The following is a 121,896-nucleotide window of genomic DNA, read 5'->3' on the forward strand; positions in this document are numbered from 1 at the left end:
GAGCCTCACCAGAGCTCATGGAGTGGACAGCCTGGGCTGTTTTTGCTAAGAGATTGTTGCTGTGGTTTGGGGGACTTGACTCCCTTTTCTTGGTTCCTGACTATTTTCAAGCCTGATACTTCTGTTCCCATTTACTCTGTAAGTTCCCTTATATTCTTTCAATAAGTCCCTTTTAAGTTAGCCAGAGTCAGCCTTTGAAGCTTCTAACCAAGAGCACTCACTAGTACAACTAAGCCTCTGTCATCCCTGTGGTTTGGAGGATGGAGAAAAGGAATCACTGGAAGAAGCAACCCTGCTCACTGTACTGGACTTGTTCTGGGCTTGCTCACTGTCCAGGCTGGTCTTAGGGCACTGGCGTGGGTACCAGGACCATTATGCCCCAAACTGGACTTAAGTGTGACTTGCTCTCTATCTAAATGTGGGGTAAGTTGACACTGGCCAGCACCAACTTCTCAGAGAATCAGGCATGGCATAGAGATGGCTAGGTCCTAGATTCTCCTGTGACAAGACAGTGCCAGTTTCTTGACCTCATGGGTTGTCTTGGGAGAGAAGCAGAGGGAAATGAACCCTTAGACTACTGGGAAGTTTCAGCTGTATCCCACCTCTCCAAACCCCTTCCCCAACCAAACAAATATCTTCCCTTTCGTTGTAAATTTCCATTCCTCGTGGAGATGAAAAAGTGGAGATACAAGCTTTGTTAATACAATATCAAGTCCAGAATTATCATGTTCAGTCATTTTGGAGATCTTGCTTTTTAAGAATTCTGACCACTGCAGAGGTGGTGACTGGGAATTATGCCTGCAGGCACTTAGATTTCTCAGGCCAGCCTGGAGTGGTGCTGTTTGTATGTGATCACTTTGGACTAATAACTCGAGATGCTACCGTACCAGGGACAGAGCATTCAATAACTGAACCTCTCGTTGCATCTTTATACTTAAAGAGGTTAATTAGTGAAAAATGGGTGAAATTCAAATAATCTTTGGAGTGGTGCCGACAGCTTTCCAAGAGTGACATAAAACTCAGAAGCTATAAAAAGACAAGACTGAGAAACTTGACAGCATAGACGTGTCAAATTTCTAAATAAAAAACAAAACAGCAAAAATCGAACAGCATAATGAGAAAAACAGGAGAGGCTTCTGTGACAAACAAAGGAATCCTTTTCTTAATAAGCTAAGAGCTTTTTCCAGGCAGGGATCAGAGTCTCTTATCTCTCCTGCATTGAAAGGCGGGGTCTTTACCACTAGATCCACTTGGGAAGCCCAAAGAGCTTTTACAAGTAAATTCAACTTTAAAAATGGGAAGAAGATATGAAAAATCAGTTCATAGAAAATGAGATTAAAATCACCAATAATCATGAAACATTTCTCAAACACTCATGAAATGAAAATTAAATTTTCATGAAAATGAAATTTAAATAAAAATTAAATGTGGTCATTTGATTGTGCTGCTGCTGCTAAGTCACTTCAGTCGTGTCCGACTTGATTGTGCATGCTCCCAATAATTGTGTTGTACAAAAATATACCATTGTTCTATCACAGACCATTAATTATTGACCAGACGTATTAATACCACTTTTGTTACGCAAACGTTATTGATCAGAGACGGTTCAATATTCACTAACATAACAAATCAGTGTTAGTTTCTGCAAATATCACCTGGTCAATAATGTTAGGAGTGTCTTTCTCTCTGGCCTTGTATTTCCCCCTTGAATTTCCAGGCAGTTATCCACCTGCTGTCATACATTGATATGACAGGCATTTCTTTAAGAGCACTGTGAAATGAAATATTTCTTGCCATATCGGTGGACAAGAAATGTCATAGCTATCTGCGATTTTCTCTCTCCAGATGTGAATTTCTGAGCTATGCCAAAAAGCAGCACCACTCCCTACGTGAGGAACTTAAGGAAGTCACGGTCATCAGTGACTGTGCTGTGCTGGACTTGCTCTGTCGTGTCCAACTCTTGACCCCATGGACTGCAGCCAGTCCTCCAATGTCAGCTGGTGAGCCCTAAGGGAAAATGCAGGATGCTGGCCCCAGATAGCTGAGATGCATATGAAAGAAATGACTTCAATGATCCCAAACTCTTGCACCTTCCCATACACAGAAGAGCACTAAATTCCTTAACTTGATATCTGGTTTTTCTTACTGAACAATAATCTTTGTTGTGCAGATTACCTGCTCCCTTCCTTACAAACTTGTATATAGCCTGACTCCCTCTCCCGCCTTCTGGGAGCTGTGTCTTAGGGCTGAGATATTGTCTCCCGGGCTTGGAGTCCTGAACATTCCCAACTGAACAAAAGATTCTCTACTTTCAAGTTGCGACTAATTTTTTAGTGGACAGTGCCAGCCACTGAAACCCCACAAGAGAGGCCAGTCTGTCACTCTCAGCCCCCCAGTGCCGAGACTGGTAATAAGTAAGGCTGGGATAACTATTAATAACGAGGCGACGTGGAGCAGGTGTGCTGGGGGCGGTGACTCCGCCTAGGGCGGTATGATGAGGCAGGTTCCATACAAGAGGAAACACAGGAAAGAATGGGAGGTCCGCGGCAGAAGAGGCGGGACAAATCTCTCCTCCTGACCCAGGAACACCACGTGCGTAAACAAAGGGGTGTCCAGAAGCCAGGTGCGAGCCGGGGGCCGGCTGTGGGAGGGGCGCCGGGCTGGGCGGGAAGGGACTTCTCTGTGCAGATTCTTTTCCTATTCAGGGGCCGCTTTCGGCTGTCGAAGGGCCTAACAAAATTATCTGCCACACAGTTACAGCTGAAAGGGAGCTTCCATCCAACTTTCCCTTTTTATAGACCACTATTTGGAGGACATAAAGAAGTGGAGTGATCTGTCCCAGGTCACAGGTCTGGGGCCCTGACTGCCAGTAGGTGGATTTTCCCGCCTGGGTTCCTCCCGCACTGCGCAGGTTATCAAATCCCCAAACTCTGCTCCCTGGCCCGAGGTCGCAGTCGGCTCGTGGGGACTACATCTCCCACAATGCCTTCGGCCCAGCCTCCCTCCCGCCGCCAGGCTGGGTCCGTATTCGCCAATGGGAAAGCAGAATTTCCAGGGACCGTTCTCGGTGGCCAATGAGCGCGGCGGGGGGGCGGGCCTCTCCCGTCCATTGTTCTCGGTGCCCCTCGGGCTTGAGCCGCTGCGACTCCGGAGGGGCCGGACCGTGCCCGCGGGCGCTTTAGCGCGTGGAGCGACCGAGGAAGTGGCATCCGGTCTCTGGAGAGGTGAGCCCGGAGACAGACAGCCGGAGCCGCGCTGGCCGGGGGAGCAGCCCAAGGCCAGGGGATAACGGGCCTGGAGCCAGGGCGGGCAGCCCTGCTGGGGGAGGGGCGTCGGGGGCCGTGTTCGTGTCCTGCGGGCCCCCGGCTGTCCGAGCTTAGGCGCTAGGTCGGGCTCAAGGAGCCGACCTGAACTCTTCTCCCTAGCGGCGAGCTCCTTGTACATCCAGCCAGGGGCACAGGCTTTAGACTGAAAGGCACAGTGGACGACATCCCGCGCAGCTCATTTTAAAAAATGGGGAAACTGAGCTTCTGAGGGGGCGTGTCTGGCCCCAAGTGGGACAACGCTTAAATTGTCTGGGAACGGTTTTCCTGCCCCAACCCCCCCACCCCCCCACCCCCCACCCCCCCACCCCCCCACCAAGTTAAGAATTGTGTTATAACTGTTTGTTCTAGCCATTTGGTGAATACAGTTTGAGAGCTCTAGTGTTTCCACTGGCTTTTCTTTTTTCTTCTTTTTAAAAAGTTTTCCCGGGAGTGTTTCTGAGTCTTTATGCTGTAGTGATAATTTTTAAAAATACTTCATTGCCTTTTAGTCTTTGTTTTAAATAACTGCTCTCAACATTTTGTAGAATTTCTATCCAGGTTTTTTTTTTTTCCTTGTGTATGTGTTCATTTTTAAAAGGAATTGGGGTCATACTGTGTCTGTGGTTTTTCTATCTTGCTGGTTTTGTTTTTATTCATTAGTTTTCTTATTAGGATTATCTGAAATCATTAATGATTAATAATTATTGTCAGCATAATTTTTTAAATATTTAAAAATACATACATCAGAGCACACAAATCTTAAATTTCATATGTATGCTCTTATGCAGCCATTGCCAAATCAAGACATAAAACATTTCCAGCTCCTTTGAGCCCCTTCTCAGTAACATTCCCCTACCCCCTACCCCCCCCACAACGCACCCCCCCCCTCACAAATGTAGCCATTATTACATCATCAGCGTAGTTTTTAGTACATTTCACTGTATGGATGTGCCATAATTAACCATTCTCCTGCTGCTGGATTTTAAGGTGTCCGTTTTTTTTTTGCAATTAGAAACGGTTGTGTGTCCTTGCAAATATTTAGTAAATTTAGCAAAGATGATTATTTTAAAACATAAATTCCTGAGGGGCCATGTATAATAATACAGTTGAGATATTTCCTTCCTTTCACTGAGGCTTACAGTGCCTTGACATCTGATCCTTTGTAAATTCTTAAGACGTTCCTTTCAGATTAGTAGGATGGGTGTTCTTATCTGTTTATTAGGTAGTCCGTGAGATTGTGTGACTGAGTTGTATGTTAGGTCAAGGTCACTGACTCTGCAGCAAATCTGAACTTAGAGCAGGATAGCTCTGTCCTGGGTTCTTGCAAGGGCTTTGAATTTCTCATACTCATGCTTTGGTCTTTTGGGAAGAAAAACACTGTATTTTGTGCTTGTGATTCTTCTCTTGCCACAGAGATGGTTTCAGGAATAAGCCATTTTTCCTTTAAGAGGGACAGGAAACTTCTCCTGATTTGCGGATGTAAGAATCATTTGGTGGCCTGACCTGGGCTGTTGTGAGTTAGATTGTTTTAGGACCTTTTACTTATTGATCCTAGTTCTCTCTCTCATTCTTAGCCAGACCACTTGTTGAAACTGGAGAAGGGTGCCGTCTTCTCAGGGAGCCTGCCTGGAGAAGACTGAAGGTCAAGATCAGAAGCCTGAGTGATTCCAACCCAAGGACGTGGATGATGGCCTCAGAAGGGCCAAGAGTAACTGCTCCTCGAAGCCCTGTAGTCTGCCTCCCTCAGAAGGAGGACAACCAGGAGGAGGAGGTGGCCACCGTGATCCTGGAGGACGACTCCTGGGTACAGGAAGCTGTGCTGCAGGAAGATGGCCCTGAGACCGAGCCCTTTCCCCAGGGTGCTGGCAAGGGCAGCCCCCATGAGGACGTGGCCGGAGGGCCGCAGGGGGCACTCGGCCGCCTTCGAGAGCTCTGCCGGCGCTGGCTGAGGCCAGAGATGCACACCAAGGAGCAAATGCTGACCGTGCTGCCCCGGGAAATTCAGGCCTGGCTGCAGGAGCATCGGCCTGAGAGTGGCGAGGAGGCGGTGGCCCTGGTGGAGGACTTGACCCAGACCCTTCGGGACAGTGGTGAGATGGAGAGCCTCACAGGGAGAGGGTGGGAGCTCCCTCCCAGCCCAAGATGGAGGGGTGTGGTGTTTGCAGAGGAGGAAATTCAGGTGCATCCCGGAACCGAGTCCCCATCAGCCCATCCCGTCGGTCTGTGTGCACGTGATCGGCACGCTGTCACCCCAGATGCCCTGGTTGTGTTCAGTGACAGTTCCAGAATTTCAGCATAAGGAATTACTCTTTTAAGTAATAAGAGTAACTTTTAGGGCTTAGAGGACTATTTTTTTTTCCTACTTGGCTGTGCTGGGTCTTCGTTGCTGCTCAGGCTTTTCTGTCGTTGCAGCGAGCGGGGGCTACTCTCCAGTTGTGGTGCATGGGCTTCTCATTGCGGTGGCTTCTCTTGCTGCAGAGTGGGGGCTCTAGGGCACAAGAGCTTTGGTAGTTGTGGCACATGGGCTTAGTCGCTCCGTAGCGTGTGGAATGTTCCCGATCAGGAATCAAACCCATATCCCCTGCATTGGCAGGTGGATTCTTTGCCACTGAGCCCCCAGGGAAGCACAGGCCTACCGTTGGAGCCACAGGTACATGTTAGCACAGTTGTTTGTGCTGTAGTTGATGGTTGGGAAGCTGATGGAGGTAATGAGGAAAGGGACCGAAGACCCCGGAGACCAGCTCTTGGCACCTGCAGCTGGTTGTGCAGTACACATCCAGATATTTTAAGTTCTAGCAGTTAGATAAACCAAATCCTGTTTTTTTTTAAGTGATTATTTTTTGTGAAATCATAATAAATGACGAGTAAGCCAGCTAATAACTAGGGACTTAGTCTCTGGTATAAAGTCATCTTGGGCTCTTGAAAGAGTAATTCCAAACTGGAGCTTTTTGCAACTTAATATATTTGTCTCTGGTTTTATTATTACCTTGTGGACCCACACATGCCATTTAGCCACCCTGCCTCCTTTCTGGTCTTCAGCTGTAAACTGGGCTGCCTTGATTGCCAAATGTTTACTGCAGATCTGCCTGTGCCCCTGGGCTTCCGGGGTGCTCAGTGGTAAAAAAAATCTGCCTGCCATTGCAGGAGACGTGATCCCTGGGTCGGGAAGATCTCCTGAAGAAGGAAGTGGCAATCCATTCCAGTGTTCTTGCCTAGGAAATCCCATGGACAGAGGAGCCTGGTGGGCTACAGTCCATGGGGTCCCAAGAGTCAGACATGACTTAGAGACTGAACAACAACCACCACCTGTACCCCTAGGACTATTTCAGGACCCATGGGAAACGGCAGCTACCTTTGTGCTGATGAGAACTGCAGAGGTTCAGGGAAAAGGGTTGGAGGGGAGAGGAGAGGCAAGGTCAGTGAAGGTTTTGTGAATGACGTGACCCTTGAGCAGGGGTTGAGCTGGTGGGGGGTTTGGAAAGGTGTGGGGGGAGGGGGAGGTTGTGGCATTCCAGGAGCTGTGCTAAGCAGAGGCCTGGAAGAGTGGACCCCTGTGGGATCATTCGGGTGACCGACTGTAAGGAAGACTGGTGGATTGGAGTGGAAAGTGTGTTTTTAGGAAGTGGTGCGAAGTAGGGTTTGGGGGAAGGGTGGGTGAGGCTTTGGCCTCAGCAGGTTGTAACCTGGGCCCCAGGGGCCGGGGAGGATGCTGAACTCAACGACAGGGTTCAGGTTTTATGCTGGAGGTGGGAGAGCAACTGGGAAGCCGCCTGGACGCTAGGTGTGCAGTGATGGGGTGGGGACAGCAAGGGAAGGGGAGGAGATGGGACACGTGAGAAAGAACTCATGGTAACACCAGCCAGCACTGATGGATCCTCTTTTTGGGCCAAGCAGTATGCCTAGCGTCTTATATGCAAAACTCACATAGATGTCACCACCTTGAGAGATCGGCAGGATTATCATCACCAGGGAAGATAAATGACTCCATTAAGATCATGCCCCCAGTATGAGGCTGAACAAGAATGCCAGCTCAGGGGTCTGAGGACGTGGCTCATGTTCTTAATCTTTTCATCACAAATGAGATGCGAAGTCCTAGTTCTTGGTAGGGTATTGGAAAGAGGGCTACAGATGAGGACTGTAGGTGACTCATCTGTAGGGTCACTAGGTGACTAGAGACTTCCCTGGTGGTCCATTGTTTGAGTCTCTTCGCTTTAAATGCAGGGGCCACAGGTTCAATCCTTGGTCAGGGAACTAGGTATTACATGCCGTGAGTGAGAGTTGCTCAGTCGTGTCTGACTCTGCAACCCACCAGGCTCCTCTGTCCACGGAATTCTCTAGGCAAGAATACTGGAGTGAGTTGCCATTTCCTTCTCCTACATGCTGTGAGACATGACCAAAAAAACCTTTTTTTAAGACAAAGGTGACTAATTCAGAGGCATCTAGTCTAGAGGATTCAGAAGACTGGGAAGGGAAGATGGTTTAGGTGCGGAGTTGTAACAATGCCCAGAGACTTGGGAGGTGTGAATAAAGCTGTACTTTGGAGAAGAGGGTGGTCATGGAGGTTCCACTGTGAGCCCAGGCCTGCACTGAGCACCTTACACCTACATCTCACTAATAATCCCGTGAAGTGTGTGGGACCATCATGTAACAGAGGAGGGGATATGGACATTCAGCAAAGTCAAGCTCTTCTTTGAGAGCTGGTTCGTGGTGGAACCAGGATTCAAACTCCAGTCTGTTTGCTTCCACATGTGTTTGGGGGGATCTCAGAGGTTTTTTTTTTTTAATATTTATTTTTATTTATTCATTTATTTGGCTGCACTGGCTCTTAGATGTGGCTTGCAGACTCTTACTTGGGGCGTGCAAGATCTAGTTCCCTGACCAGGGACAGAACCTGGGCCCCCTTCATTGGGAAGCCATGGAGTCTTAGCTAGTGGACCACCAGGGAAGTCCCTACCCCAGGTTTTATTTGAAGCAAGGTCCCAGATGGTCTTTGACCCTGAAAAATAACTTTTAATTTTACTCTTCCTGCTTAAAAAAAGCAAAAGCCTCTCATCCTTTTTAAAAAACCTTGTTTACTTTTCTAGCGGATGTAACAAGTCTGTGATGAATATCAGGCTCTTGAGTCAGAGGCTAAAGAGAGGCCAGAGGGCTGAAGGGCTGAAGAGAAGCCCCTGGGCTATTGTGCAGTCGGAGTCACAGAGCAGGGGGTCACGTCTCACGAGGCATCTCTGACGCAATGACTGGCCCCCACTGTGACCGCCTTCCCCACCTGGCTTGTTGGAGGGGCTTTGTTTCATCTTTCACAGGACATCCCAGATGGAGAATGTCCAGACTGAGCAGCTTGTCAGATTTCTGCCTCTGAGGTCATCTTCGTTGGTTTTCATTTCTTCAGCATGTGTTCCTGACCTGCCTGGTGATTGCTCAGAGGAACCTCTGCAGTGATCTCCATCTCTTGTCAAGCATGTCCTCAAGATAAGACCACTTGACCTCTAGTCTGTTTGTCCAGCCTGGGACCTTTGGTCACATGTTTTACCCAGTACGTTTTTAAGACCTGGTTAGACCATGTTGTTTAATATTTGACTAGCAGGCACCTCTGGGTGTTCCCAGATCAAATATCTTGTCATTTCAGTTGAGACTGGACTTGTATTAATAGTTTTGAAATTTATTTTCCACAGTTCTGGAGACTCTTTTAAGTCCAAGATCCAAGTGCCATCAGATCTGGTGAGAACCTACTACCTGGCTCACAAACGGATTTTTGTTTGTTTGTTTGTTTTTGTTTTCTTTTTTTTAACTAATTAATTAACTTGGCTGCATTGGGTCTTAGTTGCAGCACGGAGGATCTTCCTTGCGGTGCAGATGTTCTAGTTGTGGCACGTGGGCTCCAGAGCACTCGGGCTCAGTAGTTACGGCTCTCTGGTTTAGTTGCCCCCCTGCATGTGGGATCCTAGGTCCCCAACCAGGGCTTGAATCTGAGTCCTCTGTGTTGCAAGGCAGATTCTTAATTACTGGGCCACCAGGGAAGTCCCTTATATTAATAGTTTATGAGGTAAAGTTCATCTCTCTTTGCGTTTCCCAAGGACATTTTTGATCCCTGTGCATGCATGTTCAGTTGCTCAGTTGTGTCTGACTCTGCGACCCCCAGACACCTCTGTCCATGGAATTCTCCAGGCAAGAATACTGGAGTGGTTTGCTGTGAACTCCATTCCCAGCCCTCATTAAGGCTTTTGCTATTTCACCAGACTGGCAGGAGCCTCCAGAGGGAACATGCTTTCAGCCTCTTCCGCCTGCATGGCAGCTGCTGCAGTCCTACCTGAGCGATGGGGCACTTCTGCTTACACATCCTCTCTAGTCCCCCAGTGTCCCCGGATCAAGCACGACCTCTTTGTTCTGCTCGCACTTGTGGCCCTGTGTGGCCTGGCCCAGGTGGCCCCTGGCTGGTCCTCCCCTGATCCCCTCACCACAGCCCTCGCTGCATTCAGATCATGCTGTTCCTTGAACATAGCCTGTGCTTGTAGCTTTCACCTGTGCTGCTGAATCGTGACTTGGAATGGTCTTGTTCCATCCCTGTGTGATGGTCATCCTCTGAGTACACACCTTTGGACACCTACCTGCTCCATAAAGCAGGTGCTTACTTCCGGCCTCTCTTCCCCATCCCTAGATCTACCACCTAAGAGCATCTCTGTCACCTCTGCTTGAAGTCATTGCCCCTGGAACATTCAGATTCTCCTTCTCTTTTGGCTTTGTATCATATATTGTTTTCAGATTTTTTTTTTTTTGATGTGGACCATTTTTAAAGTCTTTATGGAACTTGTTACAGTATTATTTCTGTTTTGTTTTGAATTTTTGGTCGCAAGGCACGTGGGGTCTTCGTTCCTTGACCAGGGATGGAACCCACACCCCCTGCATTGGAGGGTGAAGTCTTAACCACTGAACCATCAGGGAAGTCTCTTGTTTTCTGTTTGTATCGGTCCTCATCTTATTTTTTCTAGGAGCCTATAAAATCCCCAAAGTCAAGGAACCTGTCTTCTTTTCCATTTTTTTTAAAAACAGCACGCAGTACAGTGCCCTACACATAGTGGAGACTCATTGTTGTTGGAGTGAGAAAAATGAATCTTTCCTGTGTGGAGAAACAACTGCTGGGTCAATGAAGGAGGCAGATGGATAGCTTCATCATTCCAGGCTTATCTGCCTTTCCCTTGAGAAAGCCAAGCTAAACTTGTGTTTTAAAACATAATGGGGTCAAGCCCAAAGTTAGCACAATATTCCAAAATCTCAAAAGGGAGACTGGGTAAGACCTGGGAGAATTCTCAGGCTGGGAGGCAAGTCAGGCCAGGCAGCTTAGTACAGCAAGAGAGGACCTATGCCTTTTTTTTTTTTTTTAATATTTAGGTATTTATTTGACTGTACCCAGTTTTGGTTGCAGCACACGGGATCTGTAGTTGCATGAAAACTCTGAGTTGTGGCATGTGGGATCTAGTACCCTGACCAGGGATTGAACCCGGGACCCCTGCATTGGGAGCGCGGAGTCTTAAGCCGCTGGCCACCAGGGAAGCCCCGAGAGCACCTGCTCTTAGGTTTTCACTCTTGGAAGCTCTGTATTAATTCTTTGTTTATATTTAGCAAACTCAATGGGTATTATCATCTTTTATGCTGTGTTTTTTTTTTTTTTTACGCTGTTGTTAAATACATTTTTATAATTTTATTTATTTATTTGTTTAGGGCTGTGCTGGGTCCCTGTTGCTGTGCGGGCTTCCTCTAGTTGCGGTTCGAGAGCTTCCCATCACAGTGGCTTCTCTTGTTGCAGAGCGCGGGCTCTAGGCATGTGGGCTCAGTAGTTGTGTCTCCCAGGCTCTAGAGCATGGGCTCAGTAGTTGTGGTACACAAGCTTAGTTGCCCCACAGCACATGGAATTATCCCTGGCAAGGGATCGAACCCATGTCCCCTGCATTGGTTGGTGGACTTTTAACGTAAAAACACTGAGCCAGCAGGGAGCCCATATACTCTTGTCAATAAGAAGAGTAGAGAGCAGTGAAGGGTTATAAAGGTATATGTCTTCTTAAAGCCATGATTCTCAGGTTCAGAACAACATCACTTTTAATTCACTTAAATATTTGAAATATATACCACACAGAACTCTTGAGATGTAACGTTATTACTAAACTATTTAGCAGTCATTCATTTAAACTGATAACAGCTCCTTGCTGTTTTTACCAGCACTTCGTCTTTCAAGCAGTCAGAGTTTAGGGGGAACAATGGTCCAAGCCACCTAGGTGCTATCAGGTTCCCACCAGGCTCGCCAAGGCAGCACCCTGATGGGGAGAATCCCACTGGGGCATCAGCTGTATGAGAATTAGAAACCCACTTCTGCATTTCAAACCAGTGGCTCTGACCGTGGTATTGAGACCCAGCGGTATGTCACAGTCAGGTGGGAGGGACCCTTCAAGAATTGTGAGCCTAACACACACTAAAGCACTGATGTCTGTGACCAGTGATCTCGTTGTTCACTTACAGCACATGTACGCTTATCCCCATATTGACAGCAAATTTCTCCACACTTACTCTATTCTGATATGCTTTCTAGTATGGGATAGAAAGCAGAGGCCTCTGGCTGGGCAGGGGGACACACATGGCCCTCTGAATTCCATGTGAGCCTAGAGCCTGGGTCAGGGTAGGAAAATGCAAGAACCATTGGTTTAGGATGCGTTGTAATTGTCTACTAACTAATAAGGGTCCTTTGGCAATTCAACAGTATTTGAATGGACAGTGGTCTGACCCTTTTGAAAAAACTAAAAGTGGATCTCTGCTTCCTAACTTACACAGAAATAGAGCCCTGCTTCACAAGTTACACAGAAATAAATTCAGATGAGTTACAGATCTATACTGTAAACCATCTGAAATCACCTATAGGAGAGTATTTTTGGAATCTTGCAGTGGGGTAGGACTTCTTAATCTTAAAACAAGTCATCAAAGCTAGATTGGACTCATGAAAACAAACAAACAAAAGTCCTTTATATTAAAAAGATACTTTGAAGAAAGTTCAAAGCCAGTTCAGAGACTGGGAGGAAATATTTGCAACAAAGCCTGCAGTGTAGCAGATAAGAGTCAAAATCTTGCTCTACAATTCATAAAAAAAATTCATAAAAAAGAGCATCTACAATTCATAAAAAAAGTCAACCCAGTGGAATAAAAGGTAAAAGATATGACCTGGCAATTTAGAAATGAATAAAAACGAATTATATCCATAAGAAAAGACGTTCAGCTTTACAGATTACCAGGGAAATACCCATTAAATCGAGATGCTATTCTGTAGCCTGTGAGACCGTCAGAAATGGAATAGTGGGACTTCCCTGGTGACTCAGTGGTTAGGACTTCGCCTTCCAGTGAGTGGAGTGTGGGTTTGATCCCTGGTCTGGGACCTGAGATATTCCACATACCTTAAGGGCAAAAGGCGAAAATAAACAATAGAAGCAATATTGTAACACATTCAATAAAGACTTAAAAAATGGTCCCATGTCAAAACAAAAACAAAAACAAAACATTGAATCATGTTTAGAAGAATTCTCTGCCTTTTTGAGCATTGACTTCCTTTCAGACTGATTCCAGAATTCTTCTAGTAAGTAATGTTTTATTTATGTGTTTATTTTTGGCTCTGCTGGGTCTTCATTGCTGTGCAGGCTTTTTCTCTAGTTGCGCGAGTGGGGGCTACTCTCTGGTTGTGGTGCGTGGGCTTGTCACTGCAGTGGCTGCTCTTGTTGCAGAGCACAGGCTCTAGAGCTTGAGAGCTTCCGCAGTTGCAACCCTCGGGGCTCTGGAGCACAGGCTAAATAGATGTAGGGTCTTCCTGGATCCGGCATTGAACCCATGTCTCCCACATGGGCAGGGGATTTCTTCACTGCTGAGCCACCAGGGAAGCCCCTCCCCTTTGGTTTTCTTTTCTCATCATTATAGGAAATTGAGTACAAATTGCACATTTTTCCTCATTGTTTCAGATTTTGAGATCCAGAGTGAAAATTGGGAGAGCTCCAACCAGGACATATTCGAGGACGTCGAGTCCCACGAGATGTTCTCAGACGTGCCTGAAGGGGAAGGCATCCCGCAGTCCGACTGGGAAAGTGACGTGGAGAGAGACTGCAACCCCCAAGGGCCCCGGAGAAACACCCCCAGGAAGGACCGCGGGGTGGTGCCCGCCCCGGGAAGGGAAGCTGGCCAGCTCATCGGCCTCCAGGGCACCTACCTGGGCGAGAAGCCCTACGAGTGTCCCCAGTGCGGGAAAACCTTCAGTCGAAAGTCCCACCTCATCACCCACGAGCGGACCCACACGGGCGAGAAATACTACAAATGCGACGAGTGCGGCAAGAGCTTCAGCGATGGCTCCAACTTCAGCAGGCATCAGACCACGCACACCGGGGAGAAGCCCTACAAGTGCCGGGACTGCGGCAAAAGCTTCAGCCGGAGCGCCAACCTCATCACCCACCAGCGGATCCATACGGGCGAGAAGCCCTTCCGGTGCGCTGAGTGCGGCAAGAGCTTCAGCCGGAGCCCCAACCTCATCGCACACCAGCGGACGCACACGGGCGAGAAGCCCTACTCGTGCCCGGAGTGCGGCAAGAGCTTCGGCAACCGGTCCAGCCTGAACACGCACCAGGGAATCCACACAGGCGAGAAGCCCTACGAGTGCAAGGAGTGTGGCGAGAGCTTCAGCTACAACTCCAACCTCATCAGGCACCAGAGGATCCACACGGGCGAGAAGCCCTACAAGTGTCCCGACTGCGGCCAGAGGTTCAGCCAGAGCTCGGCCCTCATCACCCACCGGAGGACGCACACTGGCGAGAAGCCCTACCAGTGCGGCGAGTGCGGCAAGAGCTTCAGCCGCAGCTCCAACCTGGCCACGCACCGCCGGACCCACCTGGTGGAGAAGCCCTACAAGTGTGGGGAGTGCGGCAAAAGCTTCAGCCAGAGCTCCAGCCTCATCGCCCACCAGGGCACTCACACGGGCGAGAAGCCCTACGAGTGCCGGACGTGCGGGGAGAGCTTCAGCTGGAGCTCCAACCTCCTGAAGCACCAGCGGATCCACACAGGCGAGAAGCCCTACAAGTGCGGGGAGTGCGGGAAGGGCTTCAGCCAGCGCTCCCAGCTGGTGGTGCACCAGCGGACGCACACGGGCGAGAAGCCCTACAAGTGCCTCATGTGCGGCAAGAGCTTCAGCCGGGGCTCCATCCTGGTCATGCACCAGAGAGCCCACCTGGGGGACAAGCCCTACCGCTGTCCCGAGTGCGGCAAGGGCTTCAGCTGGAATTCGGTGCTTATCATCCACCAGCGGATCCACACGGGTGAGAAGCCCTACAAGTGCCCCGAGTGCGGCAAGGGCTTCAGCAACAGTTCCAATTTCATCACCCATCAGCGAACTCACCTGAAGGAGAAGCTGTACTGAAAGGGCAGAGAGGGAGGGAGCATGAGGCACAGGGGGCCCGGGAGAGGGACCAGCCACCCTGCCCCCATGCAGGGATGCGTTTTTAGAGGAGCCGTTCCTCCTGAAGGCTTGTTGCCGGGATCTTAACCCCTGCTCACCCTCACTGCTAGGATCCCGTCACGTCAGAGTCAGAGTCAGACAGCGATAACCAAGCATGGGAACGGAAGCTCAGAAAGTTCAGTCCATTTCCTGTGACATTTCTCGACTCTCTTGGCTCTGTCCCTCCTGAACCTCTGTGCCTCAGTTTCCCCTTTGATAGAACAGGGGGGATAGTTCTCCGTGTGCAACAGAAGCCAGCGGGGCCCTCGTTTCAGAGAGAGGCCCCAGACCTGGTCCTTCTGCTGCCACTGTTGGGGGCTGAGGTCCCTTCACCCGAGCTGCGAGCATCCCAGGCCCCCTGCCTTGGCAGAACTGGCTCTTCCTGCCTCTGGGTCCTGGGTTTGGATCTCCGGTCAAGGCGGAGGGCTTCTCCTGTTCTGAGTCATCCACAAGAAGGTAAAGTCCTTTCCTAGAAAGTATCAGGAACATGGAAACACGAGGGAGTCTAGCCAGGAACCTTTCCATTGATAGGAGGTTGCCCAGGACTGCCAGGGAAGGCATGACGGAGAAGCGACGTGTTTACTTTTGTCTCTGCTCACTGTCCTGGGATAAGTCGGCTGCGGGTGGGGGATGCACATACTTTTGCAGAGTTTCAGTTTTCGAGTGTGAGGTGTCATCGGAGCCCCCCGCTGCCCCCCTGGTGGGTGGTGTTTCTGTCTCATTCCGGGTGATCCTCCTGCACTCTGCAGGGTGGCCTTGCATCTTTGCCCACCAGATCCGTGGCCCTGTAATCGCCACGCTGTGTACTTGTCGTTTCTGTCTTACATACGCAGACCTAGAGTTCCATCTGGTAGCTTTTGTGTACAGAGAGCATTCTTTTTAAGGTCAATTTTGAGGCCGCATCGTCTGTCGCCTGAAGAGATCTGGGCTTGAATCAAGAGAAGGTGTCTCCCTTAATCTTGGGACGCTCCTAGGGCTTTGTTCTCGGCCATGAAACAGTCGAGACAGGATGATAGCAGGTGAAGGGGTTTGTTAGGAGGGAAGAGGATGGTAAAAACAGGTTTTTCTCTCCTATGCGTGGGGTCTGCACTCAGAACGCACCTTGGTTTTTACAGGATGGCTGCTCCAAATCACCTAATAAAGTCGAGTCCCATTCTTTTCCCGAGTCTGTCTTTTCACATGTGTTAAAAACCCAAACTTGAGTGTTAGAAAACCTGTGTCTCACTTCCCCATTCCATCCACCCGCTCACCTCCTGCCTCAGACCAGAAGTAGTCCAAGACCTTTAGATTAAAAGGGTCACGTGCTTCAAAGAGCACAGCTTTAAGGCAAACCTGGTCCCAGGTGTTCGACCAGTGCGCACACCTCTCCACTTGCCCTTTGCCATCGCTGCATCTAGCCGTCAACTGGCACCTGGAGCCCCAGCTTTGGTTCCTGTGCCAGATTGCCTCCCCAGGAGGTATCATCTCCATCCAGAATCGACTAAGACACAGGAAGCTTTAGGCAGCAGCAGCTGTTACACCAAACCACTAGGCTGTGAGATCCCCACCGCTGGCTCCATTCCTTCACTTACTGAGAAAACGTACCGAGGGCGTGTGTATCCTCACTGTGCTGGGTGCTGGGGAGAGGCCGTGAACAAGCAGTTCTACTGCGCATCGTCATGCCGCTTTACTGGGGGAGAGATTCCCGTCTGTCTGGGAAGAGACAAGGTCTGCCCTGCCTGTAAGGGAGGGGGACCAGGAGGGTTTTCTCAGTGATCCCCTGGAATTTGGGTAGAAGATGGTGGCTCTCTTCAAGTCTCACCTCAAGAAAACAATTGATACTAAGCTTTTTAAACTTATTCTAAGTAAATTTCCTTCTTTATTCCTCCCTACCTGGTAGAGACACAAAATATCCTGGGAATAAAAAGCAAACAAGATTAGCTAGAATTGCAGAATCAATCAGGCAGGAACCAGGTTGGGAAAATGACCAAGGGTGGTTTTCTAGAAAGGTTGAGAGCCCCTGGCTTCCTGTCCTGCTTGCAGCTAGAGGGGGTCTGCAGAGGCAGAGAGGGGTCTGTGTGGCAGGTGTGTTGGGTGGAAGGACACAGCTTGTTCCCCTAAAAAACATTGAGAAGCCCCCACCCCCTGGGCAGATCCACCTCTGCCAGACGTGTGTCTGTAACAGACCGTCTCCCCTTCAAGGTACATATGTTTAGGGACCAAGTTTTTTTATTACCAGTTTGTTTCTAAGTTCATGAGGACAGCCGTGGGACAGTTAAAAGCCCACAAAAGGTTTATTTGCTTTGCTCTCAGTGTGGCCCCACAACGACCACCCTGTACCCTCTGGCCTCTGCTCACCTCTGAGAACCTTGAGCCTGCCTGGTGTGGCCTCCGTCAGCGTCCCGCCCTGAAACCAGCAAACTTCTCTGAACCTTGCCACTTCCTCGCCTCAGGGCTCAGCCTGGAGATGCACTTTCGGTTGTCCACCTGCCGCTCGCCTCCACCTCCCTGCAGAGCTCAGGACCTTGCTCTTCTGCGGTTTTCTCCCTCAATTTCTAGTCTGTCCCTCTCTACTGGCTCCTTCCTGCGACTTCCCTCTAGTGTTCCTAGAGCCTCAGACTCCCAAGTTCAGAACTCACGCCCCCACCTGCCTGCCTCGATCTCCTGTGACCAGCGTGCTGGTGACAGGTGAATTTCCTTTTCGTGAGTAGCACTGCCATCCACTAGGTCTCACCCAACCCGGAAACCTGGGAGTCACCCAAGACTTCTTCCTTCCAATCCCTTAGAGCCATTCGGGAACCAGGCCCTACAGAATTCTTAGCCATTTGGGAATACAAGCGCCCATGGAGTGTCGAGAGCTGGACTGACCTGGCTCTGGGCACACTTGTGCCACTAACCACACACCCTCACTCTTATTATTAGAGATTTTACAATTTGAGGCAGGTAATCATGAGACTTCCTCTTGTTTTCCATGGACTTCTACTTCCCTGTGAGTTGCATTTCTGGTTTGCAGTAACCCGTAATAGCTGAGAGTTGCACAGTCTATGGCAAGGTTACTCTGCACAGGCAGCATGCTTATCAGCTCTACATGCAGGACTGAATCCTGACAACCACCCTGTGAGGTAGTAAGTTATCCCCACTTTACAGATGAGGACCTGGAGACCCAGAGGAGAGAGGTTCAGTTTGTAACTTGCCCAGCTGCTGCTGCTAAGTCACTTCAGTCATGTCCGACTCTATGCAACCCCACCAGGCTCCCCCGTCCCTGGGATTCTCCAGGCAAGAACACTGGAGTGGGTTGCCATTTCCTTCTCCAATGCATGAAAGTGAAAAGTGAAAGTGAAGTCGCTCAGTCGTGTCTGACTCTTAGCGACCCCATGGACTGCAGCCCACCAGGCTCCTCCATCCATGGGATTTTCCAGGCAAGAATACTGGAGTGGGGTGCCATCACCTTCTCCGAACTTGCCCAGCACCTGTCGCTTAACCACTCTACTCCTGAAGTCAATTCACCCCACTGCATTTTTTTTTTAAAAAAAAGGTGTTTTTTTTTTGCCATGCCACATGGCAGGTGGGATCTTAGTTCCCCAACCTAGGATTGAACCAGAGCCCCTGCCTTGTAAGCACAGAGTCTTAACCACTGGACCACCAGAGAAGTCCCCCCCCCCCCTGCATTATTAAAGCCAAAAGAAATCCCAAAGGAGCAAATGGAAAGAACAAGGAAACATTAAAATCGGCATATTGGCTACTTGTTCCAGTCTTCTCCCCCAGTGTCAAGGTGATCCACTGCTATAACTGACCCTTTCTTGCCCATCACTGGGGGTCACCCTCCTCAACCCTTTATCCCTGATGGGAGGTCTGTCTCATAACCAGAGAGTTGGGCAGGGGCCCCGTGTGCTGGGCTTGGCCCCTCCCACAGTCACTCAAAGACAGACCTGGAGTTTTTTTCAAATGTAAGGCCATTATAACCTCCCTGTTGCCTGACCTTGTGAAGCTATTTCAAATCTCTGGATAGATATTAAAGTCTTTGCTTTCTCTCACCCTCTTGATAACATAGCACATGGCCATAGAGGAATTGGAAGTAGAATTGCATGGATGATGCTCAGATTTTGAGAGAAGATTTCAGAGCCTAGTGGGGAGCAGGGAGCCACAGCCTTTGGGCAACTAAGCCCACAAGCCACAACTAGAGGCCTGCATGTGCAGCTGCCGAAACAAGAAGCCCTTGTGCAGCAACTAGAGAGTGCTGCACAATACTGAGTGCCACCACGAAGACCCAGCACAGCCAAAATTAAATTAACTTTTAAGGTTATTTTTTAAAAAGAACAGGTAAAAGCAGAGATGCTCTGATGACTGAATGATGGGAACCAGAGCTCTCTCCTGGGCTGGGTCTTTGCCCCTCTTTGCTGGTCCCTGAGGCAGCTCTGTGGAACTTCTAGGCTGGGCTGGTTGGAAAGCTAGGTGTGTGTGCACCCTGAAAGTGCTGGGCTGAGTTTTCCACATTAGCCCTCTTGGAACTCTTGTTCCTAAGAACCAAGGGGCTAGAAGAAATCTCCATGATCCAGACTTGCAGCTGGATTTAGGACTCTACAGATAGAGCCCCTCTTGTCCTATACCCCACCACAGGCTGCCCCTCCTGGGGGGAAATAATATCTTCACCCACCTTCCACTGAATTTTAAGACCCAATTGGAGAAGGCAATGGCACCCCACTCCAGTACTCTTGCCTGGAAAATCCCATGGACGGAGGAGCCTGGTAGGCTGCGGTCCATGGGGTGGCTAAGAGTCAGACACGACTGAGCGACTTCACTTTCACTTTTCACTTTCATGCATTGGAGAAGGAAATGGCAACCCACTCCAGTGTTCTTGCCTGGAGAATCCCAGAGACGGGGGAGCCTGGTGCGCTGTCATCTCTGGGGTCACACAGAGTCAGACATGACTGGAGCGACTTAGCAGTAGCAACAGCATGTGTTAAATAGGGAGTGAGACCTACTACACAAAATTTGTTGTCAGAACCAAATTAGATAAAATATTCTGAGAGGGACTTCCCTCGTGGCTCAGTGGTTAAGACTTTATGCTTCCAGTGCGGAGGGCACCAGTTCAATCCCTGGTCAGGGAACTAAGATCCCACATGCCATGCGGAGCAGCCAGAAACAGCAAAGGTATAGTTTCCCCACCCTCTTCCTTGAGGGTGCACCTTTTTTCCTCCTGGGTTCTCCCAGCTGCTCTCTAGTACTTCCTTTCCAGTCATTTACTTTGAAAGCTACTCCATTTAGCACTTAATCTTACTGCTTTGGAGCTCCTTGGGTTGTTCACCATTCCACTTTATAAAGTGCACCCTCTGCCAGTTTGCACTCAAGAGGAGGAACTGTTTTTCTTGGCCCAAAGTATATGCTCCACAATGGACTGTTAAACGAATAAGCTCAATGATAGTCATCTTGAATCACCCAGGACTGTGCACTGGGGAAATGAGGACCATGGGGAGAGGGGGGCAAAGGGGAGGATAGTGGTGAAGCATTACTACAGTGGGCAGCCAGAAAAGCACTTTGTTTAAATGGCAAAACATCTGAATTGGGGTCTCAGCGCCACCCTGAGAACTGGGTCCAAGCTGCCAGGGTTTATTCACCTGTATAATAGGATTAAATAGGGATAAACACCCGCTTTCAGCTGTAAGGGAAATGCTTTGCCAAGGTCCCTCTGTTTCAGTAACGCCTCCAGGCGGAGTAAGGCAAGAAGCCGCCACCTCCCCAGATTCCCACGGGGGTGGGAGAAGCGACGCAGGGATGCAACCTCCCAACTTCCGTGGACTACAGCTGTGGCTCAGCAACCCCGAATCTCCTTGTAGGAAAGTCCCACCCGTCATCGATGATTCGCATCGGTAAACGGCGCCCAAGCCACTCCGAAAGATTATTGGTTAATGCTGCTGTCAGTCGGCAGACGCTGGCGGAGGCCTATGGGAAATGTAGTTCAGCCAGCCCGAGTCCGTCAGAAGCTTGCATTTCCGCTTCCGGCGTTTAGTCGCTGTCCGAATGTGGTATGTTGCGGTCCTTTCTCGGGGTGGGAGTGTCGTGTAGGGACTGTGTGTGGCCACAGAGAAGTTGCCGCGGAGTCAGGCCCCCGGTGGTGGTCACAGGGCCTCGGGGGACGGGAGCGGTTCTCACCTCAGGTCTGGGCTCTCCACACGGGCTGGGCGTGACCAGGCGAAGACCCGGGGTCCGACCGTTCGGTCCGGACCGCGGGGGAGGATGCGACCCTCATGTTGGCGGCGCCCTCCTTCTCGCTGTCCACCAGGCCCGGCGGGGACGACTGTAGTTCCGTAGCCGACGAGGCAGCTCCGTCCGCAGGGCCTGCGTTTACCCCATAGAGCTTCCAGAGAAAGTCGCCCGCGGAGCAGAGTAGCCTTCCGGTGAAAGTCCCGCTCTTGCGGGTCAGACACCCCGTCCGCCGTCCCCGGACTGCCCATCTCTGGCCAACTTTGTGTCCTCCGGCAAGGTCCTGGGGTCTCTGAGCCCGACTGGGAGCTTTGAGGGAGTGGAAACCTGAGTATCTCAGCTTTCCTTCCAACGGTAACATCCTTTGAGTCTGTGATCACATTATCCTTGCTCTCACACCTTGTAACCTTAATAACCAGGGTAGTTCTCCTTGTTTGGGAGAGTTATGATGCCGGAACTAAGGAATCCCCAGAGCGCCCCACCCCCCTCCAATCTGAGAACCCAGCCGGTGGGAAGGACAGCTGAGGGCTGGAACCATCGAACCTCCGAACCTCCGAAGCTTAGAGCGGGCTCCAGTCAGGCGCTGCTCTCCAAGGTGCTGCCACCTTGGGTGCCCGTCTGGCTCTCAGACCGCACGTACTTGGCAACACTTTGAAGACCAGTGGCTTGGGAGGGTGGGCAGTTTTTCGTTCCTATTTTCTCCATCCGCCCATCCTCATTCTTCAGTGTGGATAACTGGCATTTTCTTGGTGTAAAGTAAATTGGTATGCAAAACAGCTTCACATTCCCCTACTTTCCAGCCAGATCACCAGCCTTTGACCCCTCCTGTCAAACTTCTGGACCTGCCTCCCCAGAGGGGAAGCCAGTGACCGAGGGCCAGACTCCACAGGGCATCAGGACATGGCACAGGCAGGGTGTGGGTGTGGGGAGGAACAGGAAGACTGTTTTCATCACCTCAGTCTTACTGGGCTAACCTTGTGTGTTGAGGTCCTTTAATGGACCGGAACCTGGTGGTCCGGAGTCGACGATAAGAAAGTAAAGGAGAGAAAGAGGCTGATATTCCTTGGTTTACGCAGAAAGCCAGTAAAGCCTCTGGCACGGGGCTTGCTCTGTTCACGGAGGCCTCAGGCACCCTCTCAGTGGGGTGAAGGCGCAGAGCGCCTTCTCGAGAGGGTCTTAGAAGCCCCGGCAGGAAAGTGAACTCCGAGGGCCTCTGCACTCCAAAGAAATAGCCTGAGAGAGAAAGAAAGAGAAAGACCCGGGGACCAGAGCTCTGATGGAGCAAAGGTGTTTTATTCAACATTGTGTAGGTATTTATACTGTCTTACAAGATAGCTATTTTCAGCAGAGATAAAGTCACAACTTACAAGTTATCAAGAAAACGTGAGGTCATCCATATGAAAGAGAGAGTTGTAAATAACCACTTTTACCATATGGTTCATAAAAAGGAAGAGGGTACTTATCACTGTATAGAAAAACTAACGAAGGAAATGCCTGGATTCCTCAGTCCCGGGAGAGGCTTGTCTCTCCTCTTAATTCCTGAATATTCAGGAATTAATAAGGAACAGAGAATTCCTGACAGATCCAAAACAGCACACAGGAAGCCTCCTGTTAAATGCTTCCTGATACTTGTGGTTTTCACTTGAGTTCACTCTGTAATGTATGTCTCTGGCTCTAGAATTTCAAGTTCTACTTCAATTCCTATCTGAATGTGGCTTCTCAGGGAAGTGAAGGAAGAGGTTTGAAGTTCAGAGCACAGCTGCAGGGTTTCTCTCTGATCTGAACAATGGCTGTAGCTGTGGACAAACAAATCCACACTCAAGTACAAGAAGGACTTCAAATAATGAAGCTGGAAGAAGATTCCCACAGGGAGCAGGAAATTTTCCTTCTAGGGAATGTCCCTGGACCAGAGACCTCCTGCCAGTGCTTTTGGCATTTCTGCTATTGAGAAGCAGCAGGACTCTGAGAGTCCCTCATCCAACTCTGGAAGCTTGGCCATCGGTGATTGAGACCAGAGATAAACGAAAGAGCAGTTCCTAGAGTCACTAGTCCTAGAATCGTTCCTGGCTGTCCTTCCCCAGGAGATCCAGATCTGGGTTAGACAGAAGCATCCACAGAGTGGACAGGAGGCAGTGGCCCTGGTGGAAGATTTGCAAAGAGAACCTGGAAGACAGCAGCTGCAGGTGAGACATGGGAACTTAGTTCTGAGTAGTTAAAGTAGAGGAATGTGAGAGAGCCACCTTGGGTTGCCAGCAGTATATGGATGATGTGTAAACTTTTATCTTGGTATCAATGTGGAATTTGCTCAATACCTGGGACTGGTAGCTACAGCTTCCCTTCCATTTTCAGACTGACTCTTCTTTTTCCTTAAACATTTTTAAATTAATTAATTAACTTGGCTGTGCTGGGTCTTAGTTGCGGCATGCAGACTCTTAGTTGGGGCATGTAGGATCTAGTTCCCCAACCAAGGATCAAACCCCAGGCTTCCTGCATTGGGAGCATGGCGTCTTAGCACTGGACCACCGGGGAAGTCCCTTCCATTTTTCAGACTGACTCTTCAGAGAATGCACAATATTGGGTACTCTTGAGTGTTGGTCCCTGCCGTTAAATAAGAAAATTGCTTAAAATAGAGTGAGCACCTCTCTGATCCAGGAGGAGCATGCACAAGCTATTTTCCCTTTGGAGAATAGCTCTCATTCAGCAGGAGCCAGCCTGAAGCAAAGGGCTTCACTGGGCTTTAGTAACTTCATTGAACTTTTGGGTCCTGTTGCAAAATGGCTTTTTTGCTGCAGGCTGTTGTCTCTATGTTGTCAGTTTTGCCTAGAAGTGAGCAGAAGCAGCCCCAGGAGAGCTGGGTGGACAGACTGCAGTGGGCCTGGGTTCCAGATATTATCTCTCCTGTGTCTTCCACACCCACCCTCCTTACTGCCTCTGCAGTGATCTACATAAGACTGAGCTCCCCCTCTGCCTTTTTTTTTCTTTAGGATTAAAAAAAAAATTCGTTGATTTTTGTTTGCACTGGGTCTTCGTTGCTGTGTGCAGGCTTCCTTTTTTTTGCAGAGCATGGGCTCTGAGCACAGGGGCTCAGTAGTTGCGGCTCTTGGGCTCGGTAGTTTTGGCACATGTGCTTAGTTTCTATGTGGCGTATGGAATCCTCCCAGACCAGGGATCAAACCCGTGTCCCCTTCATTGACATGAATTCTTAACCACTAGACCATCAGGGAAGCCCTCCTGTCTCTTTGCTTCTTTATGTCTTAGGATGATTTTTAGTGCCTACAGAATTTTTACCTTCTCCAGTGCTTGAACAGGGATTCAGAGAAGGAATCCTCAAGATCAGTACTGGGTTCCCTAAACATCCATCTGAAGCAAGCATAGAATCCATGTATCTGTTCCAGGTCATGGTGATGATGTCACAGCCAGACCAGAAGACCAAATGAATCGTAGCCCCGAAGTAGAACTGGGAGCCTCCCACAAGAGTGAGCGGTAAGCAGCAGCAGTGGAGGGAGGGAGGGAGAAGGGACCCTTCTGGGTGGGTGTGAACCCCCACCCTGATTACAGTACGGGAAGTGGGATAAAAGGGTACAGCTGCTTTCCCTGGGAGGGTGTGGCATATAAACTGAAGCTGAGCACAGGAATCTGTGGGATCCTCAACAGGCACCTCCAAAGAGAAGAAGCACCTTGGTTGGCAGGTTTTATAAAACTCCACAGTAAAGCCTGTGACACTGTTCCTTACATGAGTGAGACATCATTGGTCCCAGTAGGTAAGGTGTGGTTACCAATTTTAGGCCTGGTTGGTAGGGAAGGCACAAGGTAGGGTTAAACTATTGTGGACTAATTCGCAAAACAGGTACATGTCCCCAGACCAATTCAGATGATTCCCATGTGCTGTCAAAACTGAAGAATAGGGACTTCCCTGGTGGTCCAGTGGCTAAGTCTCTGTGTTCCCAATGCAAGGAGCCCGTGTTCAATCCGTGGTCAGAGAACTAGATCCCACCAGCCGCAACTAAGAGTTAGCATGCTGCAACTATGATCTGGCATAGCCAAATAAATAAATAAAAATAAGTATTTAAAAATGTCATCAGCCTGCAAAATATTACCCAAATCTCCTTCCTTGTTTAAGGCAAGCCACAGCTGAGGTATGAAAGGCACTGTTTTCCTTGACACTAAGATTGATAGTTTGTCTTAAAAGTAATAGTCACTTCCTTCTTTCTGTATCTAGATCTTGCCCTCATGGTATTTCTTTAACATCTGGCGCTAGTGGTAAAGAAACTGCCCGCCAGTGCAGGAGACTTAAGAGACACAGGTTCGATCTCTGGGTCTGGAAGATCCCCTAGAGAAGGGCATGGCAACCCACTCCAGTATTCTTGCCTGGAGAATCCCATGGACAGAGAAGCCTGGTGGGCTACAGTCCATAAGGTTGAAAGAGAGTCAGACACAACTGAAGCAACTTAGCATGCACGGACACATATACATAACATAGTATCTACCACTTTAACCATTTGTAAGTGTACAATTCAGGAGCATTAAGTGCAACCATCACCACTATCCAACTCCAAAACTTTATCATCCCAGTCTGAAATTCTGCCCATTAAACAGTAACTCCCCATTCCCGCCTCCCCCCGCCCCACCCCCGGCGGTCACCATTCTATTTTCTGTGTCTACGAATTGGTCTGTTTTAGGCTCCCCATGTAAGTGGAATCTTGTATCTCTCCTTTTGTGTCTGGCTTAACTCATGGCATCCATTTTGCCCAAGTCTAAGAAGTGACACTGGGCAGAGAAAATCTGACCCACTTATTGACTGGTTACACCAAAATGAACCCAGGACAACAAATGAACCGTAAAGATGTGCTGCCCCAGGTGTGAGCATCGGATCACATGCCCCGGCTCTTCCTGCCTGGAGGAGGCCCTCACCCACTCATCCCACGGCACCTGAACCCTTGGGGGACTCCCTGCTCAACTCGGCACAGCACGTGGGACCACTGCGGATCAGCTGCAGCCCACGTTCCCAGTTGTATTTCCAACTTCCTTTGCTCCCCAGGCTGGGGCTGCAGCTTCTCCCACTTCTGTCTTTTCTGTGCTGTTCCCTCTGCCTGGGATACCCCACACTGCTGAGGCTCCTCTCCTGACGCCCGTGGTTGAACTGGATTGGGTCCTGTACAGAAGTACCGCTGGGCATGCGTGGAGGGCGGTGCTCCTCAGCCGGGTCCACAGATGTGCACCCTGAGCATCACCTGGGAGCTTAAATGAACTGCAAATTCTCAAGCCCACCCTCAAACTGGAGGTTCCTTTTTCTTTTTGGCTATGCTGGGTCTTCACTGCTGGATGAAGGCTACTCTCCAGTAGCGGTGTGCAGGCATCTCATTGCAGTGGCTTCTCTTGTTGCAGAGCGCAAACTCACTGCCCTGTGGCATGTGGAATCTTCCTGGACCAGGGATCGAACCAGTGTCATTAAAAGAAGGATTCTTAACCACTGGACCACCAGGGAAGCCCAAGTTGACTTTTTAATGTGGTGACTTGTCTGGGCAGAACTACATGCCCGAGTTCACCCCCTGTGTTTCCAGGTAGAGTAGGCCACTGAAGATTTTTCTGAGTGAGAAGTGGTGGGTAGAAGGGAAGCCGCAGCCATCCTGGCTCCACGCTCAGGAGATGGGGCAGGTGCAGCAGTGTGACTCACGCATGTGGCTGGTTAGCTACCTTCAGCGATGCCATCTTCCCAAGATCCTCCTTAAGCTTCTCCCAACCCTGGGCCAGGGGCGTGTTAGCTCAGTGCTAGACTGTACCCGCTTCTCCAGAAGGTGACCTGCATCAAGAACTGACAGGTTCCAGCTGGTCCTTACCCTCCCCATCTTGTCTGCCTACCGGGGTCCAGCCCCAGCAGGATCCAGGGATACCCTCAGGATGGACAGCGTCGGTGAGAGAGAAAGTAAAGGAGAGAAAAAGAGGCTGATATTCCTTGGTTTACAGAGAAAGCCAATAAAGCCCCTGACACAGGACTTGCTCTGTTCACGGAGGCCACAGGCGACCTCTCGATGGAGTGAAGACGCAGAGCGCCTTCTCTCTGGAGTGGAGACGCAGAGCGCCTCCTCGATTGGGTCTTAGAAGCCTGGGCAAAAAAAAGTGAACTCAGAGAGCCTCTGTGCTCCGAGGAATCAGCCCGAAAAAAGAGAAAGAGAGAGAGAAAGAATGACACGGGGAGTCCAAGCTCTGATGAAGCCGGGTCTGCAGCTTTATTTTCAAAGGGAGCTTTTATACCCCGAGTTACACATTTCCATAAGTGAAAGACACAAAGTCATGCAGAGTCAGCTCAACATTACATCTGTTTTACCTTTATTGAAACCAGGACATTTTCTGCATAGCTTTTCATAAACAAGGGTCTTATGTACAGCATCTTCTGGCCCTGTGGCCTGTTAACATTTTGTAACTCTTTCTTGATAAAGGTTGGTCAACCAGAAAACCTGCTTTCCCTTTATCTTCCCAATCTGCAGTCCTCCTCAGGAAACACAGCTACATTCTTATGGAGCAGAGGTGCAGTGGGTTACAACAAAGAAAGAACTTACTAACTCAAGGGTCTTATATTGCTAATGCCAAGGCTACTGCTTGTTTTCTTGCATACCAACTATACTAGCTAATGCACTCCCAGGCGCACCATTGGGTAAAGGACAAGGAAACTCAGTAGCAAACATTGGCTCAACAATATAGTATTATTCTAATAAAGCTTTTTTTTATCGCTCGAAGTTTATGCTTGGGGTGTTGTGAACAATCATGTGTGTCAGTTGCAAGAGGATGGATAAACCTGTCAAGCAAGCTAAAATAGTAACAGAGGGGTTAAAGTAAAAATGCTCCTTTCAAGCCCAGGAGACTTATTAACTAGAGCCCTAAGTTGATTTTCTTCAGAGAAAGGTGGTTGGGGATAGCCCCCTGTTAATGTCAGAAGAGTTGGTGAAAGGCATAATATAATAAACAGTAGACAGATTTTGTTTTCAGGGTAGATGCTCGAGCAGGTCCAGGGAATCCCTCGAGTCCTGATCCGCCTTTGCCTGTCAGGTCTTCTCCGCATGACCTTTGTCATGAGTGGGATCTCCCGTGGTGGCCCCCGGCATCTGCCCTGTGGGCCCCAGGCTCCAGCAGCGGATAAATGGAAAGACAGCAACCTTACAGAGACTGTGGGCCCAGCTCCCACAAGTACTGGTCTGCTTCTCTGACTACACCCCGGCTAACACTCCTGAGTGCCAGAGGGCTAAGTCGCTCAGTCGTGTCTAATTCTTTGTGACCCCATGGAGTGTAGCCCAACAGGCTCCTCTGTCCATGGGATTCTCCAGGCAAGAATACTGGAGCGGGTTGCCATGCCCTCCTCTGGGGGAGTTTCCCGACCCAGGGATCGAACCCATGTCTCCTGCATTGCCAGGCAGGTTCTTTACCACTAGCACCACCTGGGAAGCCTGGCTAACACTCCTACTGATCAGAAACTCTGGGAACAGAGCCCAGCAGTCTGTGTCTTAACCAGGTGATTCTGATGCATGTTAAGATTTGAAAATCACTGATGGAGGGGAAAGCCTTTTTACAATTACTGAGAACCTAACTTTCTATACACACACACAAGTAAAGTTTTGCATCAAGGAAAGGTTAGGATCAATATACCTGAATGTCCCAGAAATTCAACTACTGAGTAAAACTTTGAGAAAACAGTACATTCTTTTGTGGAGAACTTTCCTCAAGGGTTTTTTCATCAATTCAGAAAAACCAGGTCCTCAACTTTCGAGTGTAAGTCACAAATGCAGCAGCCCTCTCTGGGTGCGTAATCCTGGCTGCCCAGTTCTTGATTTTACCACATACATCCACAATTCGATGGACATGAGTATGAGTAGTTCCGGGAATTGGTGATGGACAGGGAAGCCTGGTGTGCTGCAGTCCATAGGGTCACAAAGAGTCGGACATAGCTGAGTGACTGAACTGAACATACATGCAGGGGTCTGATGACCGCATTAGGTGAAAGAATGGCATTTATATTGAAATACAAAGTCTTATGTTATTTTGTTCCCTTGTAATATTTTTTTTTAATCTTCTTTTAAATTGCTATTTCCTTCATTGCTACTGGGGTTGACATTTTTTATGTTTATTTGCCACTATTCCCCGATGGCTCAGACAGTAAAGAATCTGCCTGCAATGCAGGCAACCCAGGTTAAATCCCTGCGTCAGGGAAGATGCTCTGGAGGAGGGAATGGCACTCCACTCCAGTATTCTTGTCTCAAGAATCCTATGGGCAGAGGAGCCTGGAGGCTACAGTCCATGGGGTCACAGAGAGACAGACACAACTGAGCAGCTAATACAACACCACAATACATTTTAGTTCTGTAGAAGAATTCACAAAACCTGTTCTTCAGATTCTCTATATTGTGAACACGGACAGGGTAAAACACTGCCATTCTGCACTCGGGAGAAATGGGGCTTCCAGAGCTAAGAGCGGTTACCAAATATTTATTGTGCCATGCATCCTAGCAGTTATTTTATTTTTTCTAGCAGTTATTTTAAAATATGTTACTTCTAACTTTCCCAACAGCCCTGCCAGGTAGTTATTACCAGCCTCATTTTACAAATAAAGAACCTGGGGTGGGCTGACAGGCTGGTTAACTTGCTCTCAGCCACTGAGCTGGTAGCAGGGCTGTCTGTGGTCGCCTGAATCCGTCTCCTTGCTCCGCAGCAGCTTCCCAGGGCCTGGGCTGAAAGACACTGGTGTCAGCGAGAGGCACAGGGGTCCACCCAGTCCCACACATGCAGAGAGGCATCACTGGCTGCCGATAACACAGTCCTTGGTTTGTAGGGGTGCCAGGTGTGGGTGGTGACCAGCGGGGCAGGGTCCATCCCACTGTCGTCTAGGAAGATGTGACCTCTGTGAGTGAAGAGAGGTTCTACTTGGCGCCCCACTCCAGCCCAAGACGTGACGTCATAGACCTGGACTGTCCCATCGAACCCTGAGGAAAAACAAGAGAAGAGTGTTGACGCTATCTCTGAAACTGTTTTTATAATTTGCTCTGTGGAACCAAACAGGCTGGAGGGTGAGGAATCTGACACTAATGAGGTACTTAAAGACCAACCGAAGGGCTCGTGACACGCGACTTCAGCCATGTCAACAGGCTGATGGCGTCACAGAGCACATGCTCATGAGCATGTGTGGTCTGTCCATCGTGTGCCAGGCCCGAGGCTAACTCTGAATTCTCTCTCTTTTACCCCTCACGACTATATGAAGTAGGTAGTATTTTGTTTTTTTAAGTTTATATATTTATTTGTAGCATGTGGGATCCAGTTCCCTGACCAGGGATCGAACACAGGCCCCCTACATTGGGAGCAAGGAATTTTAGCCACTGGACCACCAGGGAAGTTCCCATGAAATAGGTGCTATTATTTTCCCCAAGAAACTGAGGGTAAAGAGACTTTTCAAACCTTTTCTGCTAACCCCCAATTCTAAACCCTCCACATGTGGGTCCCTCCCAGCAGATGGCCTTGTCTCCTACCTGATGGGGGAAACAGAGACACCTAGAGAGAGAGAAATACCCCAGAGACGCCTACAGAGAATTACCCCAGCCTGGCTCATGTCTCCTGCTCTTTCTGGAGCCGATTGTTATCAATGAGCCTCTCCCGCTCTCTCAACTACTGTCAGCCTCTCCCTGCTCAGAGGATTCTTCCGTGGGCTTTAAGATACCTCATTGCACACCCTCATTCAGCTAGATGCTGCCAGAACAGACCCAAGAGTCTGCTGACCTTGCTGGCTTGCTGTAATTCTAAAAGTGAGTAGCCTGAGAGGCACCCGAGATCCTGTCACCTCTCCCTGGTTCAGCCCATGGCTGTTCTGGTGCTGTACCACCTGCGGGCTTCTGGACCAACCTCAGAACCGAATTCCTGCTGGAAAAGGAAAGGCCCACTACCCACGTATGAAGTTTGGTAGCCAGGATGAGGAAGGGCCATCCCTCACGAACCTGGAGAACTAGGAGCTTTTCTGTGACAACTGTACCTTCTGGGGCCACATTTATTATGGGGCTGTGGGCTCCCTCCCAAGCACCTGAGAATCCCCTGGGAGAGAGACGAAGAGACAAAGTCCTCTCAGCAGTACCTGAAATGGCCAAGCAGTTGTCCAGGCCAGGGGCCCAAGTCACTCGCAGCAGCTCTGGCTCAGGGCTGGGCATGGACACAGGGCACTGGACTGAGCTCACGGGCTGGCAGAGATCCCGGGGGTCGAGAAGACAGAGCTGCCCGTCTGAGCCAAGGCGGGCAATGCTGGGCCCAGGGCCCCGGCCGCCAGCTTCTGCACACCACTGCCTTCCAGTGGACCCAGGGCCGGGGCTGAGGTTCTCTGACGGGGCCCACCTCTGGCGGGTGTCAACCAGCCCCAGGCGGCCTGAGGAGCAGCAGAAGGCGAAGGTGTCCGTGTCCAGGACCTGCAGGCTACTTAGCACATCGTCGTCACTGACACCTGGAGAACGGGGCTTGTGAGAAAAGCTGCTGCAATCAGATGGGGCTGGTGGGTGCGGCTGACGGGTAAGTTCCCCACCAGCCGCAGGCAGAGCGAGCCATGTCTCTGGTGCCCCTCATCTCGCAGATGCACCCAGCTGGCTGGGTGCTGCTCTGAGGACCACCTCCCCACACCCAGAACAGGAGCCCCTGTGGCCAGGCCTTGTCTCTCCTTCACCTCGCTTCCCCAGTAGTGGGCACACAGGGCTGAATCTGGATTCCAGTGTGGCTGAGCAGGGCTGGGGGGCAGAGGAGCTGGAAAGGCCTGTGGTACCTGAGGTGTACATGGTCTTCTGTGAGTGCAGATCCACCACCTTCAGGCTGCTGAGCCTCGTGCCGTGGAGGACGCCGGGTGCCACCGATGGGAAAATGGCCACCCTGGGCCAAAGAGGCTCCTCGCGCTCGTGTACGTCAATGGTGCTAACAGCTCTGATGACATCTGGCGGGAAGTGGGAGAGGCTCAAGTCCAGAATGTTAAGGCAGGTCTGCAACATTACATGGTAAGGGCCAGGCAGAAGGTCGGGGGAGAAAAGGAGCTCACTGTTGGCGAGGGAAGATGTGGAGACGCAATAACTGCGTGCTGTGTTTCCATTTCTGGAACTGTCAGGAGCACTGCCATTTCTCTGTGATTTGTCTTACAAACTATTTGTAAACTGGAGATAATGAATGACAACAGCCACATCCAAATCCGCCAAGCAGTTCTGGCTTTTTATAGTTTTGTGGAGAACAAATAAAGGAAGAGAAAAGAACACACCGGCACTGTCGTTTATAACAGGAAGAGTTCATGAAGTAACATGATTTCTTCAAAGACATGTCCCGTGACCTCACGCTGTTTACTGAAGCCTAACAGGTGAACGTTACAACACAGATGTCTTCAAATGTAAACAGGGCAAGAAAGTCCACGTCTTTTTTACACTGAACATCGACACACTTGACCTCGGGCTAAATCAGACTTTAGCTTTGTTCGCCTCAGCCTGCTTGGACAGCAGGCAGGTTCCCATCCTCTGCCATCTCCATGTATAACAGTTCAGAACAAGCAGTGTGCTGTACACGCTATTGTTACTTAAAGGGAGACACCCATTTTCCATTTTCTATTTTCTTGCTCCTAGAGAGGGCTCACTGTTTGGTTTCCAGGTTCTCTGAAGAAAATGGAGATCTGTATTTTTACACTCTAGATGAAGAAGGGATGGATGAGAGAAAAAACACCACCACGGATGATCAAGCGAGCACGTGACAGCTGTTGCCTTGTGACAGTTGTCACACACACACACACACAGACGGGTCACAGAGGGCATGGCCGGGCCCACACACACACACACACACACACACACACACACACGGGTCACAGAGGGCGTGGCTGGGCCTGGCTGCCTGCAGAGGCCCCAAGCCCTGTTCCCTAAGCCACAGGCTCTCGGTGCCTTGGTACAGACCTGCGGAACATAACTGCGCTGCCCCAGGGACTGCGGGGGGGTGGGTGGAGGTGGGGGGGGCTCGAAGCAGACACCACAGCTGAGCCTCAGGCCCAGCATGTCTCTAGGGGCGCCAGTGAGGCCGAGATTCAAACAGCCCAGCCCGCCTGACGATCCAGGGCCTCACTTAGATGGCTCCCTCTTCCCCTTCCACAGACTCCAGGGACCCTGGCAGGGATCCCCCAGGACCTCCTCAGGGCCAGGCGTTCTCAGGTGGGATCTGTCCTGACGGCAGGGAAGGAGGCAGCTGAAGGAAAGCCATCAAAGGCCGATTTCAAAGATGCAATGGAAGACAAAAGCTTTGGAGCTGCTGACTGGACAGTCACTCCACAGTTAGCAACAGGAAAGAAATGCAGGTTCCTCCTCCTTCTCCCCTCTCTCAGGGGAAAAATACCCCCTCTATGAAAGCACACCACCCTCACCAAATCAACTGAAAGGAAAAATTACTATGAAGTCAAAGCAAAAGATGCTGTGAGGCACCTCTAAGAACTGGGCAATAAAAGAAAGTGGGGACTTCCCTGGGAGTCCAGTGGTTAAGACTTTGCCTTCTAATGCAGGGGATGTGGGTTCAATCCCTGGGCAGGGAACTAAGAGCTCACTTGCTGCAGGACAACTAAACCCATGCACCGAAATACTGAGCCCAGGCACTGCAACACAGATCCCGCATGCCACAACTAAGACCCAATGCAGCCAAAATAAATAAATAAATATTATTTGAAAAGAAGAAAGCAAGAAGGTTGTGTCTGAAGATTAAACCAGTAGGCCAGGTCACAGCAGCTGTAAGCAACCTCCTTCAGGAGTCAGAATGGCTCCAGACCTGAGATACTGAGCAAATATATTACCGGGGTGAAAGGAAAGTGGTGGCCATGAGAGGGCGCTGTTGAGCCACCAAGGCACAGAAATCAGGGCAGCCTCTGGGGGGAGGGGTGGGAAGAGCCACTCAGACTGAAGGTTCTAACTTCAGTGGAGGCCTCGGGAGACAGGTGGCTGACACTGTTAGACATGTCTTCATCTAAAGACATCCTCAGCAGATTCCTCAGCCCCAGAGCTGAGAGAAGCCACAGACCCTACCTCCAGAGGCCTGGACAGCACCTAGGCCTGGGGAGCCACGCCTTCACAAGGAAGGTCTATACTCTCTGCCTGGGAGAACTTGGGCTTCCCTGGTGGCTCAGACAGTAACACGTCTGCCTACAATGTGGGAGACCTGGGTTTGATCCCTGGGTCAGGAAGATCCCTTGGAGAAGGAAATGGCAACCCTCTCCAGTATTCTTGCCTGGAAAATCCCATGAATGGGGGGAGTGCAAAGTCAGACATGATTGAGCGAGTTCACTTTCACAGACAGCTTATAGCCATGCCATTTGGAAGCCTCTGAGCTGGTTCTTCTTGCTATGCTTATGTTTACCACACAGCCTGAGATTAGGTTAGGTCTTCTATAGGAAAAGAATAAGGATCTGGAATACTTCACCTTTGGGGATACTTGTTTTTTCATTATAAACTAGTAAAAGGGCATTCTGGTTTATACAGCGGTTCTCCAAGTCTGGTCACTACATCCAGCCCTACCAACAGATTAGATTTGCTCTGGGTGTGCCACAAAATCAGGTTTCTGAGACACCAAAGCTGTGGGTCAAAACCTGGACCTTGGAAAACACACTTTTAGGTATCTACAAAAACAGCTGGCCAGACTTGCCCAGATATGGAATATTCTGCACTAATATCCAGGGGAAGATAATTATCTGATTTCCTACTGGCATATGAGAGTGTCAGGGCATGTCTCCTTGGGCCAAGCTCCCCGGGGCCTGGGGCTGCAGGTTCTCTGTGGCACCCGGTACCCTAGGCAGTGTCAGGACAGGAGGCAGCTCCAAAGGTGCCCCCCACCCCAGTTTTAAACCACCGCTGCCCCACACTGCCTAGTTTTACAGAAACATAAAAAACAACTATCAGTTACTGGTGTAAGGACAGACACAGTGATCACGGGAACAGAATGGAGGGTCCAGAAATAAATCCTTACATTCACGGTCGACTGATTTTCAACAAACGCACCAAAGCAGATCAGTGGAGAAAGGTCAGGCTTCTTGACCCATAGTGCTGGGAAAACCTGACATTCACAGGCAGAGAGATGAGCTTAAACTCTTCAGTCATACCACACACCAAAGTTAACTCTAAGAGATTTAAATGTTGGAGCTAAAGCAATAAAACTTTTTGGGAAAAAAACATGGGGGAAATCTATGGGTAAGATAGTTATGATACTAGAAGCACCACCCTTAAGAGAAATAATAAAATGGACCTCATTAAAATTTAAAATTTTATGCTTCAGAGGACCCTATTAAGAAAATGAAAGACAAGGAGAAAATATTAGCAAAACATACATCTGATAAACAACTTGTAGCCAGAATGTACAAAGAACTCTCATAACTCAAAAAAGACAAAATATCCAACCAAAAAAAATGGGCAGGTTTCCCTGGTGGCTCAGTGGTAAAGAATCCACCTGCCAATGCGGGAAATATGGCTTTGATCCCTGGGTCAGAGAGATCCCCTGGAGAAGGAAATGGCAGCCCCCTCCAGTATTCTTGCCTGGAGAATCCCATGGACAGAGGAGCCTGGTGGGCTACCGTCCGTTGGGTCACAAAGGGTCAGTCACGACTGAGCCACTAAACAACAATTAATAGTTGCCACCAGGCATGATTATAAGCAGACTCTGAAATCAGACTAGAATTAAGTCTTGGTTCTGTTACCATCTTTGTGACGGTAGCTCACTTGGAACAAGTGAGCCTCTCTGGACAGTTTGTTCTCAGACTCATGAGAATTTAATGAGTTCACACATGGAAAGTGATCAGTACAGTGACTGGAATATAATATATACTCACTAATATTACTGTTACATCTTACAGATTGTTGATTAATCTGAACAAGTATCTATTAAAATGCACAATGGAATGAGAATATCAAAGGGCCTGTGACAGCATATTACCTCAGCCTGCTGGCAGGGAGTGGATAACAAAACACCCTCATTGAGATCTGAATAGGTATTTTACCATAGAAGATACATGAATGGCTAGTAAGCACATTAAAAAGACACTCAACACTACTAGTTATCAAGAAACTGCAGACAAAGCCACGTGATATATAATTTCACATCCATTACGATGGCTTTAATAAAAAAAGACAAATAATAGCAAATGTTGGTGCAGGACATGGAGAAACAGGAACCCTCATACACTGCTGGTGGGAATGTACATGATGAAGCCATTCTGGAAGAGTTTGGGAGTTCCCTGAAAAACCCAACATAAATTCACCACATGATCCAGCAATTTCATTCCTAATATCTATCCAAGACATAGGAAAACGTGGTCCACACACTTGTACATGAATGATCTTAAAAGCATTATTCCTAATAGCCAGAAATCAGATCCAGCAACTGGTGAACAGATAGACAAATGTGGTACATCCATACGAAGGAACAGTGTTCAGCCTTAAAAAGGAACAGACTGCTGATACATGTTACGACACTGTATGACATGGCAGACCACAAAAGGACTATGATTATGCTCAGTGAGAGAAGCCACAAGAGACCACATGCTGTATGAGTCCACCGATACGAAACATGCAGAAAAGGCAAATCTGTCACAGAGACAGATAGCAGGGTGTGGGCAAGGGGATTACTAGTAACTGGCATGACAGATCTTACTGAGGACATAAAAATGTTCTAAAACCGACTTATAGTGGTAGTTGCACAACTTGTTAAATTTACTATTAAAAAAAATTTCACTGAATTGTATACTTAAAATGGGTGAATTTCAATAACATTATGAAAAAATAATTGTAATTATAAATAAGTATATTCAGACACCTGGAAGCTACAGCATCAGATAACTGACAAGGAAGAAACAACAAAGGAAAGCCCACAGGGTCAGTGACCTCAAAACCCAAATGAGGACCAGAACTGCCTTCCTGCAGCAGTGGAGCTGGGGGAGGAGCAAACAGCCGGTTTCTGGGAAGCACCCAAGAGAGGCAGTGTGGGAACCGCAGGCAGAGACCACAGGAGCCAAGGGGCAGTTCCCAGGGAGGCTGCCTGTGCCTCTGGGCCCGAGTCCACGCTGGCCCACAATGCTCCCACCCAAGGAGGGATGGAAGGGGCTGGTGCCTGCCTGACGGGAACCGCAAACCCGCCGCAGGAGCGGATGCGCCAAGGGAGCCCCTCCACTCCCAGAGGAACAGTGCAAATGCTTCCCGCGCCTTTCTGTCTGCCGTAGGTCGGCGCGGCCTCTTGCTCACTGTTTCCTTTCCCTGAGAGCAGCATGGCTGGAGAGAGAGGCGACCTCCCTGCCCTCATGGAGCCCCTTCCCGTGGGAGAGGCCCGCCGCTCACCAGGCGCCCTGCCTCTGACTGGGTTGGCGAGCTCCATTCCTGAAGCAAGCTACAGGAAGCTCCATGAGCGGCTTGTGTGCACTGCTCTGGCTGCTAATTCATCTCTGCTGTGTTAAAGCAGATACTGCATTTTAAAAATAAATTTTGGGGGCCACAAGGCATGCAGGATCTTAGCTCCTTGACCAGGGATCGAACCTGTGTCCCCTGTGGTGGAAGCACGGAATCTTAGATCACCAGGGAAGTGCCTATAGATTCTCCATTTAATTCCCAGTCGGCTCTGAGTCTACTTCTTAACCGGCTCAGATTAGGGATAGGGGGTGTGGGAGAAACAGGCTTTCCTACAACCTCATCCCCCACCAATTCAGTCACTCACCACTGTCCTCTGCGAGCTGCCACACCTGCAGGTAACTCCCGGGAGGGCCACTGGTCACCAACAACCTATTTAGGATGGACAGGGAACCTCAGTGCAGACAGTGGGGAGCTCACCCACATACCCCCCAGCCTCTCCCTCTCCAGCGCACTCAGCGTGGGATCCCACACTCCCCAGATTGGGAGAGCTTACAGCAAGGAGGGTCATCAAGACCAGTCACCCTCATTTAGCAGATGAGGGGTAGGCTTGATCCCCTCCAGCGACAGCCGTGGGACTGAGCCCTGGCTGCCGCTTGGCATGATGTGTCCAAGAGGACCCAGCAGGAAGCCCGAACACCGAACCCTCACCCACGGGCTTTCGGCCTCTGCCAACCGAGCTGTGAGCCCCAACCACCCACCATCGGCTCTCTGAGAAACTAACAGCATCCCTTCTGCTTTATGCCCTGGAGCAACACTACTGATCTGTGGGTTACAGTAGTCAGATGGTTTGTGAGGGACCAAGACCCCACTGAGCGCTAGTGTCTCTGTATTCCAGATCTGTGTGTGCGCACAGCCTGTCCATGTGCCCCTGTGCTGAGGGCGGAGGGGGAGGGGTGGTGATAAAGAGGCAGGATCACCCTGCCATTTGCAGCCACTCTATCTGGAACGGAAGACCTAGGTTACAGACAGAGCTGACCTTACCTGGTGTCTGGCACGTGCTTCAGATCACAGACAGACCTATCTGAAAATCCTCCATGCTGTACCTTGAAATCTCTTTCAGGGAATAAGCCCTAAAATACAAAGAGGTGGCCGATCAGAGAGGGCTGCTCTCCAAAGGAGTGTTTCAGAGGAGCTCCAGGTGAGGAGCCATATCCCAGCCTGGCAGGAAACCCTGGAAGCCGCTCAGGTGGTAACGATGCTTCTTGAGGAGGGCCTCTGGCCACTGTTACTTGTATAATAAATGTTGGTCTCAACTGCCTACAGAGATGGCTTTCTTTCCTGCACACCCAAGGCCTTTCTTCTAACCTTTCTCCATAGTGAAAGCATTATATTCCAAGCCTGCTTAGGGGAGTCACAGAGGTTTAACAGCGTATCAGAGAAATAACTGGAATGTATCAGCAGACAAACACAGCCCCGTTCCTCCTGACACCTCCCACCAGAAGTTAGATGGGTTCCTCCAGCAGTAAAAATACAACTGTCAATCATCCAGTATTCACTGTGCCAGCCACCTTATTTAGAGCTTTATCACGTTGAATTCTTAGAACCACCCTGTGACGTGGACACTATAATTATCCCTATTCTAAAATGACAGAGCTAGGGTACAGGGAGCTTAAGCAATGTTTCTAAGGTCACACAAGGGTTATGTTACACATTTGAACCCAAGTCTGTCTAACCAAAGTCCATGCTCTTAGCTGCTGGACTACTATCTCCATGTGAGGAACCAGAAGCAGGGGAAAAGGAGGTGGCCACAAGAGAAAAGAGGAGGGACTTGCCTGGTGGTCCAGTGGTTAAGAATCTGACTTGAAATGCAGGGGACATGGGTTCAATCCCCGGTCAGGGAACTAAGATCCCACATGCTACAAGATTTCCACGTAAGGCAACAAAGATCCCAAGTGCCACAACTAAGACCCAACGTGGCCAAATAAACAAATATTTTTTTAAAAAAGAGAGAAAAGAGGAAAATTCAGGGGTGAGGTGAGAGGTAAATCAGGTCTCTTATCAAGGCTTGATTTTGGTGTGGTCCTGGCTCCTGAGGGGTGGAGATGAGGGAGAACAAGAGCACTAGGAAGAAATTTACTCGAGGGCAGCAAAAGCTGAACTGATCTAGCTGATGAGTCTGAATGATTTCATAGTGACATTAGGCAACCATCAACTTTTTTCATCACACATTCTTTTCTCCTGGCTTCTGGATCGCTGGCCGTTTCTGAGATGCCTTCTACTTTGAACACTATTCATTCTCAGTATTCCTTGTGGGTCCATCTTCCTCCATCCATTCTTCAAATGCCCTCCCTGAGGTTCTGTCTTTAACCATCATCTCTTCTAACTCTATACACTACACATTCATCTGAGATGATCTTAATTATTCTAAGGTTTTAACCACCCTCCATACTCTAATAGCTCCCTAAATCTGTTTCTTTTTTTTCACATCTACAGGATCTTAGTTACCCCCACGAGGGTTTGAACCCAGGCCCCCTGCAATGGAAGCACAGAGTTGTAACTGGACCACCAGGGAATTCCCCCTAAATCTATTTTTGATAAAGTATAATTGACTTCTTGCTCTAGGAGCCCTCTGTAAATCACAGGACTTTCTGTAGCACTTACCTCTCTGCATATCTGTCTGTCTTTATTAGACTATAGGGCAGGCCCAGTGCTTACAGTTTCTCTCTCTCTTGCTAAGTCACTTCAGTCATGTCCGACTCTGTGCAACCCCATAGACGGCAGCCCACCAGGCTCCCCCGTCCCTGGGATTCTCCAGGCAAGAACACTGGAGTGGGTTGCCATTTCCTTCTCCAATGCATGAAAGTGAAAAGTGAAAGGGAAGTCGCTCAGTCGTGTCTGACTCTTCTCGACCCCATGGACTGCAGCCTACCAGGCTCCTCCGTCCGTGGGATTTTCCAGGCAAGAGTACTGGAGTGGGATGCCATCGCCTTATCTCTCTCTAGTACCCGGGAAAATATTTAGTAGACAATAGGAGCTCCATAAAGGTTTAATAAATGAGTAGAAGCAGACACATACATTCAGCACATATATTTCAAGTTACCTGGTTTTCTTTTACAGAAAGTCTGAGAGGCAGTATGAGATGAAGAATCTCATTTTTTTTCAGGCTGTCATAGCCAGCAACCAGGATTCCTGGAAAAAGAAGCAGAATATGCTGGGACAAACTGCTAGAAAGATTGCGAACCATGGCTGGGTCTAGACACTCTGCCATATCTCCCAAAGCAAAACTAAACCCCTTTGCCACTGGTATGCAGCCTCGTATTGGGGTATTGGAAGAGAGCTAGATAGAAATATAATGCTGATAGAACAAGAAATTGCTGCAAGTGACCAAGAGGCCCTCAAGCTCTCAGAAATGGTTGGGTCCCTCTATGCTGAGCTCCTTGAGTCCCAGCTTCAGGAGTGGGATTCCATCTCCTTCAGGGTCATGAAGGGCATCTCACCTTTGTCACCAATCCATTCAAGCACTCGAGTGGCTCCCGAGAGGTCGAATGCATGGAAATCTTGGTACCTGAATGACAGAGACACGATGTCACATATTGATGCATGGCACTTTTACGACTGTTCAAGATGAGATGTTAGCATGGTTCGGTGGTTGGGGGCCCAAGTTTTGGAATCAAGGAGAACTGGGATCAAACCTTGTTACATATTTTACCCTCTGTGTGACTGGAACCAGGCCAGTCACAATTTCCCTGAGCATCGTCCTCATGCGTAAAATGGAACTCCCAGAGTACCCTGAATTCACAAGGTTGGTGTGCGGAATCGAGACAATCTTTAAGGTTTAACTCAGAGGCTGGTGCAAAATAAATGGTCGCGTGCTTCCCTGGTGGCTCAGGTGGTAAAGAATCTGACTACAATGCAGGAGACCTGGGTTGGATCCCTGGGTTGGGAAGATCCCCTAGAGAAGGAAATGGCAACCCACTCCAGTATTCTTGCCTGGATAAGCCCATGGACAGAGGAGCTGGCCGGCTACAGTCCATGGGGTCGTACAGAGTTGGACACAACTGAGCAACTAACACTATATAACAAAAACTATGCTATTATTATCCCCACAAGCACGGCTCCAACCACTACTTCACACAATTTGCACACACAGAAAGGTGCCATTTCCCAGAAGCGGGAGCCGAGGCCCAGACGAAGTCCTCCGTATAGGTCCCGCCCCACACCAGGATTCCCCGCATGCTCCACCCCGAGCCCGTCGGCCCCCAGGCCAGTTCCCTGGCCCAGATTCCACGTCCCAAGCCCACACGATTTACAAGCGCAAGGACTCCACCAGCCAGTCCTCCGCGGGCTCCATGGCAACAGTAGCTTCCGGTATCCTATTTCCGCCTCTGAGTTTTCCTGGGCAGGCGCGGCCTTCTCGCGAGGAGTGGGCGCGGCCCGCTTTGACCGGGGGGCGGGCCCAGAGATGCCCTAACGCAGGCGCAGACCTGCCGTTCCTTTGCCAGGCTCGGTCTGGGGTTCTCCGGATAAACTCTCTTGGAAAAATGACGTAAAGTCAGGGATTCCCAGGATGTCAGTTCCAGACGGGGCCTGAGGGAGCAAATACACGCTGGTTTTATGAACGCGTATTTGCAGATCAGAGGAAAAGGCCCGATAAAATACGCCCTGTTAAATTCGAATATTATGTAAAACAGCGAGTAGTTTTTTAAGTATGTCCATGCAAGGACTTCTTGGCCGTGCAGTGGTTGACTTCGTGCTCCCAATGCAGGGGCAAGGGTTTGATCCCTGGTCTGGGATCTAAGATCCCGCGTGCCATAGTGTAGCCAAAAAAAAAAAAAGTTATGTCCACGCAATATTTAGGATATCTTTTTATACAAAAATATTATTCATTGTTTATCTGAGATTCAACTATAACAGAGTGTCCTGTATGTTTATTTGCTAACAGTCAGTCCCACGAGGCCAGAGAAGAGAGTAAGGGGACACTGGGGTCTGGATCCCAGCTCAGCTCTCTCCTTTGTAAGCGCTGGGCACTCCCCTCAAACCTTGGCGAGTAGATAAAATCAGGTAAGCAAAGCCTTCCCGTGTCGTGTAGGCAGTTCCCTTTTACAGGTGGGAAACAGGAGAGACTTGCCTCTGCCAGTAGGTGGCAGCGGCGAGAGGAGAAAAGCGGCTGGCAGAGTACCTGGCATCCCAGCAGGCACTGAGTGAGTACCTGTTGCGAATGAGTGGATGAGCAGACGCCCAGAATCAGTTCCAGGCTGGTGCCACGGAGTGTTCTGGGCTCTTTGCGGCCAGCCCCATCTCAGTGAACACTGGATCTTCCAGTCTCCTTTCCCTCCCATCCCCTCCAGCACAGGTAGAAGGAGAGGACCAGACAGTCTACTTAAAGAGCAGGGTTTTATTCACAACTTCAACAGGGAAGCGAGAAATACGGCAGGGACATCATCTGCATCTGCACTGGCAATATTCCTGACAGCCCAACCAGAAATCACAGTAATGGAGTGACAGAGATGTAAGCCCATGATTTACATCCAGATGGGTCCCATACAGCACCTTCCCTGGGTGGGCACAATTTCAGCCATGTCGTCATGTCTTCCTGATTAATAGCATCACTTCTGCAGCGTTTGCACCAGCAGCCTCCTGTGCTGAAGGGGAACACACAGAGGAATTGGCCCGGGCGGGGGTGGGACAAATGATAGGGGCATCCTGCCATTCCTAAGTGCAGGGGCACCCACAGAGGTCGGCAGGGGCAGCCTTCCCACCCCACCCAGTACCTTTCTCCCTGAAGGGCCTGGGAGGGGTCAGGGCAGTGGTTTTCTCAACCTCACAGAGTGGTCATGACAGTCAATGGAGATCCTAGAAATAAAGTCCAAGCACCAGGCCTGACCCTGGGCCAGACAGTGTTCTGACTCCCCAACCTCCAGCTCTGCCCTAGACCTCACTTCTGAAGTCCCACCCCCCAGGGCTAGGTACTGCTTCCTCTGAGATTCTCGAGTTGGTCTTCATGTTTCAGGCCTTCAAGATCAGTGGACCCAGAGGGGCCATCGTCTTCCTTCAGACCCAGCCAGCCTGAGTACCTAGCCCTTACACCTGAGGTCTTTAGGGGCTGTGCAGCATGTGAGGTCTTAGCTTCCCAGTCAGGGATCAAACTCATGTCCCATGCAGGGGAAGCAAGGAGTCTCAACCACTGGACTGCCAAAGGAGTATCAGGGTGGTGGTTCTGTGCATCAGGAGAGTCACGGTTGACTGGGGCTGGGGATGAACTTTCTCTAGGGAATGTCCCTCCCTTCTTTCAAAATGTACACACTATATGCTAGGTACAGTGGGAGACACACGGTTAAGTCAGCCACCGGCGGTGCCAGGGAGCTCACAGACTGGTAACAGCTTCTGTTTACTAAATGTTTTCTATGCATTAGGCATCACGCTCAGCATGTGACATAAATGGTCTCATTTAAGGGAAGAGGGACACTATTATTCCCACTTTAGGGTTGAGGAAGATGAGGCTTAGAGAGGCTAAATGAATATCTAAGGTCCCACAGCTACCAAGTAGCTGGATTATGAGCCCAGCATGCTGTCACCAGAGTCCACATTCTACTATACCTTACTGCCTTTTTCACAGAGCAACAAAGTACCAGGGAAGGGGTGTGGGATGGGGAGGTGCCAGGAGCAGAGAATGGGTGAGCTGCCCCTCTGCCAGCTGGAGACGAAGGCTGGCTTGGCTCCAGCTCTGGGGCCTTGAACCCTATGTGTGTGCGTGCTCAATCAAGTCAGTTGTATCCGACTCTCTGGGACCCCATGGACCCCGCCAGGCTCCTCTGTCCATGGGATTCTCCAGGCAAGAACACTGGAGTGGGTTGCCATGCCCTCCTCCAGGGGACCTTCGAACCTGCATCTCTTACATCTCCAGCATTGGCAGGCAGGTTCTTTACCACTAGTGCCAGCTGGAAGCTCCCTCCCCACCAAACCCCATAGGTCAGTGGTTTACAACCAAGGGTAATTTTGGCTCCCTCCCATGACCCCTCAGCAGGGGACCTCTGGCAGTGTCGGGGAGCATTGTTGGTTGTCATAACTGTGGGTGGAGAGGGAGGCTACTCCAGTGGATAAAGACAAGGGAGGCTGCTAAACTTCCTACAATGCACAGAACAGCCCCCACAATGTAGGACTGTCCCGCCCAGAAGAGCAGGAGTGCTGGGGTTGGGAAACCCTGCCAGTGGTCACTGAGGCACACAAGAAACTGGGAAGAGCACTGGTCAAAGTGAACAAGGTCCAGACTTGGTCCTGGCTGCGGACTCACTCTTTTCATCCTTTCTGTGGGCCCCAGGGTCCCAAAAAGCACATACAGGGCACAGCAAAGGTGGACAGCAGGGGTGGGGCAAGTCTGCATAGACCAGAGGGTGAGGGGGTGTGGGAAGGCCCTGCTGGAAGAAGCTGGCTAAGCCCAGGCTGAGCCTTTAGACTGGGCAGTGGGTGAGGAGGAACGTCTTCCCCTACTTTTTTTGTCCCTTGGGGTTTGCTGAGGTCAGCTCCCTTTCTTTGGAATCCTCCCACTTTGAGCTCTGGATCACAGGGAGAGCCTAGAATCCCTAGCTTTCCTGGGCCTCTCCTACCCTGGCTGGGCACTCACACCCTAAGCCCAATGCGGGATCCAGGGGGAGCCCTGGCTGAGTTCTCCTGGCTCACCTGGGTGTGAGGTGCTGGGACACTGAGGCTCATGCCCAGAGCTTGCTTTTGCAGGAGGACCCTGAGCAGATGATGACTCAGCTGTGGTGTCTGGTCCCTCAGGGAGGTGTGGGGAGCTGTCCCCAGTAGGGATGGGCTGGGGGGCTCCAGGCTCTTCTTGCCCATGAAGTGACCTAGAAAGGAAGTGCCAAGGCACAGGGAAGCCAGGGAGCAAGGATGCTATCCCAGTGGGCAAGTCCCCATCTCTCCCGCTTCTCAGTTCTCCTGGCAGGAAGACACACACACAGCCTTTCTCCTCCTCGTCACCAGAAACCACAAAGAACCCCCAGTGGTGGCAAGGCCTGCACCTCAGCTTTTCCGGAGCAGGTAGAGGTGGGTGGACGGGATGGTATAGCTGGAAGGGGCGGTGGGAGGCCCCAAGGGCCAGGAAGAAACTCTGTCAGTTGTGAGGTCTGCTCAGAAGAGGGACGGGAAACAGCAGAGAAAGAAGTGAGGACAATAGGAGTCTGGAAGGTGGAGGTGCAGAGAGAAGACACACTAGAGGTCGGAAGATTCAGTGCAGTCTTGTCTAAGGGAAGAGGAACAGACTGGCAGGTAGCTCTAGGATCCAGCCTCAGCTCTGCTTTAAACCGGCTGAGTGAATGATTTAAACCAAGTCACTGGGTCTGGGTCTCAAGTTCCCCCATCTTACTAGATGAGTTCCAGGGTCCCCACTAGCCTGGACACTAGTGTCCATGTTGAGGAGAGGCCAGAGAAGGAAGGTGGGAGGGGCGGGGAGCGCTTGCCGGAACCCCGAAGACTCACCGGTGGCCCAGAGGTTGCCCCGCGGGTGCACTCGGATCTTGCTGGCCCGGCTGCGGGACTCCGGAAGATCCCAGCCGAGCGGGGCGGCGCCAGCCGCGAGCAGAGCGAAGAGCAGGAGGCCACCGAGCAGCCGAACACCCACCGCTCGCAGGGTCATGGCTGGGCACGGGCGACGCCTCAGTTCAGGTGCACTCGGCGGTGGCTCCAGTCCCCGGCGGGTGCCTTCCCTCCTTTTAAACCCGCGCCGCTGGGGGCGGAGCCCGCCCCGAGGAGCCCGCCCCCGGCGCGCTCGCTGCCGCCCCGGCCCCGCCCTCTCGGACTCTCAAGTCTGCTGGGGCCAGGGTCGGGGACCCCCTCCACTGCCCCCACGCCCGCCCTCCTGCCCCGACGTGGGCATGGCTTCCTCAGGGTGTCCGGGCCCAAGCCCACCAGCTTGACGCTGAGGATGGGGGCAAAGCCGGCTCCCCTGGCCCTCCTCGCCACTCCCAACAGCTTTCGGGCGAAGAACGGCTTCAAGGTAGAAAAGGGGGCGAGGACGCCTCCTTCCTGGGTAACAGGCGTTACTGTGCCCAGCAAAGTGCACCGGAGGAGCTTGCCAGTCGGCCCCTCCCTCTTGGAGCATCTGACCTGCTCACCCAGCTATCTTTATGCCCTCTCTCCCAGCCAGCACTCACCAGGTCAAGCAGAAATCACGGCACATGCATGCTCCGGACAGGAGTGCAGAAGGATGGAAGGGGAGCCCTCCTCAACCCACCTCAAATGGTGAGAGCCTGGCTTCTCAGTCGGCAGGGAGGCAGATCTTTTGAGTCAGGGGAGTGAAAGGAGCACTGGACCTGGAGTCTATATACAAGCTGTGTGATCTCTTTGACCCTCACCTTCTTCAACTGTCAAATGGGAATACCCCGCTGCCCTATTTTTAATAATATTACATCTTTTTAGCCCAATTATTTTGTTGCAGGAAGCAGCAGTCCTACAGGACTCTCAAAGTCAGCATTCTCATGGAGCTGTCCATGCTTGTCTTGGAAAGAACTTTTAGGTCAGTGGCAACATTTAATGAACAGGAGAAGACGCTGTGCTCCAGAATAATACATTTATTTTTGATTAAATGTTCACCAAACACCAACATTCAGAGCACCGTGCTAAGGACAGGAGGGGAGACAAAAAATAACAATCTGCTTCCACCTTAGCTGACCATCTCATTGGAGAGACAGAGTACAAAAGCAGTTAATGACGGAGGCGCAGGACACCAACCCACCTCTGGGCTCTGGACTCTTCTCAGAAACACTGCACAGTGTGGCTGTGAGAGAACCTACTCCCCAGACTGGCTCAATAATGGTACCTGCTATTATTACTCTTGCCATATCTAGCTCAGCAAGGCTCTGTGGATCACCATCTTAGAAGGGAAAGTGTGTACAAGAAGCTGATTGTCATGCTGAGCTCCCAGAAAGCATGACAGGCAGGACAAGGACACTCCATTTCCGGCCCAGGCTTTCTTCCCACTCTCCCTGCTTCTCATCTCCCACCCTGGCATTTACACCTCTCTGTATTCTTGTCACTGCTTAAGCCATAGTGTACAGATATAGCTCTCATCACCTTCCCATTATAATCGTTCCCTTTTCAACCCCCCTCCCTCTGCTTGCATCACACACCCATCCTGTCTTCTCTGGTCCTCGGTCACAGAAATTAGGAGGTGGTACTGACTGCTGCCTCACTTAGATGCTTGAAGGAATCTTATTTGGCAGGTTTCTCTCTCCTCATTTTATAGCTGCAAGCAGGCTCGGACTGGAAACAAACTTGCCCAGATGTCACGCTGGAATCAGACTTCAGGTCTGTTCAGAGCACTCCTTCCCGGCCCCAGAGTCATCAGGAACCAATGCTGCTTTCTCTGAGCCACGCCCACTCCCGCTGTACCATCCTGTTAAAGAGCAGGTTGGTGTGGATTTCTCAAGCGGGCAAGGGAGCAGGCGCTGACTGAGAGTTTCACCTCTCTTCTGCAGGTGGCCCTGGCACCTTGGTTCTGCTCTGACAGGTTCACTTATAGTTAGGCAAACCTCTGACATAGCCTGTGTTCACAGCTCCAACCACACCTGCGAGAATGATCCCAGATGCCCCTGGGGATTATTTCATCTGTCAGGTGAGCAAAGGAAAAGAGGGGCCTCCAAGGACCCTGGAGAAAGAAGCAGGGCAGCAGCTCCACAGCCAGCTATAAACTGCTGTCCCAGGAATGCAGTGTTAGGCACAGCAGAGAGGGGACTTGCCCAAGACAGCACTTCCACATCAGATCCCTCAGGGAGTTGTGCTGAGCTGAGTTTAAAGTGAGGACCTCAACTGCACACTACCTGTTCCTAAGTCCTCTCTCCCTGGGGGAAGACAGACAGTGAATCACATGTACAGTGAATCATATGGAACTGCCAGGGGAAGCTCTTCAGAGCTCACTCTGACCCTCTGAGATTTCAGACAATGCAGAGAAGATTCAAAGGACACCCAAAAGATGAATAAGGGGTGAAAGATATATGGCAAATCCTCTGATAACCAACACCAACCAAATATTTAAACTGCGTCATGCTTTTAATAAAGATTGCTTAAAATAAAGAACATATGTATTATTGATTGGTACGTTTCATTAAATTAGAATCAATTACAGATAACATCTTTTCACAGCCAAATCTTTTTTTGTTGTTTTCCAAAGCACTTGCATGCACACTCCTTTGATCACCAACACTACTTTGATGCAGTAAAGGCTAGTACTATGTCCATTTTATAGATGAGTTAACTCAAGTAAACAAGTTAGATGCAGAGAAGCTAAACAAACGGAAAAAACCTGAGTGTGGACTTCAAACACGTGAAAGGTAGAGGACAGAGAAGATAAAAAGCAGAAATTTAAATGAGACATAAATGAGCCTAGAGAAAAAGGAAGGGTGAGAAACAGAGACGCTCAGAGTAAGACGGTGTGAAATCCTCCTCCTGGCCAATCTCTGAGCACAGATCCCACAGGCATGGGTTGTGGAGAGAAAGAGCAACATCTCGGGACATCTCAGGTCCTGCTGTTTAGGTTCAGAATGGGCAAGGGGCTGTAGAACCAGGAGAAATGCACAATCTTTAAGAGAGGAAGAAAAAGTGTCAGGGATATTTGATACAATTTCACAAAGTCAGAGGAAACACATAGGAACCAGCTAGAATATCAAAATATTAACCACTAATAAGGAACTATTTCAGGAACTGAAATTGCCAAAATACAAAAATTTTTTAAGACAATATTCAAAAACAAAATAGAGAAGATACATCTAATGAGAAAGTGATGAGGATGCCAAGAATGGCTAAGAAAGCTAAGCAGCTGCTGCTCAGCTAAATGGCACAGATGCTCAGGAAAGTTACAGCAACCCTAAACAAGTGAGAAGCCCCAGGCCCCGCGTTCATAAGGTGATTTGGGTGTAATAGGTACTTCAGAGGGCATTTCAGTAACTGAAATAAATACTCTTTTAACTCCAAAGAGGTTTAAATACTTGGAAATTTACCTGAGAATCTCACTATTTCTAGGAGATTTACTGAGGAAATCCATGGAAGAACAACCTAGGGCTTCTATGAAAGAACACCCAAGGGCCTTGTGATTGTGGGGTTTATTCCAGATAAATGAATCTCATGAGAGCTTATAAAGGTAGAATAACTGGGTTATGACATTGTGGCCTGGTTAACATAACCAGAATTTAAGTTCTGGCTCTGCCACCCACAGGTCTGGAGATCCTGGGGAAATCTCTTCACCTCCAGTTTCTCTCTTTGTAAAATGGAGTTTATTTTGAGGACTAAAGGAGAAAAAAAACAATCTCTTATAAATTCAAAAGCTCTTGGCCGAGCACTGGAGAACTCAGAGGACTCAGTATTATTAGCTGGATCCTAGGAAAAGCAAAGCCTGCCTTACATCTGAAGCCCATTACAGGGGAAAAAGCCTCCCTGGGTAGCGGGTGAGGCCATGGTATTGACACAACAGTCCGCAAAATGCCTATTACATCATGACTTGTTTGATAAACAGATGCTAGCATACCTACCTCAACTTTTGACCAATTCCAAGAAACATGTTCTCTATGGCATTCTCTCTTCTTGCTTAAATAAGCTGTCAAGCTGACAACTCTCATCAAAGCATCATGCGAGCAAATTTCCTTACTTACCTGCCCAAAGTCCTGAGTACAAATTATTTTAACTAGATTCCTTGAATTAAAGCTGGAAACCAGCTTGAAAGGGTTCCAAATTTGGCTCAAATGGTAAAGAATCTGCCTGCAATGCGGAAGACCTGGGTTAGAACCAGCTTAGCAACCTAAATAAACTGGCCAGTTAAAGTAAGGGTTTTACAGAAATGATTCTTGATGGAGAGTAGATGGTATTCCAGAAACTCCTAAAATTAACAGAACAAGGATCTATAATTTGAAAGTTGCATTGAATATATCTGTATATGAGAGATGAGTAACTACTGTTTTTATAATACAAACTTAAGAAGAAACAAGATAACATGTTCTTGACTGGTAAGGATTAAGAGGCTGGATAAAACAGACCTGCAAAGAGGTTTATCAGAATGGAGAAGAGGTATGAAATTTTTGTTTCTTAAAAAAGACCGTGAGTTTATAAAGACTTCCCTGGTGGTCTAGTGTTTAAAACTCTGCACTTCCAGTGCAGGGGGTACGGGTTCAATCCCTGATCAGGAAGATCCTACATGCCACATGATGTGATCAAAAAAAAAAAAAGACCATGAGTTTATAAAGACTTCCCTGGTGGTCTACTGTTTAAAACTCTGCACTTCCAGTGCAGGGGGTATGGGTTCAATCCCTGATCAGGAAGATCCTGAATGCCACATGATGTGATCAGAAAAAAAAAAAAAAGACCATGAGTTTTTAAAGATTAAGGAAAACTGCTTTACAGGAAAACTAACTGGAGGAAGATTCCTGGCTGATTGGATGGGCAGCTGATTTTTTGCGAGGTGGCTTTCTGCAGAAGGGACCAAACTATATCTGAACATTCTCAGGAACAGCTCTATGAAAATTATTAGGCTAATTAATATTGAGATTATTGCATAAAGCTACACAGTGTCCTTGCAGTGAGGTCTCAGAAGAGAAGTTTCTAGATCTCTGAGTGTCATTACACGTTTTAAAAAAATTCCCACTTTATATCCATTCCATGAACCGTAGAAATGATTCTTACCCTCTTCACATTAGTCCCTAAGAAGCTGAGAACCAAAGCAACGGATCTCCTCCAGCAGACAGCAGGCTCTTCTGACATGTCTTGTAGGTACTAACCTCACCTCCCATTTTATTCTTTTCTCCTCTCATGCTTATTTCAATCCCAAATTCTTCAACTGTTTTATATCATATCACATAGTACTGGAAGTATCTTTATGAGCCACTTTGTTCCAGACCCTTTCTGGAACAAAAGAGGCTATAAATAAATCTAAAATGTGAAAAACACTGTGACAGGGGCCAGGGGATACACAAGAATGAATTACAGGCTGGCGCTGTTTTCATGCCTTCAAGGAGCTAGCTGGAGAGCTGGACATACATAAGACAAACCACTCTGAGGACAGCACACAAAGTACTGAGGAGACAGAACCAAGAGGGAAGCACTGTATACCCGAGAGCTTGGCGAATTAGAAACACCCCTCTTTGAGCGCCCTGTGCATCTCTTAAGGTTGCACTTACGATCCTATATGGGAAGATCTGTTTACACATTGCCCCAATTAAGGCACTGAGTTCCTGGCAGAGAAGGGACCTTGCCTCACTCATCTCCCCAGGGCCTGGCCCCAAAGCTGGCACAGAGTAGATGCTCAATAAATGTCTCCTGAATGAGAAAGCTTTTAGTAAGTAGAGAAGTGAGCTGGCACTCCAGGCAGGGCGACCCAGCATAAACAAAGACTGGATGTCCATACAGTGAGACGAATGTCAAGGCTATGAGAACCTGGGGTCTGCTAAGAGCTGAGGTCAGAAAAACCCTGTGGGCCTGGGATGCTACTAAGTAACTACTAGAAGGCAATGTCCTTGATGTTTCTGATAACCTCTGCATATTCTAGTTCCTAACACTTTTTGGTTACACAGAATTCTTTCTATATCCAGATTCACCATAATTACGTGTGAAGGGTTAAATTTTTGTTTTATTTCTGAAACTTCTCTGATATTACTTGAGATTATAATAAGGGAGAATAGGGACAGAGACATGCCTGGCCAGGAAACAGCCTGAGGAGCTGACAAAGGTCCGTATAGTCAAAACTATGGTTTTTCCAGCAGTCATATATGGATATGAGAGCTGGACCATAAAGAAGGCTAAGCCCTGAAAAATTGATGCTTTCTAACTGTGGTGCTGGGAGAAGACTTCTGAGAGTCCCATGGACCGCAAGGAGATCAAACCAGTCAATCCCAAAGGAAATCAGTCTTGAATATTCATTGGAAGGACTGATGCTGAAGCTGAAGCTCTAATACTCTGGCCAACTGATGTGATGGGCCAACTCACTGGAAAAGATCCTGATGCTGAGGAAGATTGAAGGCAGGAGGAGAAGGGGATAAGAGATAATGAGATGGTTGGATGGCATCACTGACTCAATGGACTTGAGTATGAGCAAATTCTGGGAGATTGTGAAGGACAGGGAAGCCTGGCGTGCTGCAGTCCATGGGGTTGTAAAGAGTAGGACACGGCCTTGCAACTGAACAACAAACTGAGGAGCATCCTGAGGAAGGGGGACAATCCATTCAGCCAGCTAGAATTTCTGAAGCTCAATAGAGTGATAAATGTCATAAGAAAGGTACCTTCAGAACCAGGGGGAGCTCCCACACCTGAGGGGTTATTAGCATTTGGTAACATCCTTATGCAAATGACCAAGAAATACAGTCAGGGATAACAGAGCCTTTATTCCAAGCCTAGGTTCTTTGAGAAGCCTGTGACTCCCTAAGAAAACTGACAAAAGCCATATTTCTCCCACTGAGAAAGAGAACATAGGAAGAGACCAAGAACACGCAAACAAAATGAAGAAAACAGGATTAACATAAAATATTCTAGAAAGGGAACATGTCGTTTTAAATAGAACCGTTGGGAGATAAAGTTTTTAGATTTAAATTTGGCAAGACCAAGATAATGTACTCACTAAATATCAGGCAAATACAAATCACTTTCATGATTCATATGCTCCGATTCAGAATAACAGCACAACAGTGACGCGACCCTTAGTTACTGCTTCTGGTTCCAATGCATGATTATACTGAACACTTGGTATATGCTGCCGGATGCTACTGGGAAAACAGGGCTCAGTGTCTATGAAACGGGGCTCCTGCACTGGAGGAACTTACAGTCTGACGGGGGAACTTGAGTCCACAGCCACCAAGATACACAAATAGTATAAGGCTGCAAACACTGAATGACAGAGAAGGATAATTACGTTGTGAAAAAGTGTGACTCAGATGAGCAGAAACGAGAGTATGAAATAAGTGAAAACATGGTGGGACAGCACAAGGTTGCTTCGCGTCAGCACAATTCAAAGTCTGAACTTGACACGCAGGGGATACGAGGGCAAACACAACATCTGTGGTCTAAAAAGAGACACTTCCTAAAGGTAAGAGGGGTACGAAAATGAACTAACAGGTGGAAATTATCTAAAACAGGCACAGACCAGCATGTTATAGGGAAACTGGACGTAAAGTCACGCAAGCAACAGTCATGAGTTATGTTTCTGGAGTCAAGGCACGGTAATGAGAATGGGATGAGACGGGTAAATGCTGGCTTTTAAATGACTAAATATGATGAGGAAATGACAAACCCAGGCACATACGCCTTCGAAGAGAAGTTGAAATGTGAACGGGAAGTTTGCACGAATTGCCATGAGCTTGGGTTTAAAGACAGGACGATGGACTGGAAGAGTCCTGTGGGAATAGACAGAAACAGGATTGGAGCTGAGGACAGGCACTTGGAGCCAGCGTGTGGAGACTACCGAGAGGGGATGAGTCACAGCCAGCAGATAAACCCATCATCACGCTCTCATCTGGAGCTTTCTCAATTCCTCTTCCATTCTCTTCACTCACAATGGTTAAATCCACCTAACTTCCCACTAGCCCTGTGAAATCTCACAGAGTTTATACTTCCCTTAAAATAACGAATCAAGCACCTCTGGCATTTCTTACATTTCCAAAGAGCTTTTAAAAATACATCTACTGAGATTTCCCTGGAGGACCAGTGGTTAAGACTCTGCACTTCCAATGCACGGGGCATGGGTGTGATCCCTGTTCAAGGACCTAGGATCCCACATTCCTTGTGGTGTGACCAAAAAAACCACATTCTATTTACTAATAAAATCTCCCAGTTTTAAGTCTTATGTTTTAGCAGTAAAATATAAAACGTGGGAACACGGTACCTCATTCCACAAATAATGTTTGTTTGTTTGTTTTTGCCTACTAGAGTGAGTCAAATATTTTTAAATGATCTGATTACTTTTCAGAGAAATTTAGCTGTTGCTTCAAACTATGACATCCAGTTAAAGAGGAGAAACAGTAATTTTATAAGACTGGTATGAAAATAAGCAAGTGAAGAAAATATAAAGACTTCCCTCCCAGTAAGTGTAAAAGGAGGAGGAACCTGGATCACGGAGGATACAAGTACAAGCATGTTTATACTCTGGCGAGCTAGGATCACAAAGAACTTTGAGATCCCAACCTTTGCCAGCAGAACACACGACTTCTCCCCAGAGGAGTCTCAGAAAGGCTGGTACGAAAACAGCCAGTTACTACTGGCTCAACAGTTAGCCCACCATCTTTAGGTTATCAGGAAGGAAAAATGGAGCAGGCAGCAATCTTCTACCACACGTGGAGGTGGGGTGGGGGCGGGGGGCATTTCAGCACTCTCCTTGGCTCATGAGAAAATAGAAATACTATGTAAGCCTCAAAGACAGGTTCAAAGAAGCTCTGTTAGCAGTAATTTGCCAAGTTTCATACTCTGCTGATATCTTTAAGAGTCTGTATGCAAAGTTTGAAGGCTAAATCCTAGAGAATGGATTTAGGATGGCTGATCTCTACAGGGGAGGGTTTCAGAAGATTAATGTCCCTGTTCTCATTCCATTAGAATTAAAGTATGGGCTGATTTCCACCTCAGTTGAACGAATCACAAAAACCATTCATTTACCCCACTATTTTGCAAAGTACTGAGATTTCACACTAATACAGAGAGAACAGAAAGGATTAAGTCTTTTGTGCTTAAAACACACCAGTTACCACATACTCCCTATTTCCTTTACTGTCTCAGTATTAAAAAAGAAGAAAACACGACTGGGCTTTGCCTTTATCACTTTAAACCTTGCCTTCTGTTAAGTCTGCATTAGAGAAAAGCAAAGCCAGGCACTTAGGAGAACAGATTCAGGCAAATTAAGAGTCTAAAGAAAACAAGTAGCACCCTTGCCCTCCAGCACCTTCCTCATGCCTCCCCCAGACGCTAAAACTCACTGCCACCCTGCAGAAAGGGCTGAGAACGTCTCAAGTGCAGAAAAGGTTACAAGTTTACAGGAAAGTGAGAGTCACTGAACCTCTCAGCAACCAGCTGGGCTAATACACATCTGAGCCACACCCTCGTAAAGAGTCAATTTTATGACTAAGAGATCCTACTTCTTCTTCTTCACAAAAACAAAAACAAGCAGACAAAAACCAATTGTCAGCATTAGGACAACCTTCTTGGCTGAAGAACTGTTCCCATCAAAGCCTTTACCTCCCCAAGGGGCGCTAAGAACCAGCACAGGAAAGCAAATTTCAAACGCTTTCCCAACAAACACAAGTCAGGGATAAGGGGTTTCGATATGCAAAGTCTTTTATTTAAAATTTTGAAAAGTGAAAGACTACGACCACCTCAGTATATGCCATTCCCATTAGAAGGAGGGATGGCAGTTTCAAACTCGGGCAGAGCTGTATTTTCATTTACAGAATTCTGTAGGCACTTTAGAAGTGAAGCTTGGCTTCAAAATACAAACACTGGGGGCTTTGGCTCAACCTTTTAATATAAAAAATTCACTGATGTACAAAAATGCGAAGTGTGACAGTGACAACATATGAAAATCTGTGACGGAAAGTCCCCTCGAATGCACGTGGTGGTGCGCACACACCCGCCCACACGCACTCTGGCGTGGAAACATAAACGAATGCAAACCAGCCCGACCAGGAAGCGCCGACGTGCTCTCCACTCCACCAACCACAGATCGGCAGCTACTCCCAACATTCAGTAACAAAAAGGAGCGCATCTTCCAGGAACAGCAAGGTAGACTTCTTACTCACGATGGACCAGCACAAATAAACCCAGCAAAAAGAGCACAGCGTACTAGAAAATAAACACAGAAGCACAAGTCAGAGAAGCTTGGAAAAGTTCACAAAGCCTCAGTTAATTAACTGGCCTTTGGGACCATGATAAATCACTAAAGCATCCAACTGGCCTTTCATCTTTTAACTGTAATCCATTTAACAGTTTCCAAAACTCATGAAACGCAAAGTACCAGATCTTACCTTAAATTTAGGATAGTCATTCATGAGGATCGTCACAATCCCAATATAAGGAACAAATCTAAACAAACAAACACACAAGAGATTGAGCATCACAGAACTTTCTAAGTAGCTATTATCATTTATGGAACATTCTCAGTTCTATCTTCCATTGAATACTGATTTTCGGCTGACAAAGTCCACTTGTATATACTGTTCTATTAGACTCTTTCAACAGCCCATGTGATAGGGAAGTTAGCGATATCACCATTTTATAGATGAGGAAACAGTTGCTCATGCCCAAGGTACATGGTAGAACCAGTATCAGATCTGAGGTTTCTGACCCCTAGTTGGTGGCCCTAATGTCACAGGCTAATTCAGTGTCAGGGGCTGGGCTTGTTGTTATCACCTTGGGAAAGCTGTCAGTCTAGCTGGGGAGACCAGGCAAACACAGCCAGAGCTTTACAAGGCACTTCATGTTAAGTGTCCCCAAAGTGAGTGTAACAGCTCTATTACAGTACTTAAGATTTTACCACTCTCTCCTTTTACAACCATGTGTAATCTGGCTTGGGCTCTCTTAATCCTGAAACTTCTTTTGGAGTAGTCTAAACCCCAGGTAGCTCAGTTGGTAAACAATTTGCCTGCAATGCGGGAGACCTGGGTTCAATCCCTGGGTTGGGAAGATCCCCTGGAGAAGGGAAAGAATACGACTACTCACTCCAGTATTCTGGCCTGGAGAATTCCATGGACTGTATAGTCCATGGGGTCGCAAAGATAGTCCATGGGGTCGCAAAGAGTAGGACATGACTGAAGCAACTTTCACTTTCACTGTCTGCAGAAGACTCGTCTCAGTGCCTGTCTTCCTTTTCATCTCTGCAGCATTTGACTTTTGATGACCAGAAATCTGCCCATGAAACCTTTCTCCTTGGGTTCCGTTAACACACCAGTCTCTTCCTCCACCTCCACCTACCTCTTGGCTGCAACACCTGTTTTTTAATTTTTCACTAGTTCTTGCTTTCCTGTCATCCCTAAAGTTTATGCCCTCAAACTAGGTAAAAACCAAGTATTAAATAATCTCATAGCACCTCATATATTTTCTCAGAAATCTTCATCAGAAGTTTAATTACAGAATTAGCTGCCTAACTAGCTGGAGAGTATCTGTCTTCCCTACTAGACGCTAAGCTCTCCAGGGGCAAAAACAGTGCCAATTTGCTCCCCACTGTATCTTCAAAGCCAAACACGATATACACGGCACACAGCAGGCTTCCAGCAAAGACTGCCAGACTGAAGGTTGGGATGTCTTGGCCTCGTCTTTTCTCTTTACCTGGGGAATCTCATCTCCTCCCAGGACTTCAATTCTCCCCTCAAAACAAAAGACTCTTCAACATAAAAATTCAGGGGAGAGAGATGTGGGAGGAAACAGCTATTAGAAATGTACAACTTTCTTTTTCTTCCTCTGCTCCTGTTGGATTCCAGAGTGGACTGGGGATACCATCCTAGAGCTTGTCCTAGAGAAGGGAGGCTGATCTTTGCCTACTTCAAAGTATCTCAGATATTTTTATTCAGGGCACTCACAAGTGTTGCACACATCAAAGGTGCACAAACAGAAATGACCTCCTATATAACACCTCCACCATCAAAGGCTCAGGCAGTCTTGAGAAATACAAGTTTTGTCTGGGGTGCATTTTACTTCCTTTTGAGAACTCCTCTTACTTCCTGCTTCCTGTCCCCACCCCCATCCTACCCTTCTCCCTTCTGGCAGTACCATCCAGACCCATCTCTCCTCCTCCCCCAAACTCCCATTCCTGTAAGCTGATGTTTCTCAAAACCTACACCTCTGTTGTGACAATCACTTGGACAGCTTGTTATGATGCTCTATCTTCCCAGGTTTACTGAGTCAGTGTACCTCCAGAAGGTCAGGCCCAAATCACACTTCTGCACATTTAAGTACAAGAAGCACAGCTTTAGCCAGTGAGATGTATGGAACAGGTGTGTAGTGACAGTAACTTCCTCTTTGAGGGCCCATGCTTTAGTTTCGACCCCTGGAACCTCTAAGAACTGAACAGTCACTACAGAATTGACTTGCTAAAGCTCTAGCAGGGTAGATAAAGGTTTTCTATATTTTTTATACACATTTTTTCTTTTTAATGCAACAACTCTATTTCTTTTGTCTCATTTATAACATTTCATATAAGCAACAGTTTCTAGTCTTTCAGAAGAAAAATGATCTAATTTAAGAATATAAAGGCAAATGCCTTTCAGTAAAATGAAGATTAAGTCATAAAAGCATCTATGACTTCCATGAAAACAATTATCAGGCTGCTAATTCTGGCCTGATGAGCAATCAGCAGCCATTCTCATGGGTAGAGACTTTCACTGTCACCTCCATACAATGATATCTATGCTCAAAGAACCAATGATTACACAGTCTGCTTATAGGTTATCGGTGGAAATATTTTTTTCCCCCAAAGGTGGTTTTACCTTGCTTATCATAAGTGAAATAGAAGCAACCTGATCTTTAAAAGTAACAGAAGCAAAATATAAGGTTGCCAGAATATGACAGGTAGTCCAAAGTCAAATGAAAATTTCGTTATCTGTACCACTGATTCCCTCCATGGACAGACAAGAGCTGCTATCATCAGTTGTCTTAAATTCAAATCATTTGCACTTTTTTCCTACTGAACTCAGATAAACTCTGCTGAAGCAGAGTTGATAATAAGTGGACGTTTAAAATAAGTTTAAAAAAAATGGCACTCACAAAGCCAACTTCAACACCACCAGTGTAGCAAGTTAACATCTAGAAGGCAAAGTATGGGTAAATACATATTCCCCGGAGGTCTCGGTATCCAAGGTGCTGCTATGAAAGGAGCCTCAGAAGGAAAAAGAAGAACCATGCGCTGATGTTTTGGGTGAAAATAATCAGTCAAATGTCAAGAAAGGTCTATGCCTGGGAAGTCTGGACCCTAGTAGCTGACTTAAGAAGGATCACTGTTTCCATCATCCCGGAATGATCTGTTTCAAGTTAAGTAAAAAGTACTTTGAAAGCCTCCTCTATAAACCTGATTTCAGTCAACAGAGAGCTCACTTACTCTGTTCCTTCCTTTATTTTTATTCTCTTTATCATTGTCAATATTTTCCTATTTCCTGATCTTCTGCCAGGCTTTCTCCTTTTCTGTTGCTTTCTACCCTTCTGAAACTAACAGCTTCGCTTGTGTTTTTCAACTACCTGAAGTTAGAAAGAATCACCCCCATTCTTAGTAGGTCCAGTATTAGTTTCACTTTCTAAAATTGTTTTATTACATGCTATAACATGAATGAACCTTGAAAACGTTATGCTAGGTGAAAGAAGCCAGACATAAAAGACCACATATTTAAAAACAAACAAATATATATTGTAAGATTCTGTTTATACAGCATGTCCAGAACAGGCAATCCATAGAGACAGAAAGTAGATGAGTGGTTGCCAGGGGCTGCAAGGAAAAGGGGACAAGGAGTGACTGCAAATGAATACCCAGTTTTCTTTTTGGGGTGTGGAAATGTTCTGGAATTAAATAGTGGTGATGGTTTTACAACTTTCTGAATATAATAAGACCCACTGTACTGTACACTTTAAAATGATAAATTTTATATCCCAATATATGTGAATTATAGCTCAATAAAAAATGTTTTAAACTTGTTTTTATTTAGTGCCTTAGGCTTCAGTGTGCAGCTGTTTGAGAAAAAAAAAAAACCAGTTCCAAGGTTGGGTACAGTCTGACTCTGAAATGTAGTTTAGTGTTTTATAAACACAGTTTCCACAAAAGGAGGCGATGTGCCCCATTATGTGTCAGGGTTAAGTGGTGACAGGATCAACAGAAAGTGAATTTGTACACTTGAGGCTGTGCTCCTGCTGCTCACATCCCCGGTGCTTACACTTCAGGGAAGGTTACTTAATTCAGAGAGTTCCAGACTGTAACATTTTTTTAATTATAACATTTTTTTAATTAAAAGCAAGAAAAAGTTCTATAACTTTCAATGTCAGGATTTTAGATATGACACTGTATACAGTTATGGATTAAAAAAAGAAAAATTCTTCAGAATGACAAGCTACTTGAGAAAAAGAAAGCCTGGTTTCTCCACCTTTTCATGGGATGATGCATTTTTTCACCCCAAACGGGGCCAGAGTGAACAGACAGAGCAGCATGAAACACCTGAGAATCAAGATCTAGATAAAGGGACACTCTGTCATACCGGTGGGAGTATAAATAAAACTGTAGAGTAAAACAGCCAAAAGCCTTAAAATACGCTCATGTTTCACCAGGTTACTCCACTTCTAAAAATTTACTGTGAAAAAGGCACTGGGCAAAAAAAAAAAAAAGGCACTGGGCAGAGCCACTGAGACATGTAAGAGGGATATTCCTCATTAACATCGCTCACAATTTAAAAACAGAAAAGAATCGAAGGCATCAAACAAATAGGAGGTTGGCTACATAAAAATGTGGTCTTTCCACACAGTGGAGTAGCATACAACTTTGATGATATGGAAATAAGTCTTTTGATCTGTAGATACTAGTAATATTGGGGGATAAAAAAGAGGTTATAAGCAGCGTGACCATTCTTTCCCCATACACAAAATATGTTTATGTCTGTATACACACTTACATATTAAGATCTGAATTTTTATACATAAAGATTAAAAGAACATGAACCAAAAAAATATTTAGGGAGGGAGTGAAAAGGAGAGAAGGGACTTTGCTTTTTGATGTCTGTTATTTCCTCGTGTTTCTATAAGAATCTGTACATTTCCAATTAAAGGAAAAGCAAAAAGACTCAAAGAAGTTGATATTACCAGCACCTTGGGAACAGAGGGAAGTGGGGACTATGCCTTCTCTGAAGCCCTGATGTATCTAATTTGAATTACAGAAGTATGTTTGCCTCCATCCTAGGAAATCAAGTTCCCTTGAACTTGAGGTGTACACAAAATCCAGCTCTGCTGACGACAAAACATATTGGTGCGTTTTCTGACCCATTGTCTTTAGCCCCAAACTGAACATCTCTTACACTGTTACTTTTACTTAACAACTTGAAATTATTTCTTTACGGGAACACGGTTCATCAGTTCCACCATTGGCTCATGGGACCACTGAACCCACGGCGTCTGTTCTAGGTTAGAAGGAGCAGATGTCCTGACAGTGGAGGAGAGTACCACAGGCATCTAAAGAGTGAGAACAAGTGCTGCCCATCTCAAGTGTTAACCAGTAATTTGTGGGTGATGGTTAAAACAGTGGGTTCTGGAGTCAGCCAGCCACCTTTAGTATCAGTGTGATCTTAGATAGGCAACCTCACACGTCTGTTTCCTCATCTGTAGAATGGAAATATTAGGGTTGTTCTGAGGTTAAAATGAGGTAATTCGTGTCAAGAAAGCACTTAGGATGAGTCTCTGGCACATAGTAAGCCCTAGTAAATGTGAGTTATTGTTAATACTATTAATAACATGAAAGTAGTAATAATCCCATACTTCCTCATACCAATAACTTACAATTCCTGTCCTCCACTCATCTGTTCTCCTGATAAAATCTGAAATAAACAGGCTTAATATAACTTTAAAATTTCATTTGACCTCAGTAATTTCACAACTAGAAATAAAACAGTATGGAATACATTATCGTGATGAAATTAATCTAGATGAACACTTTGAGTTGCTGACTCAGTGAATACTTACGAAACGTGAGTTTTAAGAAGGAGGATTAATATCACTCTGGATCCCTACAGCCTAGCACAGAATAGACATCAGAGTACACGGGAGGTGCACAAAAACATTTCACAAATGAATTAAACAAATGAATTTTTTAAACTGTCACTCTAATTCATCCTCACCACTAATATTCTGTTCTTTTTCAGCAGTCCACATTCTCCCCCCTGGAGCAGTAGAAGTTACAGATGTGTTTTAAGAAGCGTACGTTTTCAAAAGACACAAGATGATTTGACCAAAACACGACCAAACCATTATATTCAATTGTGTATGACTAGCCAATACAAACGAGATAGCCAATGTGTCATAAATCTCCCCTCTATACTTACCCCCTTGCTCTTCCCACGACATCTTTTTTCTCTAACCAATGTTGTCCTTGTTTATAGAGGCCTCGGTCATCAACCGCATTATTATCTCCTTTGGTTAAAAACTTGATATGTCCATTTTGCCTTAAAAGAGTAAGGGAAACCCAAGTCATCAAATACCTTCATGCCATCCGAAAGTACGAAATTTGCTCATGATAACTGAAAATTCCTATGGAACTGTGGTATTTTATCTTCATTCCCAATATCAAAATAATTATTTAGCCAAAAGATGTTCACAGCTGTGTTGTTTATAACAGGAAAAAACTGAAAACAAGCTAAAAGGCTAACAGGAGTTGAAATCCATACAAGCATTAAGGATAATGATATAGAAGAACATTTAATGACATTAGAAGAGCATACAAATTTTATTAAGTGAAAAAATACTAAAAAATAGCATGCACAAAATAATTTTTTATATTTTTATTTTTATAATAAACACAAACCACCAACTTTCTGGAAATACCAACAGCAAAGGAAAACATTAAACTATCCTACAGGATATAATCTGCAAAATGAAGACAACGGGAAACTGCAGAAAGACCCAGTTTCTTTACAAATCGCAAGAAACAAAGAAAGTTGGAGAAGGAATTTACAGATTAAATAAAAGACATAAAGCTGTATTAACCACATGCAACTGAGGACGTCCTTTAAATCTGGATTCAAACAAATTGCTGAAAAAAGTTAAGACACAATTAGAAATGTGAACAAAGATTGGAAACTTAATAATTCAAAGAAACATTTGTTCATTTTTTTAGGTGTAAGCATGCTAATTATCTGGAATCAAGCTTGCCGGGAGAAATATCAATAACCTCAGATACACAGATGACACTATCCTTATGGCAGAAAGTGAAGAAGAACTAAAGAGCCTCTTGATGGAAATGAAAGAGGACAGTGAAAAAGTTGGCTTAAAACTCAACATTCAGAAAAACTAGGATCATGGCATCAAGTCCCATACTTCATGGCAAATAGATGGGAAAACAATGGCAACAGTGGGAGACTTTATTTCTACGGGCTCCAAAATCTACTGCAGATGGTGACTGCAGCTATGAAATTAAAAGACACTTGCTCCTTGGAAGAAAAGCTATGACCAACCTACACAGCAGAGACATTACTTTGCCAACAAAGGTCCATCTAGTCAAGGCTATAGTTTTTCCAGTAGTCATGTATGGATGTGAGAGTTGGACTACAAAGAAAGCTGAGCACTGAAGAATTGATGCTTTTGAACTGTAGTGTTGGAGAAGACTCCTGAGAGTCCCCTGGTCTGCAAGGAGATCCAACCAGCCCATCCTAAAGGAAATTAGTCTTAACTATTAATTGGAAGGACTAATGCTAAAGCTGAAACTCCAATACTTTGGCCACCTGATGCAGAAAACCAACTCACTGAAAAAGACCCTGATGCTGAGAAAGACTGAAGGCAGGAGAAGGGGATGACAGAGGATGAGATGTTTGGATGGCATCACTGACACAATGCACATGAGTTTGAGTAGGCTCCAGGAGTTGGTGATGGACAGGGAAGCCTGGTGTGCTGCAGTCCATGGGGTCGCAAAGAGTCGGACATGACTGAGCAACAAAACTGACTGAACTGCTGCTACTTATAGCTTATTGGAACTAGGTGATTGGTACATGGAAGTTCATTATACTGTTTTGTCTACTTTTGTGAATGCTAGAAATTCTCATATTAAAAGAAAAATTGAAAAAAAAAAAAAATACTAAGCAGGGTCTAAAATGATAGACCAAGGTGTGAACAGCAGCTATCTATGGGGTTTTAAGTTTTTTCTCCAACAAACGTATATTACTTTTACAAGCCAGGGTCTATATAAACATCACCTTACTTGATTAGACAATTATTAGTTTAATAATACTAAAGAACCAGGCTTCCCTGGTGGCTCAGATGGTAAAGAATCCGCCTGCAACACGGGAGACCTGGGTTCGATTTCTTGGTTGCGAAGATCCCTTGGAGGAGGGCATGGCAATCCACTCTAGCATCCTTGCCTGGAGGATCCCCAAGGACAGAGGAGCCTGGCAGGCTGAAGTCCATGGGGTCGCAAAGAGTCGGACATGACTGAGCAACTAAGCACATACACATACAAATGAAATAAATTAAATAATAATAATAATGATACTAAAGAACCAGGTGGCTTCTAGTACTCTTAAAATTAATTGAAATTTACAGTTGACAAAGACTATCTTAAAACTAACTCAAGTGAGTTTGAGTTAACAGTTTGACTAGAAAGAAGAAAAACAGCTTCAGCTCCTACAGACTAATACCTTCTTAGATTCTAAGGCAGAAACTGGCTCACTAGACACTAAATCATCAGCAGATAGAACTAAATTGGAGGTGTTGCAGACACTAAAAACATTCAAGTGCAAACAGTATCATTAAAAATGAGATTCCAATTAGAAAAAATGCAAATATATACAGAGAAAAAAACCCTGTAGCTGACAACTCAGTAAGTGAAAGAATGTTTGAAAAATCCTGGAGGGTAAAAGAAAACAGGTGTGTAGGGGGTGGGGAGAGTGAGTTGCAAGAGACCATCATGAAAATGCAGAGTAAGGACTAAGTCACCCCCATGGCAAATTCTTCTAAACTCTTTATCACACGCCAGTATTCAATATCATCAAATTATAATACTACCTACAGGCTGAACTTACTAAATACATATTAGAGTAGGCTATAAAATAAGATAAAGTATAAGTAGGGAAAATGTATTAAGAATTGCTTACAGGCTAATACAAAGAGCTATCCAAGAGAATTCAGTCAACTGATAACATTTAATAGCTACCTTTCACCAGGTTTCCCTTGTGGCTCAGAGGTTAAAGCGTCTGTCTCTAATGCGGGAGACCCAGGTTCGATCCCGGGGTTGGGAAGATTCAGCGACTTCACTTTCACCTTTTAAATTAAAAAACCAACTTCACTCTCTCCTCTTTCCTAATGCATCCATTTTGGAAGAAAATGGAAGACAAGAAACAGGTGAGGGAAAGAGAAGGATTTAAGGAAGATGTTTTTTGCTGTTTGCCACAGTACATATTGCCACAGCTTTCATTCCAATCCCCAAAAAAGGCAAGGCCAAAGAATGTTCAAACTACTGCACAATTGCACTCATCTCACACGCTAGCAAAGTAATGCTCAAAATTCTCCAAGCCAGGCTTCAGCAGCATGTGAACCATGAACTTCCAGATGTTCAAGATGGATTTAGAAAAGTCATAGGAAGCAAAGATCAAATTGCCAACATCCACTGGATCATCGAAAAAGCAAGAGAGTTGAGAAAAACATCTACTTCTGCTTTATCAACTACACCAAAACCTTTGACTGTGTGGGTGACAAATTGTGGAAAATTCTGAAAGAGATGGGAATACCAGACCACCTAACCTGCCTTCTGAGAAATCTGTATGCAGGTCAAGAAGCAACAGTTAGAACTAGACATGGAACAACAGACTGGTTCCAAATTGGGAAAGAAGTATGTTAAGACTGTATATTGTCACCTTGCTTATTTAACTTATATGCAGAGTACATCATGTGAAATGCTGGGCTGGATGAAGCACAAGCTGGAATCAAGATTGCTAGGAGAAATAGCAATAACCTCAGATACACAGATGATACCACCCTTATGGCAGAAAGTGAAGAACTAAAGAGCCTCTTAATGAAAGTGAAAGAGGAAGTGAAAAAGTTGCCTTAAAACTCAACATTCAGAAAACTAAGATCATGGCATCCCATCCCATCACTTCATGGCAAACAGATGGGAAACAGTGGAAACAATGAGAGACTTTATTTTGGGGGGCTTCAGAATCACTGCAGATGGTGACTGCAGCCATGAAATGAAAAGACGCTTGCTCCTTGGAAGTAAAGCTATGACCAACCTATACAGCATATTAAAAAGCAGAAACATTACTTTGCCAACAAAGGTCTGACTAGTCAAAGCGATGGTTTTCCTAGTAGTCATGTATGGATGTGAGAGTTGGACTACAAAGAAAGCTGAGTGCTAAAGAATGATGTTTTTGAACTATAGTGTTGAAGAAGACTCTTGAGAGTGCCCTGGACTGCAAGGAGATCCAACCAGCCAATCCTAAAGGAAATCAGTCCTGAATATTCATTGGAAGGACTGATGCTGAAGCTGAAACTCCAATACTTTGGCCACCTGATGCAAAGAACTGACTCATTAGAAAAGACCCTGATGCGGGAAAGATTGAAGGCAGGAAGAGAAGGGGTCGACAGAGATGTTTGGATGGCATCACTGACTCGATGGACATGAGTCTGAGCAAACTCTAGGAGTTGGCGACAGACAGGGAAGCATGGCGTACTGCAGTCCATTGGGTCACAGAGTCAGACACGACTGAGAGACTGAATTGAATTGAAATGACAGTACATACAACCTTACCTGCATGCACATCTCTGTTTTTTTTTTTAATTCTCAACTTTAGTTCTGAAACATAATTTCCACAATGTTTAACGCAGCCTTTATAGATTCTATGATAATCCCTAATCTTCCTATGACTTTTGTATTTCTAAGCTCTTTAATTTGTTTCCTCAGGATTTTGTCTTCAGTTGCTTAATCAAGAAGGGTTTCCACATGCTTTATGCCCTTAGTTCTTTTTTAAAAAATTGTATTTCTGTTTAATTGGAGGATAACCGCTTTATAACACTGTGTTGGTTTCTGCCATATATCAACACGAATCAGCCATAGGTATACGTATGCCCCCTCCCTCTTGAACCTCCCACGCAAGATAACTTTTTTAAAATAAAAAACTCCATTTCAAAGGATCACATATAAAAATGTACAACTTCTGCTCTATCCAAAGCAGGGTCTGATTTTCTCTGATAAATCTGGGGGAAAGTTGGTCCTGATATGTTCACAAAAGGCAGTGCTGAGAACAAAAAACACAAATACACTTTGAGAATTTGGAAAACACTACCTGTACTGAATAAACCTTCATGATTCTTAAAAAAAAAAAACCAAAAAACAACTAAGTTATTCCTTCCAAGTCACTAATAGAATGCCATTTAAAAATTATAATCTTGGGACTTCCCTGGTGGTCCAGGGGCTAAGACTCCGTGTTCGCAATGCAGGGGGTCTGGGTTCCATCCCTGCTCAGGGAACTAGATCCCACATGCTACAACTAAAGCCCAGTGTAGCCAAATAAATAAAATATTTTCAAAAAGTTATAATCTCTCAATATACTGAGGTATAGAAAGAGAAGAATAGTCAGATCTTTATTTCATCAATGAAGAAAAAACTCTTCTAAGCTAGAATGTTTACAATGATCTTCAAAAAGCAACAGGGGATGGTTCCCTCTATTGTAAGTGGAGAATATAAACTACTTGAGAGGGTTTAAGAATGAGGCAGAATTTATTTAGGGCTTCCTCATACTCAAGAACCTACATCAATCACTCCCACTGCTTTACCTCCCTCTAATATGTTCTCCAGGAACTCCCTTTTCCTCCCTTTCTTTCCTTCCTTCCCTTCTAACTAGGAATGTTATAGATTTGGAAGGGACGGGGTGAGAATATGTAGTTGCACAGGGAGCACAGGCTAAGAACCCAGAGCTCATCTTCCTGAACTTCTTTCTATCACAGACAGGGAAACTGAGACCTGAGACGTGACAGCTTTTGCTCATTGTTATACCCCTCCTCCACCTCCAGTGAATTCTAAAGGTCTTACATATGTTCTTTTCAATTCTAAAATCCAAGTCTATATTTACAAGAATAAATAATTTCAGATTTCAAAAGTTTTCTTTGGAATTTTGAAAAAGTTGATAAATTTATTCTTAAAATGTCTGTGAGATTGCCTTAAAGGTTTACTTTTGAAAGATTAAGGCTACCTCACCCATTATATAAGAAGATCCTTGTTTGGGATCAATCTTTATGTGATGTTTTTTTCTGGGATGATATACAGGGTCACTGATCTGGTTGGGAAGTAGAAAAGATCCAAGAAAAACCTCCAGAAAAGCCCTCAGGGAAATAGATGAATTAGTAAGTATTTAGTTTTCCAAATGTCACCAAAAGAAGTTCATAAAAATGGACTGGAAGAAGGACCTAGGAGTTCCCCACCCTTTCTTAAATCTTTGGGCTATCAAAATGATATACTGCAAAAACTAAAACATAAACATATTTTAAAATAGAGAAGATATAGTTTGCACATACTTTTCATGAATCTTCAAGACTCGGTGAACTATAGGAATCTCTCTTCCTTCTATCCTAAAAACAACAATTTCTCCCACTCGTATGGGATCTTCAACTCGATTTGTTAGAAAGAGAAGATCTCCTCTATGAAATGCAGGTTCCATGCTGCCACTGGGAGGGAAAAAAGAATATAACAACAAAAGAATGTCTGAGATTAAATTTATTTTCAAAGTTAGATATTCAACAAAAGTTATCACCTTTGTAATATACTTAGTACCTTAACAAATGTATCAACATACATGTGTACTGTCCTCCAAAAAAGGTTTCTTTATACTAATTAGTTATACTAAAGGTTTCCTTTAGTTAACTAGTTCCATTTCAACCATTACTATTCAAAAGAACTTACATTTTGAAAAGGGCAATGTTACTAATTCCTTAACCTTTTAAAATTTCAAAACAGAATATAAAAGAATGAACTTTATAATCCCTGCCCTTATTCTCCATCTGAAAACACTAAAGATATTCAAGTATTCAAATGAGAACCAGATCATCTTCTTCTGCCATTTATAAAGATACAGAGCAAGATGACCTTATGGTTTCAATCCAACAAGGAGGAAAAACAGCTCATCAAGTCAAGGACAGTCAGCTACAGAGATAATGCTAGTGCTATCAACTGATTTATTTAAAAAAGAAAAACAAGAAAGAAAACCAAGGACAAAAGCAGAGATTTTTGCCTAAGAATTTCAAAAACGAGCAAAGAAATTCAATTTCATGGTACTTAGTGGTTACAAACTTTTAGAGTGTCTTCTTACCTTTCACCTGTTCTACCTTATACCAAGTCCTTCAACGGTCCTAAGATATTTGCACTACTTGATGAAACTTTTCTTTCTATAATGAAATAGTGCATCAGTATTTTAGAAACTCAAGCTCTAATTGTCAATAACTGCACCCGACTCCAGCACTCTTGCCTGGAAAATCCCATGGACAGAGGAGCCTGGTAGGCTGCAGTCCCTGGGGTCGCTAGGAGTCGGACACGAGTGAGCGACTTCCCTTTCACTTTTCACTTTCATGCATTGGAGAAGGAAATGGCAACCCACTCCAGTGTTCTTGCCTGGAGGATCCAAGACATGGCGGAGCCTGGTGGGCTGCCGTCTATGGGGTCGCACAGAGTCGGACACGACTGAAGCGACTTAGCATAGCGTAAGTTTAATAAGGAAAAAATGGATAGACAAGGAATAAAATTCAACACAAGAACAATGACAAGGTTCAAACACTTCTGTTTGAAGACTCTGGTCCTCTATATATAAGGGAGTATAGCAGTGGCTCCCAAACTCTGTTGCACACAAGAATCATCAGAGAAACTTAAAAATCCCCATGCCCAGGTCTTGTCTCAAACCACTTAAATCAGAATGTCTGAGGATGAGAAGTAGGCATCAAACCAATATTCTGTAAAGATCCCAGGTGATTCAAACATGAGCAAATTTGGGGGCTCACCAGAAATATGGATTTTCCAGCACAATGTTTATTCTTAAAACTTCTGTTAAGCTTCCTCATGGGGCAATCAATTCCCTTTCTCGGAAGGTGTTCAGACAAAAGATGAAACACGTGTTTGGTGAAAACATTATAGAAGGTATTCTAGACATGAAATTTTCAAGTTTTTATTTTGGTTGATTTTTTAAAAAATCAGTGACATCCTTGGTTCAAATAAAACCTTGCTTGAAAATTATATAAATAAAACAGATAAAAGTTGAGTTGTTCTGGTTCAATGACTCAGCTTTATTGAGCACTTATATACAAAGTGCTAATTCTAAGTGGTGTTTATTTCAAACAATCTTCAGAACAATTCTACGATGTAGGTACTATAATTATCCTAACTTTATAGATAAGAAGACTGAGGCTTAGACTGGCCTAGAGTTATTAGTTAAAAAAAAAAAAATTATAAAAGAGGGAATTAAACCAAGGGAGTCTACTCTCACTGTGCTAAATTGCCTCTGAGATACTTCAGAACTTTAAGCGGGGAGTTATCATGATCACATTTGCACTTAAAAAAAAAAAATCACTTCAGAAGCTACAGAGTTTACAGAAGACATTCAAATATTTATTGGAGTCATGAATATATGGAAAAGATGAGAAGGTAAATTGGGAGACCACTTGTCCAGGGTATTATCTACAACTGAATACTTGGCAATTATTAAGTATTATTAAAACATGCACACTGGAAAATGATAAGGGGAAAAGACTGAAAAAGAATACATGTAGAGTTACCTCAATTATGTAAGAAATAACATACATGAAAAAGAGACTAAAATGTTAATAGTGATTATATCCCAGAACTATAGGTGACGTAGTTTTATCTAGATTTTTTGTTTTCAAAATTTCATATAATGAAAATATATTAAGTGTTTTTAAATTTTTATTATAAAAGCATTTTTTTTAAAGGTCACTACAATAGCCGAAGCAGGAAATGATGAGGGCCTGAAATAGAACAGCAGCAGGGAGGACAGCTATAAAAGGGCAGAATAGAGGGAGGGAAAACAACAATCCGATGGTCAATTGGATTATGACAGAAGGGGAACAAGAATGACTCTTAGGTTTTTAACACTGGCAACTGAGCAGATGGTCGGTTGTGACAGTCACAGAACTAGGAGGAAGAAGAACAGGTTTTTGGGAAAAGAAGATGAATTTCACTTTTATTGGTGGAGTGTCAAGTGCCTGGTCATCATCTAGGTAGAGATGTTAGCATAGGATGAAAACAAGAGTGTAGATTCAGGGGATAAAGTTGGATGAGGAAAAAAAAAGATTTAAGAATCCAGATATAGATGGCAATTCAAAACAGATAAAAAGCATGTAGTGAAAAGGATTATTAAGGAAATAATTATTAAAGAAACTTTTAAAGAATTAAATAATTAGTAGACTTCTTACAATTTATTATCTGATCAAACTATACTTTTAAATATAATACATCATCAATCAATTTTGTAAGAGGTCATATATAATTTATATAAATTAAACTGGGGAATTTCCTGGAGGTCCATGGTTTGGACTCTTCCACTGTAGGGGGCCTAGGTTCAATCCTCCGTCAGGGAACCAAGATCCTGAAAGCCATGCAGCATAAACATATTTATATATAAATAAAAATAAAACTGACTTCAGTGTCACAAAGGGGGAAAAAAAATCAGTTTTGAATGTTCCCTGAAACTTCAGTAAATAAAATAAATAATAAGTATTTGTCTTTATTCCCAATAGTTTCACAAAAGTCCTAAAAGTGGATTTTCAAGTGGCCTGAGTCCTTGGAGGTACATTTGGATCTAGGTAAAAATTATATTCCTTGAAGTTTCATAAAATCACGTAAGTTACCTTTTCTCTAATGACTACTCCCACCAGTCTTGACCAGATGCTCTCTTGACCTGGTCTCTTTTCATTTTTTTTTTTACTCCACGTTGACAATCAGAAAAGTTCAATATATGAATAACCTAGCTAACAAAAACTTATCCAAACATGCCTTTTAAATCCCAGCTGATATTTTCAGGACCACCAAAGTGTGGAGCAGGTATTTAGTACAATCCCCTATTCACTCCATCATTCCAGTTTAAAGGTAATTAGACTGTCCTTAAGCATCTCCACTGAATGGAACTCAATCTGAAATAATCCCAGAGGAATGTCCAAAAGAAGCCTCCCTGGGCCTTCTCTCTACAGCTTTTCCCCACAGCGACAATTAGTGTGGCTTCTCCTTCCATTAGTGTTTGAACACTCACTGAATTCAAAACTGTCCATGAACTTAGTTAGGGCCACACAATTTTAGACCTGGAACATCTCTGTCTAGCCTTCATTTTCTAGATGAGGAAGCTATGATTCAGTCTGTAAGAGACTTCCCCAAGGTTGTAGGAAAGACAATGAAACAACTAAAGACCCAAGTCTCCATACTCCTAGAACAATACATTAAGTGTTTTCCAAGATAATAAAATCCAGACGTTTCACTGGATCTTTAAAATCACAATTGCATTTGATTAGTAATAAAGACAGACCGAGGGTGTGCGTGTGAGTGTTAGCAAGGGAGGAGGAAGACACTGGAGACCCAGTGCTTCCAACCACTTAACTGCTGGAAGTATAGCCTAGTAAGACAGTCAGAGTCAAATTCTTCTCGTTAAGACTAATGTACTATTATCTAGACTGTAGGTAATGTTAATGATTCAATTTATTTTATATTTATACTCTATTATCCCCAGAAAATACTTGAGACAGTTTACATAATTAAGATTCAAATAAGACCAAATTATAATGATTCAATTAAATAACCAAGTGTTAATTCTCCAAAAATGAGTTACTAAATTAAGTTTTTAAAATCATTAAGAATATGAGTACAAGGATAGGGAAGGAAAAATCAGTACTATTTGTCACTTTTAGAGATGGCATTAATACATTCAAAATTCCTGAAGTCTATTTAGAAGTGATATTTAAAGGTCAGCATGAAACATGGAAATAATTAGTGAGGCTTCTGTACTGACACTGAGAACATGCTGCAGAAGAAGTCTTAATTTATGAAGATGATATATGATCTTGTAAATTAACAACTAAGTATCAGCCCTGATTGGAGAAGAAAATGGCAACTCACTCCAGTATTCTTGCCTGGGAAATCCCATGGACAGAGAGGCCTGGCAGGCTACAGTCCATGGGGTCACAAAGAGTCGGACATGACTGAGCAACTAAACCACCATCAGCCCTGATAGACTAAAGTAAAAAACATAAGAAGACAGAAGGATTTCGGGAAAATAAACTATACTGAAACACTTTCTTAACAGATGTGCCAAAAATAAAGCTCATATGGTAAACATTTCATGGAAAAGTCATGAGCCCTTTGGGATCTGAATGGAAAGCTCCTGACAAAATTGAGAATTTCTCACAACTGAGAAAGAAAAACAAATTTTCTTCCAGGCCCTCTTCTGAGAAACAGTAATGTCTAAAGGAATGATATATCCGTTATTCAACATCTCAGTTTCTCTCCCAAGTTATGCCATGCAACTCCATGTCTTGAAAAGAAAAATTGTTACCTGAGCACCACTACAATTGGACTTTCACTTCCAGTTATGACCATTAACCCCTTCCAGATCATTAGTGCCGAGGAGACAATCATTCCAAAATTTAGGACTTGATAATAGAGCTGTAAGAACAAGAGAAGAGATCAGATCCATAGTTAGCCCAACCGAGGAAAGCAACCGAGAGCAGTATCAATTTTAAAGTTTCAAGTAGTACTATTAGGGTACCTGAAGTTCACACACTTCTTTTAAATTTTTATTTATTTTTTTGGCTGTACTGGGTCTTAGTTGTGGCATGTGTGATCTAGCTCCCTGACCAGGGATCGAACCCAGGTCCCCTACACTGGGAGTGCAGAGTCTTAGCCACTGAACCCCAGGGAAGTCCCAGAGACCGCCTTTCAAACAGTGTAATAATTACCCCATCAGTACATCCCAGTACAGCCGCTCAACCCACCCAAAGAATCCTGCTCCGCTTTGTTTGCTAAAACACATTACATTCATATGATAACATCATTTTCAGAACTTTTCACATAAATTATTTCATTTGGGCTTCACAACCATTCAGCTTAAATTCCATCACATTCACGGCACACACCAGCCAACAGCAATGTACCTGTGCTTTGAAACTCCTCTAGGATTTACTTTTGTACAATACATAGCCCTTGATAATTACAGGCTATTCAATGACATTTAACCTGAACCCTCATTTTGTAGGTGATGAAACTTAGTCTCAGAGAGAGGAAATGACTTTGTCAAAGCCAAACCGCTTGTTTTATATTATTTTTTGAAAAGACGAAAAAGTCTTTTTATTCCAAAGACAGATTTAAGGAAGTAGAGTCAGAGAAGCTAAGGATAGAAAAACTAGCTTTTAAGAAGTGACTGTGGTCAGCTCGTGGATCGGCAGTCAGGAATTCAGCAAGAGGCTCTATTTTCCAAACCTCCCATGCTAAGAAAGTCACCTATATACACTACTGGTTACGGCAAAAGATTATTAAGGGCCCCAATCCAGAGTCACTGAAGGAAGGGCTGTGGGATTCTATAAAAACTACAAAACATAGTTTCATGATTCCTTATTTAAAACCCTTGGGGGTCAGAAAGGCTTCATAATTCAGAATTGGCCAGATTTTGAAAAGATAATACCCGAACATACCATATAGTACATAACACCCCGAGCAGGCAATATCCTATAATCAAGCCTATTAATATTTCTGCAGCAAAACATAAAAACATACTGAAATAAATAAAGCTAAAAATAGCTACATGTCAGTCAGTTCAAATCTGTTTTGCTGAGGAAAAGCTTTCTGTTTCCAGAAGGGCACAGATGTAATATTGTCAGAACAGGTGTGGGATAGCTAATGAAATAACTGGTTGGGTTTTTTTTGGCTGCACCCTGTAGCATGTGGGATCTTAGTTCCCCACCCAGGGATGGACGCTGTGCCCCCTGCCATTGAGGGGCAGATTCTTAACCACTAGGCTATGACAGAAGTCCCTAAAGTAGCTGTTCTCTAAAAGAAAAATGAAAGATTTAAAAAATCCTGATTTTCTCTGTCCCTGCAAGGAGGTCACTATCATTACTCTTCTCTTTTTCCTCAGACATGTAATCCTATCTTCACTACACAATCATTGTTGTGACATGTATCCAATCATCGAGAGCAACCTCAACAATAGAGAAAGAAGTTGAGTCTCTCACTATGCGTAACTATAAATGTTCCTTAAAAGATGCGCTTGTACACTTGAGTCAGTGTGTGACTGTCAAAACCTAGACAAGCACACTATCTGCGAAAACAAATATTCTGCCTGAGCAAAAGTTTGAAAGTACAGTATTTTTCACTCTCTTCTCCCCTTTTTCATGACAAAAATCTTTACTCAAAAGCCCCTGCTTTCTTCACCATGCTAATGAATGTACAGAGGCATGTAGAGAAAGAAGTATTTTGGGTATCGACAGAAGTAAGGTGGCAGCTACCTAACCTTCTCATACCATTTGGCCATTGCAAGCTGTTAACAGGACATTGTGACATATGTAGAGTAACAATCACAGAACTGAATAGCCCCATTATTTTTTCTATGAAATGGCTGGAACATTACGTTCTTCAGTGTTCAAAGTTAAAGAATGTTATTAAAAACCAGTCAAAGCTCTGTGTAATATCTCTTTGTAGCTATGGCATAAGGATTTATGTGTGCTACTTTTCTTTTGCACTTTTAGGAAGTAGTGTGTAGAGACTTCCCCATAAAGTTCCATGACTAGAATAATCTACATAATTTAAAATACACAGTAAGTAATAAATAACAAGAATTTGAAAAAAACCTACAACAGAAAATTCAGCAAAATTAAGCTGATAGTAAATTTAAATTTTATAATTTAACAAGTTCTAAAATGGAAGTTGGGGCTTCCATGGTAGCTCAGTGGTAAAGAATCTGCCTGCCAATGCAGGATATGCAGGTTCAAGTCCTGGATCAGGAAGATCCCTTGGAAAAAGAAATAGCCACCCACTCTAGTATTGTTGCCTGGGAAATCTCATGGACAAAGGAGCCTAGTGGGTACAGTCCATGGGGTTGCAAAAGAGTCAGAAACGACTTAGTGACTAAACAACAACAAATTTGGAAGTTATATATTTGCACTTATTAGTTACACACCATTATATTTCCTGTTCTCATAAGAGATACTTGAAGTTCAACAAATAGAGTATTTTCATAGGAGTCAGACTTCTAGTAAACTCAAGGGAAGACAAACATGACCATGGAAGCAAAAATGTATCTGAGAGCTACAAAAGAGCGGTTGGCTTAAGTCTTAAATTCTACCTATTTTGAGACCTCAAACTTAAGAGACTTATTAATTCATAATCACAATTCCCCTGGTTTCTAATTCATAGAAGCAGCAGTTAGAAACTAGGGTGTTAGAAGCAAATACACTGAGAGCAGCTACAAGTAAAACTTATGGCACTGAAAAACTGAAGCGTATTCAGAATGGACACTTATTATGGTCCAATACGCAAAGTCACTGAGGCCCAGTGAGGGTCTTAAATGGTAACAACAATAAGAAAAATTCCTGATTTGTCTAAACAGGCATAAGATGACTTTCATTTTTAAAAATCCATTAAATTTCTTTAAAATCTGACAAATGAAAACATATCCACGCAACACTTATATAGTAGTTTCATTCATAATAGCTCAAATTGGGGAAAAAAAAACAAACCCAAATGTCCATCAACAGGTGAATAAATAAATTACAACATTATTTCCAAATGATGGAAAACTACTCAGGAATAGAAATGAATGAACTATTGAAACACACAACATAGATGAATCTCAAGAATATGCTATTTACTCTACTTAATGTTATGGGGCAGCCTGGATAGGAGGGGAGCTTAGGGGAGCATGGATACAATGTATATTTATGGCTGAGTCTCTTTGCCATCCACTTGAAACTATCACAGACATTGTTTGTTAATCAGCTATACCCCAATACAAAATAAAAAAGTTAAAAAAACCCCAAACATGTTATTCAGGCCAAGTTGGAGAAAAAGGGATCAAATTTACCTTGCTGCCGAAAATAATTAAAACACTAGATAAAATATATGAACAAAGGTTTTCAGACACTGGACATGTGACTGTGTCCAGGTAGCATACGACTATGAAAGGAGAAACAAGGTGAGCCCTATAATAGCCCCAACTTATAGACTGGATGGTTTCCAGGCCACAGGGCAAAATGGAAATGTAGCCAGAGCCTACAAGTCTTCTGACTTGATGACAAAGAACTGGGAGTCTGGGGAGACGAAGGCAGCTTTGACTGTAAGGCATTACAGAAATGAGAACTATACAAAGATCTATGCAGCCTCTCTTCTCAAGTCTTCAGCTGAGTGATGATCAGCAAGGATTAGCACATGCATTTAAGGGAAGTAAATCATCTAAAGAACCATCTAAAAGGAGCAACAGAACAATTCCAAAAGCTCATATGGGGCAGGAATAATTTGTTTCCACTGGCCAGAGTAGAAATGTTTTGGATAGCATACTCAAAAGTTACTGTTTAGTTGCGGTGAAAAATTAACCTTGGACTAAAGGCTGCTGTGGACTTGCCTAACAAAACCTTTTTAAAAAGCCTTGAATCGGGAATTCCCTGGTGGCCCAGTGGTTAGGACTCAGAGCTTTCAATGCCGCAGCCCAGGTTCAATCCCTGGTTGGGGAACTAAGATCCCATAAGCTGTGTGGCTCAGCCAGAATTAAAAACAAAGAAGATGGTAGGGGAAAGACTGAGCACATTAGAGACTTGGATGATAGAAAATATGTCCAAGACCCAACTCAAACCTCTAGAGATGAAAAAGAAAACGTCCGAAATGAAAACCACACAGGCTGACTATGGCCATACCACTTTGCATGTACCCAATCTTGCCTGATAACCACACAAAATGGAATAACAGCAGATTAGACATGGCAACCCACTCCAGTACTCTCGCCTGGAAACTCCCATGGATGGAGGAGCCTGGTAGGCTGCAGTCCATGGGGTCTCGAAGAGTCAGACACGACTGAGCGACTTCACTTTGACTTTTCACTTTCATGCACTTGAGAAGGAAACGGCAACCCACTCCAGCGTTCTTGCCTGGAGAATCCCAGGGACGGGGGAGCCTGGTGGGCTGCCATCTATGGGGTCGCACAGAGTTGGACACGACTGAAGCGACTTAGCAGCAGTAGCAGCAGCAGACATCACAAAAGAAAAGTTTAGTGAAACTAAAGTCGTGGTAATAAAAAACTATTTCAAGATGCAGCTGGAGATTATCATACCAAGTGAAGTAAGTCAGAAAGAGAAACACAAATATGAAATGATATCACTTATATGTGGAATCTAAAATATGGCACAAATGAACCTATTTAAGCACAAACTGACTCACAGACATAAAGAATACACTCTCCCGCAAGAAGCAGAGGGAGAGCGAGGGATGGACTGAAGTTCGGGGTTTGGTAGATGCAAACCATTACATTCAGAATGGCTAACCAGGTCCTAATGTACAGCACAGGGAACTATATTCAGTATCTTGTGATAAAACATAATGGAAAAGAATTGAAGAAATAGACAAACTCACAGTTACAGTCCAAAATGTCAATATCCCCTCTCAATAACTGATACAGCAAGAAGATAAAAAAAAAAATCAATAAGCATAGAAAAGATTTGAACAACACTACCAACCAATTTGACCTAACTGCTATTTACAGAACCTTCTGTCCAACAAGAGCAGATACACATTCCTTTTAAGTACACAGACTGTTCAGAAAGACAGACCATATTCAAGACCACAAAACAAGTCTCAATAAATAGAAAGGAATTTGAATTATGCGAAGAGTATTCTCCAATCACAATGGCACGAAAATAGAAATCAGTAACACAAAGATACCTGAAAAACTGCCCCAAATGTTTAGAAATCAAATAAGATACTTCTAAAATCACCCATGGTAGAAGAAATCAAGAGAATAAAAATACAACATTTCAAAATCTGTGGGATGCACTGATAGTATGTAGAGGGAATTTTATAGCAGTAAATCCTATGTTAAGAAAAACAGAAAGGTCTCAAATTATAAGTTGTGTTTTGGTTTTTATTCAGTTCAAAATATTTTGCAATTTCCCTTTGATTCTCCTTTGACCCATGAGTTATTTAGAAATGCACTGTTTAATTTTCAAATATTTGTAGATTTCCCAAATTAAGTTTCCAACTTAAAACACTAGGAAAACTCAAATGAAATCCAAAGTAACTCACAGAAAAGAAATACTAAAATTAGGAGTAGAAATAAGTGAAATAGAAAACAGAAAAATAGTAAAGAAAAACAAATCAATTTGACTCTGAAAAAGAAGACATATATATGTGTGTAACTGAATCTCTTTGCTATACACCTGCAACTAACACATTGTTAATAGACTACATTTCAATTTAAAAAATAAATAAAGTAAAAATGGTTAAGATAGAAAATTTTGTTAAGTGTATTTCACCACAATTTTACAAAATTATGTGAAATGAAAACAACCAGCTACAAAAGGATTTTGTTGAATTTTACAGTATTCCATTTATATAAAATGTCTGCTTTGATTTACTAAAAGCCAATTGTTGATAAAAAAAATTAAATAAAATAATAAAATATCTAGTAAAGGTAAATTATAGAGATTCAAAGCAGATTAGTGGATGTCTGGGGCTGGGAGTGGAAATAGGCATTGACTAAAAGGACACACAGGATCTGGGATGATGAAAATATCCTAAAAACGGACTGTGGTGGTAGGTGCACAGCCCTATAAATGTACTAAAACCCATGAACTCTACACTTAAAATGGGTGAATTTTATACATTATATGCCAATAAAGTGTTGTTTTTTTTTTTAAGGCACATATTTACAAAAGTAACAGAAGAAAACAAAGTGGGAAAGGCCAGGATGTCCCTGGAGGTCCAGTGGTGAATACAAGGGGTTAACACAGTGGTTAGCCACCTTCCAACACAGGGGGTGAGGGTTCGATCCCTGCTCAGGGAGCTAAGATCCCATATGCCTTGTGGCCAAAAGATAAAACAGAAGCAATATTGCAAAAAATTCAATAAAGATTTTAAAAATGGTCCACACCAAAAAAAAAAAGTACGAAAGCCTTGGAGCAAGAGAAATTTTTTAAATTGACCTGAAATCCAGGAGCCATGAAGAAAAAATGGTAAATTTGACTACCCAAAACAATATAAAGAGCAAATAACCAACAACAAAAAAAATCCAACAATTATGCATGGCAAATTATACTATAAGCTAAATCAAAAGACAAATGACAAACTGGGAGAAAATATTTACTACATACATATAAAACAAAAGACTAATCATCCTATAAAGAGATCCTAGAAATCAATAACAATGATTCAAAAGGAAAATAGGCAAAGTGTTATGAACTGCTAGCTCATGGAAAATGAAATATAAACTCCAAAATCACATGAAAATATGCTCAACCAAACTCATAATGAGCAAAATACAAATAAGCTGTCCTGATATACCACTTTTCATTTATTAGAATGGAAAAAATCTAAAAGTCTGGAAACACAATGCTGGCAAGACTATAGGAAAAAGTGACTTTCACTTTTTGTGAGGGTAGGGGAGAACAATGTAAATACATCAACTATTCATTAAAAAGCAGGAGGAGGGAGTCTATGATCTTATTTTAACTACCTTGTTTTTCTGAGACACTTGGCACTTGATTAACTTCTTCTCACTCCCTGATTCCTTGGTTTCTGTGTCAACAACCTCAGAACCTGACCTCTTCTCTGACATCCCATTAAATACAGTGTTCTAGGAGTCCAACCTTTGCCCTTTTCTCTTTCCACTCTGCAGTCTTGTTTATTCATAGATTCAATCATCACATATCAGCATGTATCACCCAAATCTCTTCTCCAGACCAGACCAATTCTATCCAGTTGGTAAGTATATCCAGTTATTTACTGAAAATCACCCAGGTGTTACATAGACACTTTAAATTCAACCCGTACAGAGCTGAACTCAATCCTTTTCTTCTACCTCCCTCCATATACTCTAGCTTAGTGATTAGTCCCACCATCCATGTAAGTCCTCTAAATTTTACCTTCCCAACATCTTTCACATCCAACCCACTGGCTTTATTTATTTATTTATTTTTTTAATTTTATTTTATTTTTAAACTTTACATAATTGTATTAGTTTTGCCAAATATCAAAATGAATCCGCCACAGGTATACATGTGTTCCCCATCCTGAACCCTCCTCCCTCCCCATACCATCCCTCTGGGTCGTCCCAGTGCACTAGCCCCAAGCATCCAGTATCGTGCATCGAACCTGGACTGGCAACTCATTTCTTACATGATATTTTACATGTTTCAATGCCATTCTCCCAAATCTTCCCACCCTCTCCCTCTCCCACAGAGTCCATAAGACTGTTCCATACATCAGTGTCTCTTTTGCTGTCTCGTACACCAGGTTATTGTTACCATCTTTCTAAATTCCATATATATGTGTTAGTATACTGTATTGATGTTTTTCCTTCTGGCTTACTTCACTCTGTATAATAGGCTCCAGTTTCATCCACCTCTTCTATGACTACTGCCTTACTTCACATCTCATCTCCACTTATCCAGACTACTGAGGCAATACGACAGTTCTATCTCTAGTACATCTTTCTAATTCGTCCACCAATATATAATTATTGTTCGTAAAGTGAAAATAAAATTATTGAGCTGTCTGCTCAAAATCTTCTCTTCCCACCTATAGGATAAATTCCAAACCCCTAAGTACAGAGGGCCTTCCATGATCTGGCTTGGCTCTTGCTGTCCTCTCCTTTGTTCTTATTGAAGTGATTCTCTAGATTCAAACCATAATTTTACGTGTAGTGCAGTATATCACAGTGTCAGTCAGCCTCTTTCCCCAGCCACCCATGTCTCTTAACCAATGGACTCATGGTCAAGTGGCTATAACAGCCAAGATGAAGGTTAGCAACATGGACTTTCACTCACCAAGACCAACTTGGTTCTAGCCAATGTTGAGTGCCTAGACTGCCAACTGCAAAGACCAACAATGCCACCATTCCTGACACCTTCTTCTTTCTAGAATAGACTCGATACAGAGGGCTTCCCTAGTGGCTCACCAGTAAAGAATCTCCCTGCAATGCAGGAGACCTGGGTTTGATCTCTGGGTCAGGAAGATCCCCTGAGGAAGGAAATGGCAACCTGCTCCAATATTCTTGCTTGGGAAACCCCATGGACAGAAGAGCTTCATAGGCTACAGTTCATGGGGTCACAGAGAGTTGGACACAACTTAGCAATTAAGCCACCACAGCCACAGATCTGTCTTCCTTGTCTTCAGTATTTCCATCAAAACCACCACCCATGAATTTACAGAATGCCTATGACTCATTGTGATATTCCATACAACACTGCTTCTGATCAGGAAACTTATTCTACAGGTAATTAAAGCACAACGGTCACATGGGTCCACAGTCATGAATTTCACTGGTCTTATGTGTCCTCCATCATCTGAAGTGGCTGGCCTGAGAGAACAGTGGAAGAGCAGACATTATAAATTCATTGTCTTTCAGTGCCAAATCCATCCTTCTGTGTTACTAGGCTGAGCCCTGTAAACAAGGGCACCTTTTCCCACTGCCTCAAGGATTTACGTTTTTCTTAACAAAGGCACTGCAGGGCTGCTGCAAGATGACAGGGAGTGGGAGGGACTTCTCTTCCCATGGAGTGTTTGTATTTCACCAGGTAGCCAGTAGATCTGAGTACAGGAAGTCTGCAAGTGCTCACCTCGGAGACCATCACAGACTGGCTCCTGCCCACACACACTGGCAAATTTCTCAGCCTCTCAGTAGGCCGCTTCTATGGACCAGTTCCAGCTCACTGCTCCTGCAAATGTCACTGCATGTCCCTGTGGCAGCCACACCCTCTCCAAAGAAGTCTGTTATCTCAGGTTAGGAAGAGGCTTGGAGGGAGGTATTCTGCTAGTTCTTTGTTAACTCCCTTATCCTAGAAGGCATAATTACTGGTTTCTGCACACACTATTTCTGAACCCCTTAAGAGTCCTCTTTTACCCATTTTAGTGGTTGAGCATCTTTTCAGTTCAGTTCAGTTCAGTTCAGTTGCTCAGTCGTGTTCGACTCTTTTCGACCCCATGAATGGCAGCATGCCAGGCCTCCCTGTCCATCACCAACTCCCAGAGTTCACCCAGACTCACGTCCGTCGAGTCAGTGATGCCATCCAGCCATCTCATCCTCTGTCGTCCCCTCTGTCGAGCATCTTTTACCAGTTGACAACTCTCTGTATTTAATACCCTGCTAGTGAAAAAGATTTTCCCGATCCTAAACAAGACCAGATTAGCTTTCAATAATTAAAAAAAGTAATGGATCTGTCCTCGGTCTTGTATATGCGTCCTATTTGCAGTACACTTGCTCATATTAGGTCCAAGTCTAAGAAGAATCTAGGCTTCTGTGTGCTTCACTAGAGGGCCAATTTATTAAAAAGAAAAAGTTACCAAAAATATCTGCAATTCAATCAGAAATCACTACAGTAGCCATTAAGAGTTAAGTGATCCTAAAAGATAGATATAAAAAGAGGGACTTCCCTGGTGGTCCTGTGGTTAAGATTCTGCCCTTCCACTGCAGGGGGCAGGGGTTCAACTCCTGGTCAAAGATCCCACGTGCTTCATGGGCACGGCCAAAATATTTTTTCTTTTAAAGAAAGACAACAAAAGAAAGGATTGTGCCAAGTCTTAAAGTCTTCAGATTTTGGTACGAAAACATACAGATAATTAAAATCCAAAGAAATGCCAAGTTCAATCAAGTAAAGGAAAAGACCTAAGAAGACACTAAAAGGAAATTCTGTGACAGTCAGACTAGTCCATCAGGGTTCAAACATGGATCCAATCAGGCTGACCAAAGTCCTCTGGTCATTAAGAATTCTCAGCAAAAAACAAAAACAAAAATTCATAGCAAATAGAGAATTACAGATAAAAGTAATATAAAAATTTGGCATAACATACTTATTTAGCAAATAATCATCTTTTCACTCCAGGAAAATTTACAATTAAGCACAGAAATGCTTAAAGGAAATTATGTAGTGTTAATACTCTTATGTTAAGGACTCTGCATATTTGGAATCTTAAGTTTTTGTAACATTTAAAGAGAATCTGACCTATTAAAGTAGGTCAGGTTTGCAATTTTAATTCAAAATGTACAATTGTTATAGATTTATTTTTTAATCAGAAAGCTTACTATTTATATATTACATTCAAATTTAAAGAATTTCCTTTTTAAGAAGGTTGATTATTCAACAAACCTTCTTAAAAAGGAAATTCTTTAAATTTATAAATCAAATGTAATGTTTTTAAGATGTCTGTTTACAAATTAGCCTAAATATTCAAAGGCCCTTAAAAGTGATTCTTAAAATTTGCTAGACCTGGGAAGTCCCTGGAAGCCCAGTGGTCAGGGCCCTGTGATCTCACTGCCAAGTGCCCAGGTTCAATACCTGGTCGGGAAACTAAGATCCCACGGGCCTCGTGGTGTGCCAAAAAAAAAAGCTGCTAGACTTTCAATGGGATAAGATTTGAAAACTGATTCTAAAAGATTTAAGAACTTAGTTTTTAAATTTTAGCCATTATAAATTGAGGTTTTTTAAAAAATACAAGAATTCTAAACAGGCTTTTCTGCACACAAAGGCTATCTCAATGGGCATTAAGAAATTAACCTACAACCAGAGGAGTGATGGAACCAACTTGCTAAATTCTGAGGAATCTCGCAAGCTGATTGTTAAACACAGTGTTATAAAAATTAGTACAATTACTTTAAAAACAAAGTTAACAAATAATCTAAATTCATCAGTTTCTAATTATTTTATTACATTTTACTATTATCTATGTTCTTGAGATTATTTTTTAAATTTTATTTATAAGGTGGAAATTATAGTTGCATCCTACTACATTTCTTCCTAATTCAATATTCAGTGATGTCATGCCAGTAGCTTGAAATTGGCCATAGTGGAAGTATTTACACCAAAGAAATGGGCAAACTACAAATCAAGGCTTGTGGATTAAGGAAAGCCACAGAAAAGCTGTGCTCTGATATTACAGTAAAAGAGCCACAATGTAAAGGGGAGAAGACAAATAAAATAGTACATAACATAAATAGTACATAAAAGGGCTCTAGAGATCACCTAATATTCTAGGTGATCCTTATTCCTTGGAAGGAAAGTTATGACCAACCTGGATAGCATATTTAAAAGCAAAGACATTACTTTGCCAACAAAGGTCCATCTAGTCAAGGCTATGGTTTTTCCAGTAGTCATGTATGAATGTGAGAGTTGGACAGTGAAGAAAGCTGAGAGCCTGAGAGAACTGATGCTTTTGAACTATGGTACTGAAGAAGACTCTTGAGAGTCCCTTGGACTGCAAGGAGATCTAGCCAATCCATCCTAAAGGAGATCAGTCCTGGGTGTTCATTGGAAGGTCTGATGCTGAAGCTGAAACTCCAGTACTTTGGCCACCTCATGCGAAGAGTTGACTCATTGGAAAAGACCCTACTGCTGGAAAGGATTTGAGGCCGGAGGAGAAGGGGACGACAGAGGATGAGATGGCTGGATGGCATCACCGACTGGATGGACATGGGTCTGGGTAGACTCCAGGAGTTGGTGATGGACAGGGAGGCCTGGAGTGCTGCGATTCATGGGGTCGCAAAGAGTCGGACACGACTGGGTGACTGAACTGAATAGTCTAGGGCAGTCCACAAAGACTCAGAAATAATACAAGGGGAGTTCTCAAGACAGTTAAGTACACAAAGTTTGAATAGAACCATGTTCATACACACAGTGAAATGAAATAGGCAGGAAAATTAAACCCCAGTTTACATGAGAGAGAGAGAGAGAAAGGGCAGACTGTAAAATGACTAGGACTTATTGCAAATGCCATTCTAAGGGGCTTGGGACTTTAACTTACAATAGAATCTACTGAAGTTTGAGGACAGGAGAGAAGACATTAATCTGGCAACAGCTTATTGGATGCCATGAAGGTAGTGAAACACTTTAATTCTGAAAATTGTGAAGCAGACAGAAAAAAAATTACATACAGTGAACACACAGGGGGGCCTGGAGGGCTACAGTTCATAGGGATGAAGAGAGTTGGACATGACTGAAGTGATTTAGCACACACAAGTTAAAAATCAATTAAAACTCAAAGCTCAAAAGAATACATACTCTGGTTCCACTTCTATAAAACAAACCCATTGATACTGACAAAAAGCAAATCAGTGGTTTCCAAGTGTTAGAGAGATGAACTACAAGGGATCTCGTGGGTGATAGAAATGTTCTATATCTTTACTGTAATGTATGTATATAACTGTAGAAACTTATCAACTGATACATTTTTTTTTTCTGGCCTTGCCGGGCGGCTTCTGAAATCTTATTTCCAGACCAGGGATGGATCCCGGGCCATCAGCAGTGATAATGACGAGTCCTAACCACTGGACTGTCAGGGGATTCCCTCAGCTGATAACACTTTAAATGGATGGAGTTTACTATATTAAAGTATTCCTCTGTTAAAAAATAATTACAACTCAAATTAATCAAACATTTGATGAAACTTCTAGTTTCCCTCTTTTTATCTAGTAAGCTCTCAGTACGTATGCATGCATGCATACTCAGTCACTTGAGTGGAGTTCAACTCTTTGCGACTGTATGGACTGTGTAGCCCATCAGGCTTCTCTGCCCATGGGATTCTCCAAGCAAGAACACTGGAGTGGGTAGGCATGCCCTCCTCCAGGGGATCTGCCCAACCCAGGGACTGAACCCTAGTCTCCTGCACTGCAAGCAGATTCTTTACCGCTGAGACACCAGGGAAACCCCTCAGTACCTATAATCACCATCAATTTTTTCCTCAGATACTCTGTGCAAGTAAAACTTCATTTCTAACTTTTCCTCACCCCATCCCCATGCAATCCAATCCTTCCCTCCCCTCCTAACAATCTCTGGTAGGCTGCTCATTTTCTTCACCTGTATAATGGGCATAAAATGACCTACCTCACAGGTATATAATGCACTCCACATATAGCAAGAGCTCAAAATAGTTACTGTTCTGCCTTAGTCATTTTCTACATATTGATGCTCCTTGAAGGTCAGAGTCTGTCTTACTTATCTTTGCATTTTTCTCACTGAACCTAGCATAGGGAACAATAGAGGCCCCAAATAAGAATTTCTCCAGAGAAATGTCTGTGGCACCTAGAAATTCAGATATGGATGAAAAAACACTATTCAAGTGAGAATTTTAAATGTTATAAAGTCATAAACGTCGTGCAATTTGAAAAGGAAAGACCAATTATGACTGAAGGAAGCAGGAAACATGTCTAAGAGGAGGTAACACTGAGGTAGCTGAGGTCTGAAGGGGAATAAGGGGAGGGTGCATATTTTCTTCCCTAAATGGTAATTATAAACTGCAAAATAGAAGTCCAAGAGAAAAACCTTTAATAGTGACATCAGGATCCTTCTTAACAGCAAACTACTGTAAAAAGGTCCGAGGCAAGCAAAACTAGGCTCTGCAGACACTACTGACCTCGAAGACAAAAAGAAGCAACTTTTTCCAATGACTAAATAATTACAGGGCTTCCCAGGTGTCTCAGTGGTAAAGAATCTGCCTGCCACTGCAGGAGACACGGGTTCCATCTCTGATCCGAGAAGATATCCTGGAGAAGGAAATGGCAACCCACTCCAGTATTCTTGCCTGGGAAACCCCATGGACAGAGGAGCCTGGCGGGCTACTGTCCATGGGGTCGCAAAAGAGTCGGACACGACAGAAACGACTAAACAACAACAACAAATAATTGCAACAGTAGTATCCGGAATATGATCTCTAAGTTCAGGATGGAATAAGGTTTAAGGACAAAAATCAGGAAATGTAAGTTTCAAGATCCCTGTACCACTAATATTCTGAGGTACACCTTAACGCTAAAGTGGACTCGAGGGCAAGCAGAGTAACTGTTTCAACTCTGACCTCGAAGGTGGTTCCAGGAAGTCAGTACAGACCGCTGGGGCCCAGCTGTACAACGGGCTCAACGTAGAATGGCTTTTGTGAGGCCTATAACCGTCTCCCCGAGCATCCCAGAAGCCAGAGAAGCAGTGCACTACTAAACCCAGTTGCCGGAATCCATCGGAAGTCACTGCGATTGAAGTTTGCCGCCTTATCCAGTCTAACACAATAAGCAACCCCAACTCCCACTTACAAAGAGCCCTACGGTTTGCACTTGCTTCCCTGTCTCATTATGGGCAATGGAACGTGACGATCAGGCTTCCCGCTCCGCCCGGAGAAGGCCCAGTCTCAGCCAAGGGCTAAAACAGCGAGTGGATAAAGCTATCTCTGAACACAGAATCCACAAAGAGATGGAAGAGTCCAGGCGTCAGACCCGCTCAGGCCCTCACACTGGGGCCCAGAGGTCCGCGGGGCAACAGTGGAAGGTACAAGGGGAACGGTGGGCGGCCAAGCTCACCTGCCGCTTGTTCATCCGCCGCACATCGTCCAAAAAATCTAGAGACAGCATGGCGGGGCCGGCGAGGGGACACGGGAAGAAGAGAGGGCGCGATGTGACCGGCGGGAGGAACGGCTGGCGCACGAGCCAAGCGCACACTGGACAGGACCCCGCGGTGCCCGCGCTTCCGCTTCCGGGGTGGAACCGGCGCGGCCCCGCCCCCTCAGCGCGACGAGGGGACAAAGGGATTCCCGACCAGCCTCCTGGCCTGGCCTCGCTGAAGGAGGCTCTCGAACCTCCTGGAGCTCGTCTGCTGAAGCCCACTTCCCGCGCTCATCCTCGCGGCCCCACACTGAGGTGGCCGCTCAGGGTTAGATAGGAGACCACTTTGCAACCTCCGGAAGGCGGGACCTAGCGCACGCCTGGCCAATAGGGAACCGTGTCTCCGCGGGCAGAAACGGCCCCTGAGTGGCCCGCCTCAGTTCAAGCCCGGGCCGCGAGTCTGGGTGTGGCGCTGGACTTGTCCTGAGCTACGGGAAACTGACGACTGAGGTATTTCCATAAGTGCTCTTGGGTTAGGGCGGAGGCTGTGACTTGCAGAGCACTGCCTGAAGCTTTCAGGAGTTAAGAAGCTCTTAGTTGCAGAGAAAATCTGATAGGATTAAAAACAACCAAACCCAGAAGTGAGAGGGAAACAAGAAGAGAAAACTGCCAAACCATGGGGCTTCCCTGGTAGCTCAGATGGTAAAGAATCTGCCTGCAATGCGGATACCTGGGTTTGATGCCTGGGTCAGGAAAATCCCCTGGAGAAAAGAATGGCTGCCCACTCCAGTGTTGCTTAGAGAATCCCATGGACAGAGGACCCTGGCGGGCTACAGTCTACGGGGTCCCAAAGAGTCAGACACGACTGAGCACCTAATGGATGACGGATGGATTCATCAACTTATAAAGGGATGAACAAAATATGGTATATCCATACAATTTAATATTATTTAGAAACAGAAATATTGTGACACAGATGAACCTTTAAAAATATTAGATTCTGAAAACATTGGTTGTTAATGAAAGAAGCCAATCACCAACGACCATGAATTTTATGTAAAATGTCCGGAATAGCCAAATCCATAAAGACAAAAAGCAGTGGCTGCAGAGGGCTGGGAGGGTTAGGTAAAGTGGGAGGTGATGCTAGTGGGTATGGGGTTTCTTTTGGGGGGGAGGTGTTGAAAATGTTCTAAAATTGATTGTGGTGATAGTTATACAACTCTCAATTGAGTTCAGTTCAGTTCAGTCACTAAGTCGTGTCCCACACTTTGCGAACCCACGAATCACAGCACACCAGGCCTCCCTGTCCATCACCAACTCTCGGAGTTCACTCAGACTCATGTCCATCGAGTTGGTGATATCATCCACCCATCTCATCCTCTGTCGTCCCCTTCTTCTCCTGCCCCCAATCCCTCCCATCATCAGGGTCTTTTCCAGTGACTCAAGTCTTCACATGAGGTGGCCAAAGTATTGGAGTTTCAGCTTTAGCATCAGACCTTCCAATGAGCACCTAGGACTAATCTCCTTAGGAATGGACTGGTTGGATCTCCTTGCAGTCCAAGGGACTCTCAAGAGTCTTCTCCAACACCACAGTTCAAAAACATCAGTTCTTTGGCGCTCAGCTTTCTTCACCGTCCAACTCTCACATCCATACATTACCACTGGAAAAACCATAGCCTTGACTAGACGGACCTTTGTTGACAAAGTAATGTTTCTGCTTTTGAATATGCTATCTAGGTTGGTCATAACTTTGCTTCCAAGGAGTAAGCATCTTAATTTCATGGCTGCAGTCACCATCTGCAGTGATTTTGGAGCACAAAAAAATAATGTCTGACACTGTTTCCACTGTTGCCCCATCTATTTCCCATGAAGTGATGGGACCAGATGCCATGATCTTAGTTTTCTGAATGTTGAGCTGTAAGCCAACTTTTTCACTCTCCACTTTCACTTTCATCAAGAGGCTTTTGAGTTCCTCTTCACTTTCTGCCATAAGGGTGGTGTCATCTGCATATGTGAGGTTATTGATATTTCTCCCGGCAATCTTGATTCCAGCTTGTGTTTCTTCCAGCCCAGCATTTCTCATGACGTACTCTGCATATAAGTTAAATAAGCAGGGTGACAATATATAGCCTTGATGTACTCATTTTCCTATTTGGAACCAGTCTGTTGTTCCATGTCCAGTTCTAACTGTTGCTTCCTGACCTGCATATAGGTTTCTCAAGAGGCAGGTCAGGTGGTCTGGTATGCCCATCTCTTGAAGAATTTTCCACAGTTTAATTATGATCCACACAGTCAAAGGCTTTGGCATAGTCAATAAAGCAGAAATAGATGTTTTTCTGGAACTCTCTTGCTTTTTCGATGATCCAGTGGATGTTGGCAGTTTGATCTCTGGTTCCTCTGCCTTTTCTAAAACCAGCTTGAACATCAGGAAATTCACGCTTCATGTACTGCTGAAGCCTGGCTTAGAGAATTTTGAGCATTACTTTACTAGCGTGTGGAGAAGGCAATGACACCCCACTCCAGTACTCTTGCCTGGAAAATCCCGTGGATGGAGGAGCCTGGAAGGCTGCAGTCCATGGGGTCGCGAAGAGTCGGACACGACTGAGCAACTTCACTTTCATTTTTCACTTTCATGCATTGGAGAAGGAAATGGCAACCCACTCCAGCATTCTTGCCTGGAGAATCCCAGGGACAGGGGAGCCTGGTGGGCTGCCATCTATGGGGTCGCACAGAGTCGGACACGACTGAAGTGACTTAGCAGTTACTAGCATGTGAGATGAGTGCCATTGTGCGGTAGTTTGAGCATTCTTTGGCATTGGAATGAAAACTGACCTTTTCCAGTTCTGTGGCCACTGCTGAGTTTTCCAAATTTGCTGGCATATTGAGTGCAGCGTTTTCACAGCATTATCTTTCAAGATTTGAAATAGTTCAACTGGAATTCCATCACCTCCACTAGCTTTGTTCATAGTGATGCTTTCTAAGGCCCACTTGACTTCACATTCCAGGATGTCTGTCTCTTGGTGAGTGATCACACTATCCTGATTATCTTGGTTGTGAAGCTCTTTTTTGTACAGTTCTTGTGTGTATTCTTGCCACCTCTTAATATCTTATGCTTCTGTTAGGTCCATACCATTTCTGTCCTTTATCAAGCCCATCTTTGCATGAAATATTCCCTTGGTATCTCTGATTTTCTTGAAGAGATCTCTAGTCTTTCCCATTCTGTTGTTTTCCTCTATTTCTTTCCATTGATTGCTGAGGAAGGCTTTCTTTTTCTCCTTTGCTTTTCACTTCTCGTCTTTTCACAGCTATTTGTAAGGCCTCCTCAGACAGCCATTTTTTTTTTTTTTTTTTTTTGCACTTCTTTTCCATGGGGATGATCTTGATCCCTGTCTCCTGTACAGTGTCACGAACCTCCATCCATAGTTCATCAGGCACTCTATCTATCAGATCTAGTCCCTTAAATCTATTTCTCACTTCCACTGTATAATCATAAGGGATTTGATTTAGGTCATACCTGAATGGTCTAGTGGTTTTTCCTACTTTCTTCATTTTAAGTCTGAATTCGGCAATAAAGAGTTCATGATCTGAGCCACAGTCAGCTCTCTGTCTTGTTTTTGCTGACCATATAGAACTTCTCCATCTTTGGCTGCAAAGAATATAATCAATCTGATTTTGGTGTTGACCATCTGGTGATGTCCATTTGTAGAGTCTTCTCTTGTGTTGTTGGAAGAGAGTGTTTGCTATGACCAGTGCGTTCTCTTGGCAAAACTCTATTAGCCTTTGCCCTGCTTCATTCCATACTCCATGGCCAAATTTGCCTGTTACTCCAGGTGTTTCTTGACTTCCTACTTTTGCATTCCAGTCCCCTATAATGAAAAGGACATCTTTTTTGTGTTAGTTCTAAAAGGTCTTGTAGGTCTTCATAGAACCATTCAACTTCAGCTTCTTCAGCATTACTGGTTTGGACATAGGCTTGGATTACCATGATATTGAAGGGTTTGCCTTGGAAACAAACAGAGATCATTCTGTCGTTTTTGAGATTGCATCCAAGTACTGCATTTCGGACTCTTTTGTTGACCATGATGCCTACTCCATTTCTTCTGAGGGATTCCTGCCCGCAGTAGTAGATATAATGGTCATCTGAGTTAAATTCACCCATTCCAGTCCATTTTAGTTCGCTGATTCCTAGAATGTCGACGTGCACTCTTGCCATCTCCTGTTTGACCACTTCCAATTTGCCTTGATTCATGGACCTGACATTCAGGTTCCTATGCAATATTGCTCTTTACAGCATCGACCTTGCGTCTATCACCAGTCACATCCACAACTAATATTGTTTTTGCTTTGGCTCCATCCCTTCGTTCTTTCTGGAGTTATTTCTCCACTGATCTCCAGTAGCATATTGGGCACCTACCGATCTGGGGAGTTCCTCTTTCAGTATCCTATCATTTTGCCTTTTCATACTGTTCATGGGGTTCTCAAGGCAAGAATACTGAAGTGGTTTGCCATTCCCTTCTCCAGTGGACCACATTCTGTCAGACCTCTCCACCATGACCTGCCTGTCTTAGGTGGCCCCACACGGCATGGCTTAGTTTCTTTGAGTTAGACAAGGCTGTGGTCCGTGTGATCAGATTGGCTAGTTTTCTGTGATTATGGTTTCAGTGTCTGCCCTCTGATGCTCTCTCGCAGCACCTACCGTCTTACTTGGGTTTCTCTTACCTTGGACATGGGGTATCTTTTCACGGCTGCTCCAGCAAAGCGCAGCTACTGTTCCTTACCTTGGACGAGGGGTATCTCCTCATGGCCGCCCCTCCTGACCTTGAATGTGGAGTAGCTCCTCACTGAATTGTATACTTCAAATTGGTGAGCTGTATGGTATGTGAATTATATCACAATAAAGCTGTTACAAAAAAGAAAAAAGAACCATTGACTTCTTGTTTGTTGTTAAATTTCCAGTGGCGAATGCACAAGCTGACAAACATTGGGCACCCAACAAATATTTGTTGAATTTAAAATATGTGTGTGTGTTGGGTATCTCCAGCTATTGTACATAGATAAACCACACCTATTGAGTCAAAATATGAACCCCTGATTTCTCAAAATTAGGAAGGCCTGTGGAGGAAAATAGACATAAGCTCCATGAAGGCAAGGACATTTTCTTGTCCATTCATCTCTCCCCAGCCTTCTTAACAGTACCTAACTTTCTCCATATGTGTTTGTTTTTTTTTTTAATTTATTTACTTAATGTATTTTTGGTTGCACTGTGTCTTCGTCACTGGGCACAGGCTTTGTGTAGTTGCAGCCAGCAGGGGCTACTCTAGTTTCGGAGCATGGGCTCGAGGGTACGAGGGCTCAGTAGTTGTAATATAGGGGATTATTTGTCCCATGGCATGTGGAATTTAATTCCCTGACCGGGGATCACACCTGGGCCCCCTGCATGGGGAGCATGGAGTCTTGACCATTGGACCACTGGGGAAGTACCCTACTTTATAAACTTTAAATGTCAGACTAATTATGGTTTTCTCAGACATCATGTTGCATCTCAATAGTCATTTCACTCTTTAGGTTGTGTTTGCTCTATAGTTTGTCTCAGCTAATGTTCAGTTGGTAGGATGCAGTTACTCTAATGTATTGTTTCATGATAAGTGTTTATGTGTTAAATTTGAAATTTCACTGTATTACATTTTATTTTCAACTAACAAAAACGGCTCATTAATTCAAATCAGTTAGTTGAAAGTTAATTAAATCAGGATGCTGAATATGTTCAAACTCAGAAAAAAAATTGTAAATGAAACATTGCCCAGGAATCCAGTGCAAATATATATACTGGGTGAATCTGACTGCACTGGGACTGGGTAACCCACAAGTGTAATGAATTATGATGAGCAGCTGAAAAAGAACGGTGCTAATAGACATATGATAAGCCTCTAAGAAGTATGTTTTATTAAACTGGCAGTAGAAAACAAACGTACAGTTACAAGCGGGGAAAGAAAGCAAGAGGGATAAGTTGGGAGATGCAGATTGCCATGTATACACCACTATATATAAAATAGATAACTAATAAGGACCTACTGTATAGCACAGGGAACTCTGCTTAATACTCTAATGACTTATATGGGAAAAGAATCTAAAAAAGAGTAGATACAGGTATGTTGTATATGTATAATGGGTTCACTTTGCTGTACACCTAAAACAAACACAATATTGTAAATTAACTATACTCTAATTTTTACATTTTTTAATACTCTTATGAAAATGTTTAAAAAATAAATTAGATAAGCTGGTTGTCTATTTGCCCCTGATTCCCAGTGCATCACGTGTGTTTCATTCCATAGCTTATGAGATTTGGTCAACAGTGTCAACTAAATCTGTGAGATTTTAGTCCCTTTTTTTATAATGGCCAATCTGATAACCAAAAAACCTTTTTCTAGAGGAAGAAAAACCCACAAAATAATACTAATATAACTTTGATAAAATTTCTCGCTAAAGATCAAAACTATAAAGCTATACTTTGAAGCTATGCTTTTTATAGCCAAAACAGTGACAAGTCACATTTTTGCCAAAAAGCTTTTAAAGTCAGTCACAATGTTAATGATTAATAGCTCAGTAAGAAAACTAAATAAGATTTTGGCAAAATTCCTTTATCAAAAGATATTGTTGAAAGAAACAGATACTGTTGGACATTGCATAATATCCATGGCATATAAAGTAGACAAACACATTGTCTGGAGTTGCCTAGGGCTGCTAGAGAAAGCCATCCTACTGTGGTAGGTCCTGGAAACCTAGCACACCCTTTTCCCCTCATTTTCATTGATCTGATGAATTAGTTATCTATTTCTGTATAACAAATCACCCCCAAACCTAGCAACTTAAAACAAGAAACATTATCTCTTGTTTCTGTGGGTCAGAAATTTGGGACCGCCCTCACCTACCAGAGGTTTAGGTTCAAAGTCCCTCCGAAAGTTACAGTCAAACTATCCAGAGGGGCTGCCGTCTCGTCTGAAGGCTTAACTGAGGGAGGGTCTGCTCCATGCTCACTCATGTAATTGTTGGTAGGTCTTGGTTATTCCTGGGCCATTGGATTGAAGCCTCAGTTCCTACTTGGCTGTTTCCCATAGGTCTCCTTCAGTTGCTTGCCATGTGGACCTCTCTTTAGGGCAGCTTACAACATGCCAGCTACCTTCTACCAGAGTGAATGATCCAAGAGAGAAAAGAATGAATCTAGGATAACCAACTTATCCTGATTTTCTTGGGTTTTGCACTGAAATTCATTTATTTGGCTGCACTGGGTCTTAGTTGTGGCATGTGAGATCTAGCTCCCTGACTGAGGATAGAACCAGGGCCCCCTACAATGGGAGCTTGGAGTCATAGCCCCTGAACCACCAGAGAAGTCCCCTACGTTCTTAATATCTCTCTTTGACCACTTTCTTCATTCCCACTGTCACTACCTTGATTCATGGTACTTTCACTTATCCTGATTATTGCAGTGAAGCCCTAATCTGTCTTCCGACCTACAGTCTTGCTCCAGGTCTTGCCTTACTCCAATCTACCCTCCATACTGCAGCCAGAGTGATTTATCCAAGCCATTAATTTGGTGATGTTACTTTCTTACATAAAATCTTTCAGTAGATCCTCCTGACTCACAGGATATGTCAAATTCCTTAGCATGCTACAAAAGACACTTTGTAATCTGGCCCCTTTCTCCCTCTCCCTTCCCTGAATGCCACATGCTCTCACTTTTGTGTAAGTTGCCTCCTCTGCCTGAAAAGAGATGCCTCCTCCATCTCACCCCAGCATTTTTTTTTTAAGTTTTTTTGTGTGTGTGTGGCTGTGCTGGGTCTCCTCTAGTTGCGCTGATTCGTGGTTACTCTCTAGTTGCCATAAGAGGGCTTCTTATTGCGGTGCCTTCTCTTGTTGAGGAGCATGGGCTCAAGAGCCAGAGCTCAGTGGTTGTGGCGCACGGATTTAGTTGCTCTGGGGACATGTGGGATCTTCCCAGAACAGGGATCAAACCCTGCACTAGGCAAGCAGATTCTTTAACCACTAGACCACCAGGAAAGCCCACCCAGCACTTTTTATTCCTCCTTGCCTTTCAGATTCAAGTCATTCACCACCTTCTCTGGGAAGCCTTCACTGCACTTCTGTTTGCATTCTTACCATCATTTGTGTATTGTGTAGTTGCACATTGTGTATCTGTTGCTCTCACCAGACTCTGAGTTTCCTGGGGGCAAGAGCTTTAAAGCTTATCTTTTTACTCCCAACTTCTTAGGTGAAACAAACACATAAGAAAGATTGTCAAATGAATGAATGGAGGCCCAGCCCTTCCAGAGACAGATGGATCAAGGATGACTTTAAGGATAGGATTACCCTCACTCAGATTCACAGTGTGTGCTCAAGGCTGAAAGTGGATTTATTGAAATAAAAAGCAGAAGATATAGGGAACTTCCCTGGTGGTCCAGTGGTTAAGACTCCATGCTTCTGTTTATGTGTGGCTGAATCCCTTCTCTGTGTACCTGAAACTATCACAACATTGTTTGTTAATCAGCTATATCCCAATACAAAATAAAAAGTTAAAAAAATAAAATTAAAAATGCTAAAAAAAATTGCCAAATACTCTTGTACTTCCACTTCAGGGGGCACAGATTCCATCCCTGATCAGGGAGCTAGATCCCACATGTCACATGGCATGGCCAAAAAAAACCCAGAAGATATAGCCCTCGTTCTTGAAGGGTTTTCAGTATCATTTGCAGCAGCAGAAGAAAAACGTATCTATTATGAAAGGAAACAAGCTAGATATAACTGCTAGCCTATACATGCTATTGAAACTCATAGAAGAAAGACTCTTTCAGGCATGGCCTTACTCAAAGGAAATTCTTGAGGGAAGCTGGACCACAGCTAGGTCAGCTTTGTATTGTAATAAAGGAAGCATAATGTCCAGCACAGGTTAGAAATGGGGTTAGGTGTGGGGAGATGGCTAACTCCTGGTTTTCATTCCTTGGGAGCTTACAGTTTTGAATAAAAGGGAGGCTCAGTAAGAAATAATTGGGATGAAAAGAATCCGTCAGGAAGGAAGAGGACCTGGAGAGATTAATGTAAACTGGGTGGATCTGGAAAGGCTTAATGAGGCTTCCCTGCAGTGTTAGGATAGAAACAGTACCTCTTATGAAAATAATTCAGATATTTAGGACAGGTGATACCACACTACATAAGATGTAAAGCCTCAGAAATGAACTTTTCCAAATACGGGTCTCTGACTTGCTATTTTCTCTGCTCACCGGACTGCCAATCTTTCCAAACACCTAAGTCTTCTGGACCCCATCAATCACAATGGCATGTCTGGTATTTTTCTTTACATATATTCTGCTGGCCTGCCTGAAGGAAACATAGAGTATAAGTCAGGCCCATTTAACTTTTTCTTTGCTTGGTTTTGGGGGGTTTTGTTTGTTTATTTGGCTGCATTGGATCTTAGTTGCGGCATGCAGGATCATTCGAACTCTTAGTTTCGGCAAGTGGTGTTTAGTTCCCTGACCAGAGCTCCAACCCAGGCCCCCTCCGTTGGAAGCACAGAGCCACTGGACCACCAGGAAAGTCCAAGATCCACTCGACTTTGAATCACAAATTAATCCACTCACTGGCTGTGTGATCTTGGGCCAATTAATTATTTTTATCCTCACTTTTCTGGCATGTAAAATGGGGAATAAAAATAATTTCATCATTCGAAGATTACACAAGACCGTACATGTTGCTAATGCTGTTTGCACAATGCATGACAAATGCTAAGTGGCAATAAATGCTAATAATTATTAAAAACAGGAAGTGGATTCAGCTGATATCCAAATGCTCAGGCCTAAGAAAGCCTGTCATTATATAATTGAACCTCGGTAAGTCACTTCTATACAAATCAAGGGTGTTTACCAGGAGAAGCAAAGGTGACGCCATTTTGGAAAACTCTATTCAAGAAAAAAAAAAAAAGCTATGATCTCACCCAGTTTTCCTTGACCATCCCCCAGTGAAGGAAGTGGTGGGTAGAAAGAGAAGGTCTCCCTGTGACCCTGACAGGAAAGGAAGTGGCCCCGGGCATATTGGGTAGGCTAGAGCCCAGGTCACACTGGGTGTCTAGCTCTTCCCCAGTGCCGCCTCCCAAAAGAATCTATCTGGTTTTGCTGAGGGGGGACCCATCCACCCCACCTCCCCAAGATCAGGTCAGAGGCTAAAGAAATGGGACTTTCTGCCTACCAACCCAGTGGCTACAGACATCAGAAACTTTGGTTTCAAATTGTCTGCTGGGATTCCCCTGGTGGTCCAGTGTCTAAGACTCCCTGCTTCCAATGCAAGAGCCCTGGGGTTCAATCCCTGGTCAGGCAGCTAAATCCCACATGCTGCATTTAAGACCCAGTGCAGCCAAAGAAACAATTAATAATAATAAAGTAATTGTAACTATTTAAAAAAAAAATAGTAATGAAGTAGCTCTGTATAACATGAGGCATCAGGAAGAAGTATCACTCCCCCAAATCAAAGGTGTCTTCTGTGTAGAGAGTATTACTAAGGTCACTCAAGTCTCCCTGGGTGAGTTTCAGAGAGCTCTCTTTAAAAAGTCCTGGACAGCTGCAGGGGCAGCTGGGAGAAGGAAGCTCGGCTTTCCGGACTGGTATGTGTGTGCAAGTGGTGGGGGGTGGGGGGCATCAATTTCCTGTTTGGCCATTGTGCTGTGGCTAAAAGGAGAAGGGGCCTTGCTGTTTGCTTTTTAGTTCTTAGGAGAAAGGCATGGGTTTTTTGTTTGTTTGGTTTTAATTTTTCATTATATATATAAATGTGCTTCCCAGGTGGTGCTAGTGGTAAAGAACCCCTGGGCCAACGAAATAGACATAAGAGATTTGGGTTCCATCCCTGAGTTGGGAAGATACCCTGGAGGAGGGCATGGCAACCTGCCCCAGTATCTTGCCTGACAAATACCACAGACAGAGGAGCTTGGCGGGCTGCAGTTCATTGAGTCACAGAGTCAGACATGACCGAAGTAACTTGGCACACATATATGTACATATACATATACACACACATTTAAAATATTTATTCATTTGGCTGCAAACAGTCTTAGTTGTGGCATGGAGGACCTTCAGTCTTTAGTTGCGACATGTGAACTCTTGGTTGCAGCATGTGGGATCCAGTTCCCTGACCAGGGATCAAAGCCAGGTCCCCTGCGTTGGCAGCATGGAGTCTCAGCCACTGGACCACCAAAGAAGTCCTGCCATGTTGTGAACGTGGAGGTCTTGTGTGTGAAGCGAGGAGAATAAGGGGGGCAGCCAACCGTAGCCCCTCCCCCTAACTGGGGCTTCCACCCACTCAGTTGTCACTGGTGAATTATCTCTAGAGCTTTTGCATCTTGTGGCTAATGACAGGGGTTAGCTCCTCTTGGTAGCTTAGGGATCCTGTGGGAATCTGTTGAGGCAATAAATCACTACTGGAAATGTGGTTTGTGTAAATTTGGATTTGAATATAATGTTCGCTTAATGTAACCACATGCAAAGAAATGATCATTAGCAATCATTCCTACATGCACTCAAGCATTAAAAAACATTAACCTAAAGGCTACTTTGAGTGCTGAAACTCAGTATGCTTTGGCCACTGCCTCCCTGATCTCTGATTCCTTGCCATCCTTCACCCTACAATCCAGGCCTATGAGAACACTTGCTGCCCCAGGATGTCATAGAGCACAGAAGTGAGTTCTGGACCAAACTGCTGTACCTTTTATAAACTACACGACTATAGACAAGTTATTTTAACTTCTTTGTGCCTCAGTTTCCTTATCTGTAAACAGGGATTGTGGTATTAAGGGGTTTTTTTTTGTTTTTTTTTTTTATGAAGATAAAGATTTCACATGCATCGGGGCAACTAAGCCTATGAGGTTGCAATGATTGAGCCCATGCACCTAGAGCCCGTGCTCTGCAACAGGGGAAGCCGCTGCAGTGAGAAGACGTCTCGACACAACCAGAGAGAGTCCAAGCTCAACAACAAAGACCCAGCACAACCCCAAAACAAGGTCAAGTGAGCTAAGAACGTAAATCACTAGAACAGTGAAAGTGTTGGTCTCTCAACGTGTCTGACTCTGCGACCTGATGGACTGTAGCCCGCAAGGCTCCTCTGTCCAGGCAAGAATACTGGAATGTGTTGCCATGCCCCTTTCCAGGCGATCTTCCCAACCCAGGGATCAAACTCAGGTCTCTGGCATTGCAGAAAGATTCTTTACCATCTGAGCCACCAGGGAAGCCCCAGAATAGTACCTGACACTTAGTAAATAATATTTATTGGGGTTTCCCTGGTGGTTCAGTAGTTGGTAGTCCACCTTGCAATGCAGGGGACACCAGTTCAATCTCTGGTCTGAATGGATTTCCCCAGGTGCCTGTGTGCCGCATCTACTAAGCCTGCAGTCTGCAACAGGAAAAAGTCACTGTAACAAGAAGCCTGTTCGTCGAAACTAGGAAAAGCCCACATGCAGCAACAAAGACCCGGTGCAGCCAAATAAATAAATTGTTGTTCAGTCACTCAATGAGTCCGCTCTTCATTGGAAGGGCTGATGCTGAAGCTGAAACTCCAGTACTTTGGCCACCTAATGCGTAGAATTGACTCATTTGAAAAGACCCTGATGCTGGGAAAGATTGAAAGCGGAAGGAGAAGGGGACGACAGAGGATGGGATGGTTGGATGGCATCACTGACTCAATGGACATGAGTTTGAGTAAGCTCCAGGAGTTGGTGATGAACAGGGAGGCCTGGCATGCTGCAGTCCATGGGGTCGCAAAGAGTCAGACACCACTGAGCGACTGAACTGAACTGAACTAAAGTCACCTTCAGCATCGGTCCTTCCAATGAATATTCAGGGTTGATTTCCTTTAAGATTGACTGGTTTGATAATAAATAATTATCATTGTTAGGATGTACTTCCACGTGGAGGCCTGAAAAGCTCCTCCTTCTTCCAGACCTTGTTTAAGTGTCATCTGCTCTGTGAAGCCTGCTTAGACCTCCCCGGGGCAGAATTAACATGCCTTCATTAGTTCCACTGCCGTATTTTATATGTCCTTTTATCTGTCCTTTGGTACACTGAACTTCAATCATGCCCAGTTATCTGAATCAAACGTATGGTTTCAAGGCCTGATATAATCCAGAAAAAGAATAGTCACTGTGGGAGAAATTCTTGCTTTTTTAAAGAAGAGATTGTTAACCCACGTGAGTCTGTAACTAGGAAAGTTGAACTGAACGGGTGGAGGAATACTTTTGGGGTAGAGTACTTCCTGGGCTGGGCCTGCCCTATTCCAGATTTGTCAACATCCTTCCTTCCAACTCCTTCCAGCTGCTAACTAGACTGCCCAGAGAAAAATGCACCATACCAGCCTTACCTCTCACCCTGGAGGCCCCAGCTGTGCCCAGCTTCTTTCAGTTCCACAAAAGGATGCCAGGCCTCCCCTACCTCTGCTGTTTCTGCCTCGAGCATTTTCGAGCCCTCTCTTCTCCCTTTTCCTAGCTGTTCTTTAGGCAATCTTTGTCCCCTCCTCCACCCCAAAGGCTTTCTCTTATCTCTCCAAGATGGCTCAAATTATTCTACCAAGTAAAGATCCCTTGGAGTCAGAAATGGCAACCCACTCCAGCATTCATGCCTGCAGAATCCCATGGACAGAGGAGCCTGGTGGGCTACAGTCCATAGGGGTGCAAAAGAGACACAACTGAGCCATTGAGAGAGAGAGGAAAGCAGCCACTCAGACCTTCATATTTCCCCTATCACAACATTTACTACATTTTATTAATATGTTAATTGTTTGCCTGGCTTTTCTGTACAGTTGTAGGTTTCACAAGCTAGGAAATATGCCTGTAAAAGTAGCCCTGGGCACAACCGACCCATAGTTGATGTTTAGTAACTGTTGTTAAGAGTAAAAAGAAAGAAACGAACAAGTGAACAGAAGGAATGAACATCTGGCAGCTGGCGCCTGCATGCATTCCCTGCCTCGTTAGCTTCCCAAGGGATTCTGTGCAGCTTGGGGCTAAGCAAACAACAAACAAACACTAAAGCCATCTCTCGGGGATAGAAAGAGAGCTGTATGTGTGTAAGTCACTCTGTCGTGTCCAACTCTTGGCAACCCCATGAACTGTAGCCTGCCAGGCTCCCCGTCCATGGAATTCTCCAGGCCAGAATACTGGAGTGGGTAGCCATTCCCTTCTCCAGGGGATCTTTCCAACTCAAGGGTGGAACCCAGGTCTCCCGCTTTGCAGGCGGATTCTTTATTGTCTGAGCCACCGGGGAAGCCACCAGGAAAGCTGAACCTAAAACATTTAAAATTTCAAACTGGAGAGTCTCAGAATATGAATTTTCACCCACTTCCTTCGTAATTCAGACCTACCTAATTTAACATGTTTTCAAGGAAAGAAAGAAAAGAAAGGAAGAAAAGAAAAATATATAGACAAAATACTTCAATGTCATAATGCTGAGTATGATTTTCTCTAAGCCAGGGCTAAGGATACAAGGTCCACGGAGCACCTGAAACGGGGTCAGTCTAAACTGAGATACACTGCAAGTAAAAAATACGTGCTAGATCTGGAAGACTCAGGATGAAAAAAAGAAATGTAAGCTATTGGTTCTCTTCGTTATAAGTTGAAATGATAACACTTTTAATATATTGAATTAAATAAAATGCATTAATTTTAATTTCACTTATTTCTTTTTACTTTTTAAGATGGCTCAGTCGTGCCCAACTTTTTGAAACCCTTTGGACTGTAGTCCACCAGGCTCCTTTGTCCAATGGATTTTTCAGGCAAGAATACTGGAGTGGGTTGCCATGCTCTTCTCCAGACCCAGGGATCGAACCCGCATGTCCTGTATCTCCTGCATTGCAGGCGGATTCTTTATCAGCTGAGCCATCGGGGAAGACCCAAGATGGCTACCAGATAATTTAAAATTGCATTTGTGTGCATGGAGAGGTTAATTCTCAAACTAGGTCAGGTGGCTACCTGTTTTCTGCTCAGATCTGCTTTTCCAGTCCTTTCCTGGTCTATGAAATGCCCTTGAACCCTGGCATTTTCTCTCCACTGCCTTTGGTGTGACCTGTGGGGCCGCGACTTTGGTGTGGCAACAGGTTCTGTGCCCTGTGTCCTGACCTTGGGGCCTATGCGCCCAGTTTGCACACCAAAGCCCTCACCCTGGCTGGAGCCTGTGACCTGACCGGGCAACTACGTAGTTACCTCTGGCGTAAGGCTTGGTTTTAGTTTAATTTGTTTTTGTTGCATGTGGGAGTTTGGCAAAAAGAAATGAAATCTGTTTTTTCTTTTTCTTTTTGTTTATTTATATGGCTTTGCTGGGTCTTAGTTGTGGCATGCAGGATCACTGGTTTTTTTGTTTTTGTTTAGTTGTGGCATTTGAGATCTAGTTCCCAGACCAGGAATCAAACCCTCATCCCCTGCATTGGAAGGGAGAGTCTTAGCCACTGCCTGGGGAAGTACTGAGATCTATTCTTTCTTTAGGAAGATATTTTGACGTCATCTCTCAGAAAACACCGATAGATGAGAAAATACACCATAAAATGCCTCACGTTGGTCATTGTCAGAAACAACTTGTCAATATGTGCAAACTGTTTTCCCCTCTACTCCCTTAAATTAAGCAACCATTTGGGTGGAGGGCTCGATGGATCAACTGGCCACTCAATTGTCCCAAGTCTTCAGTGTAACTTTTTTGACCACACCAAGAAATCCTCTTACTACAGAGCGGTCAGCTCAATTCTCTGACCTGAATTTTCTTCTATGTAAAGTGAGACTATCTCAATCATGCCAACTTTATTTCTTTGTATTGTTTTTTGTCCTTCAAACTTTTTATTTTATACTAGGGTATGGCCGATTAACAGTGTTGTGATAGTTTCAGGCGAACAGTGAAGGGACTCAGCCACACACATACATGTATCCATTCTCCCCCAAACTCCTCTCCCATTCAGGCTGCCACATAACATTGAGCAGAGTTCCCTGTGCTGTGCAATAGGAACTTGTTGGTTATCCATTTTAAATATCGCAGTGTGTAGATGTCGATCCCCAGCTCCCTAACTATGCCTTCCCCCAGCAACCATAAGTTCATTTTCTAAGTCTGTCTTTTTTTGTTTTGTAAGTTCGTTTTTAGTATTTCTTTTTGATTCCACATATAAGGGATGTCACAGGATATTTCTTCTTCTCTGTATGACTTACTCCATTCCGTATGACACTGTCTAGGTCCATCCATGTTCCTGCAAATTCAGTCATGCCAACTTTAAAAGTCCATAGGCTTACCTATGTGAGTTGGAAGGAGAGTTATTCTAAAGAAACACAAACCATCCTCCTCCCCAGAAGTGCCAACTTTTCTGCTTGTCTGTAGTATGCTGTGCTGTGCTGTGCTTAGTTGCGTCTGACTCTTTTCGACCCCATGAACTGCAGGTTCCCAGGCTCGTCTGTCCATGGGATTCTCCAGGCAAGAATACTGGAGTGGGTTGCCATGCCTTCCACCAGGGAATCTCCCCAACCCAGGGATCCGACCCAGGTCTCCTGCATTGCGGGCAGATTCTTTACCAGCTGAGCTACCAGGGAAGCTCTGTCTGTAGTATAGGGGTAGGCAAGTGTTGGTGCTTTATTATTATTTTTAAATATGCTTATTTGGCTGCATCAAGTCTTCACTGTGGCAAGTGGGATTTTTGTTGCAGCCTGTGGGATCTCTCTGTTCTTTGTGTGTGTGTGTGTGTGGTTGCAGCATATGGGATCTAGTTCCTTGACCAGGGATTGAACTCCGGCCCCCTGCATTAGGAGTGTGGAGTCTTAGCCACTGGACAGTGCTTTAGAGCCATGTTACCCTGACTCTGCCTCTTATTAGCAGTGATTTGCGGCAAGTGATTTCACTCCTCTAAGCCTCAGTTTCCTCCTCGATAAATTGGGGATAACATAGTCTAATGGAAAACACCTGGCTCAGAGGAGTTGTTTTTGACCACATTATGCTTGGTGGCTCAGACGATCAAGAATCTGCCTGCAGGCCAGGGTTTGATCCTTGGCTGGAGAGAAGGGGATGGCAACCCACTCCAGTATTCTTGCATGGAGAATCCCATGGATAGAAGAGCCCAGTGGGCTTCTGTCCTTGGAGTTGCAAAGAATTGGACATGACTGAACAGCTAATATTTTCACATTATCCTTTATCATAACCCTGCTGACCTTGGGGAGCCTTATTCCTGCCAGCATGTATGACTGTTGCCTTTGCCTTATCAAGAAATAATAATAATTAGAGACTTCCCTGGTGGTCCAGTGGTTAGGACCCCACACTTCCACTGCAGGGGGCCAGAGTTCAATCCCTTGTCGGGGAACTGAGATTCTCATAAGCCAAGTGCTGTGGCCGGTAAATCATGAATAAATTAATTAAATAATTATATATAAATAGCTTTCCCAACCTTTAGAAAGAAAAATACACGTCACTGATTTAGTTACCTTCTTATTAAGTTAAGACTTAGACTGGTTAATGTCTTACTTTGCCCTTTCATTTCACAGTCAGAGGTCTCGGCTTGCGTGTGTTCTACTGCATTGTAGTTCTTTCTCTCCTTTCTTTCTTTTCTTTTTCTTTTTACAAATATAGTTCTATTTTTTAAGTCTTTATTAAATGTTACAACACTGCTTCTGTTTTATGTTTTGATTTTTTGGCCACAAGACATGTGGGATGTTAGTTCCCCGACTACGGATTCAACCCGCACCCTCTGCATTGGAAAGCAAAGTCTTAAGCACTGAACCACCAGGGAAGTCCCTCTCCTCTCTGCTCTGACACTATAGTGACCCTCAAGACGCTGCTTCAGTCATGACCAGTCAACTGGCAAATCTCCCACCGCCCCCATTCTGCCCAACTTCACCACCGTGACACTTGGCACTTACCACTGCTTCTTTGTGGCTCAGATGGTAAAGAATCCGCCTGCAAAACAGGAGACTGGGGTTCAATCCCTGGGTCAGGAAGAGCCTCTGAAGGGAATAGCCACCCACTCCAATATTCTTGCCTGGAGAATCCCATTGGCTATCGTCCACGGGGTTGCAAAGAGTTGGACACGACTGAGCAACTAGCCGCCGCCACTGCCACCACTTCTTTGGGTGCTTCCCTCCTCCTGCGGTTCCCAGCACCACGAGAAGTTACCCACCCAGACAGGTCAGGATCCTGACACATTTCCCAGCACCTGGCAGTCTTGTCTCTTTCCTCTAGTTTCTGACCATCCCATCTTTAAATGGCATGTCACAATTTTTTCTCTCTCCTCAGACCTCCCACCAGTCACCACTGCCCCTCACCTCTCCCCCATGGGTGACATTCCTTCTCGCTTGCCTGTGGTTACTTCAAAGCCAGCACCTGCAGCCACACCACACTCCCCCAGCTCACAAGCGGAAGCGGCTTCCTATTGAAAGCAGGGCCCTCCACCTTTACCCCTCCTGCCATCTGGGTAACCTTAGAGGGAAAGAACAAGATCATCAGTGATATGCCCTCAGCCTCTCCCACTCCATTACATCCTCCCTGTCAGCATAAAAAAAAAAGAAAGAAAGAAAGAAAGAAAAATCTTCCTTGCCCTCACTTCCCCCTCTAACCTTCTCTCTCCTCCTTTATTGTAACCAAAGTTCTTGAAATCAAGCCCGTGCTGTCTGCTTCCTCTTCTTGTTCTCCACTCTGGTTTCGGCCTTAGGGCTCTGCTCAAGACTTCCTGCATGCCATGAATTCTAAGTGCTTTATACAGCTGTGGGATTCCCATCTTAATCACGAGGCTGGTGGCAGCCCTGCCTCTGTAACACCTGTAAGGTGTGGATAACTTCAGTAAATTAGCCAAGGTTCCAAACATCTGGCAGGGGTTTGCAATCAGACCGCTGGGCTCAGAGTCTACGCTCTTGACGGCCGTGCTGTATCGTACCCCTGACACCCCAACTGGACAGTGTCTGTTCTCAGTACTCAGCCTGGTGCCTTGCATGTAGGAGATGGATAAACATGTCTGAATGAGTGAACACATCCTGTCCCCACGGTTCAGGTTCTTACTCTCTCACTCTTAGAATAACCAACCCACAAACAAAGGGTACTTAAAAAGTGAATGGGTTTGGGTTTATGTCTATTTTTCTGAAAGAGACACCGTTCTCATGTTTTACATGAGCATCTAGGTTCCCCCAGAAGTTAATAACCTCTTGATTCATTCATTTTTCTTTTTTAAAAATAATTTTATTTATCTATTTATTGGGGGCCGTGCTGGGTCTTTGTTGCTGCATGGGCTCTTCTCTAGGATAGCCGGGCTACTTTCTAGTTGTGGTGCATGGTCTTCTCATTGCTGTGGCTTCTCTTGGGGAGCACAGGCTCTAGGGCTTGTGGGCTTCAGTAGTTGTGGCTCCCGGGCTCCAGAGCACAGGTTCAGTAGTTGTGGCGCATGGGTTTAGTTGTTCCGAGGCATGTGGGATCTTTCCAGATCAGGGATCGAACCCATGTCTCCTGCATTGGCAAGTGGATTGTTTACCACTGAGCCACCAGGGAAGCCCAATTCGTTCATTTTTCTGTCTTCAGTTTCATTTTCTCCAACCTCCTCCCTCTTATATCCTGTATATCATCACTAGATGACTGGATTATCAGTGTTAGATTCTCTGTTGCTGGTTTAAAAACAAAAAACAAATAACCTCCCTCCACCTGAAAATTCTTGAATGTCTTCCCGGGTGGCTGCCCCTAAGATAATCAAACACTCTGGCCCAACGGCCAAGACTTTGGGTAATCAAACCCCAACACATTTTAGCAGTGCTATCTCCCACTTTTACACAAATCCTCTGTTCCAAACTGAAGTCTTCTTGTAACTTCAAAATTTCTGTTCTAACCCAGCTTTCAGCAATTCATTCAACAATAATGTATTGTGTTCCTGCTCTAAACCAGGCACTATGCCTGGAAAGAGGATATAAAGATGAATACAACACAGTCCTTGGACTTTCCTGGCAGGCCAGTGGTTAAGAATCTGCCTTCCACTGCAGAGGACATGGGTTTGATCCCTGGTCAGGGAACTAAGATCCTGCATTCTGCGGGGCAACAAGAGAAGACCACTGGCCACAATGAAGACCTAGCATAGCCAAAATTTAAAAATAATAATAAAAAAAATAAAGAATAATTTAAAAACAAACACAGCTTTACCCTTAAGAAATTATCAATCTAATCTGGGTGAGAGATGTGACAACAAAATTCCCCCAAATATTCATGGGAATTATTCCTTCTTGGAGGTGGGATGGAGCTGATAGTAAGGAAGAATTTCTAAGTTAAACATATCTGTATGATGTGTTTCTTTAAAAATAAGCATGCATTAATTTTGTAAGCAAGAAAAAGGTAATATTCAGTGAAGATTATAGTTAATTTGGTTTTGAGCATCTAAGTTTCAAAGGAGAATAAACATAACTGCAAAAGAATTAGTAAAATTAAAGAGGAAAGAACAGTCAACCAAATAGAAAAAGGGGCAAAATATTTGAAGAGAATTTCTCAGAAGATGAAACATTTATGGTCCAAAAAATGTGAATATATGAATATACAAATATATGTTCAACCTTATTAATCAGCAAGAAGTACAAATTGAGACCACAGTGAGATTCTATTTGATATCTATCTGAGATACGAAAATTAAGAAATCTGACAAAACCAAGTGTTGAGGATTTGGAACAATAAGATCACCTATACAATGTTGTTGAAACTGTAAATTGGTAAAAACCACTTTGATTAGCAGTTTGGGATTATCTTGTAAAGCTGAAAGTTCACTTAACTTTTGACCCAACAATTTTACTCCTGTATAAATTTGTGCGACTTCCCTGGTGGTCCAGTGGTTAAGAATCTGCCTTAATGGACGTGACGTGGGTTTGATTCCTGGTTAGGGAGCTAAGATTCTACATGCCATGGAGCATTTAAGCCCTCACCACAAATACTGAGCCTGCGCACCACAACTAGAGAGTCCATGCACCAAAAGGAAAGCTCCCACGTGACTCAATGAAGATCCTGCATGCCCCAGCTAAGGCCCAACACAGCCAAGTAAGTAAATAGGCAAGAGAAATTCTTGCACTTGTGCATCAGTGGGTTTTATATGAATATTCTTAGTAGCACATTGGCAATAGCAAAAACTTGCAACAATCTGAATGCTCCTTATCAGTAAAGTGGCTGTGTTAGTTGGAGGTCCCCCAAAGCAGAGACTGGGATGAGGACTTGGGTGCAGGTTATTTATTTGGGAAGTGATCTCTGGCAGAGGAGTGAAAAAGAGGGAGAGAGCTGAGGCAAAGCAGCAGGAAAAGCCAATGTGAGGCATGTGATTCCATAGAGACCACTGAGAAATATGCAAAATGCCTCCCAGAATTGTCCATCTTAAGGAAAGGAGCCTGGGCATTTATCCCTTGGCTCACATCCCCCATTAGTTGAGGGCTAAGGCTCTTTACTTTCAGTCTCTGCTGGGAGAGGACTGGGAAGGCTCTTAGGGCTTTTGAGAAGGCGGTAGAGCAGAAATTGGAGAGGCCCCAGGCCTGGCACTTGTGGTGGGCATTGTCAGTAAGTGGGAGGTCCCATGAAACTGGCTACCACATACTTAGCTAAAACCAGATGTGGGCCAAAGGGAAGAACACAGAGCACCAAGAGTGTTTGCTGCCAGCAGCAAAGCAGTATTAGCATATTCACACATCGAAATAGTCTACAGCAGCCACAAAAACTCAGCTACATGCAACAGAGCTGAGATGGATCTTAGCAATAAAACAAGAAGAGTAAAAAAGAAGTCCCAGGACACGCTGCTATATATACAATAGATAAATGAGAAGGATTTACCATATAGCACAGGGAACTATATTCATTATCTTGTAATAACCTATAATGGAATGAGTCTGAAGTTGTATACCTGAAACTAACACAATGTTGTTAATCAACTATAGTTGAATTAAAAAAAAAGAAATCCCAGGATATTAAGTAAGGAATTATATCATTTAAATAAGCAACTATAGTTAATAATACATGTTTTAGGAATATGTGCACATGTTCATACACAAAATTATATACTTATGTCTGTATGTAAATACATTTTCATTGTTGTTCAGTTGCTAAGTCATGTCTGACTCTTTGTGTCTCCATGCATTGCAGCACACCAAGATCCCCTGTCCTTCACTATCTCATGGAGTTTACTCAAATTCATGTACATTGAGTTGGTGATGCTATCTAACCATCTTATCCTCTGCCATCCCCTTCCCCTTTTGTCTTCAATCTTTCCCGGCATCAGGGTCTTTTATACAAATTTTTGAAAATTAAAATATTTTTTCTTCTGTTTGTTTGAATTCCAACAAAAGAAAAAAATGCAAAAGATTACTAAAAGAACATATAAAGAAATCCTGAAAATTAATGAGAAAAGGACAATGTACATTCCCACCAACAGTAGAGGAGGGTTCCCTTAAAAAGCAAGACTTTTAACTTTAAATTTTTATAAAGCTGGGACAATTTTTAAAGATAATTTTTTGGGAATTGTCTAGTGGTCCAGTAGTTAGGCCTCCACAGCTTTCACTGCTGAGGGTATGGGTTCAGTCCCTGCTCAGGGAACTAAGGTCCTGCAAGTTGTGTGGTACAGTAAAAAAAAAAAAAAAATCTATATATATATATATAGATATATATAGGACTTCTCAGATGACACTTGTGGTAAAGAACCCACCTGCCAATGCAGGAGAAATAAGACAGGTGGGTTTGATCCCTGGGTTGGAAATATCCCCTAGAGAAGGGTATGGCAACCCACTCCAGTACTCTTGCCTGAAGAATCCTATGGACAGAGGAGCCTGGCAGGCTATGGTCCATGGGGTCTCAAAAGAGTTGGACATGACCGAAGTGACTTGGTACATGAGCCAGCATTGATGTATATACATATATATATATAATGAAATATTTATTTTTTATATTAATTATTTTTAAGAACAAGAATATGATAAATACAAGATTGAGCAATGTGGTGGAGATCATTCTATAATGTATGGAAATATCAAATCACCATACCAGACACCAGGAAACTAACATAATGTTGTAGGTCAATTATACTTCAAGAAGCCTCCCCCAAAACAAGCAAACAAACTCCAAGCAAAAGAGATTAGATTTGTGCTTGCCAGAGGAGGTGGTACTTGGAGGGGGATGGGGAGGGGGAATGGGATGAAGGTGGTCAAAGTTACCAGCTTTCAACATCCAGTAGCAGGGATGCAATGTACAACATGAGTCATAGAATTTAGCATATAACATACTGAGGTATGTTATATATGAAAGTTAAGGGAGAAATCTTAAGAGTTTTCAGCACAAGGAAAACAATTTTTTTCCTTTTTCTTTTGTAAGGTATCTGTAAGAGATGATGGGTGTTTACAAATCTATTGTGGTTATCATTTCATAATGTATGGAATTCAAATCATTATGCTGTCCACCTAAATGTACAGAAACTTACAGGGATTTGATTACAGAAATTTCCAGAGGACTGGGGGAAACAGACTCTTGGAGGGCACAAACAAAACTTTGTGCATACCAGAACCCAGGGGAAAGGAGCAGTGACCCCCAAAGGGGACAGAGCCAGACCTGCCTGTGAGTGTTTGAGGGTCTCCTGTAGAGGGGTGGTTCGGCAGTGACCCGCTGACTGGGACAGGGGCACTGGCAGCAGCAGTCCTGGGAGATGTGCATTGGCATAAGTTCTCTTGGAGGTCACCATTAGCCCTACCATAGAGGTTGTAGACTCCAGGACTGCGTTGCTTCAGGCCAAACACCTAACAAGGAGGGAACACATTCCCACCCATCAGCAGAAAATTGGTTTAAAGATTTACTGAGCATGGCTCTGCCCACCAGAGCAAGACCCAGTTTTCCCCACATTCAGTCCCTCCCATCAGGAAGTTTGCTCAAGCCTATTATCCTCATCCATCAGAGGGCAGACAGAAGAAGCAAGAACTACAAATCCACAGACTCCAAAATGAAAACCACAATCACAGAAAGCTAACCAAAATGATCACATGGATCATAGCCTTGTGTAACTCAGTGAAGCTATAAGCCATGCTGTGAAGGGCCACCCAAGATGGATAGGTTATGGTGGAGAGTTCTGACAAAATGTGGTTCACTGGAGAAGGGGTTGGCAAACCACTCTAGTATTCTTGCCTTGAGAATCCCATGAACAGTATGAGAAAGCAAAAAGATATGACACTGGAAGATGAGACCTCCAGGTCAGTAGATGTTCAATATGCTACTTGGGAAGAGAAGAGAAATAGCTACAGAGAGAATGAAAAGGCTGGGTCAAAGCAGAAATGATGTTCAATTGTGGATGTGTCTGGTGGTAAACAGAGAAGGCAATGGCAACCCACACCAGTACTCTTGCCTGGCAAATCCCATGGACGGAGGAGCCTGGTAGGCTGCAGTCCATGGGGTCGTGAACAGTCAGACACGACTGCGCGACTTCACTTTCACTTTTCACTTTCATATATTGGAGAAGGAAATAGCAACCCACTCCAGTGTTCTTGCCTGGAGGATCCCAGCGACAGGGGAGCCTGGTGGGCTACCGTCTCTGGGGTCGCACAGTCAGACATGACTGAAGCGACTTAGCAGCAGCAGCAGCAGCAGCTGGTGGTGAAAGTCTGATGCTGTGAAGAACAATATTGCATAGGAACCTGGAATGTTAGGTCCATGAATCAAGGTAAATTGGATGTGTCAAGCAGGAGATGGCAAGAGTTAACATCAACATTTTAGGAATCAGTGAACTAAAATGGATGGGAATGGGCAAATTTAATTCAGATGACCATTATATCTACTACTGTGGGGAAGAATACCTTAGAGAAATGGAGTAGCCCTCATAGTCAACAAGAGTCCAAAATGCAGTACTGGGTGCAATCTCAAAAATGACAAAATGATCTCAGTTTGTTTCCAGGGTAAACCATTCAACATCACAATAATCCAAGTCTATAACCCAACCACTGATGCTGAAGAAGTTGAAGCTGAACAGTTCTATGAAGACCTACAAGACCTTCTAGAACTAAAACCAGAAAAACATACTCTTTTCATCATAGGGGAGTGGAATGCAAAAGTAGGAAGTCAAAGAGATACCTGGAATAACAGGCAAGTTTGGCTTTCGAGTACAAAATGAAGCAGGGCAAAAGCTAACAGAGTTTTGCCAAGAGAACACGTTGGTCATAACAAACACCCTCTTCCAACAACCTGGGAGACAACTCTACACCTAAACTTACACAGTGCTGCATATCAGTTATATCTCAATAAAACTGAAAGAAAAAGAAAGGTTAAGCGCTGGATTTGGGGGGAGGGTATATGTAAGTTGTCAATTGTAGTTTTTAAGTGGGATAAGTAGCAAAAGATGGTCACACATGAGCAAAAGAATATAGGGTCCCTGACCCATGGATCATATTTAACCTCATCATGTACACCTGAGATCCAAGAACTAGGATTGTATGGTATGAGGTCCTAATGTACTGATAACACAAAGGTGGGAACTTGAAGACACTCCCTCACACCAGGGAAGGTCAGGGAAGCTTGACCAAAAGGTAGGAATTAATGGGCTTAGAAGAATAAGTAGGAGAAGATTGCCAACCTTGGGAGGAGGCAGGGAGTTTGGGTGAATGTTCCAAATGGAAAGAGCAGCAGGGACAATGGTACAGAAATGAGAGAAAGTGCAGCTTGGTCAATAGACTACAGACAATTAGGGAAAAGGAGAATGAAAGAGGTATATGCAAGTGATAGATTCAGAAGATAAGGTCCATTAGACGGAGGTTAGGCATTATACAACGTGATAAGCAAATAAGAGCATTGACGGGTACTTTTTTTAAGGCAAGGCACTGACAAGAACAGGGCTTCCCAGGTGACTCAGTGGTAAAAACTGCCTGCCAACACAGGAGATGAGGGTTCAATCTCCCAGTCAAGAAGGTTCCTTGGAGAAGGAAATGGCAACCGGCTCCCGTATTGTTGCCTGAAAAAAACCTATGAACAGAGGAGCCTGACTGGTTACAGTCCATGGGGTTGCAAGGATCGGACACGACTGAATGACTGAGTAGAGCACACTGATAAGATCAGAAAGATCCTCACAGCAGAGTGCAGAACTGGATGGAGTTTGCTGGAGGCTGGAAGGTCAATTAGGATAGTCTCATCATAGTACAGATCGAAGTCCTGATTTACTCAGGAGCTCTGGAGTTTTCGGGCATGTACAGACTTGTTTTGTGTGTATGTGTGTGTCGGGGGGTGGGGGTGGGGGCTTCCTTGGTGGTTCAGAAGATAAAGAATCTGCCTGCAATGCGGAAGACCTGGGTTCGATCCTTGGGCTCAGAAGATCCCCTGGAGGAGGGCATGGCAACCCACTCCAGTATTCTTGACAGGAGAATCCCATGGATAGAAGAGCCTGGTGCTATGGTCCATAGTGTTGCAAACAGGCAGACAGGACTGAATCGACTTGGTACACGTGCACACATGGGCTTTTTAAAAGAGGTAAAATGGACAGGATCTTATTTCCCTGCTCTCCTGCATTTTTTTTTTTTTATGGCACCTATCACCCCGACTTATATTTACTTATCTGTTGTCTCTCCCTGCCACCAGGATGTAAACTCCAGGAGAGCAAGGATGTTAAGTTAATTTTGTTTATTCTCAATCCTCAGGGCCTAACAGTTCCTGGCACATACTAAGTACGAAACAATTATTTGTTGAAGGCATGAAGTTTCACTGGGAAGGAGAAATACAAGGTAATAGCCAACAGGTGGAGAATTTCTGATGCGCCACTCTGATTTAGTTCTGTATCTCCTATTAATGGGGTTGGGAAGAGCCCCTGGAGGAGGGTATGGCAATCCACTCCAGTATTCTTGCCTGGAGAATCCCATGGACAGAGGAGAATGGTGGGTTATGGTCCATGGGGTTACAAAGAGCTGGACACCACTGAAGTTACTGGGCATGCACATACTCCTATTAATAAGACTCCAGAGCTCAGGCTCTAGCTCAGTATTTGACCAAACAATAAACTGTTCCTGCCTCTGGCTCTCATCCTTGTCTCAGCCTGAGGTAACAATTTTTCCTGCCCTCTCTATCCATCCTGCTGTTCTCTAACTACCTCTGCTGCTGCTGCTAAGTCGCTTCAGTCATGCCCGACCCTGTGCGACCCCATAGACGGCAGCCCACCAGGCTCTGCCGTCCCTGGGATTCTCCAGGCAAGAACACTGGAGTGGGTTGCCATTTCCTTCTCCAATGCATGAAAGTGAAAAGTGAAAGTGAAGTCGCTCAGTCGTGTCTGACTCTTAGCAACCCCATGGACTGCAGCCTACTAGGCTCCTCCACCCATGGGATTTTCCAGGCAAGAGTTCTGGAGTGGGGTGCCATTGCCTTCTCCGATAACTACCTCTACAATCCCTGATTTTCCAGGTTTCCCTTAAGGTCCTTGGCCATATGTTTAACCAGCCTCACCTTGTTATATGATCACCTATCTGCTAGATAAGCTGCCTCCAAATCCACCCCTCTCGGTCCTTCTCCAGAGGCTGACCTTGAAGGACAATGTCATCTGGGCTCATTTGTCCTTAGACTTCCTCTTGGGTTCAGCCAATGGGAGGTGCCACAGAAGTGAGAGAGAGATGGAGAGAAAGAACCGTGTTCCTAGAAGTTCCCATTGGCCCTCCATCTCAGCTGTGGCTCTCACTGAGCACTGGTTCCATCTCTTTGCCTGTTCAGGCCTATGGTTGATAATGGCTTCTCGGCAGATAACTGCCCTGGAGTACTTCATTATCCTTGGTTGGTTTCCCTCAACCCTGCCCACATCTTTGTACACTGTACCTTCATTAACTGTCTTCAGTTACACTCACTGAGCAGGCCATCTGTTTCCTGCTGATCTTGGCTGATACAAAAGTAAAACTGGAGAGTTATATCTTTTTAAAAGAAATGAATATGATTCAAAAAGTTCACCCTTTCATTATTTTTATACTTTCTTGGCTGCACCAGGATCCAACCAGAGATTGAACTAGGGCTCCAGCAGTGAAAGCCCAGAGTCTTAACCACTGAACCACTGGGGAATTTCCAAAAGTTCACCCTTTTCAAGTATCTAATTGGTAGTTCTCAGTGTAGTTGAACAAATTGTATCTTTTTCTCATTTAATACTTTTTGTTACCCCACTGGGTGCTTACTCAGTGGTAAGTTATACAATATTGCAAGCCATAAATTACTTAATCATTCACATGTTTCAAACTTTCACTATCACAAATAAGGTTACAGTAAATATTATGTACGTGGCTGTTCACTTTTGGAGAGGATTCTTTTTTTTTTTTTTAAGGTGGACCACTTTTAAAATCTTTATTGAATTTGTTACAATATTGTTTGTTTTATGTTTTGGTTTTTTGGCCACCAGGCAGGTATGTGGGATCTTAACTCCCTGACAAGGGATTGAACCCATACCCCCTGCATTGGAAGGCGGAGTCTTACCCTCCAGACTGCCAGGGACGTCCCTGGGGAGGATTCTTTCTTTTAGTGAAAACTTTTATATTTAGAATTAGCCCGCTGGACTTAGTTTGCTGCTGCTGCTGCTAAGTCGCTTCAGTTGTGTCCGACTCTGTGCGACCCCATGGACAGCAGCCCATCAGGCTCCTCTGCCCCTGGGATTCTCCAGGCAGGAATACTGGAGTGGGTTGCCATTTCCTTCTCCAATGCATGCATGCATGCTAAGTCACTTCAGCCATGTCCGACTCTGTGCGACCCTATGGACAGCAGCCCACCAGGCTCTTCTGTCCCTGGGATTCTCCAGGCAGGAATACTGGAGTGGGTTGCCATTTCCTTCTCCATTTAGAATCCCAAACTGTTGGCAACATCCAAAGTATCATAGTAAGGAGCCAGGCAAACATATGCCTTCTCTTCATCACACCTGATCAAGGTGTTGATCTTGGCTACATCAATGTCATAGCATTTCTTCACAGCCTGTTCGATTTGATGCTTGACATCCACAATAAACACAAATGCGTTGTCTTCTATCTTCTTCATGGCTAACTTGGTGGTGAGGGGGAACTTGATAATGGCACAGTGGTCAAGCTTGCTTTCCCTAGGTGCACTCTTCTGAGGATATCTGTCTGCACTGCCCCCTGAGCTGCAGTGTTTTAGGCTGTGGCAAGGTGGGTGACATCCAAATTTTTTGTGTGTGTGTGTGGTCGTGGATGCCTTTCAACACTGCTTTCTTGGTCTTGGCTTTGGCTTTGGGAGGGGCAAGGATTTCCTTCTTTGCCTTCAGTGCCATCTTAGTGAAAAAGAGGGAAGAATTTTTCTTAAGGAAAAGTTTCTAGGAGTGGTACTGATGAGTCAAAAGAGAGTCACATCTCTATTAAGGCTCTTCAGAAGTATTGTCAAATTGTTTTTTAAGAGGATTATACAAATTCCCATTGCTACAGCTTTCTCTGAATGGGCCAATTGCATCTTCTTATTAGCAATGGAAAATACATAAGGTGTGTGTGTATACACGCACGCATGCTAAGTCATTTCAGTCGTGTCCAACTCTTTGGGACCCCCTGGACTATAACCCGCCAGGGTTATCCTATGACTGTCCATGGGATGCTCCAGGCAAGAATGCTGGAGTGGGTTGCCATGCCCTTCTCCAGGGGATCTTCCAGACCCAGGGATCGAAACTGTCTTCTGCATTTCAGGAAGATTCTTTACACCTGAGTCAGTGAGGAAGCCCTATATATATACTAGTGTAGTAGGTGTATTACTATGTGGATTTCTGTAATAGCCATACCAATCCTAAGATAGTTAAAGCTATTTTTTAGCTAAATGGGAATGGAGGGACAGTGATTTTGAGGGGACTGAGAGAGAAGGTAAAGGGATTTGCCCCTTAATATTCTTCTGTCTTTACCTTGCCTCTTCATCCTGTTTATATAACAGTTTCTTCTTCAGTGAGCTGTGCTTCTTCAGGGCCTAGTATAGTGCCTGGCACTGTCCTGAGTATCAATAAACATTTATAAAATGTACACATGATGGAAGGAGACGGTTAAGATATACGCGCCCAGAGTTGGCTATACTAGTAAAATGAGCATTCGGTAGTTTTAATGAACTAGCTGGAATCAACACTTTCCATTCCCTCCAAATAAATGTATTGACTACTTTCCATGCCTGCTGAATGCTTTGGATTAGTGAGTCTACATCTGGAATGTATATATATATGTATATACATCTTCCTACCCGTTTTGTTAGATACCTAACAAGAGTCTGTTGTAATTGGTCCCAAAACTGCTTATGACAGCTATTTGCCAGAGTATAATTGATTTAATTAAAATTACATAAACTGATAAGACATAAGCCTGAAAGAGAAGGAGCTGTTTCTATGAAATGTCAGTTGAATGCTTTGGAAATATTAGCTAAAGACCACATGAAAATTACTGGCAAACCATACGTGGGAAGCAGAAATATAAAGGATTTTTTTTTTTTTTTTTAAAGAAGGAGCCTCTATTTATATTGCTTTGGAGGAAATTTTAAGTCCTCAGTCAGTTTTATTTTTTAAATTATTCTATTTTATTTCAGCTGTGCTGAACAGCATTCTGGATCTTAGTTCCCCAACCAGGGAATGAACCCATGCTCCCTGCAGTGGTAGCGTGTAGTCCTAACCAGTGGACGCCAGGGAGGTCCCTCTCAGTCTACTTAAAAAAAAAACAAATTGGAAAGTATAGAAAATACATCATGGATATGAATTACATAAGAAAGACAACTTAAGAATTCTAACTGCCACCGTTGCTCAAATAAAAGGTTTGCCCTCACACTGAAAGATTGGCAAGTGGGTGTTCCTTACAGGTTTGAAGTGAAAATGAAATGTTAAGGTTTGTATTTGCCACTTCAATATACTTTCCCTATTAACTGACCAACTATTGGGCCAGATTGATTTGTTTGGGCAGGGACAAATACGTATGCCCTATTCGTTTAAATTTTTTTTTTCCCCATAGGAGGTCAGATAAGGGAGAATTTGTGCTGGTTATTCCAGAAGGAGTGATCTACCTAACTGCTGAATTTGGATCTACCTGCCCTTAGAGATGGGTTGGGAAGATCCCCTGGAGTAGGAAATGGCAACCTGCTCCAGTATTCTTGCCTGGGAAATCCCATGGACAGCACCTACTGGGCTACAGTTCATGGGGTTGCAGAGAGTTGGACATGACTGAGCGCAGGCGCACACGCACACACACAGGGACTTGGAGGGCAATCCTTCCTAATCATACGTGGCTAAAGCTGATAGGCCTCTGCAAAGTGGAGGTTGGAATTTGGGGGAGACTATTTTAATTCAAAGAATAGTAAAAAGCTTTTGGTCATTAACCAGGTCATTGACCAGGACATTTTTCAGCTCAGCTTTGTTGGTAATAAAGTTGATATTTTCATCTTTTCTCAGGTTCCAGTCTTCTCAGGGCTGATACTTCCTGTCACCGTAGCACTCCAACAGTGTTGAGTAAGACGGCTTCTACGTTTTGTCACAACTGAGATATATCATTTTCCCTTTTATTTTAGTTTGTGATTGTGTTCATTCAAATAAACAGTTGTCTCCAGTAATCCGCTGTCAGTAGCCCAGTCTTGTTTAAATTTCAGTCTGTATCTGAAGCTAGACAATGAGAAAGCATTTATGGTTTCTGAGAAATACTGGTATCAGGAAATATTTACTGAGAAGGGAAAAGAAACCCAAACATGGCTCCTGCCAATCCTTCTAGCCCCTCCTCCACCACATCCTGCGAGAGTGTTGCCTGTCCTGCTGATTTCTGGATGGGTAAACATGGCAAACTTCAGGTCACCTCCTGTATGGATATTTAAGTGAAAACTGCAAACATAGTAGGGAATAATAGTTTAGCCTTTTCTTAATATCCTTCAAGGCATTTTGGAGCCCTATAATGGGTCTGAAGATCAATGATCAGTATTTAAAAAGAAATAAAAATATAAAATTGAAAATATCAGAAAGAATTGCATAAAATAATGGTAATATTTCATGGAATGTTTTGTTTCAGAGGTGTGTGTGTGTGTGTGTCTGTGTGCATGGGCATATATATACTGGGTTGAGATGTAGAATATATTTCTTATGGAGGGCCACAGTCAAAAAAGAGTGCAAAGGATATTATTCAGCCATAAAAAAGAAAATCACACCATTTCTGAAAACATGGATGGATCTTGAGGACATTACACTAAGTGAAATAAATCAGAGAAACACAAACACTGTGTGATTTCACTTTTATATGGGATCTAAAAAAAAAGAGCCAATCATAGAAAGCTGAAAAAAAAATAAACTTTTCCTAAGTATTGGTTTTAAAGTGCACATTTCTTCTTTCTTTCATTTTTACTCTTTGCTAATTTGCTCTCTGAAACTGCTGCCTTCTGAATAAATTGCAGTAATGAATAACCAGAGAAGCAAGGGCCTCACTCAGAGAAGCAAGTTCTCACTCTGTGAACAGCTGGAATGCAAAAACTGTTGTCCCTACCTCTTCATTCTGAGTCAATCTGACACCCAAACAGCATTAGGGTAGAAGGGCTTTTCAGTGGAAAAGACCCTGATGCTGGGAAAGATTTAAAGCCAAAGGAGAAGGGGGTGGGACAGGATGAGAAGTTTCAGATAGCACCATTGACTCAATGAACATGGATTTGAGCAAACTCTGGGCTACAATAGAGGACACAGGAGCGTGGCATGCTGCAGGCAATGGGGTAAAGAGTCAGACATGACTTAGCAGCTGAACTAGAAGAAGGGCTAAGATCTAGAATCTCATTAAGGAAGAGGATACAGGAACATTTACTTTAAAATTTATCACCTGCACAGTTCAAGCCTCAGGATTCTTCTTCCAGCCATCAAATCACAGAGGGTTCAGCTTGGTATGCAGGATCAAAGCCCTACCTTTCCAGAATGACTCACCTATATTTCTCCCAAGTGAATCTGTGCTCCAAGCAAACTGACCTCTTGGTGTTTGCTGAACTTCTTATTTTGTATCACTGATTGTACTGTTCCTTCTGCAAAGGTCAGCCTCCTCAACTAGCCCCTCTTTGTTGCCAAAGTCCCATCTATCCCTCAAAGATCATTTCCAACTTCCTTTCCTGATTCCTAATACCGTTCTTTTTAATTCCATAAATATCTGTAAGAAATACCTTTTTATAAAAATGCACTTGAAAATATAATTTTTCCTGATTTCAAGTAAATATTAATGTACTAGTGTAAAAAGAAAATACAGAAGTCACAGAAGAAAATAAAACTCCCATTAAAAAATCTACATATGATACACATTTATGTATATTTATATATTAGAAGCTGGTATCATATCACTTTATAATGTGCTTTTTAATTATATGTTGATGCCATGACATTAATCTTTTTCTTCAACACGCTTTCTT

At 44.7% G+C, this 121,896-nt stretch overlaps 4 protein-coding genes and 2 long non-coding RNA genes across 15 annotated transcripts; 3 read left to right on the forward strand and 3 right to left on the reverse strand.

The window, feature by feature from the left end:
- Window positions 1–2,650: 2,650 nt before the first annotated feature.
- On the forward strand, window positions 2,651–15,972 carry ZSCAN2 (zinc finger and SCAN domain containing 2). 3 transcript variants are annotated; one of them, XM_015459193.3, is made up of 4 exons: window positions 2,651–3,224; window positions 4,880–5,395; window positions 8,981–9,026; window positions 13,295–13,379. In XM_015459193.3, coding segments are annotated over exons 1-4 (753 nt in total). In that variant the 5' UTR covers window positions 2,651–3,034; the 3' UTR covers window positions 13,296–13,379. The 3 variants fall into 3 exon arrangements, with proteins under 3 accessions (XP_015314679.2, NP_001094660.1, XP_010815278.1); NM_001101190.2 differs by lacking the exon at window positions 8,981–9,026 and having other exon boundaries at window positions 3,105–3,224; window positions 13,295–15,972; XM_010816976.4 differs by lacking the exon at window positions 8,981–9,026 and having other exon boundaries at window positions 3,142–3,224; window positions 4,884–5,395; window positions 13,295–15,972.
- Window positions 15,973–19,537: 3,565 nt separating this feature from the next.
- LOC132343342 (uncharacterized) lies at window positions 19,538–31,105 on the forward strand. Of its 4 annotated transcripts, none has more exons than XR_009492116.1 (4): window positions 19,538–20,816; window positions 22,673–23,177; window positions 24,390–24,477; window positions 30,487–31,105. It is a non-coding gene; the product is annotated as an uncharacterized lncRNA (long non-coding RNA). The 4 variants fall into 4 exon arrangements; XR_009492114.1 differs by lacking the exon at window positions 30,487–31,105 and adding an exon at window positions 24,649–27,960; XR_009492115.1 differs by lacking the exon at window positions 30,487–31,105 and adding an exon at window positions 25,674–27,960.
- WDR73 (WD repeat domain 73) lies at window positions 27,198–41,700 on the reverse strand. 2 transcript variants are annotated; one of them, NM_001434784.1, is made up of 8 exons: window positions 41,651–41,700; window positions 40,838–40,905; window positions 40,441–40,529; window positions 38,382–38,470; window positions 37,705–37,769; window positions 31,772–31,936; window positions 31,100–31,459; window positions 27,198–29,963 (listed from the first exon to the last, which is right to left on the reverse strand). In NM_001434784.1, the coding sequence occupies exons 1-8, from the start codon at window positions 41,689–41,691 to the stop codon at window positions 29,728–29,730; spliced, it is 1,113 nt and encodes a 370-aa protein (NP_001421713.1). In that variant the 5' UTR covers window positions 41,692–41,700; the 3' UTR covers window positions 27,198–29,727.
- A 1,020-nt stretch (window positions 41,701–42,720) lies between these two features.
- On the reverse strand, window positions 42,721–46,045 carry NMB (neuromedin B). 4 transcript variants are annotated; one of them, XR_009492035.1, is made up of 4 exons: window positions 45,822–46,044; window positions 45,018–45,190; window positions 43,112–43,193; window positions 42,721–42,977 (listed from the first exon to the last, which is right to left on the reverse strand). XR_009492035.1 is itself a non-coding variant. In XM_059878981.1 (4 exons), the coding sequence occupies exons 1-3, from the start codon at window positions 45,976–45,978 to the stop codon at window positions 43,139–43,141; spliced, it is 417 nt and encodes a 138-aa protein (XP_059734964.1). In that variant the 5' UTR covers window positions 45,979–46,045; the 3' UTR covers window positions 42,721–42,977; window positions 43,112–43,138.
- A 9,571-nt stretch (window positions 46,046–55,616) lies between these two features.
- On the reverse strand, window positions 55,617–88,676 carry SEC11A (SEC11 homolog A, signal peptidase complex subunit). The gene is given in 6 exon segments (NM_174465.2): window positions 55,617–56,138; window positions 56,321–56,378; window positions 62,357–62,476; window positions 68,532–68,681; window positions 73,559–73,668; window positions 88,538–88,676. Coding segments are annotated over 6 exon segments (540 nt in total). The 5' UTR covers window positions 88,589–88,676; the 3' UTR covers window positions 55,617–56,087.
- A 127-nt stretch (window positions 88,677–88,803) lies between these two features.
- On the forward strand, window positions 88,804–121,608 carry LOC112443242 (uncharacterized). Its single transcript, XR_003031590.2, has 4 exons — window positions 88,804–89,068; window positions 100,421–100,595; window positions 115,194–115,277; window positions 119,927–121,608. It is a non-coding gene; the product is annotated as an uncharacterized lncRNA (long non-coding RNA).
- The last annotated feature ends 288 nt before the right edge of the window (window positions 121,609–121,896 follow it).

This window comes from Bos taurus, chromosome 21 (genome assembly GCF_002263795.3).
Source record: "Bos taurus isolate L1 Dominette 01449 registration number 42190680 breed Hereford chromosome 21, ARS-UCD2.0, whole genome shotgun sequence".
NCBI lineage: Eukaryota > Metazoa > Chordata > Mammalia > Artiodactyla > Bovidae > Bos > Bos taurus.

What these genes read in the sequence shown, in the direction of transcription:
- ZSCAN2 (NM_001101190.2), top strand. Translation starts at nt 4,990, where the DNA reads ATGATGGCCTCAGAAGGGCCAAGAGTAACTGCTCCTCGAAGCCCTGTA. An exon ending in CCAGACCCTTCGGGACAGTG is followed by an intron (nt 5,396 to 13,294) that starts GTGAGATGGAGA and finishes TCATTGTTTCAG; the next exon opens with ATTTTGAGATCCAGAGTGAA.
- WDR73 (NM_001434784.1), bottom strand. Translation starts at nt 41,691, where the DNA reads ATGGAGCCCGCGGAGGACTGGCTGGTGGAGTCCTTGCGCTT. An exon ending in CTGGTGGAGTCCTTGCGCTT is followed by an intron (nt 40,906 to 41,650) that starts GTAAATCGTGTG and finishes TCTGTCATTCAG; the next exon opens with GTACCAAGATTTCCATGCAT. An exon ending in TGAATGGATTGGTGACAAAG is followed by an intron (nt 40,530 to 40,837) that starts GTGAGATGCCCT and finishes TTCTTTTTCCAG; the next exon opens with GAATCCTGGTTGCTGGCTAT.
- NMB (XM_059878981.1), bottom strand. Translation starts at nt 45,978, where the DNA reads ATGACCCTGCGAGCGGTGGGTGTTCGGCTGCTCGGTGGCCTCCTGCTC. An exon ending in GGGCAACCTCTGGGCCACCG is followed by an intron (nt 45,191 to 45,821) that starts GTGAGTCTTCGG and finishes CTTCCTTTCTAG; the next exon opens with GTCACTTCATGGGCAAGAAG. An exon ending in TCCCAGCACCTCACACCCAG is followed by an intron (nt 43,226 to 45,017) that starts GTGAGCCAGGAG and finishes TGTCTGGCCCAG; the next exon opens with GGTCAGGCCTGGTGCTTGGA.